Below are 144,179 nucleotides of genomic sequence, written 5' to 3'. Positions count from 1 at the left end.
AAAGATGAGACGAAACTCTATTTCTTTATTCCACTCCTTTGTGATAGTTTCATTCGTACTCTTCGAATAATCGAATTATTTTATCTACAATACTCAATAATGATAAAACTCTATTTATCAACCCGTATTCGTCATGAAAATATTTTTATTATTAACCATGATGACCACACTCAAATTTCGGGACGAAATTTCTTTAACGGGTAGGTACTGTGACGACCCAGAGATTTTCGACCAAATTTAAACTTAATCTTTATATGATTTCGATACGATAAGCAAAGTCTATTAAACCGAGTCTCAAAATGTTGGAACTATTATTCATAAATGCATTTGACCTTAACTATTCCCGATGATTCATGAACATTGGTTTGTAAATTAATATGTATATATATTATATATATGAAAATAAGTGTGTGTATATATATAATATGCTGAATTAATAAAGTATACTTTAATTAATTAAAATTTAAAATGTAAAATAAAACTTAGAATAACTAATTTATTGTTACAATATATATATATATATATATATATATATATATATATATATATATATATATATATATATATATATATATATATATATATATATATATATATATATATATTATTATGAATCTATATAGAATTTCTAACAAATATATGAAAACATTAACTTTTCAATAAATGTCAACATGTAATATATATATATACTATGTATAAATAATATTAAAGATATAATATAAATAAAGTGTTTAAATAACAAATAATAAATATATCTTATCATATAATATTAATGATTAGAAAAATTGAATGTAGTTGTTAGATTAAAATCATTACCAATATATTGTCATTATAAATGATAATATTAATATTTTTAATATTAATATTTCTAATATAAAATATATATATATATATATATATATATATATATATATATATATATATATATATATATATATATATATATATATATATATATATATATATATATATATATATATATATATATATATATCTAAAATTTGATATATACAAGTATTGATAAAATTATTGATATTATTATCATTATTATTTCTATTATTATTATTATTTATTAATAAAATTAATAGAATTATTATTATAAGGAATTACGTAGTAAAAAAAGTTGAGTTTGTTACAGATCCTTATCAATCAACCTGTATATGATTTGTACTACTGTCCCCAATCCAACTCAGTAGCAAACAAAAATTGTTAAGGGTTGACATCTGTTTTCATTTTTTTTATTTTTTAGTCTTCATTCGTACCAGAGGGAACTGTAAATGACGACCTCATTTGTTATAAAATTCGGATAATTCAAGTGCTAGTAATTTGTTCAACTCTCTATCATCAGTTATAAATTATACATTCCATATATCTGCTCTAGTTTAATCAAATTCAACAGAAAAAAATGAAGAACACAAGCTTCTGCTATGTCGTGGTTTAATTTTTTTGAAAGCTCAATTTTGAAATCAATTACAAAATCTATTAATATAGTTCTACTAAGAATCCTCTGTTAAAACTTTCTGCAAAAAATTCAAGTTTCAAATCTTCAATCAACTTCTAATTTTGGAGTCAAAGATTGAATTTTAAAAGTCAAACGATTTTTCTTCGATTCAATTCGGATTCCCTGTTATGATTCAAATAAAATTAATGGATTCAGAAGTTTCTTTAGACAATTTACAAATTTTTTTGTTTATAAGTCGTGGATTAAAACTGCTTTATTTCCAGAATCACGGTTTATGTTCATATATTTTTTTTTTCAACAAACAGCGATTGTTATATTTATTGTTTAATAAATTCGTTTTCGGTTCTATTAAATTAAAATCACATAAATAAGATGTTTTTTGTTTTAATTACAAATCACAAAAACCATTTCAGAGTCTTATTGATGGTGATAAATGGATTCTGGTCGATTTATAATGTGGAGAAGAAGATGAACAGAAACTGGAAATTAAATAAATTAAAGTGGGAATGAAAACAGATAAACAGACGCAGTCCATTGGTTTGGTTTTGTGTTGGTTGAGCGTGAGGTCGCGGGTTCGAGCCCGTACTTGGACGATTTTTTTTAAAACAGCCTATTTATTAAGGTAGTCATTTAATTATTCATTATTACTATCATTATAATTACTATTATGATTATTATTATTATTATTGTTGTTATTATTATTATTATTATTAATGATTGTTACTATTACAAGAAATATAGTTACTATTATTATTATGCTCACTAGAATAAGTATTAATAACCATTTATTATCTATCAAAATTTAAAATTTCAAGTATGATTATTATTATTGTTATTATTAATATTATTACCATTTTTGTTATTCAATAACATAATTAAGTATCATTAGTGTTATTATTAGTATTATTAATATGGATATATGTATAATTATGATTGGGATTATTATTATGATTACTAGTATTTTTTTTTATGAATATCATCCTTATTATCATCATTAATCTAATTAGCATTATTATTATTATTATTATTATTATTATTATTATTATTATTATTATTATTATTATTATTATTATTATTATTATTATTATTATTATTATTATTATTATTATTATTATATTATTATTACTATTATTATTATTATTATTATTATTATTGTTACTAAGTATTATTAGTATAAATTTATAAATTTTAATAATATTATTACTATCATTATTAGTACTAATATTATACTAATTGTATTATTATAAATATGATTATTTAAAAGATCTATCAAGACCATAATTATTATTAAACTTACTACTATCATTAAAAATAGTATTGTTACTAAAACTATCATTTTTACTTTACTAGTGAAACTATCATTTTAACAAATAAATCTTTTGCATATTATATATATACTTATTACATATACTAAGATTATATTAATTTTTTTTTTCATATAACAAACTAATGATATTTCATGAATACAATATTTATCATATATAGATATATAGGTATCTTAATATAACTAAAAGTATAAATATTAATCATTATAATTATATATACACAACATCAGTATATATATACAATGTAATATAGAATACAATATAAATATACATTTCAAAATGAAATTTAGTATAAATTATATATAACTATAAACATATAAATAATAAATGAAATTTTGTGATTTACACTATATGTATTAATAGATATACAAATGATATAGGTTCGTGAATCTGAGGCCAACCCTACATTGTTCAGTTGTTCAATATAGTCATATGTATTTTTACTACAAAATACATTAGGTGAGTTCATTTGAATCCCTTTTACTCTTTATATTTTTGGGCTGAGAATACATGCAAATGCTTTATTAACTGTTTTACAATATTTATATGCGTGAGTTTCATTTGCCTTTTTACCCTTTATATTTTTGGGCTGAGAATACATGCGCAATTTTTATAAATGTTTTTACGAAATAGACACAAGTAATCAAAACTATATTATATGGTTGAATGATCGAAATCGAATATGTCCCTTTTTATTAAGTCTGGTAATCTAAGAATTAGGGAACAGACACCCTAATTGACGCGAACTCTAAAGATAGATCTATTGGGCCCAACAAGCCCCATCCAAAGTACCGGATGCTTTAGTACTTCGAAATTTATATCATGTCCGAAGGAGGATCCCGGAATGATGGGGATATTCTTTTATGCATATTGTGAATGTCGGTTACCAGGTGTTCAATCCATATGAATGATATTTTTGTCTCTATGCATGGGACGTATGTTTATGAAAAATGGAAATATGAAATCTTGTGGTCTATTAAAATGATGGAAATGATTATTTATGTTAAACTAATGAACTCACCAACCTTTTGGTTGACACTTGAAAGCATGTTTATTCTCAGGTACGAAAGAAATCTTCCGCTGTGCATTTGATCATTTGAAAGATATTACTTGGAGTCATTCATGTCATATTTCAAAAGACGTTGCATTAGAGTCGTTGAGTTTATCAAGATCATTATTAAGTCAAATATAGTTGAATATTATGAAATGGTATGCATGTCTGTCAACTTTAGATGTAAATGAAAGATTGCCTTTTCAAAACGAATGTAATGCTTGTAAAATGTATCATATAGAGGTCAAGTACCTCGCGATGTAATCAACTGTTGTGAATCGTTTAAAATCGATATGGACTTCGTCCGGATGGATTAGGACGGGTCATTTCAGTTGGTATCAGAGCAGAGGTCTTAGCGAACCAGGTCTGCATTAGTGTGTCTAACTGATAAGTCATTAGGAGGCATTAGTGAGTCTGGACTTCGACCGTGTCTGCATGTCATAAGTTTTGCTTATCATTTCTAGTCGGAAATCATCTGCTTATCATCCTTAGGAAATCACCTGCTTATCATTCTTAGTCTAAACATGTCTTACTGCCTCTATTACATAGACAATGTATAGATAAATTCATATCTTCGTGTATTTGTTATTGTTACCTTTGCCTGACAGCTTTCTGAAGATTCCTCCGTAACTTATGAGATTTTAGTATTATATATATATATATATATATATATATATATATATATATATATATATATATATATATATATATATATATATATATGTAAATTATGTATTGCAGGATACTAATCTATATCCTATAATCTATTTCTTATCGAAAATCCTTCATCTGATTGTACGGGATGAATCCCTCAACCAGTTCGAGTCTCTTAGATTCCGATAACTATTTCGATAGTTTTTCCGACAGCTATTCCGACATGGATATTCACCTAAGCTCCGAAAGCAGCGTAAACGAAATGGGTCAACCAACTAGACATCTTAAATTCATTTAATGGGTTCGTAGTCTACTTAATCATTGGAGACAAGAAGAAGCGATCCCTTCCATCCGTCATATTGTCCGCCGGGCAAAGAACCTAAAGCATTCACCGGCAAACCAACCCGAAACACCATTTTCACTCTCATTTCCCGAATATTTCGCCACGATTATATTCTATTTAAAATTCTAAACCTTATTCATCCGCTCATTCCAACCGACAATCATCCCGGGATAATAGAAGAAGTCAACGAATTTCGCGCTCGAGTAATCAATTTGGAGAAAATGGTGCAAAACTTACCAGCTTCAGCAACGTCACCGGCACCAACAGTATCACCAACATCAATACCAGTACCACCAACAACCCAAGTTTCAACATCACATGCCTCAATATCACCATCTGTACTTCGAGTATGATCTTCGTTCTACGTATCGTTCTACATCATTTATCTTCGTAAGACATGACGATTATGTAATCTCTAATGTTCTAGAGATTATATATTCTTGTTTTAACGGTAAATCAAATGAGTTTAATATCATATTGACTCATTAAATCCATGATTACATCTGAATAAAATATATATGTATATATATTTTCATAAAGATTGTAATTAAAATTTTTTTCGTACAAACTGTTAATGATAAAAATATTTTAACGGGTAGGTAATACCCGAGGAATATATAGATTTCACATTAATAAGTTACACTGTACATTCTTCGAACCTGATTCAACGGTCAATTACCATCCTACTTACATCCACAGATATACGAATCTGATTCACCACAGAATAACCATTTTCATTCAATTTCATATTTGGATTTTGACCTATCAGAATCCAACAAGTGGCATAATGAAGAAATAATGGACACAATAAAAATTGATTAGAAACAGACTAATTAACAATATGAAATTTTGTTAAGAATCCACGCTAACAAGATCCTAGCTAACTGTTCCTAGCTAACTGTTTATTCCGTATTACATTTTATGTTATCGCAATTTATTTATCGCAATTTAATTATCGCAGTTTATTTATCGTAATTTATATTCTTGCAATTTTATTTATCGTCATTTAATTTATGTTATTTATTTTACACACTTTAAATATCGGGACACGTATACAAGGTTTTGACATATCATATCGACGCATCTATATATATTATTTGGAATCAGCATAGACACTCTATATGCAGTAATGATCGAGTTCTCTATACAGGGTTGAGGTTGATTCTATAATAATATATATACTTTGAGTTGTGATCGAGTCTGAGACGAATAAGGGTCACGATACGTATTAATTAATTCGAATATTATATATTAAACAATATATGAATTATTGGACTGTTAATTGTGGACTATCGACTGTGGACTAATAAGATTGGACAATTAAAAATGAATTAAAATATTGATTATAATATATGAAACTAAACAATTCTTCAAGTTTGCCACTTGACTTCATCTTAAACCTCATTTGTATCTTGACAATTACAATCTACGTTCAAACCTTTCATGATTCTTGAAAACACCTCAATCGAGAGGATGAACCAACCACACTTCATCTACAGAAGAAAAGATTGATGTATATAATTATGCACCTGAAAACACTCGGAAACTGAGTAAACTTTTAACATGTATCTGTGCTAGATCCTTTAGCATTATTATTACCCAAAATAACTTTACAATCCCTTTTCAAATTAGCCAAATTCGTCACAGCTCCAGCAAGTCAACTTCGACTTTTCAGTCGGACTAGCTTTACTATAACCTTGATATATATGCGTGCTCTTTTATTGTTACCGGGGAACTTTTTATATTCCGCCACATTAGCAGTAAACTTACCAGCAACTTTATTACTCATCGACTTAAGTCTCTATGAACGACCATTATATTTGTTCATTAAAACCTTATTATATATTCGTCTGCAGTTTGTAACGAGTATTGCCATACCAATTATCGGGAATTAGCAAATCTGTATTGTGAGTCTCGCAACGTTTCCACATCAACACTTATATGTATCCTTATAACATTTATTTCTTAGAACTATGATCTTTCATTCCGAAATTCTGAACAGCACTCAGTTTACAAACCAATACTCTATGTTGAAAAAGCTGAATGAAGCAGCATAAACTCTAGACAACCGTAAGAGACCTTAATCGTCGGAAGTTTAATGATAAAGAATAGTATGTTAGAAAAGCTCAGAAAAGTTGGAACTGAAAAACGGATTGAGCTAACCACGAAGGAGACCAAGGACAAATACAAGGACCATACTATATATTCAAAGAATCCAGGTAATTCTGGATCCGATGAAACCTTCAGCATAATGGGGTGTCAGAAAGGAGAAATCGAACTTTGTTTGACACGGTTCGATCAATGATGAGTCTAACAACTATACCAGCATCTTTTGGGGATATGCTCTAGAGTCTGCAGCACGCATTCTCAACATGGTTCCAACCAAGAAGGTAAACAAGACACCATATGAAATATGGCATGGGAAGGTCCCAAATCTGTCTTACTTGAAAATCTGGGGTTGTGAGGCTCATGTGAAGCGTGATACACCGAACAAACTTGAGTCCTATCAAATGTATCTTTATAGGATACCCAAAGGAAACGATGGGATACTACTTCTACTATCCAGTAGAAAACTAGGTTTTCATTGCTAGATATGCTGAGTTTTTGGGGAAGAGTCTCCTCTTACAAGAAGCAAGTGGGAGCACTGTAGATCTTGAAGAAATTCAAGAACAAGATACATTACCTTCTGAAGGCACTAGCGAAATTCATACTGAGCCTCAACATGAAAGTGTCGAGGTACAGGACGAAGCATGTCTCATTCATAGATCTAGTAGAACCTCTCGTCTACCTGAAAGGTTAAACCTTATGGTTACGACAGAGGACTTAGAATTAGGGGATCTGGGCTAACCCGCTAATTAGAAAGCTGCATTGTCAAATCCTGAATCTAATAAATGGCAAGATGCTTTGAATGTAGAGATGTAGTCCACGAAAGATAATCAAGTTTGGCGCTTGATTGATCTCCCACCAAACAGCAAGACTGTTGGGTGTAAATGGGTCTTCAAGAAGAAGACCGATATGGAAGGAAATGTACACACCTTTAAGGCTCGCTTGGTAGCAAAAGGTTATACTCAAACCTACGGGGTTGATTATGAAGAGACCTTCTCTCCAGTGGCGGACATTAAAGCTATTAGGATACCCAAAGCTATAGCAGCGTATTATGACTACGAGATTTGGCAAATGGATGTCAAAACTGCATTCCTGAATGGTCACCTTAGCGATGACGTATATATGCTGCAACCTGAAGGGTTTGTGAATCCCAAGTATCCTAATAAAGTATGCAAGCTTGAGAAATCCATTTATGGATTAAAGCAAGCATCAAGGAGTTGGAACAAGAAATTTGATGAGAAAATCAAAGAGTTTAGTTTCTCACAAAACCTTGATCAGCCATGTGTGTACATGAGAGCTAGTGGGAGCGTTAAAGTCTTTCTGATCTTATATGTTGATGACATATTACTCATAGGAAATCATATTCCAATGCTACAAGACGTTAAGTACAGGCTTGGAAAATGTTTCTCAATGAAAGATTTGGGAGATGCAACGTATATCCTAGGAATCAAGATCTATATAGACAGATCTAAGCGGTTAATAGGTCTAAGTCAAAGTGCATATGTTGACAAAATCTTAAAGCAATTTAAGATGGAAGCTTCCAAGCGTGGTAGTCTTCCGATGCAACCAAATGTGGTGTTGAGTAAGACTCAATCCCCCTCTACACCCAAAGAGGAGAAGCGAATGAATGGGGTTCCATATGCTTCTGCTATTGGATCTATCATGTATGCTATGAGGTGCACTAGACCAGATGTTTCTTTCGCTCTCAATATCACGAGCCGACACCGACAAAATCCAGGTGATTGTCACTGGACTGCTGTAAAGAATATATTAAAGTATTTACGAAATACTAAAGATATGTTCTTAGTTTATGGAGGTTTCGAAGAACTAAGTATAAAGTGTTACACTGATGCTAGTTTTGAAACAGATCGAGATGATAGTCGATCACAATCTGGCTACGTTTTCGTTATGAATGGAGGTGCAGTCGACTGGAGATGCTCGAAGCAGAGCACTACAACAATGTCTACAATAGAATCAGAATACATTGCTGCATATGAAGCTGCTTAGGAAGCTGTTTGGATCAGAAAATTCATATCTGGGCTTGGCGTTGTTCCCAGCATTGAAAATCTCATGGACATGTATTACGACAATGCTTGTGCTATAGTAATAGCAAATGAACCAGGAGTTCTACGTGGTGCCAAACACATCCTTCGCAAATTTCACTACATACGTGAAGTTATAGAAAGAGGTGAAGTACGTATACAAAAGGTTCCAACAGAGGACAATCTAGCTGACCCGTTCACAAAGCCAATGTCTTGTACCAAGCATGTTGAGCATTCAAGAACATTGGGCTTAGACCAGCTAATAGTTTTATGTAATTTTAGTATTTGGATAATTGGAACATGAAAGCAGTTTTTAGTTGTAATGAATTGATATATTGTGATATGATCATTTTTATTCATAATTACCGTGTTCTATATTTGCATGTTTAAATCTGTGAATAATGACTTATTCTAAAATTTTCCATTGTCGATTGATGATACGGGAGTAACATCAAATTAAGACAAATGTGAGTGTTTGATATGGTGTAATGTATTACTATCAAACTTGCATGTATTCATAAGATGAATATTGGAATGACCCAACCTCGAGATTTCACTGCATGGATCACGTCAATAGTGAAACTCGCAAGTGGTTATGTCATAATGTCCTTCGTCTTGAGATGCACGCAGGTTTCGATGTGTGAAGCATTATACTTTGATATGGTTAAACACTGTCCTGAATAAGGCTGTTATAAAGACCATTATTGGGTGTAATGTGAAGCTCATGATAGACATGTGTAGGCAAGATAGGATTTGTTCCTCCAACCTATTTGGAGTTAGATAGTTTTGAGCTCCTCGATGAATGAATAAGATATTTGTGTGGACGCACCCAAATGTAATTGAGATGATACTTAACTAGTTTGGTGATCTAATTCACTTCTGAGAATCGAGAAACAAATTTGTTAAACAATTAAGAAAGACTGTTGATCCATGTCTCAAATTTAACTAAAGTATCTAAAACAAAGGGACAAATGACATTAAACACTTACAATGAGCAGTTATGAAAAACAACCCTCATGTGAAATTGGGAACAATGGCTTGTTGCTAGATGCTAACCATTGTTTGTATAGTTACTTGGTGTTATGCCGTGCACAAGTGGGAGTCTGTAGGATTTATGCGCAAGGTACAACACATAACTATATGGCTAAATTCATTTGAGCCTTCGGGGTCACACACTTATACACCTAGATGTCAAATAATAATAAATATGTGATATATATTATTCAAGTAATAAATAAAAGTAATTAATTAATTAGTTAATTAATTAACAAATTAACTTTCTTATTGAACAATTTTTACGTTTGCATGTTTGCAAGTTTGCAAATAAGGAAATAGATCTTTTTAATATCAAACTCATATAAACTCCTTATTCGATTATAATATGGATGGATTTGTTTAGCTGGAAACTACCGACCGACTTTATACTTTGCTATATAAATACCCCTGATGGGTTATTAATTTTATGTGAGCACAAAAAATTCCCAGCCAAATTTTGTTCGACTTTTCATACGCAAATACCCCACAAAGCTTTAAAGGTTTTTTCGTTTAAAAATATAAAACCCGTAGGTACTCACTTTGTGGTACGAACAAAAGTGATACAAAACAAGAAGTTATATTTTCTATCTACACGATTTAATAAATAATCCTTGTGATTATTTATTATTACTTGACGGGACTAGCACATATGTTTGACGTTGTTTGAAGTGTAGTGTGGACTACCCTAGAGACAATCATACTTTTGGTTGTTAGTTTCTCTTCCTTCAATCCGATTCTTCAAGAAAGGTATAATCTTTAAACTCCCTTGTTATTTATTTATTTAACCGTATAAATCATATGGATCTATTTTGGTGATTTATTATTAATATAACTAATACGCTTCCGCTTAAATTATTCTTATTATTATATGAAGGTACATGATAATATTAAGGCTATGCACATACATATTATGTTTTGTTATGTTTGGTTGCATTTTATATGTTGTGATTGTGTATAATTTGCCATGAGAATTAAAAATCAAAACATAATTAAAATCAAGTTAAACCGTTTTTAACTTGTGAGGCGAATATTGTATGCTTGTAATATTCGTAACACAATTTTTTTAAAAGATTATTAAAATTGTATAATATACCTGATATTTTAGCAGAGTGGTATATAAAATAGCTTATATTTTTACAGGAAAAACTATTAAATATGATACATTTTTACACAAGATATTTATTTATTTATAGAATGGATATACTTAAACCTTGCTACAACACTTATAGGCAGTGTACCTAATCGTACAGTAGTGTAGTTTTTAGTAATTCCGGTTTGTTCCACAGGAAAAATCTTTAAACAAAGCTTAACGCTATATTAGTTTACTTTTATAAAAATACAAATATATATATAAGTAATATGATTATTATAAAGGGGGGTTTTTACTGTTTAATGACCGGTTTGTCGATTTTAAAACTTTAGTCACAGTTAAAACCAAATGTAAAATATTAAAAATAAATACAAGACTTAAATTAAAGCGTAAAGTAAATAACGATAATGAAATTGCGAATAATAAAAGTGCGATAAAATAAACTTGCGATAATTAAAAAGTACGATAATTAAAAGTGCAATTAAATACAATAACAATAAATAAAATGCGATAATTAGAAGTGCAATTAAATATAAAATAAAGGAAATTAAATATGAAATAAAAGAATTATGCTTATTTAAACTTCCGTAATCATGATGTTTGACGTGTTGATTTTAGTTTTATGCCCATGGGTTAATTGTCCTTTGTCCTGGATTATTTAATATGTCCGTCTGGTTTTTGTCCATAACAGTCCATCAGTCATAAATATAAAGTGCGAGTATCCTCGTCAAATTATCCTTATACCCGAAGTTAAATATTCCAACTAATTGGGGACTTAAACTGTAACAAGATTTTAATACTTTGTTTAATAATTACACCAGGATGTCGACTGAGTGTAACCCAAGGTTTTAATATTTTGTTATCAATTATACCAAGTGTCCTTGTACATAATTTCACCCCTGTTTTAATTATTCTAGTGGCTATTAATCCATTCCCGTGTCCGGTTAAATGAACGACTATTCGTACATATAAATACCCTGCCCATCGTGTCCGATCGAGTGTATATGGTAATTTATAGGGACACCCAATTGTAAATCTTTATATTAACATTAACAAACTATCATTTAGTTAAACAAATATAAAGCCCATTCATAGTCTGATTTCCACAAGTGTCGTTCTTTTGTCCAAACCCCAATTATGGTACAAAGCCCAATTACCCAATTTTAGTAATTAGCCCAACATCATGATTACGTCGGATTAAATAAGCATAATAATAACTTAGCTACGAGACATTAATATAAAAAGGTTGAACATAACTTACAATGATTAAAAATAGCGTAGCGTTACACGGACAGAATTTCGACTTACACCCTTACAACATTCGCTAACATACCCTTATTATTAGGATTAAAATTAAAATTAAAATTAAAATATAAATTATATATATATATATATTTTACTTATATAGATAGAGAGATGGATATATGATTGATTTTTGCGATCAGAATTCGTTTGCTTTTATAGGGAGTTTCAAACTTTAGGGCTCCGCGACTCGCGGCATTTTTTGCCTTCAAACTCCGCGAGTCGCGGAGTTTGAAAATACAGCTCACATTCTTTGGAGTCTTTCTTGCCGACGATTTATTTATAAATATAATATATATATATAATTAATATAATTAATTATATATTATATTATATTTATATACATAGTTAACTTGTAATTTTTAGTCCGTTGCGTCGAGCGTTGAGAGTTGACTCTGGTCCCGGTTCCGGATTTTCGAACGTCCTTGCGTACAATTTTATATTTTGTACTTTGTGTTTTGAATCTTGTACTCTTGTAATTTCGAGACGTTTCTTATCAATAATTGGAACCTCTTTGATTGTATTTTGTACTTTTGAGCTTTTTGGTCGTTTGCGTCTTCAATTCGTCGAATCTGTCTTTTGTCTTCACCTTTTATTATTTAAATGAATATCACTTGTAAATAGAACAATTGCAACTAAAAGCTTGTCTTTCTTGAGGAATAATGCTATGAAATATATGTTCATTTTTAGCATTATCAAATATTTCCACACTTGAGCATTGCTTGTCCTCAAGCAATATCGTCTTGAAATACTAGAATCACTTCTTTATTCTTCACACTTTGTACATCAGTGATTTCTATACGGCGGTATAAACAATGGTAGTAACGATATGGTTTACAGTCCCACATGACTATAAAAATTTAGATCCATTAAGGAAATTGGATCTTTATGAAAACATTTGATCTTTTGAAAATTAAATCTAGTTTTTACCCTAGATAAATTTTTCGGAATAACCCTTTACCGGTGTTTGCAAAATATTTTTGTGGGTTTGGTGGGTTTCAGATTTGAAAATTTTAGCTCAAAACTTATGGTTTTGTGTCACCCACTTGCTAACCTTGTATTTGGAAAGCAACACGTCCAGTTTACTTGTCCCGTATATTACCTTTCGGTAAACTACCGTCCGGTTGTAAAGGAAAGCGTTGAACAAGCAACTGTTAAGGCAATGTCCCCTGACATGCTTTTAATTATGGTCTATAACGTGTCGGACGCAATTACTATCCTTGGTAGGAGCAATAGTAAAGCTCACCCTTATGATTTTTCAGTCTGGCACAAGGTCCTGTCTTTGACCACTATGCAACCACCGTTCTTACGGTTGAGACCCGATTTAGTTCAGGTGACCTAATGAATTACAGGTGAATTCCTAGGATTTTACGTTCAATGGTAATGAACGCATTGAAAATAGGGTTTTCAGAAAACAAATCGGTTTTATTTTTGATCAAAATATTTTCTCGTTCAAGCTCGAGTTTAGATATCATTGAATTCCATGAGTTTGTAATTCTCAATCTTTAAGGTCAATCTCAAGGATTGAGTAATATCAGGCTTAAAAGCTGATTTTTGATCTTTTAAGGAGATTATCCTTTCTGGGGATCTGATTTATTAGTCTTATCCAGCTAATTTGCATGGTGCCCCCCCATTTTACGAGATAAATCCTTCTCATTGTTAGGATAAATCTGACCACTTGGCGACCCTGTTTAATGCTGAGGTCCGTGGATTTCCTGCTGATTTTAGTGATGAATTTTCTAGATTTTTCGTCAACCTACAGCTGGTCTGGACGACAACTTCCTGACTTAAATCAAGAAGCGCGTATCTTTTTCGGAAGACTTTACTTCCTTTTAATGATGGAATTGATTCATCGTGTAGATCCATCTCTTCTTTTCTTTCATTGGGTAAAACAGTTTAGTTTAGTCCAAAGCAAAAGTATTTTCAGTTATTTGTTACAGATATATGTGACATATGTTTAAGATAACTTGGTAAATTTTCCCACACTTGGCTTTTATTTTCCTTTTTATCGTCCTCTATTCCATTTTAAATGAATTTTAACATTTTGGTTTGTTTCTCAATTTATGTCCTTTCCGAGGTTACAATAATTTCGGTGTTAAAACCTAGTTTTATCGTTCATAAATAATGTATAAACATGATTTTGAGTTCATTTAATTGAAAATTTTAAAAAATTTTACTAGAATTGGGTAGTCAGTATATAAGACTAGGGTTGTTCTTTATTATCAGAGAGCACTAGATTCTAATACAACTACTACTTTACTAGTATTTTTAATGGTAACCCAGTGTTTAAGATAAAAATTTTAAAATCCGAAAGAATTTAACCCCTTCCCACACTTAAGATCTTGCAATGCCCTCATTTGCAAGAAATCAGTAACAATTTAAATTATTGAGGGTGATTTGTGTGAAATTGATTAAATTTTACCAAAGTTTCCAAATATATTGGCGTTTGTTTGCTGAATGATAAATGGTGCACATCATTTGTTCATTCCGTCTTGTTGTTATTTCACATATATTTTGCATCTTGTCGTCAAAATTAGTTGCTTTTGCTGAACTTAATGCCAGTCTTTGAAAATGTGTTGTTTTACCCTGTTGTGTACATAAGATAAACTGCAAACATATATACATATTTTTGAAGTTTGGTATATTACCCCACATTCAAAAATTATTAAAATCTAAGAATAAAAGTTAGAAAATTATAAAAACTATTACAATATTAACATAAGTATTAAACGTATCAACATTACAAATTACAAAATAAATAAAACTAAGTAGACTAGGGATGATATTGATACCAATAGGGGTTCCAAGCATAACCATAGGTGCTATAGAATGATTCGGCAGGGTTATACGTAGGATACGGTGGTTGCATCTCTATAGACCAGGGAGGGAATATGGGTTTTGGTGTAGGAATATAGTTTCTACCTATATGTTGGCAATGAGCTATGATTTGGTTTTGATGAACTTGCCAATCCTCAAATGCTCTCTGTCTAGCATTTTCGTACTCCTGTGAAGCTATAAACCTTTGCATTTCTTGCATTTCATTTCCCCCTCCTACATTACCTTGCTGTTGGTTTCTCTCAACCTGTGGATGTCTGCCATGGTATTGTACTGCGGCGTTATTTCGCCTCTTCAAAACTTTCGCACCATGGTATACATTTAAACCTATAGTATCGCGGGGTTCTGGTTCTTCGACTAATAATCCCCCCGACTTATATCCACACCGAGATATTCAGCAATCAAAGTAATAAAAATACCACCTCCTATTATGCTATGTGGTCTCATCCCCCTAACCATAGCTGATAAATAATAACCCACACAATAAGGTATACTTACAGCGCTTTGTGGGTCTCGAATACACATATGGTAAAACAAATCCTGTTCATTTACCTTTTCCTTGTTCTTACCTCTTTGTGTAATCGAATTAGCTAAAAACCTATGAATCACTCTTAATTCAGCTCTATCTATATCCAAATAAGAGTAATTTCCCCCTTTGAATCGGTGATGGCTTGTCATTTGACTCCATACACCATGTGTATCAAAATTTTCATCTATCTTTCTACCATTTAGTATCAACCCTCTACAATCGGCATATGCTAACTCCTCAGGCGTATATATACGTAAAGCCTGAGCCATGTCTAGTAAAGACATGTGGCGCATCGAACCTCCTAACAAAAATCTAATAAAAGATCGATCGGTTAAACTAGCTACCCGATCATTTAATTCTATACTACACAACAATTCTTTACACCATACTTTATATACAGGTCTACGCATGGTGAATAAACGTACCCAGTCGTTAAAAGTAGAATTACCATACCTCTGTGCAAGTAATTCCCTAATTGGCCCGGCCAATTCTACAGCTTCTAATGGTCCCCATTCTATGACCCTCGGTACTTCAACAACCTTAGAATGAAGAGTATGCAAACCCCTTTGGTATTTTGGATAATCTATCCAAAGTCTGTCAAATCTCAGGTTCTGGTGCAAATCTTCCAAGTGCATATCAGAAAAGGTCATGACTGGATGAGGTATATCTTTCTTGTAGTAGTTATCCACCTCCTGTTGTTCTACATTCTCAGCAGGTGCATTGCGAGCTTGGGATGAAGATTCACCCCTTTCAGTCTGCAAAACACATCAAACACAATTTTTGTGCATCCAAATATGCATTAGTGTCAGCAAAATCATCAATCAAGATAATCACAATGACATGATCAATTTATATCAAACTTAAGCTCATTTTCATATTTTCATCAAATCGACACTTTTTCAAATAAGCATATACGAAAATGTTCGTCAAGTTCATAAGCATTCAATTCAAATAACATGTCAAAATAATCATTACTAGCAATTAAACAAGTTTCAAATGGCATTATCTCTCAAAAATCAAGTTCATGAATTTTAGATTTGAAAAAGTCCACTTTAATTCTCAAAATCATGTTTAGGCTCAAAGTTTGGATCATTTAACTACCTAAACATGTTACACTACTTAATTTAGCAACAATTCATGACAAAAATCGGCCATAACCTATTTATATCAAAAAGCCCCAAATTTGCTCAAGAACACAAACCCTAGATTACTCAAAATTTGAAGTTTAAGGCTTCTAATCATGTTAAATAGCATCAATCTAGGTTATACAAGCATACTACATAAACAATTTAAGCATAATTACACTAAAAAGTATCAAAATCAAATTGGGGAAAAAATTGCTCAAGAACACTAATTTTCGGATTAAATGGTGTTTAGGTGTAGAAATTTACCGTTTTTCTTGAGTAATTCCTTGATAGCATCCTTCTCAACATGATTTTAGTAAAAGATTTGATGATTAACGGTTAAAAATTGTGATTTTGGGGTTGTATTTTCGTGTTTTTTCGGCTGTTCTTCGCTGTGTTTTCCTTGTGGTGTGTGGACTGAGCTGTTTAGCTCGATTTTATTTTTTCTGTATTTTGGTCCTCCCTCGAGTCGCGGGGTTTAAGCCTTCAAACTCCGCGAGTCGCGGAGTTTGTTTTTTTTTATTTTATAAAATCATTAACTTATAAAACAATTAAGTAATTAATTTTTAAAATTTTATTTCCCTTGTTATTTAGGACGAGGTCGTTTCGGATCGATGTCCTAGTCCGTCCCTTGACAAAATTTTAAAATTTGTCTTTTTGTAGCGATTGTTTTAAAAGCTAAGATTTTTGGTTTTTTTTTTTTTATGTTTTTGGCATACTTTAATTCAATAAGATTAAAAATAATGATAATAAAAGTTCTCGTCCCTCCCTTGGGTAAAGCAATTTCGGTTCAAAGACCTAGTCTTCAACTTACGACGAATTTTAAAAATCATATTTTTAACTTAATGAGATAAAGTAAATTTTTGTTTTTAAATTCACACAACTTAAATATAAAATTCAAAATGAATATTAAAAATTCACACCAAACTTAAAATTTAAAATGCATAAAATTAAAAATTCATATTTAAAAATAAAAAATTCACACCAAACTTAATTTAAAAATTCATATTATAAATTTACACCAAACTTATATTAATTTTTCAAATATTTACAATTTTAAATATATTGTTTTTACAAAGTTTACAATATTAATTTAAGATTTATATATTAATTTTAAAAACATGGTAAAAATAAAATTAAAAATCTTTTTGGCTTTTTATCCCACTATAATCAATCAAATATTATCAAAAATATGCGCCCCTCTTTTCGGTAAAGTAATTTCGGTTCCAAGACCTAATTTAACTCATGATGAATTTTTGAAATATTTTGAGTTGATTGATTAAAGATATTTATACCTTAAGAATAAACGTTAAATTTCGCAGTGATGTAATAAATTTTTGAATGATATCAATAATTTCGGTCACCAAACCTAATTTTATTCAATACCAATTTAATACTTTATAGCGAACAAATTAGCGTTTATTATCAAAAGGTTAAAAATAAAAAAAAATAAAATAAAAACTGTACAAACTTACCTGTGAAATAGATTTCTTAGTTATATGATCTATCCCATTCATAAGATAGTCGGTTTAATTGGTTTTCCATGGCTACATAGGCGTAACCTCGAGCATTCAGTGTCTTTTCTTCTAAACATATGAACGGTCCGTCTCTGCATAAAGTAACAAATTCGGTATTTGAATAGGTTTGATTATTTGAACATTTACCTCCATGTGACCATTTTCCGCATTTGTGACATCTTTCTAGGTGTCGTGCTCTTCTTTTTGCTGCGGATTTTGATTTTCCTTTACCAAATTGTAACTTATTATCTTCGCATCTGGATTCTTTTCTAACTCCGTCCATTCTTTCTCTGATTACTGATACTATTTCACTCGGTAGTGTGTCATTATTACGTTTAGTGATCAAAGCGTGTAGCATTAGACCATGGTTTAGTTCACAGGCAGTCTTCATTTCCTAAAAAAATAAAAATTCAGAATGGGGGGAGAAGACTCGTTCTTTAGGGTCTGCTAGGGAAAGACCATTCGGGTTCCATTTTCGAGAACTACGCGAAAACAGACAATCTAACTCTAACAGAAATATATAAACCCCTTGATTCTCCCCACACTTAGTCAGCTGTGGTGTCGAAATTGTGATTAACTTCGTTGTCGACTTCCATCGGACCATGTATGTAATGTTTAACTCTGTGACCATTAACTTTAAATTCAATCCCATTTGAATTTATCAATTCTATCGTTCCGTATGGAAAAACTCTTTTGACTATGAATGGTCCAGACCATCTTGATTTCAATTTTCCAGGATATAGCTTGAATCGTGAATTGAAAAGAAGAACTCTGTCTCCTTCCTTAAATTCTGTTGAACTTCTGATTCTTTTATCATGCCATTTCTTCGTTCTTTCTTTATAGATTAACGAATTTTCGTATGCTTCATGTCTTAATTCTTCTAATTCGTTTAGTTGACTTAACCGTAGACGTCCGGCTTCATGTATATCAAGATTACATGTCTTGAAAGCCCAAAATGCTTTGTGTTCAATTTCTACTGGAACATGACATGCTTTTCCATAAACAAGTCTAAAAGGTGTGGTTCCAATTGGAGTTTTGTAGGCTGTTCTAAAAGCCCAGAGTGCATCCTCCAATTTAATGGACCATTCTTTCGGATTTGATCCTACGGTTTTCTCTAGAATACGTTTTAAAGCTCGGTTGGTATTTTCAACTTGTCCACTTGTTTGTGGATGATATGCGGTGGAGATTTTATGAGTTACTCCATATCTTTTAAGAGCTTTCTCAAGTTGATTATTACAGAAATGAGTACCCCGATCACTTATTAAAGCTTTCGGTGTTCCAAACCTTGCAAAAAGACGTTTTAAAAAGTTGACTACAACTCGTGCATCATTAGTTGGGAGAGCTTGTGCTTCCACCCATTTAGATACATAATCAATGGCTACGAGTATATATATAGATTATTATGAGATTTTGGAAATGGACCCATAAAGTCAATACGCCAAATGTCAAATACTTCACATACTTGGATGACATTTTGTGGCATTTCATCACGTTAACTTATTTTTCCGGCCCTTTGACAAGCATCACAGGATTTGCAAAGAAGGTGTGCGTCTTTGTAAATTGTAGGCCAATAGAATCCAGCATCATAAACTTTTCTTGCTGTTAGTTGAGGCCCATAATGCCCTCCTGTTGGTCCTGTGTGACAATGGTTTAATATTTTACTAGCTTCATCTCCAAATACACATCCGCGTATTATTCCATCGGGACAACTTTTAAAAAGATGTGGATCTTCCCAAAAATAGTGTTTTATATCACTGAAGAATTTCTTTCATCTTTGGTACGATAATCCTTTTTCAAGGAATCCACATACTAAATAGTTTGCAAAGTCTGCAAACCATGGGATTTCATTATAATCTATCTTCAATAGATATTCATCAGGAAAGTTGTCTTGTATGGCCGATTCATTTAGAACTTCTAATTCGGGATTTTCAAGACGAGAAAGATGATCAGCGGCGAGATTTTCTGCTCCTCTTTTATCTCGGATTTCAATATCAAACTCTTGTAAGAGTAAGATCCAACGGATTAATCTTGGTTTAGCATCTTGTTTCAAAAATAGGTATCTAAGAGCAGAATGGTCGGTATAAACCACCGTTTTTGCTAGAACGAGATATGATCGAAATTTGTCAAAAGCAAAGACAATAGCAAGGAGTTCTTTTTCAGTAGTTGTATAGTTCGTTTGTGCTCCTTGTAACGTTTTACTAGCATAATATATAGGTTGAAATCGTTTTTCAATCCTTTGTCCTAAAACGGCTCCCATTGCAAAATCACTTGCATCGCACATTAGTTCAAATGGTAGATTCCAATTTGGTGTTATCATGATCGGTGCATTAGTGAGTTTTTCTTTAAGAATATTAAAAGATTTGATACACTCATCTGAAAAGATGAATGGAGCATCCTTTTTAGGAGTTTATTCATAGGAGTGGCAATTTTAGAAAAATCTTTTATGAAACGTCGGTAAAAACCGGCATGCCCTAGAAAACTCCTAACTCCTCTAACATTGGTGGGATGTGGAAGTTTAGCAATTACATCTACTTTAGCTCTATCCACTTCAATTCCTTCTTTTGAAATTTTATGTCCAATAACGATGCCTTCTTTAACCATGAAATGGCATTTCTCCCAATTAAGTACTAGATTTGATTGTTCGCATCTAATGAGCATTCGTTCAAGATTAACTAGACATGATTCAAATGTATCACCGAAGACTGAAAAGTCATCCATGAAAACTTCCATGCATTCTTCTATCATATTAACTAGACATGATTCAATGAGCATCTAATGAGCATTCGTTCAAGATTAACTAGACATGATTCAAATGTGAATGTGGTTTTCTCTTGGTCCTCGGGTGCTATTGGAATTTGAAAATATCCGGAAAATCCATCTAGAAAACAATAGTAACTATTTCTGGCTAATCTTTCCAACATTTGATCAATGAAAGGTAAGGGAAAGTGATCTTTTCTGGTGGCGTCATTTAATTTTCTATAATCAATACACACACGCCATCCTGTTACGGTCCTAGTAGGAATAAGCTCATTTTTCTCATTTGTAATGACAGTCATGCCACCCTTCTTAGGCACGCATTGAACTGGGCTTACCCATGGACTATCAGAGATTGGATATATCAAACCTGCATCTAGCAGTTTAATAATCTCTTTCTTAACTACATCTTGCATATTAGGATTTAGTCTTCGTTGGCGTTGCACATACGTTTTATGACCTTCTTCCATAAGGATTTTATGTGTGCAATACGAAGGACTTATTCCTTTAATATCATGAATCTTCCATGCAATGGCTGGTTTATGAGCTTTCAACACAGAAATGAGTTGTGATTTCTCATTTTCAGTAAGAGAAGACGATATTATTACAGGTAATTCAGATTCACCATGTAAATAAGCGTATTCCAAATGGTTTGGAAGTGGCTTTAACTCTAATTTCGGTGGTTCTTCTATCGATGATTTGTATCGATATTTGTCTTCTTCTTTTAGCATTTGAATTTCTTCTGTTGTTGGTTCATATCCATTAGCTATAAGTGTAGCTAACATTTCAGCTTCATCAATTGGTTCATTACCTTCTCCTAAAGAACATTCTCCTATTCCTTGTAATTCTGGAAATTCTTCTAATAATTCTGCATATGCATCTATAGTTTGAATATAATAACATGTATCATCTGCAGATTGTGGTTGTTGCATTGCTCTATCAACTGAAAAGATAACACTCTCATCCTCTATACTTAGGGTCAATTTCTTACCGAACACGTCTATCATTGCTTTAGCCGTGTTTAAGAATGGTCTTCCTAATATGAGAGGAACTTGAGAATCTTCTTCCATGTCCAAAACAACAAAATCTACTGGAAATACTAAAGTACCAACTTTAACTAGCATGTTCTCCATTATCCCTCTAGGATATTTTATTGATCTATCGGCTAGTTGAATGCTTATTCTGGTTGGTTTCAATTCTCCAAGGTCTAGTTTAGCGTATAGTGAATACGGCATTAGATTTATACTAGCACCTAAGTCTGCCAATGCTTCTATTGAACTAAGACTACCCAGAAAACATGGAATTGTGAAACTTCCTGGATCAGATAATTTTTCTGGTATCTTATTCAACAGCACTGCTGAACAATTAGCATTCATGGTAACAGCCGAGAGTTCTTCCATTTTCTTTCTATTTGAAATTAGATCTTTCAAGAATTTAGCATATCTAGGCATTCCTGAAATCACATCAATGAAAGGAAGATTTACATTTATCTGTTTAAACATATCCAAGAATTTGGATTGCTCGGCTTCAAGTTTCTCTTTCTTCATTTTACTCGGGTAAGGAAGTGGTGGTTGGTATGGTTTAACATAAGGTTTATCCTTAGCTGTGTTATCTTCATTAACCTTTTCAACTACCAATTCTTTTTCCTTATCTTGATCAGGTTGTGGTTCTTATGGAGTAGGAATAGCTTCATCAGAAGTTACAGGTATTTCAGGTGGTTTAAGTGTTGTACCACTTCTTGTGGTAATGGCTTTAGCTGTTTCATTCCGGGGGTTAGCATTTGTATCACTAGGTAGGCTTCCCGGTTTTCTTTCACCTATTAACCTTGCTAGGTTACTTACTTCTTGTTCCAGATTTTGAATAGAAGCTTGTTGATTTCTAAATGCTTGAGCATTTTGTTCATTAGTTTGTTTCTGAGATGTGAAAAACTGCGTTTGAGTTTCAACTAGCTTCGTCATCATGTCTTCTAAATTTGGCTTTTTATCATCGATTTGTTATGGTGGTTTGTTTTGAAAATTAGGTCTTTGCTAATTGTAATTATTATTGGATACTTGTTGATTGCTAGGACCTTGTTGGTTGTTGTATGGAATATTTCGGTTATAATTCTGGTTTTGATTGTAAATCGGTCTTGGCGGTTGATAATTATTCTGATAATTATTTCCAGGCCTTTGGTTTATATATGAAATATTCTCTCTTTGTTCCATTGTTAATTCAATACTGAGACAATCTTTTGTCAAATGTGGTCCTCCACACTGCTCACAACTAATTCGTATTGAGTGAATATCTTTAGGCATCTTTTCCATTCGTCTCTCCACAGCATCTATCTTTGCGTAAATGGAATCTAAGTCATGGCTAGAATCGGCTCTAGCTGCTTTAGATGATCTAACGATATCTTTTTCTTGGTGCCACTCATGTGAGTGGGAAGCAGTGTTATCAATAATTTTGTAAGCATCAGTTTCGGTTTTCTTCATAATAGAACCACCAGCTGCTATATCTATGTCTTTTCTTGTAGTGATGTCGCATCCTTGGTAGAATATTTGTACTATTTGACAGGTGTCTAAACCATGTTGCGGACATCCTCTTAACAACTTTCCAAATCTAGTCCACGCCTCATATAGAGTTTCATTTGGCTTCTGTGTAAACGTAACAATTTCTGCTTGAAGTCTTACGGCTTTAGATGCAGGAAAGAATTGTTTAAGAAATTTTTCAACTAAAACATCCCATGTATCAATCGCCCCTTCAGGTAACGATTCCAACCAATCTTTGGCTTCTCCCTTTAAAGTCCAGGGAAATAACATGAGATATATCTGTTCATCCTCCACTTCTCGGATTTTAAATAGTGTGCAGATCCTATTAAAGGTACGTAAATGTTCATTTGGATCTTCCTTCGGCGTACCACTAAATTGGCATTGATTAGTCACCATGTGTAGAATTTGTCCTTTGATTTCATAATCTGGCGCATTAATGTCTGGATGAGTAATTGCGTGACCTTGGCCAGTGCGTTTAGCTCTCATTCGGTCTTCCATACTTAAAGGTTCCAGATTCTCCATAATTGAATTTGTTGAATCGGAATCACTAGAGGATTCTGATTTAATGGTTCGTTCCTCAACAATCTCTGTTTGAATGATTGGTGGTTCCGGAGGAAAGTTTAGTGGTTCAGGATCTATGAATCGTTCCTGAATATTCTCCGGATTCTCAATTGTGAGGTCGGGTTCAAAAAATGGATTATCGGAAATTTGAACTGGAGTACTTGGTCGACTGGATGACGATTCTAAAGAAAAATCAACGGCAGTAATATTTGCTAAATGTCTTGATCTAGTTACAGGTGGTGAACGTACAAAAGGTGGTGAACGTCTTGCTCGGTGCAATCATTGAATATCCTATTAGTTTTTAAAAGGAAAGAAAAATTATAATAAGTTATCCAATCAATAGACTTTTTTGATTTTGCCCACGTTTTGAATAGCCAAAAGATGCAGCAGAGGGGCAGGATTCGTTAGGTCTCAATATAATTGAGGACTGTTTGGCTCCAATAACCCGGTCCACGTACAAATCCAACTATTACTACGAACCAGAAAATTTTGATGTCTATCAATTTAACCACTTAAAATAAATTTTCGTAATTTTAAGAAATTTAGATAAGAAGTAGAACAAAAATCTATGTCCTAAAAACTAGAATAGCGAGAAATAAGAAAGAAAAAGAGTTCGTCGAAAAAGGTCGAAAAAGAAAAATGGTTGAAAAATAAAAGGTGACGGAAAAATAAAAGAAACTTATAAAACTTAAAAACAATTGACTAACCTAACCTTATTACTACAACTAACTTAAAATTATAATCGCAAATTGAGATTACTAATTGGAATGATAATTGATACATAGGTAAAAGTCGTCTAAAAATATTAAAGCTTACAGAAAAACTAAATCCCAAATGGAAATAACTTAAAAAGAAACTAAAACTTAAAAAGGCGTCGCAAAATTCTAAAGCACTTAAATCTTAGTCTAAAGAAAAAGCACTTAAGGAATTCTACGGCAAAGCCTAAAAATCTAGAAGTAAAAATAACTATGGCAAAAACTAAGTTTAAAACTAAATATGAGCGAAAAACACAAATATTATGTTAAAACGATTAAAAAGGGACAAAATATAAAAATATACAAAAAGTTGTAAAAAATACAATTTTTATATTATTTATTTATTAAAACTATTAATTTTATAAGTTAATAAAACTAATTTAACTAATTATATAAATTAAATAAAAAGTAAAACTTTAAAATAAAACTAATTATAATAATAATAAGTAATTAGGGTTTATAATAATAATAATTAATAATTACTCCGTAATTAATTGCAGTTAGGGTTTCTGTCGGTGTCAGGTCCCCTCCGCGAGTCGCGGTATTCGATGCAGCAAACCCCGCGAGTCGCGGGGTTCCAAAATTCAACTCTGGTACAGTTCAAATTTTGACGCGTTTTTTATTTTTTTTATTTTCTGTTTTTATATTTTCTATTTATATCAAAATATTTATATAATAAAAAGTTATATTTAAAAACTTAAATAAAAATAGAACTACTTTATAATTTTAAAAATATCTTAAAAATAGATTTATATATATTAAATTTTTTTTTTCGGTTTTTTAAATAAAAACAAAATACTTAAATAAAACTTATATAAAAATAAAGAAACTTTATAAAACTTAAATATTTAACAAAATCTTAAAAATACTTATATTTTTGTTTTTTTTTCTTTTTATATTTTTGAATATTTAAAACGTATTTTTATAAAAACGAATTTTAATAAAAGTAAACTAAATTTTTTTTTTTATTATTTAGCGTTGCGCTTCCAGCTTTTAAGAGTTTTCCCGGCAGCGACGCCAAAAATACTTGATGTTTTAGCAGAGTGGTATATAAAATAGCTTATATTTTTACAGGAAAAACTATTAAATACGATACATTTTTACACAAGATATTTATTAATTTATAGAATGGATATACTTAAACCTTGCTACAACACTTATAGGCAGTGTACCTAATCGTACAGTAGTGTAGTTTTTAGTAAGTCCGGTTCGTTCCACAGGGAAAATCTTTAAACAAAGCTTAACGCTATATTAGTTTACTTTTATAAAAATACAAATATATATATAAGTAATATTATTATTATAAAGGGGGGTTTTTACCGTTTAATGACCGGTTTGTCGATTTTAAAACTTTAGTCACAGTTAAAACCAAATGTAAAATATTAAAAATAAATACAAGACTTAAATTAAAGCGTAAAGTAAATAACGATAATGAAATTGCGAATAATAAAAGTGCGATAAAATAAACTTGCGATAATTAAAAAGTACGATAATTAAAAGTGCAATTAAATACAATAACAATAAATAAAATGCGATAATTAGAAGTGCAATTAAATATAAAATAAAGGAAATTAAATATGAAATAAAAGAACTATGCTTATTTAAACTTCCGTAATCATGATGTTTGACGTGTTGATTTTAGTTTTATGCCCATGGGTTAATTTTCCTTTGTCCTGGATTATTTAATATGTCCGTCTGGTTTTTGTCCATAACAGTCCATCAGTCATAAATATAAAGTGCGAGTATCCTCGTCAAATTATCCTTATACCCGAAGTTAAATATTCCAACTAATTGGCGACTTAAACTGTAACAAGATTTTAATACTTTGTTTAATAATTACACCAAGATGTCGACTGAGTGTAACCCAAGGTTTTAATATTTTGTTATCAATTATACCAAGTGTCCTTGTACATAATTTCACCCCTGTTTTAATTATTCTAGTGGCTATTAATCCATTCCCGTGTCCGGTTAAATGAACGATTATTCGTACATATAAATACCCTGCCCATCGTGTCCGATCGAGTGTATATGGTAATTTATAGGGACGCCCAATTGTAAATCTTTATATTAACATTAACAAACTATCATTTAGTTAAACAAATATAAAGCCCATTAATAGCCCATAGTCCAATTTCCACAAGTGTCGTTCTTTTGTCCAAACCCCAATTATGGTACAAAGCCCAATTACCTAATTTTAGTAATTAGCCCAACATCATGATTACGTCGTATTAAATAAGCATAATAATAACTTAGCTACGAGACATTAATATAAAAAGGTTGAACATAACTTACAATGATTAAAAATAGCGTAGCGTTACACGGACAGAATTTCGACTTACACCCTTACTACATTCGCTAACATACCCTTATTATTAGGATTAAAATTAAAATTAAAATTAAAATATAAATTATATATATATATATATATATATATATATATATATATATATATATATATATATATATATATATATATATATATATATATATATATATATATATATATATATATATATATATATATATATATATATATATATTTTACGTATATAGATAGAGAGATGGATATATGATTGATTTTTGCGATCAGAATTCGTTTGCTTTTATAGGGAGTTTCAAACTTTAGGGCTCCGCGACTCGCGGCATTTTTTGCCTTCAAACTCCGCGAGTCGCGGAGTTTGAAAATACAGCTCACATTCTTTGGAGTCTTTCTTGCCGACGATTTATTTATAAATATAATATATATATAATTAATATAATTAATTATATATTATATTATATTTATATACATAGTTAACTTGTAATTTTTAGTCCGTTGCGTCGAGCGTTGAGAGTTGACTCTGGTCCCGGTTCCGGATTTTCGAACGTCCTTGCGTACAATTTTATATTTTGTACTTTGTGTTTTGAATCTTGTACTCTTGTAATTTCGAGACGTTTCTTATCAATAATTGGAACCTCTTTGATTGTATTTTGTACTTTTGAGCTTTTTGGTCGTTTGCGTCTTCAATTCGTCGAATCTGTCTTTTGTCTTCACCTTTTATTATTTAAACGAATATCACTTGTAAATAGAACAATTGCAACTAAAAGCTTGTCTTTCTTGAGGAATAATGCTATGAAATATATGTTCGTTTTTAGCATTATCAATACCCAGCGAAATTTAAGTCGTGCCATCCAATTCGGTTGAAACACTTGTCGTTATTGTTGTCTATTTGTGAGACCTATTTGAATTATAACTCAAGGTGATCATTATCTATGCGTGAGACCTAGATTAATTTTTACACGCTTCACAATTGGATGACTTAATCGAGTTGAGAGGTGAGACCGTAACCCGAGGCAAGGATGGGACTAAACATGCCAGCATGACACTAGTGTTAGACACTAAATGTCGTGAGTCCCATAAAGATCTAAGAGTTACACCTGTAATGTAATTGGTGCCCGCCGCCTACCGATTGAATCCACCATTGCTAGCAGATCAACTGATGTGATGGTGGAAGCACAATGTGCATCTTAGCCTTTTACGTAAATTAAAAGTTTTATAAGTTTTTTTTAAAACATGGGTAGTTAATTTATAAAAGGATAATTATTAAAGATACTAAAAGAACCTTGTTTATTTTGTAGATGACATCAAACGCAATTCAATCCGTAAACAACATGACCATAAGGTCAATCCTTGAGAAGAAAAAATTGATTGGTAACAACTTCATAGACTGGTATCGAAACCTTCAGATTTTCTTAAAGTCTTAAAGGAAGTTGCACCATCTGGAAAATCCTTTACATAAAACTGACAATGCTACTGTTCGTAATGCTTATACTAAGCAGTATTATGAATAACTTGAAGTAGCATGTATTATGCTTGCTAGCATGACCTCTGAGATCTAAAGGAACTTAATGGACTACAATGCATATGACATGATTCAGGAACTCAAAACGATGTTCTAACAGCAGGCAGAACATGAATTGTTTAAAACTGTGAAAGCGTTTCACGCATGCAAACTTGAGTTGGGGCAGCCGGTTAGCCAATATGTCTTGAAGATGAAAGGTTATCTGGATCAATTGGAGCGCCTAGGTTATGCTATGTCACCAGTTCTTAGAGTATACTTGATACTTACTTCACTATCCAAGGACTATGATGGATTTATACTGAATTACAATATGCATAGCATGGGAAAAACCATCCCTGAGCTTCATACGATGCTCAAGCAAGCTGAAAAGGGGCTACCAAAGAAGACTCCTACAGTATTAACAATAAAGGATGGTAAACTCCAGAAAAGAAAGTTGCAAGCTGGAAGTAGAAAGGGAAAAGGAAAAAGTAAGCTAGCTTACACACCTAAGAAGAAAATTCCACCACCAGTAAAGAAAGAGCATCCCGCAAAGAAAATGGCTTGTTACCACTGTGGCCAGATTGGTCATTGGAGATGAAACTGTGTCCTTTACTTGGAAGAGTTGAAGAAGGGAAAGGCTGGTTCGACCAACACTTCATGTATCTTCGTTATAGAACTCTATAATTTTCCTAATAAAACTTGGGTGTATGACACTAGTTGTGGTACTCTAATCTGTAATAATATGCAGGGACATAGGAAAATTCGAAAGCTGAATAAGAGGGCTTTGGATCTGTATGTTGGCAATGGCGATTGTGCAACTGTCGAAGCTATAGGAAGCTATGAGCTCATCCTCCCAGGTGGACTTATTGTTATTTTAGATAATTGTCATTATGCACCTTCTATAACTATAGGTGTTATTTCAGTTTCTCGTTTGAAGGATAATGTTTATAATCATGTATTCACAGATTATGGTATTTCAGTTTCTAAGGATAATGTTTTTTATTTTAATGCTATTCCTAGAGATGGTATTTATGAAATTGATATGCATAATCTTGTTCCAAATGAAAGTTCTATATTTAATTGTAGCTCTAATAAATTCAAGCATGATTTGAATTCCACATATTTATGGCATTGTCGTCTTGGTCATATAAACAAGAAATGCATAACAAAGCTGCAACACGATGGGCTTCTTGAGTCAACCGACAATGAGTCGTTTGACATATGCGAATCTTGTTTATCTGAAAAAATGACAAAGAAACCCTTTACCCACCAGATTGAAAGGGCGAGTGATCTACTTAGACTCATTCATACTGATATATATTATTCAAGTAATAAATAAAAGTAATTAATTAATTAGTTAATTAATTAACAAATTAACTTTCTTATTGAACAAGTTTACGTTTACATGTTTGCAAGTTTGCAAATAAGGAAATAGATCTTTTTATTATCAAACTCATATAAACTCCTTATTCGATTATAATGTGGCGACCCGACCAAAAACGTCATTGACGGCGTCGCTAACTTAGGTCCCGTTACGTGGTCGTAGTCCCTATAAGAGACTCGTTTGACCAAAATTATGTCGCATTCATTTGAAATGTACAAAACTTGAAAGGTTTAGTTTACCAAACGGATCGACAATATGTTTAAGTTTACAAAAGTTATAAAGTATGAATGAAATAACTCGCGACATAATTAGTTTAAAATCCTAGTTGCTATAAATAGCATAAGTATGTAGACAAAAGTTTGAATCCAAAAGTGTTATCCCTAGCGTATGCATGCATGGTTGACTCCAATCAAGTAATCAAAGAGAGCGGAAGCATGTAACAAGTAACCAAGTATGAACCTGAGAAAACATATAGAAAACTGTCAACGAAAACGTTGGTGAAATCATAGGTTTAAGTAAGTAAGTGAGTAAAAGTAAGTCGAACCACAAGATTTGCAACATTGATAAAATAGTAATACATTCTAAAAGTTAATATTCACGAGCACCCAATTATCAAGGCTTAACGTTTCCTTCCATAGAACCCCATCACAATAGTGTTAGAACATACACTGTTTCTCGAAAATATATTTCACCCGTAGACTGTAGCGAACCGTCTGAAGTGAGGGTTTGTCAAACCCATATGGCCATACAACATAAGTTCACGCCTACACTTACACCCTGCAAGTGTAACTAATGATAATCGAATTGAGGATTTTGTTCTAAACTCGTATGTAGAATGTTTGTTTTCATGTACTTGTGTTCACTTAGTTAAAAGAAACGTTTATGTTTTCTCATCCCAAATATAAGTTTAAAAGAGTAAAGGTGGGACTATGATCTCACCTCGAGTGCACGAGTATAAAAGTACTTCACAAAGTAAACGTATGCATGATTGTTGCTTAGCCTTGACCTAAACAAGTAAGTTGTATCAATTAACCGGTTACGACTCAAGGTCGAGAGAAATGTGTTCAATTAGTCCTATGGCTCGTTACGACTCGATTATATAGCATGTGAATCACGTTGTCAAGTTTCATGCAAGAAACAAGTATAAAAGAAGATTAGAAGGAATGCATAAGTGTTTGGTTAAGTTTGACTAAAAGTCAAACTTTAGTCAAAGTCAACGAAAAAGTCAACGTGTTCAGGTCGGGTCTCGGACAATTTTTCTAAGCTTAGAATCCATATATAAGCATGTTGGCCAAGTTTCATGTCAATCGGAGTTGCGTAGCATAGTTAGATTTTTACGAAAATTGGAAATTTTGGACAGCCACATTTCCACGCTTTAAGCCGCGCCGTGGCTAGAGGAGCCGCACCGCGGCTTAACACTAGTCAGGATACCTGTGCAGTTTTAAATGTAGGCTCGAACCAAACTTCAAACAAACATAACTTATGAACCGTAAACATTCAAAATGCGTATCTTATATCGTTAGAAAGGTAATTTAACAAGGAATAAAACTAAACACATATCATCAATCAAATTCATCATTACCAAAAACGAAAATCTCGTCGAATGATCATTAAATGTTCCAAAATCAAGGTTTCAAGTTTATAAAACGCATTTCTTGACTCGGGAATCCAATTCACACATATGATATGCCGTTTTGAAGGTAATGAAACATACATTACAACTAAATACTTACTAATAACATTTCATGGCATTCAAAGCATCAAAAGTTCGTTTTAAGTCTATCAAACCCTAACCAAAATTCTCAAAAATCAATAATCATGTGTTTGATGTTTTCTTAATCAACCTACGCATCAAAACGAAGCTAGTGATACTAGTAACACAATTAAAACATGAACTTTAACAATTTAACAACATTTGAAATGTCTCGTTCTTATTGATTAAAAACGTTCCATATTAATTGATTTCGTTGCGAGGTTTTGACCTCTATATGAGACGTTTTTCAAAGGCTGCATTCATTTTTAAAACAAACCATAACCTTAATTTCATAAATAAATGTTTAAAAAGCTTTACGTAGATTATCAAATAATGATAATCTAAAATATCCTGTTTACACACGACCATTACATAATGGTTTACAATACAAATATGTTACATCGAAATCAGTTTCTTGAATGCAGTTTTTACACAATATCATACAAACATGGACTCCAAATCTTGTCCTTATTTTAGTATGCAACAGCGGAAGCTCTTAGTATTCACCTGAGAATAAACATGCTTTAAACGTCAACAAAAATGTTGGTGAGTTATAGGTTTAACCTATATATATCAAATCGTAACAATAGACCACAAGATTTCATATTTCAATACACATCCCATACATAGAGATAAAAATCATTCATATGGTGAACACCTGGTAACCGACATTAACAAGATGCATATATAAGAATATCCCCATCATTCCGGGACACCCTTCGGATATGATAAAAATTTCGAAGTACTAAAGCATCCGGTACTTTGGATGGGGTTTGTTAGGCCCAATAGATCTATCTTTAGGATTCGCTTCAATTAGGGTGTCTGTTCCCTAATTCTTAGATTACCAGACTTTACTAAAAAGGGGCATATTCGATTTTGATAATTCAACCATAGAATGTAGTTTCACGTACTTGTGTCTATTTTGTAAATCATTTATAAAACCTGCATGTATTCTCATCCTAAAATATTAGATTTTAAAAGTGAGACTATAACTCACTTTCACAGATTTTTACTTCGTCGGGAAGTAAGACTTGGTCACTGGTTGATTCACGAACCTATAACAATATATACATATATATCAAAGTATGTTCAAAATATATTTACAACACTTTTAATATATTTTGATGTTTTAAGTTTATTAAGTCAGTTGTCCTCGTTAGTAACCTACAACTAGTTGTCCACAGTTAGATGTACAGAAATAAATTGATAAATATTATCTTGAATCAATCCACGACCCAGTGTATACGTATCTCAGTATTGATCACAACTCAAACTATATATATTTTGGAATCAACCTCAACCCTGTATAGCTAACTCCAACATTTACATATAGAGTGTCTATGGTTGTTCCTAAATATATATAGATGTGTCGACATGATAGGTCGAAACATTGTATACGTGTCTATGATATCTCAAGATTACATAATATACAATACAAGTTGATTAAGTTATGGTTGGAATAGATTTGTTACCAATTTTCACGTAGCTAAAATGAGAAAAATTATCCAATCTTGTTTTACCCATAACTTCTTCATTTTAAATCCGTTTTGAGTGAATCAAATTGCTATGGTTTCATATTGAACTCTATTTTATGAATCTAAATAGAAAAATTATAGGTTTATAGTCGGAAAAATAAGTTACAAGTCGTTTTTGTAAAGGTAGTCATTTCAGTCGAAAGAACGACGTCTAGATGACCATTTTAGAAAACATACTTCCAATTGAGTTTAACCATAATTTTTGGATATAGTTTCATGTTCATAATAAAAATCATTTTCCCAGAATAACAACTTTTAAATCAAAGTTTATCATAGTTTTTAATTAACTAACCCAAAACAGCCCGCGGTGTTACTACGACGGCGTAAATCCGGTTTTACGGTGTTTTTCGTGTTTCCAGGTTTTAAATCATTAAGTTAGCATATCATATAGATATAGAACATGTGTTTAGTTGATTTTAAAAGTCAAGTTAGAAGGATTAACTTTTATTTGCTAACAAGTTTAGAATTAACTAAACTATGTTCTAGTGATTACAAGTTTAAACCTTCGAATAAGATAGCTTTATATGTATGAATCGAATGATGTTATGAATATCATTACTACCTCAAGTTCCTTGGATAAACCTACTAGAAATGAGAAAAATAGATCTAGCTTCAAAGGATCCTTGGATGGCTTGAAAGTTCTTGAAGCAGAATCATGACACGAAAACAATTTCAAGTAAGATTTCCACTCGAAATAAGATTGTTATAGTTATAGAAATTGAATTAAAGTTTGAATATGAGTATTACCTTGTATTAGAAAGATAACTTACTGTAAGTAAAAAAGGTTTCTTGATCTTGGATGATTACTTGGAATGGATTTAGAAAACTTGGAAGTAAACTTGCAATCTTGGAAGTATTCTTGATTTTATGAAACTAGAACTTTTGGAATTTATGAAGAACACTTAGAACTTGAAGATAGAACTTGAGAGAGATCAATTTGATGAAGAAAATTGAAGAATGAAAGTGTTTGTAGGTGTTTTTGGTCGTTGGTGTATGGATTAGATATAAAGGATATGTAATTTTGTTTTCATGTAAATAAGTCATGAATGATTACTCATATTTTTGTAATTTTATGAGATATTTCATGCTAGTTGCCAAATGATGGTTCCCACATGTGTTAGGTGACTCACATGGGCTACTAAGAGCTGATTATTGGAGTGTATATACCAATAGTACATACATCTAAAAGCTGTGTATTGTACGAGTACGAATACGGGTGCATACGAGTAGAATTGTTGATGAAACTGAACGAGGATGTAATTGTAAGCATTTTTGTTAAGTAGAAGTATTTTGATAAGTGTCTTGAAGTCTTTCAAAAGTGTATGAATACATATTAAAACACTACATGTATATACATTTTAACTGAGTCGTTAAGTCATCGTTAGTCCTTACATGTAAATGTTGTTTTGAAACCTTTAGGTTAACGATCTTGTTGAATGTTGTTAACCCATTGTTTATTATAACAAATGAGATGTTAAATTGTTATATTATCATGATATTATGATATATAATATATCTTAGTATGATATATATACAGTTAAATGTCGTTACAACGATAATCGTTACATATATGTCTCGTTTCGAAATCATTAAGTTAGTAGTCTTATTTTTACATATGTATTTCATTGTTAATACACTTAATAATATATTTAATTATAATTTAACATAATTAACCAAGTGTATCAATATCTTAATATGATTCATATGTACCTAGTAAGACGTTGTTATAACGATAATCGTTATATATATCGTTTTCGAGTTTCTTAAATTAATAGTCTCATTTTTATGTATATAACTCATTGTTAAAATACCTAATGAGATACATACTTATAATAAAATCATGTTAACTATATATATAATCATATATATGTCATCGTATAGTTTTTACAAGTTTTAACGTTCGTGAATCACCGGTCAACTTGGGTGGTCAATTGTCTATATGAAACCTATTTCAATTAATCAAGTCTTAACAAGTTTGATTGCTTAACATGTTAGAAACACTTAATCATGTAAATAACAATTTCATTTAATATATATATAAACATGGAAAAGTTCGGGTCACTACAGTACCTACCCGTTAAATAAATTTCGTCCCGAAATTTTAAGCAGTTGGAGGTGTTGACGTATCTTCTGGAAATAAATGCGGGTATTTCTTCTTCATCTGATCTTCACGCTCCCAGGTGAACTTGGGTCCTCTACGAGCATTCCATCAAACCTTAACAATCGGTATCTTGTTTTGTTTAAGTCTATTAACCTCACGATCCATTATTTCGACGGGTTCAATGAATTGAAGTTTTTCATTGATTTGGATTTCGTCCAACGGAATAATGAGATCTTCTTTAGCAAAACATTTCTTCAAATTTGAGACGTGGAAAGTGTTATGTATAGCCGCGAGTTGTTGAGGTAGCTCCAGTTGGTAAGCTACTGGTCCGACACGATCCATAATCTTGAATGGTCCAATGTACCTTGGATTTAGTTTCCCCCGTTTACCAAATCGAACAACGCCTTTCCAAGGTGAAACCTTAAGCATGACCATTTCTCTAATTTCAAACTCTATATCTTTTCTTTTACTGTCCGCGTAGCTCTTTTGTCGAATCTGGGCGGTTTTCAATCTTTGTTGAATTTGGATGATTTTCTCGGTAGTTTCTTGTATTATCTCCGGACCCGTAATCTGTCTATCCCCCACTTCACTCCAACAAATCGGAGACCTGCACTTTCTACCATAAAGTGCTTCAAACGGCGCCATCTCAATGCTTGAATGGTAGTTGTTGTTGTAGGAAAATTCTGCTAACGGTAGATGTCGATCCCAACTGTTTCCGAAATCAATAACACAAGCTCGTAGCATGTCTTCAAGCGTTTGTATCGTCCTTTCGCTCTGCCTATCAGTTTGTGGATGATAGACAGTACTCATGTCTAGTCGAGTTCCCAATGCTTGCTGTAATGTCTGCCAGAATCTTGAAATAAATCTGCCATCCCTATCAGAGATAATAGAGATTGGTATTCCATGTCTGAAGACGACTTCCTTCAAATACAGTCGTACTAACTTCTCCATCTTGTCATCTTCTCTTATTGGCAGGAAGTGTGCTGACTTGGTGAGACGATCAACTATTACCCAAATAGTATCATAACCACTTGCAGTCCTTGGCAATTTAGTAATGAAATCCATGGTAATGTTTTCCCATTTCCATTCCGGGATTTCAGGTTGTTGTAGTAGACATGATGGTTTCTGATGTTTAGCTTTGACCTTAGAACATGTCAAACATTCTCCTACATATTTAGCAATATCGGCTTTCATACCTGGCCACCAAAAATGTTTCTTAAGATCCTTGTACATCTTCCCCGTTCCAGGATGTATTGAGTATCTGGTTTTTTGAGCTTCTCTAAGTACCATTTCTCTCATATCTCCAAATTTTGGTACCCAAATTCTTTCAGCCCTATACCGGGTTCCGTCTTCCCGAATATTAAGATGCTTCTCCAATCCTTTGGGTATTTCATCCTTTAAATTTCCCTCTTTTAAAACTCCTTGTTGCGCCTCCTTTATTTGAGTAGTAAGGTTAGTGTGAATCATTATATTCATAGATTTTACTCGAATGGGTTCTCTGTCCTTTCTGCTCAAGGCGTCGGCTACCACATTTGCCTTCCCCGGGTGGTAACGAATCTCAAAGTCGTAATCATTCAACAATTCAATCCACCTACGCTGCCTCATATTCAGTTGTTTCTGATTAAATATGTGTTGAAGACTTTTGTGGTCGGTATATATAATACTTTTGACCCCATATAAGTAGTGCCTCCAAGTCTTTAATGCAAAAACAACCGTGCCTAATTCCAAATAATGCGTCGTATAATTTTGCTCGTGAATCTTCAATTGTCTAGTCGCATAAGCAATCACCTTCGTCCGTTGCATTAATACACAACCGAGACCTTGCTTTGATGCGTCACAATAAATCACAAAATCATCATTCCCTTCAGGCAATGACAATATAGGTGCCGTAGTTAGCTTTTTCTTCAATAATTGAAACGCCTTCTCTTGTTCATCCTTCCATTCAAATTTCTTCCCTTTATGCGTTAATGCAGTCAAGGGTTTTGGTATTTTGGAGAAATCTTGGATGAATCTTCTGTAGTAACCAGCCAATCCTAAAAATTGACGTATATGTTTCAGAGTTTTTGGGGTTTCCCACTTTTCAACGGTTTCGATCTTTGCCGGGTCCACCTGGATACCTTCTTTGTTCACTATGTGACCGAGGAATTGAACTTCTTCCAACCAAAATGCACACTTTGAAAACTTAGCGTATAGTTTTTCTTTCCTCAATACTTCTAGCACTTTTCTCAAATGTTCTTCGTGCTCTTGATCATTCTTTGAGTAAATAAGTATGTCATCGATGAAAACAATGACAAACTTGTCAAGATATGGCCCACACACTCGGTTCATAAGGTCCATGAACACAGCTGGTGCGTTAGTCAATCTAAACGACATAACCATAAACTCGTAATGACCATAACGCGTCCTAAAAGCAGTTTTTGGAATATCATCCTCCTTTACTAGCATTTGATGATATCCAGAACGTAAATCGATCTTCGAATAAACCGACGAGCCTTGTAGTTGATCAAATAAGTCGTCAATTCTCGGCAGTGGATAACGGTTTTTGATGGTAAGTTTGTTCAACTCTCTGTAGTCAATACACAACCTAAATGTACCATCCTTCTTCTTGACAAACAAAACAGGAGCTCCCCATGGTGATGTGCTTGGTCGAATGAAACCACGTTCTAATAGTTCTTGTAGTTGGCTTTGCAGTTCTTTCATCTCGCTGGGTGCGAGTCTATAAGGAGCACGAGCTATTGGTGCAGCTCCTGGTACAAGATCTATTTGAAATTCAACAGATCGATGTGGAGGTAGTCCCGGTAATTCTTTCGGAAATACATCGGGAAATTCTTTTGTGACGGGAACATCATTGATGCTCTTTTCTTCAGTTTGTACTTTCTCGACGTGTGCTAGAATAGCATAGCAACCTTTTCTTATTAGTTTTTGTGCCTTCAAATTACTAATAAGATGTAGCTTCATGTTGCCCTTTTCTCCGTACACCATTAAGGGTTCTCCTTCTTCTCGTATAATGCGAATTGCATTTTTATAACATACGATCTCTGCTTTCACCTTCTTCAGCCAGTCCATGCCAACTATTACATCAAAACTCCCAAACTCTACTGGTATCAAATCAATCTTAAATATTTCGCTTCCCAGTTTAATTTCTCGATTCCGGCATATATTATCTGCTGAAATTAATTTACCGTTTGCTAATTCGAGTAAAAATTTACTATCCAACGGCGTCAATGGACAATTTAATTTAGCACAAAAATCTCTACTCATATAGCTTCTATCCGCACCCGAATCAAATAAAACGTAAGTAGATTTATTGTCAATAAGAAACGTACCCGTAACAAGCTCCGGGTCTTCCTGTGCCTCTGCCGCATTAATATTGAAAACTCTTCCGCGGCCTTGTCCATTCGTGTTCTCCTGGTTCGGGCAATTTTTAATAATGTGGCCCGGTTTTCCACATTTATAACAAACTACATTGGCATAACTTGCTCCGACACTACTTGCTCCGCCGTTACTCGTTCCGACACCATTTATTCCTTTCGTTCTGTTAACCCCTGGTCTGTAGACCTCACACTTCACCGCGCTATGACCATTTCTTTTACACTTGTTGCAAAATTTGGTGCAGAACCCCGAGTGATACTTTTCACACCTTTGGCATAGCTGCTTCTGATTGTTGTTGTTGTTGCGGTTGTTATTGTTGTTGGGATGATTGTTGTAGTTGCTGTTGTTGTTGTTGTTGTTGTTGTTGTTGGGCCGTTTGTTGTAGTTGCGATTGATGTTGCGATTGTTGGGATAATTGTTGCAATTATTATTGTAATTGCTGTTGTTGTTGTATTGGTGATTCTTATCACCGTTTTCCTCCCACTTTCTTTTGACTTGCTTCACATTGGCCTCTTCAGCCGTCTGTTCTTTAATTCTTTCCTCAATCTGGTTCACTAGTTTGTGAGCCATTCTACATGCCTGTTGTATGGAGGCGGGCTCGTGTGAACTTATATCTTCTTGGATTCTTTCCGGTAATCCTTTTACAAACGCGTCGATCTTCTCTTCCTCATCTTCAAACGCTCCCGGACACAATAGGCACAATTCTGTGAATCGTCTTTCGTACGTGGTAATATCAAATCCTTGGGTTCGTAACCCTCTAAGTTCTGTCTTGAGCTTATTAACCTCGGTTCTGGGACGGTACTTCTCGTTCATCAAGTGCTTGAATACTGACCACGGTAGTGCGTACGCATCATCTTGTCCCACTTGCTCTAGATAGGTATTCCACCATGTTAACGCAGAACCTGTGAAGGTATGCGTAGCGTACTTCACTTTGTCCTCTTTAGTATACTTACTTATGGCAAACACGGATTCGACCTTCTCGGTCCACCGTTTCAATCCGATCGGTCCTTCGGTTCCATCAAATTCCAAAGGTTTGCAGGCAGTGAATTCTTTGTAGGTGCATCCTACACGATTTCCTGTACTGCTAGATCCAAGGTTATTGTTGGTATGTAGCGCAGCCTGTAATACGGCTATGTTTGAAGCTAGAAAAGTACGGAATTCCTCTTCATTCATATTCACGGTGTGTCGAGTAGTCGGTGCCATTTCCTTCAAAATAGTCAGATGGAACAAGTTAATCATACAGAATATTAAGAGTAGTTAATAGTATTTCGTAGCATAATATGAACTCATTTATAAAAGCTTTTTCTTCATATTAGCGTTTTATAAGTTTAAATTCGGGTAGTACCTACCCGTTAAGTTCATACTTAGTAGCTAATATACAATTCAACTACTACAATTCTATATGAAAAACTGATTATAATAATATTTTGCGTTCAAACTTTTATACAATATTTTACAAACTTACAATACCGCTTATTTTACATAAAGCATGAAATATAGAACACAATAACTTTGATACAAGATAGTTGTGAAGATAATTCTAGCTAGTACACTAGTCATTCAGCAAAGGCAATAAAGACACGTAATTCATACGTTCAGAAACAAGTCATGCATTCTGGTTTTACTAGGACTACTTCCCATCCTTGGTCTTGTGGAACATAACCGTTATGGCCGTTGATAAGACAGCGTGTTGTAACATCGTCAAAGGGACGAGGGTTACGTAATGACCAACAGTCTCGTAATAACCTAAAAACCTCATTTCTTACCCCAATTACCGACTCCGTCACTTGTGGGAACATTTTGTTTAATAGTTGTAGCCCGATGTTCTTTTTCTCACTTTGGTGAGAAGCGAACATTACTAACCCGTAAGCATAGCATGCTTCTTTATGTTGCATGTTAGCCGCTTTTTCTAAATCATGAAGTCCTATATTCGGATACATTGAGTCAAAATAATTTCTTAACCCGTTGCGTAAAATAGCATTTGGGTTCCCCGCAATATATGCGTCAAAGTAAACACATCGTAACTTATGGGTTTTCCAAGGTGATATCCCCCATCTTTCAAACGAAAGTCTCTTATAAACCAAGACATTCTTGGAACGTTCTTCGAATGTCTTACAAACTGATTTCGCCATAAATAGTTGTGCCGAAGAATTCTGACCGACTCTAGACAAGATTTCATCAATCATGTCTCCGGGTAGGTCTCTTAAAATATTGGGTTGTCTATCCATTTTGTGTTTTTATACTGTAATATAGACAAGAGTTAGATTCATAAAAAAAAATACTTATTAATACAAGCAATTTTTACATATATCATAAAGCATAAGCACACTATATTACATATATTACACCACACGAATACAACTATCTTATTCCGACTCGCTCGTTTCTTCTTCTTCGGTTTTGGTTCGTTTTGCCAAGTTTCTAGGGATATATGATGTTCCCCTAATACGAGCTGTCGTTTTCCACAACGGTTTAGAAAAACCTGGTGGTTTAGAGGTTACCGGGTCATTGTTACAACTTAAGGGCTTCAGAGGTTGACGATACATATAAAGTTCATCGGGGTTGGAATTAGATTTCTCTATTTTTATGCCCTTTCCCTTATTATTTTCTTTTGCCTTTTTAAATTTAGTTGGGGTAATTTATATAACATCATCGGAATCCTTGTCGGAATCCGATTCATCGGAGAATTGGTAATCCTCCCAGCTTCCTTGGCGGAAACACCATTGACCATAATTAACCTTGGTCGGTTGGTTGAGGATTTTCTTTTACTTAACCGTTTTATTATTTCCCCCACCGGTTCTATTTCCTCCTCCGGTTCCTCCTCTTCTGGTTCTGATTCTTCTTCCGGTTCTGATTCTTCTTCCGGTTCTTCTTCGGGAACTTGTGAATCAGTCCAATATATATTTGACTCTTCGTTATTATTAGGTGAGTCAATGGGATTTGTGCTAGAGGTAGACATCTATCACACAATATCAAACATGTTAAGAGATTAATATATCACATAATATATACATGTTAATAATATATAGTTTCCAACAAAAATGTTAAGCAATCATTTTTAAAGAAAACACGGTCGAAGTCCAGACTCACTAATGCATCCTAACAAACTCGATAAGACACACTAATGCAAATTTCTGGTTCTCTAAGAACAATGCTCGGATACCAACTGAAATGTCCGTTCTTATTGATTAAAAACGTTCCATATTAATTGATTTCGTTTCGAGGTTTTGACCTCTATATGAGACGTTTTTCAAAGACTGCATTCATTTTTAAAACAAACCATAACCTTTATTTCATAAATAAAGGTTTAAAAAGCTTTACGTAGATTATCAAATAATGATAATCTAAAATATCCTGTTTACACACGACCATTACATAATGGTTTACAATACAAATATGTTACATCGAAATCAGTTTCTTGAATGCAGTTTTTACACAATATCATACAAACATGGACTCCAAATCTTGTCCTTATTTTAGTATGCAACAGCGGAAGCTCTTAGTATTCACCTGAGAATAAACATGCTTTAAACGTCAACAAAAATGTTGGTGAGTTATAGGTTTAACCTATATATATCAAATCGTAACAATAGACCACAAGATTTCATATTTCAATACACATCCCATACATAGAGATAAAAATCATTCATATGGTGAACACCTGGTAACCGACATTAACAAGATGCATATATAAGAATATCCCCATCATTCCGGGACACCCTTCGGATATGATATAAATTTCGAAGTACTAAAGCATCCGGTACTTTGGATGGGGTTTGTTAGGCCCAATAGATCTATCTTTAGGATTCACGTCATTTAGGGTGTCTGTTCCCTAATTCTTAGATTACCAGACTTTAATAAAAAGGGGCATATTCGATTTTCATAATTCAACCATAGAATGTAGTTTCACGTACTTGTGTCTATTTTGTAAATCATTTATAAAACCTGCATGTATTCTCATCCCAAAATATTAGATTTTAAAAGTGGGACTATAACTCACTTTCACAGATTTTTACTTCGTCGGGAAGTAAGACTTGGCCATTGGTTGATTCACAAACCTATAACAATATATACATATATATCAAAGTATGTTCAAAAAATATTTACAACACTTTTAATATATTTTGATGTTTTAAGTTTATTAAGTCAGCTGTCCTCGTTAGTAACCTACAACTAGTTGTCCACAGTTAGATGTACAGAAATAAATCAATAAATATTATCTTGAATCAATCCACGACCCAGTGTATACGTATCTCAGTATTGATCACAACTCAAACTATATATATTTTGGAATCAACCTCAACCCTGTATAGCTAACTCCAACATTCACATATAGAGTGTCTATGGTTGTTCCGAAATATATATAGATGTGTCGACATGATAGGTCAAAACATTGTATACGTGTCTATGGTATCTCAAGATTACATAATATACAATACAAGTTGATTAAGTTATGGTTGGAATAGATTTGTTACCAATTTTCACGTAGCTAAAATGAGAAAAATTATCCAATCTTGTTTTACCCATAACTTCTTCATTTTAAATCCGTTTTGAGTGAATCAAATTGCTATGGTTTCATATTGAACTCTATTTTATGAATCTAAACAGAAAAAGTATAGGTTTATAGTCGGAAAAATAAGTTACAAGTCTTTTTTGTAAAGGTAGTCATTTCAGTCGAAAGAACGACGTCTAGATGACCATTTTAGAAAACATACTTCCACTTTGAGTTTAACCATAATTTTTGGATATAGTTTCATGTTCATAATAAAAATTATTTTCCCAGAATAACAACTTTTAAATCAAAGTTTATCATGGTTTTTAATTAACTAACCCAAAACAGCCCGCGGTGTTACTACGACGGCGTAAATCCGGTTTTACGGTGTTTTTCGTGTTTTCAGATTTTAAATCATTAAGTTAGCATATCATATAGATATTGAACATGTGTTTAGTTGATTTTAAAAGTCAAGTTAGAAGGATTAATTTTTATTTGCGAACAAGTTTAGAATTAACTAAACTATGTTCTAGTGATTACAAGCTTAAACCTTCGAATAAGATAGCTTTATATGTATGAATCGAATGATGTTATGAACATCATTAATACCTCAAGTTCCTTGGATAAACCTACTGTAAATGAAAAAAATAGATCTAGCTTCAAAGGATCCTTGGATGGCTTGAAAGTTCTTGAAGCAGAATCATGACACGAAAACAATTTCAAGTAAGATTTCCACTCGAAATAAGATTGTTATAGTTATAGAAATTGAATTAAAGTTTGAATATGATTATTACCTTGTATTAGAAAGATAACCTACTGTAAGTAACAAAGGTTTCTTGATCTTGGATGATTACTTGGAATGGATTTAGAAAACTTGGAAGTAAACTTGCAATCTTGAAAGTATTCTTGATTTTATGAAACTAGAACTTTTGGAATTTATGAAGAACACTTAGAACTTGAAGTTAGAACTTGAGAGAGATAAATTAGATGAAGAAAATTGAAGAATGAAAGTGTTTGTAGGTGTTTTTGGTCGTTGGTGTATGGATTAGATATAAAGGATATGTAATTTTGTTTTCATGTAAATAAGTCATGAATGATTACTCATATTTTTGTAATTTTATGAGATATTTCATGCTAGTTGCCAAATGATGGTTCCCACATGTGTTTGGTAACTCACATGGGCTGCTAATAGCTAATCATTGGAGTGTATATACCAATAATACATACATCTAAAGGCTGTGTATTGTACGAGTACGAATACGGGTGCATACGAGTAGAATTGTTGATGAAACTGAACGAGGATGTAATTGTAAGCATTTTTGTTAAGTAGAAGTATTTTGATAAGTGTCTTGAAGTCTTTCCAAAGTGTATGAATACATATTAAAACACTACATGTATATACATTTTAACTGAGTCATTAAGTCATCGTTAGTCGTTACATGTAAATGTTGTTTTGAAACCTTTAGGTTAACGATCTTGTTGAATGTTGTTAACCCATTGTTTATTATAACAAATGAGATGTTAAATTGTTATATTATCATGATATTATGATATATAATATATCTTAGTATGATATATATATAGTTAAATGTCGTTACAACGATAATCATTACATATATGTCTCGTTTCGAAATCATTAAGTTAGTAGTCTTATTTTTACATATGTATTTCATTGTTAATACACTTAATAATATATTTACTTATCATTTAACATAATTAACCAAGTGTATCAATATCTTAATATGATTCATATGTACCTAGTAAGACGTTGTTATAACGATAATCGTTATATATATCGTTTTCGAGTTTCTTAAATTAATAGTCTCATTTTTATGTATATAACTCATTGTTAAAATACCTAATGAGATACATACTTATAATAAAATCATGTTAACTATATATATAACCATATATATGTCATCGTATAGTTTTTACAAGTTTTAACGTTCGTGAATCACCGGTCAACTTGGGTGGTCAATTGTCTATATGAAACCTATTTTAATTAATCAAGTCTTAACAAGTTTGATTGCTTAACATGTTGGAAACACTTAATCATGTAAATAACAATTTCATTTAATATATATATAAACATGGAAAAGTTCGGGTCACTACAACATTTAATCACCTAAAATTAAAGATTAAGCACACCCATTTCAAATGTTCAAACTAGTTACTCAAAATAACAAATCGAGCAAATAAAACGTATATTCATGTTATACACGAGCCATAGACACTAACTAACACCATTTCAAGTCAAAAACACGAATTTAGAGAAATCTAGAGTTTTTAGAAAGTTACCCAAACTTGATGAAATTGGTACCAAAATGTAGAGGATGAAGAGAGGATCACGAAAATGTAATTTGTTTTGATGTTTGCTTCTTGATCCGGATTTAGATGATGAATTTATGAAGATGGGTGTTTGAGTTCATGAAAGGGAAGTAGAGAGAAAAGAGAAAGAAGGTGGGAGGTGAAAATGAATGGATGGATAAGGTGGGTTGACTAGTTGACCTAGTCAACTAGTTTGCCCACTAGCCAAATTCGGTCCCTCAAGTTTTAAAGCGGGTGCGGGAATTAACCAAACGAATATTTTAAAAATGCTCGAGTAACCGAGTGATGTTATAATTAAATAACGAGAATATTATAAACGTTTGTCAATGGAATCTACGAATTTAAATAACGTAAGATATTAAAAAAAGACGGTGTTAAGATTAAATTTAACGAAAAAACGCGGGATGTTACATTATCCACACCTCAAAAGAAATTTCGTCCCGAAATTTAGTTGGAAGTAGTAGTTGTTGAATCTTCCTCGAGATCTTGTGTTGCCAATTCTACGAATGAGGGAAGGTACGTCCTTGGGTATTCCAACGAACTTTGACGGTCGGGATCATATGTTGTTTTAAGGTTTGGTTTCACGATTCATGGTTTCAACCGGTTCTCCTAAGAAGTGGAGTTTGTCATCGATAGTAAGCTCATTGGAAGGAATAACAAGTTCTTATTCGGCAAGACACTTCTTTAAGTTTGAAATTTGAAATGTAGGATGAACGGAGACTCAAATGAGTCGGAAATTCTAAACGGCAAGCAACGGGCCCAAAACGCCCCAAGATTTCAAAAGGATTAGAAATATCGCAGATTTAGCTTTCTGCGATTCCGAAACGGACTACACCTTTTCAAGGTGCGAACTTTAACGTTACGCGGTTTCCCACATGGAATTCGAAAGGTTTACGTCTAACATTGCCATAGCTCCTTTGGAGACTACGGGCCGTCTCGAGCCTTTCTCGGATTTGAATAATTTTCTAGGTCGTTCCTGAATAAACTCGGGCCCGGTGAATTGATCATTGTTTACGTGGTTCGACAAAGGAGAATGATGTTTCCGGTCATATAAGATTTCAAAAGGTGTGACGTTAGACTTGAATGATAACCATCGTTGTAAGAGAAATTTAGTTAAAGGCAAAGACTTTTCTCAAGTAAATTTGAAGTTGGTAATACAAACTCGTATTACGGTTTCTAAGGTTTGAATCGTATGTTTGCTCGGTCTGTCAGGTTGTGGTTGATGTGTTGTACTCATGTCTAAACGTAGTCCCGAGGCTTTTTATAAGGCACTCCGAAATCTGAAAGTGAAACGAGGATCTCAATCTGAAACGAGGTACATTTCTGTGAGGTATATTCGAACAAGTTTGTTAGGACTTGATAACGTTTGTTGGAACAAGTTTCTGTTTCTCAAAAAAAAATTTCGCGTCGCGGAAGATTTATCGGTTTTCAAAAACATTTGTCGGAGCAAGTTCTCATCGGTTTCTGAAAACGTTTGTCGGGACTATTCACCCTCGAGGCGAGTACTAGTATAACGTGGAGAGTCTCTCCCTCCATTGAAAATTTAAAATAAAAGATTTCCCTATACGGAAGTACGAGTGTAATACGAGAGGAGTTCCCGCCTCGATGTGAGCATAACAAGTATATTGTAGTTCGTCGATAAAACTGTGCGAGGACGAGATAGTATACACGTGTAACATATGTTTGAAGTCAAAAGAATTCGTCATTCATTCGGAAGCATAGGCATGGTTCGACAATAATCGTAGGTGTGTCCCCGGTATGGTTGTTATCAGTACTTTCGGAGTTTTCAGATGTCCGAACATGAAGGATGAAGTCATGTACATGGCACATGGTGGTGATTAGGTTGATCGAGTCTAACCACCATCACGTGTCATTAGAACTTTGGTATGACTAACCATAATATAACTACGTTGATCGAGTGTCGTTATATTATGCTAACTCATACCTCCATTCCCACATCACTCCGTAGAATCAAGTTCGTGTCATCGTAAAGATCTAAAATGAACAAAATGTAACGACATCTGTAACGTGACTCGTATTGAATCGAAAGAATTAGCGCAACTCTAAAGATGTGTTTCCCGAGAGAAGTGTATAAATGATTGTTCACGTCAATGCGGTTCGAGTCAAGTAATAATGTATTTAGGTATGAAAAGAGTAACGAGTCATGATAACGAGTAGTACGTAACCGTAGTGATAAATAATGATGACGATACTCATCTAGAGTAGTGGTGGTAACTTTACAACACTTGTGGATAGTAAGCTGAGACGGGGTGGATAACAACCAAGGAGTTAGAGTTCCCGAGCTCGAGTGACTAACGAAGTCGCGGTCATCTGTACGCGTATGAATCTTGAATTCACGTGTGTTACCAAAAAGTGGCAGAATACGAGTTCGTATGATGAAGGTTGGGTACCATTAAAAGTTTTCCTAAGAATGATTCAAGTATAATGCACAAGTAGTCAAGTAAGTGCTATCTATAGCAAATGTATGTCAGAATGCAATGGCTAACTATCCGGTTGTAGTCTAGATTCACTAATGCGTCCTAACGACTCTGTTAGACACACTAATGCACATCCTAGATCCCTACAACCAACGCTCTGATACCATCTGTGGCGACCCGACCAAAAACGTCATTGACGGTGTCGCTAACTGAGGTCCCGTTACATGGTCGTAGTCCCTATAAGAGACTCGTTTGACCAAAATTATGTCGCATTCATTTGAAATGTACAAAACTTGCAAGGTTTAGTTTACCAAACAGATCGACAATATGTTTAAGTTTACAAAAGTTATAAAGTATGAATGAAATAACTCGCGACATAATTAGTTTAAAATCCCAGTTGCTATAAATAGCGTAAGTATGTAGACAAAAGTTTGAATCCAAAAGTGTTATCCCTAGCGTATGCATGCATGGTTGACTCCAATCAAGTAATCAAAGAGAGCGGAAGCATGTAACAAGTAACCAAGTATGAACCTGAGAAAACATATAGAAAACTGTCAACGAAAACATTGGTGAAATCATAGGTTTAAGTAAGTAAGTGAGTAAAAGTAAGTCGAACCACAAGATTTGCAACATTGATAAAATAGTAATACATTCTAAAAGTTAATATTCACGAGCACCCAATTATCAAGGCTTAACGTTTCCTTCCATAGAACCCCATCACAATAGTGTTAGAACATACACTGTTTCTCGAAAATATATTTCACCCGTAGACGGTAGCGAACCGTCCGAAGTGAGGGTTTGTCAAACCCATATGGCCATACAACATAAGTTCACGCCTACACTTACACCCTGCAAGTGTAACTAATGATAATCGAATTGAGGATTTTGTTCTAAACTCGTATGTAGAATGTTTGTTTTCATGTACTTGTGTTCACTTAGTTAAAAAAAACGTTTATGTTTTCTCATCCCAAATATAAGTTCAAAAGAGTAAAAGTGGGACTATGATCTCACCTCGAGTGCACGAGTATAAAAGTACTTCACAAAGTAAACGTATGCATGATTGTTGCTTAGCCTTGACCTAAACAAGTAAGTTGTATCAATTAACCGGTTACGACTCAAGGTCAGGAGAAATGTGTTCAATTAGTCCTATGGCTCGTTACGACTCGATTATATAGCATGTGAATCACGTTGTCAAGTTTCATGCAAGAAACAAGTATAAAAGAAGATTAGAAGGATTGCATAAGTGTTTGGTTAAGTTTGACTAAAAGTCAAACTTTAGTCAAAGTCAACAAAAAAGTCAACGTGTTCGGGTCGGGTCTCGGACATTTTTTCTAAGCTTAGAATCCATATATAAGCATGTTGGCCAAGTTTCATGTCAATCGGAGTTGCGTAGCATAGTTAGATTTTTACGAAAATTGGAAATTTTGGACAGCCACATTTCCACGCTTTAAGCCGCGCCGTGGCTAGAGGAGCCGCGCCGCGGCTTAATACTAGTCAGGATACCTGTGCAGTTTAAATGTAGGCTCAAACCAAACTTCAAACAAACATAACTTATGAACCGTAAACATTCAAAATGCGTATCTTATATCGTTGGAAAGGTAATTTAATAAGGAATACAACTAAACACATATCATCAATCAAATTCATCATTACCAAAAATGAAAATCTCGTCGAATGATCATTAAATGTTCCAAAATCAAGGTTTCAAGTTTATAAAACGCATTTCTTGACTCGGGAATCCAATTCACACATATGATATGCCGTTTTGAAGGTAATGAAACATACATTACAACTAAACACTTACTAATAACATTTCATGGCATCCAAAGCATCAAAAGTTCGTTTTAAGTCTATCAAACCCTAACCAAAATTCTCAAAAATCAATAATCATGTGTTTAATGTTTTCTTAATCAACCTACGCATCAAAACGAAGCTAGTGATACTAGTAACACAATTAAAACATGAACTTTAACAATTTAACAACATTTAATCACCTAAAATCAAAGATTAAGCACACTCATTTCAAATGTTCAAACTAGTTACTCAAAACAACAAATCGAGCAAATAAAACATATATTCATGTTATACACGAGCCATAGACACTAACTAACACCATTCCAAGTCAAAAACACGAATTTAGAGAAATCTAGAGTTTTTAGAAAGTTACCCAAACTTGATGAAATTGGTACCAAAATGTAGAGGATGAAGAGAGGATCACAAAAATGTAATTTGTTTTGATGTTTGCTTCTTGATCCAGATTTAGATGATGAATTTATGAAGATGAGTGTTTGAGTTCATGAAAGGGAAGTAGAGAGAAAAGAGAAAGAAGGTGGGAGGTGAAAATGAATGGATGGATAAGGTGGGTTGACTAGTTGACCTAGTCAACTAGTTTGCCCACTAGCCAAATTCGGTCCCTCAAGTTTTAAAGCGGGTGCGGGAATTAACCAAATGAATATTTTAAAAACGCTCGAGTAACCGAGTGATGTTATAATTAAATAACGAGAATACTATGAACGTTTTTCAATGGAATCTACGAATTTAAATAACGTAAGATATTAAAAAAAGACGGTGTTAAAATTAAATTTAACGGAAAAACGCGGGATGTTACATATAATATGGATGGATTTGTTTAGCTGGCAACTACCGACCGACTATATACTTTGCTATATAAATACCCATGATGGGTTATTAATTTTATGTGACCACAAAAAATTCCCAGCCAAATTTTGTTCGACTTTTCATACGCAAATACCCCACAAAGCTTTAAAGGTTTTTTCGTTTAAAAATATAAAACCCGTAGGTACTCACTTTGTGGTACGAACGAAAGTGATACGAAACAAGAAGTTATATTTTATATCTACATGATTTAATAAATAATCCTTGTGATTATTTATTATTAATTGACGGGACTAGCACATCCGTTTGACGTTGTTCAAAGTGTAGTACGGACTACCCTAGAGACAATCAAACTTTTGGTTGTTAGTTTCTCTTCCTTCAATCCGATTCTTCAAGAAAGGTATAATCTTTAAACTCCCTTATTTTTTATATATTTAACCGTATAAATCATATGGATCCGTTTTGGTGATTTATTATTAATATAATTAATACGCTTCCACTTAAATTATTCTTATTATTATATGAAGGTACATGATAATAATTAATTAGAAAATTGTTTTCTTAAAACTATAAATCACCTACAATTTTCCCTATCTATATAAAGCTCATGCAGGTTTCGAACCTACTACCTTTATTGAGCTTTAATCAACACACTCACCTTCGATCTGTAGACTGACCTTCAATCTGTATGAATATTGAAATTTGATCTGTAGGCAGATGTTCGATCTGTAGAAGATTGAACTTGCAGACTGAAAAGAAATTAAAAAAGATTACGTGACACAAATTTAACTCAATATGTACACAGATTGAGGTCAATCTGTTGCATATTGAGGTCAATCTATTGCAGATTGAGGTCAAAATTGTTGTAGATTGAGGTCATCTATTGCAGATTGAGCTGTGCAGATTGAGTTCATCTACCATAGGTTACTGAGAATACGTGGTTAAATTAGGTCCATATGGTAGATGCATCTCACAAAAATCAAGTCATGACAAAAATTAAAAACGCATATATGTGAGGTTTCATCTCGTGAATCTATTCGCAAACTTTCAGATTCTAACTATTATATTCGAGCTCGAATTCGTGAGTCAAAGGTTTGGGGGAAAAGTCAATAATTGTTTAATGATTCAAATTCATAATCTATATGATGTTTCGGCTTAAATTGACGATTGACGAGCAATATATGCAACATTTTAAGCAACTTTCATGCTGGAATCATCATCTAAAACGCCTTGAATTTGTGAAATGAATTCATGTTCGTCGTTCATCATAGCGGCTTTTGTTTTTTGCTTCGGTTCGCTGGATTCGCTCCTATCGAAAGTTCGCTCCAGATCCTTTCACTATATATATAGGGAGTTCAAAGGATAAGATTTAGTTTGGGGATAAGTGAATCCTTACCACAGATCTGATCTAATTAAAAAATAATGCGGAGGGCATAATTGTCCAAACATATTTATTAATTCGAATAAAAAATAAAAACAGAAAATACAAAACACACGGGAATTTAGGGTTTTCTGAGGAAAAAAAAATCTATTCGTTATTCATTCTTCCCTAAAAACAATCGCGATAGATCTCCAGATATTCATATCGAAAATTCAAAGATAATTGAATGTAGAAATTGATCGTGATTGCAAATAAGAGGATGTATGATCAATAATTACTATGAATATTTAATAAATACGTTAAAAATATTAAGATTCATAATGACTGCAATGTTTTACTCTGTATGAAAAATAACCGCAGATAACATAAGAAGAAGATTAAAAAGGGAAGAAAGCAGAATCATCAGATAAAGGGAAAAGTAAAACAAAAAAATTACAAATATAGGTACCAATCTCTTTTGTTATTGCATAATTCATCAAAAAAGTGATACTAAACGTGTATATTCATAAAATGATGCTAAACTATATATTCATATTGAATATATAAAAAATATAAATGGATTGAAAATCTACGAAAATAAGAAATAAAAACATACATCAAATGAATGTTAAAGATATGATATATTTAAAAATGAAAAATTATTGAGTTGACATATGAAAAATGCATATAAATTTTCTTTATAATAGTTATTAAACTAAATATCTGATACATGTTGATTAAATATTTAAGTTAGACATATTGCATAGTAAAAATCTTTTATGCTGAATATTGTTTGAAAGAGTTAAATGACATATTATGAACAAACTGATGTATATATAAGATTATAATAAAAATAGAGATTTAAATATGTTTTTTTATATAACATATTATTGGGGGAGAATGTTGGTTTATGCTTAACGGTAATATTAATCTTAACCACTAGTAATAAGTGTTTTGATGATGACACACACATAACCAAAAGTGATGATAAACATCTTGACATAAATATACAACTCACTGATCCACACTTACTCTAGCAAGTGACCAAACCAAACGAAGCTTAGAGTGAAAACATTAGGAATACAAAACTCAGATAAGTACACGGTTTGGGTTCACAGTCGACCACAGGGCTGAACGTGGGTGTCATGTACCATGATTTCTGAGAAAACAGGTACACGGTCGACTCCACGGCAGACTGTGGTTCGATCGCAGTTCTTCTATCAATAATTCTTGACCAAATAATGTTAGACCACTTCGAGGCATCTATAATTCACGAAACCTTTTTCAACATACTTAGAATAGTTTCCCCTTTCATATCAAAAAGAGTTTTGATCATTAGAACACTAATCTTGATTAATCGCACCTAATTACATCTTAGGATGATCATCAAATCTCAACTAAGAGTTGCTCTTCCCTTGTACATGTGTTGGACAATAATGTATACTTATACATTAATCTTGCAAAGTGTCATATTGCAAGTAAACTTGCATAGCCTTAGTATATTGCTATGAAGAGATTTCATCACTATGTGTTTGATCTTAGATTGATCACTAGTGAATTCTTGCTATTATTACATGAGTATTACTTGACTATGTACTAATTACCAACTTGCTTATACTCATTTAATATGTATGAATGATAATATGATCTTTGTCTTGCTATATGCTATAAGTTAGGAAACCACAAATGTATGCTTAGCCTATTCTAATGCATTAGTGTAACTTGGTTGATAACAATTGAAGGTTCATAATCAAATGGTCATGTATGCTTAAAGGATTATCAACACACACATTGAAATATCACAAGAAACATGTTTAAGTCTAGCAACATGTCTAAGTAAGGTTTAGTCTTGATTAATATGATGTCTTGCTTCTAATGAGATTAATTGAACTTACATGTTTCACTTAGTAAGATATTATAAACACAGCTATTTAATATATGTGCAAGCGTAAAGATGAATTATAATATGTTTAGTGATTAAATAGGAGAATATTGTCAATGACAAGTTGACTAGCCAATATCACTTAAGCATGTGTGTTAAAAATAAAGAAATGATTATGATAAATATGAGATGTCCTCAAATGATTATCAAGAAATGTACCCAAGAAATGTAGACTTTCCTCTTTCGGTATAAAAAGTCACTATCAAGGTAATATATCCAAGAGGAATCCAGCACTTAATGCATATAGTACTTGTATAGGATGTTGGATATCTTTTGTAGGTATTAAATGAAGTAAAGAGGACAAAAGAATCAGGTTTAAATGGATTCAAACGACTATACAGCGTCTAGGTAAAAGTGACCAGATAGCGTGCGGTCGACCCACTATCAACCGTGACCTGAGCCGTGGCAACGGTTAGGTATTTATCTCTCACTTTGAATAGCAAGACTTGTAGAGCATTTGATTTGGGAGAACCTCTTGCATGCTTCAACTCTAAATATATCACAGAATCACCAGACCTTCATTCATATATGTTTTTAATTGGCAAGAGAGATTCTATAATCTCATAGATTGTAGAATTGATGTAAATTTACTTTTAAATTACTATCTTTGTGAATCTTGTACTATCATTACAAAAAGAGTAAATCTTGTACTTTGTAATAGAAGCAAAAGCTAACTTAGAGATCATCTTCCTTAAAGGGAACTAGGAGGTTGATTAATTCCATTAGAAATTAATAGTTGATCGAACATAAATCTGTAACCAGGGCAAGAAGTATGATCGAGTACAAGAGAAGGCTTTTTAGATATCAGCAGTGTTAACACTCCGGTCACCGGTTACCGTGGATAACCCATATTGAGATGAAGATCTACGAAAGGGTGGTTATGGCTGAGGCCGGAGTAATCGTCTGCGAGGGAAAAACCCTACACGTGGTGTAGGTAAAACCCTAAGTGAGGGGCTTCAGGCCGTACCTCATAAATTGTGGAAGATCATTAAATTGTTATGATCTTATTCCTTAGAGGATTGTTGATTGTGATTGTTAAATCGTTATCATATGTTGTAAATGAATGGGTGAATGAGGTTACGATCTATATTTATAATAAAACCCTAACCCTAGATATCCTTTAATTCCATTCTAGATCCTTCCCAAATAATAGCCATAAATAAAGGAATAATGGTTAGGAAATAATCACAGGTAATTAAGGATAGGATTGAGAAGCGACTCGTCCTAATCCATAAGGACGAATACAACAGCATATGGTTACATTGCGAGATAATTGACCTCTATATGATACATTTTACAAACATTGCATTCGTTTTTAAAAGACAAACTTTTATTACATCGAATGTTGACAGGCATGCATACCATTTCATAATATCCAGACTATAAATGACCTAATCTGCCATTTACTTAATAATAATCTTTATCGAACTCAAAGACTTGAATGCAACGTCTTTTGAAATATGTCATGAATGACTCCAAATAATATCTTTAAAATGAGCAAATGCACAGCGGAAGATTTCTTTCAAACCTGAGAATAAACATGCTTTAAAGTGTCAATCAAAAGGTTGGTGAGTTCATTAGTTTATCATAATCGATCATTTTCATCATTTTAATAGACCACAAGATTTTCATTTCCATTTCTCATAAATATACGTCCCATACATAGAGACAAAAATCATTCATATGGATTGAACAACTGGTAATCGACATTCACAAGATGCATATAGAATATCCCCATCATTCCGGTTGTCCCTTCGGACATGATAAATTTCGAAGTACTAAAGCATCCGGTACTTTGGATGGGGCTTGTTGGGCCCGATAGATCTATCTTTAGGATTCGCGTCAATTAGTGGTCAGTTCCCTAATTCTTAGATTACCAAATTAAAAGGGGCATATTCGATTTCGATCATTCAACCATATAATGTAGTTACGATTACTTGTGTCTATTTCATCAAACATTTATAAAAGCGCATGTATTCTCAGTTCCAAAAATATATATTGCAAAAGCATTTAAAATGGGAGCAAATGAAACTCACGATACTGTATTTCGTAGTAAAAATACATATGACGGCATTGAACAAGTGCAAGGTTGGCCTCGGATTCACGAACCTATATTAATTATATATATTTATATGTTGGTCAATATCTGTCTAACAATTTAGGTTAGGTCATAGTGTACCACAATCCCAATACTCGAGACTAATATGCAAAAGTCAACAAAAGTCATCTTGACCAAAATTACTTCTAAAATTTATACCTGATTATATATAGTTTAAACATAGTCGTTTTATATATTTAAATATTTTTTACAAATTTTATTAGAGTAAATAATATAATTCATTTATTAATAAATAAAATTTTATATTAAAATTTATATAATAAAAATATACTTTTATATATCTTAAATAATAAAATTTATAAAGTTCATTTAATATCATAAAAATAATATGATATAATTATATTACATATAGTAAAAATATCTTTGTATCACATATTTGTTTGATAAAATAATATCGATAATAACAATAGTAAGTAAAAGTTGTATTATTTTGTAATAATAATTATTATTATTCTACTAATAATAATAACAATCTTTATATTTACTAAAAATGATATTATGATAAAACGATAATTCTAATCGTGAAAATTTTAATAATAACGATACTTTTAAATAATAATAATATTTTCATATAACAATAATATTTCTATTTAAATTGATAATTTTTAATAATAATACCAAAATGATAATAATAATGATATTCTATAATAACAATGATATTTCTATTTAAAATGATAATTTTAGTAAAAATGGTAGTTTCAATATTAATAATACTTTTAATAATAAAAATGATGAAAACAATATCTAAATTAATAATTTACAATATTTTTATTTCATCATGATACATATACTCATTGTTTCCTAATCGATTTGTTTAATAGTTTTTAAATCCTTTTTTTTATAACGCATTCATAATAATGATAATAATCGCAATCATAATAATTAGATAATACTAATATTAGTTTTAAAAATAATGATACTAATAAGTATTATAATAATATTAATAACAATACTAGTAATTATAATAATAATGATGATAATAATAATAATAATAATTATTATTATTATTATTATTATTATTATTATTATTATTATTATTATTATTAGATAATAATAATAATAACGGCGATAATAACGACGATAGTAATAATAATCATTTAATACTATAATTCAGTTGACCATAATTTATAATCTGTTCATCGAAATCATTCGAGTTCTAAATGAAAAGTTCTTAATTTTAACTAGCTTTCCAACGACATGCATATCATATAAGCTATCTCAATAGCATATGTATCTAATTCAGAATTCAACATAAACTATCTAATGACCATATTAAACATACAAGCATGCATAATCCTAAATACTCGAGCACTAGTCAGGGATACACTAATAATATATAAAAGTTAAGTTATGAGTGCTCACGTATCAATATTGAGAATCAATATTGCAGGAAAATACGTAGACGCAACGGAGACGATAAACACTGGGTTGACCTTACGAGCTATACCCCTGATCCATACCCATAATCTCCAAAGCAATAACCCATAATTTCCTTAGCCCTATCCTACTCGAAAACCAGTTTTGAAAACTCATTTTAGATCACTCGAGCAGCACTCCGTCATAGTATTTTATGTGTAATACTAATAATAATACTACTAATAATAATAAGATTAATAATAATATTAATCTTAATAATAATAATATTAATAATAGAGAGAGTTCGATGTGTGTGTGATTAACTGAACTCGTCGACATTTTATACACATTTTCTGAAATTGATCCCCATGCGATCGCATGGGGATGAAGTTAATTTGTCATGCGATTGCATGACTTACTTTTGCCAGCCATAATCGATTAACTTCTTCTGCCGACACCAGATTTATAATATTATATATATAATATATTTAATTTATATAACTAATTATATATTATATTATATTTACGTGTATAGTTAATTTGTAATTTTCGTTCCGAAGACACGTACGTTGTTTCTCGACTTATGTTCCGGTTTCGGTTTTTCGAACGCTAACTCGTACACTGAGAAAACTTGTACTAAACGATACACGGCATGTACCTTATCAATAAATAAACTTACATTGCAAATAAACTATGTCATTCTAAATGTAACTTGATCTTTTGAGTGATTTGGTCATTTGCTTCTATAAATTATCGTCTCGTTGATTATATATATATATATATATATATATATATATATATATATATATATATATATATATATATATATATATATATATATAATATTTCTAAATCAAAACGTTTTGTGACTAAGTTAATATTATATTTTAGAACTTTGTAAATTATATATATATATATATATATATATATATATATATATATATATATATATATATATATATATATATATATTCATCTAAAAATACAAATTTGTATATATTATATATACTTGAAATATTTATTCAATAATACAATATTTAGTTTTTCAGAACTTCGTATACTTCAAGGTTTATTTTAAACAATAAAAATATTATAACACGTAACGTTTACACTTTAAAACTAAAAATTTATATAATTCATTTACGCATCAATATTTACTTAGACAAAACATTTTAGTAATCAACTTATATTATATCGAAAAATATTTTCATACGTTTGAAGCTAAGCTAAATATTATAAAATTCAGTTTTTCTAAAACTACTTATATTCAAAAAAAATTTTGTAAAAAGGTTGTAATAATAGAAATCGTTATATCATAAAATGTTTTAGAAAAGTAAGATCGTATATAATTCATAACAGGTTTTCAAGTTTTAAATTACCGTCTGCTGGTGAAGCATAAGATAAAGTTCAATGGTTAATATAAACGTATGAAATCGTCTTAATGTAAAATGTAAAAATGGGTTTATCTAATCGACGAACCTTATCCTAATTATTTATTCTGTATGATCAATCATTATGAAAACTAAATAATTAACTTATCAAAAAGACACGAGGAAAATGTTGTAACGTATGAATTAAAAATCAAACAGGAATCTCCACTAACCCTTGTTTAGTTACTTTTGTTCTTACATGTAAATCACTTTAGCAATTATTCCGAATACCGTTAAAAATGAAAGGTTTCTTAAATCAAAGTGGACCTCTCAACAAAGACTCGTAATCATACAATGTATCTGATAAATCAATCATTTGATATCATCTTCTAATTCCATCGATAAACATATTGAAATGAATACCTTTATGTAAAGTATTATACGTTTAATACTTTGTTAATATTTTCAAGTTATAATATATATATATATATATATATATATATATATATATATATATATATATATATATATATATATATATATATATATATATATATATATATATATATATATATATATATATATATATGTATAATCATATCCATTTATATAATGGTTCGTGAATCAGATTCAACTTAACAAACTTGGCTTATCATGTCGAAATAATATAAAGATTAAAGTTTAAATTTGGTCAGAAATTTTAGGGTTGTCACATATTGTTCCTTGTGTACTAAGCAAAGCTATGTGCACCTCTTTGGTCGTCTGTTGCACCCCTTCTAATTGCCTGGGTGCACCCCGTATGGGCACACGAAGCACTCCTTTCTGGGCGCACCCCATTCTGGGCACACCCTAATCTGTGTGCACCTCGTCTGTGTGCACCTCATCTGGGCGAATCATCGTCTGTGCTCACCCTAGGGTTAGTGCAGGACTTTAATTAGTAAGTGTGTTCAAGCACGTGATACGCATGGGCACTTAATGCAAAAATAGTTGTAACATCAAGCCCCCAAGTTCGGTATGATAGATTGTAAAGATATCATATCGAACTTCTTCATATTCAATGCACGTAACCTTAAAGAGCAGTAACGTCCGATTAGTAAGTCACCATACAATGATGGTATTTATAATGCAGTAAAATGTAACGCGATAACACGCCAAGTAATTACGTAATACATAGCATGGCCATGCACGCATTATGATGAGTACAATCATTGTGCGTGTCTCATGTGCCAAGCATACAATTCTAATAGACGTTTTGTGCGCAACAATGATGCGTAGAAAGTATTTCATGCACTATATGGTAACACGTAATGCGCTTAAACATCACAAAGACTGAATTCATGCTAATTGCAGTGAATGGGCGTTTAAGGACTCTACAAATTTAACTCTCTGGTCTGGTTACCATGAATAACCCTCATTGAGATGATGATCTTGATACGGTGGTTAAATAAGTCCACCATCATTGGCTTAACCGTAATGATGGCCGATGGTGTTCGTAGGGTTTATGTTCAAAGAACAAACCCGTTACCGTAATTAGTTTCCTGGATGCAATCGGAAATCGAGTAATGCAAAAAATGTTATCCTAGTTTATAATCGTGTTAGGATTTAGTCGGTATTCGAGTATCCCAAAAAAGACATTATACTAGTATAGTATACTACCACTCCCCCAGTTCGGTATGACATAGTAAAACATGTCGTGTCGAACTAATGCAAGAATGTCCATGAGCATTACGCGATCATGGACTTACAAAGAATATCCATGAGCATTAAGCGACCATGAATTTACAAGAAACTGCCATGCATCCATGGAATTAGTAATAATCGGCCATGAGCATCACGCAACCATGGACTGATGAAGAGCGCCATAGGAAATACATGACCATTGACTTAGTGAAGAGTGGGCCATAGCACACAGTCATGGTCTACTCAAAAATTGTACTCTCGTAAAGTGAGGCTTTCTTGAAGAAAATAGTGTTTGGAATTCTCAATTTGCATTCAAGACATCTCGCTAGTGACTTTAAGTTCTGAATCTCAAGGCCACATTGAGGCATCTCCAGCTATGCGCGTTGAAGGCATCTTGAAGCAACAATACGATAAATTGGAGGTCGCAGTTGCATTCAAGGCATCTCTGACTCACGAGCTCCATACTCGGTCATGTTGAGGGATCCCTGATCTAACGCGAAGGTAATCGTACATGCGTGCACCATCCACATGTGCATCGCACAGGCAAGCCAATGTCTGTCCATTTATACACAAGATCTACGTAAACGTATTTGCGTACTGCTGCATAACGTTTTCAATAGCAAACCAATGCTTATTGCATCAAGAGTCATCTAAGTCACGTCAATGCTTAGGATGAGCAAACCAATGCCCGGTTCTTTATAGTCGAATTGCAGTCTTTTAGTCTGCTAGAGTGTGTTGGTATAGACAAATCAATGTCTGTTAGCTACCCTAAAATATAGCCTTGTAACCAAACATGCTTCTTCCACGCGGGAGCTAGATATCATCCCTTAAAAGGCAGGAGCACGTACAGGGTGGATCAATTCCCTATAAGCGTAATGGTTGAGTTGTTATATCCGCGATCTTAACCGATATGGCAAAAGAGTGCATATATATATATCGTAAAGGAGAAATGTCTCGTAAAAAATTCAACCCGCAAAAGCGTATTACGGCGAGCGACAGTTCGTCAAAAAAGGAAAATATTCCTTCATACTAGTTACACTCATATCATGGTTAAGCATCAAGTTAACACCATCTTGCATTACAATGAAAAAATACATTTGCAGCCACATACGTGTGATCAAGCATAAAATGGTCCAAAAGGTTCAGTTCATTCAAGATCAACGAATAGGGGAATTTAAGGGTTTTTTTAGTTTAACTCTTCGGTCCGGAGTACCGTGAATAACCCTCATACGAGATGATGATCTTAGAAAGGGTGGTTAAACGTAACCCACCATCATTCGGGTTAACCGGAGTTGATGGCTCATTGGATGGTGTTAGGATTTATTATTCAAGGAACGTTACCTGAGAACCGCTTATTGTGTTATAACTCCGCAGATAGAGTTATAGGTGTAGTAGGTGTTTTTTGCTCTATCTTTATTATCCCCTTATGTGAGATTCAGTGTAGGTATTTATAGGCGAGAATGATTGTCTTTCTTTCTGCCACGTAGGCGACAAAAGAAAAAAGGGGAGGGGACAGGATAGTACAAAGTAGTACTATTATGTCGTATAGATCGTACACTCACGTGGTCCACCCGGATCGTGCTGTTTTTGCCATTCCCTGCCATCTGTACGATACTAGGATTCTGTCTGATATTCCTCGTACTGTCTTTTGTCTTATCCAACTTCTGTTATTATTTCGCACATCTTTTGGCGGCGCGGCGTTGGGCACGTATAGTCCATAAGCTAAGTTGCACAGCGTACGGCGTATGCTAGGTCTTTGGGGATAGCAGAGCGCAATTTGTGCAGTCGTAGATGTGCGCAATGTGTTAGCATATTTTATACGCGTCATTAAGTCCCCCTAGTTCTATGGTATGCGTAGTTATATTCGCGCATGGCATAGAACTATTGTCATTTCGTATTGGATTGTGATGTGACAGCTCTTTCGCAACGACTCTTGGGTTTCGTAACTATCGCTTTTACTGTTAGGTATTTAATTCGATTGCCAGCTGTCATAATTAAATTGCAATGTGTACGGTTGAGATTCGTTTCGTATTCTCTCTCTTTATTTTCCTCTCCTATAAATACTTCAAAATTCCTTACTTTTCTTCTTTACATCCATCCATTCTCCCCTCACACATATAATCTTTTAATGGCCGCTAGCAGTACAAGCGCGGTTTTTTCAAATGTTGGGGACATTATGTCCGACAAAAATCAAGAGTACATCGATAAACAGTGCAAAATATATCCCCCGATGAGGGAGTTTAGGCCTTCTGTTTCGAGCTTTCGTGAGCGCGCCAATCGTCCTTCTCGTGGCAAGGTCGTGGTTTACATAGTAGTGATGGAGATGGGTAATGTGCGTATTCCTCCCATAAATTATTATATGTTGATACTTTTTCACTTTAATATCGGTATTGGGCAGTTAGACCCAGATGGCGCTTGTAAGATTTCCCTGTTTCAAATGTGGTGCCAGGCGCACGATTTTACCCCGACGGTTAATCTTTTCAAAAACATCTTTAGCTATGAGCGAGTTGATCAAGGTTGGTACACTTTTAGGGATAACCGAGGTTTCACTCGAGAGCACTGGTGGAAAACCCCTCCCAACTGGAAAGAGATGTTCTTCTTCGTTGATGACACTTTCATTCCTTCCTCCTATGCCAGTATAAAAAGATGGCATTGTCATTTTAACGCTGATTTGAATCGTGCGCCCACTCTAAGTTCAGTAGAGCGCGATATGTTAGACAAGTGCGTGGATCAATCTATGTGTAGGCATATGCACCAGAACATTGCCCTGTACGCTGGTGGTATTTCTAAATATTGGCCTCACCCCGGTTGTCGGCCTTATTTTACGCAACACCTCAAAGGTTAGTAAATCTCTTTAAAATTCCGTTGTGTACTGCACGATTTACTACTCGGTGTATCATTGTTTCATGTGCCTTCCTTCTTTTCTAGAGATACCATTTGCGACGTACCTTAAGGCGGAAAGATTAGCGCACGTTTCAGCCTCTTATGTACCTTTGCATAGTTCCGCCGAGCACGTTCATACCTTCGGTGCCCCTCATAGCTCTTTACATACGAGTGACTCTACCGAAGCGGGATCGTCTAGTCGTCATCCATTTTACATTGGTAAGCAAAAATTGACACCCAAGGAATTCAACGACATGTTTGCGCCTTTTGTTCATTATTTTTTTCTTAACCTTTTGTCGTCTACGAAGCGCAGAAAACCTGGTAACATTCTATTTATGCGCTTGATTACCCTATTTTGTTTCGCTGATTTAATGTGCTTTTGTCTTTTTTAGATGACGATGATGACGCTGAGGATGAAAGGGGGATCCCAACGGGTTCTGCAAGTTCCTCTCCCCGGGCCGAGTGCGAGCGCCAAACCCATGACGCGGGCGTGGATGCTATGGATGAGGTGCGAGCTTTTTGAGAGGAGAATTAGCGCCTTCATGAGTTGCTAGAGAAATCCAATTCTGAAAGAGAAGACCTGCAGCTTAGGTTGGGGGTCGCCCTTTTGGAGAACACACAGGGAGACGCGGATATGAGCCAGTTAATGAGTTGTTACTACGATCTTGTCAAGTGGGAAGGAAAATCTGAGCGTGAGTTCATATGCTTGAAAGCTGGCCTTCCTCATATTATCAATAAAGCGCTCAACTGCGAGGCGGTCAATTATGCCTATAATTCGTTGGTGGTACGGGTCTAGGATCTGGGGCGCGTTCAATTTTGGAACTTCATCAAGGAGCATGTGTCGGTTCCCGATCCTCCACCAGCTGCTATTGAGGCTCGTCTTACTCCCAATGCCGATGCAATTCCAAAGAAGTGGCAAAATCTTTGGAGAACATCGAGATTATTCGCCTGAAGAGATATTCACTCGATCCGAAGATGACAGCGCATGATATGATAAACGCTGAGCTATAATTAGCGTATACTCTTATTTTTCAATTGTACATGTAACTTTTGTGCTTTCTATGTAACTTTTGAAATTATGATGTTTATAAGCCTTTTCACCATTTTTCATGATATTGTCGTTGTCTAGCGCGCGTAAAGTTCTGCCAGTCATTTTGTTTAATAGTTCGATATTTGAACTCGTATAACGTGTAAAGTCGCAGTATTGTGGGTTTGTGAAGACACCCGATTTTATATTCAAGGCTTATTAGTGTTGATTTCTATGCATATTGTTGTGCACACAATATACATATTAATACAATACTTCGATGCATGTGTTCAAGAGTCTTCTAAGTGCACTAACACTTAGGATTAAGGTCAAGGGAGACCAACCCTTTCGTTTATAGTCATGACTTACAGATCTCTAGTTCGGCTCGGGTGAGGCTAGGACAAACCAATGTCTGTCGCCCTCCGGTTAATTAAAGCTAGCATGTCACCAAACAGGCTTCTGCCGCGCGGGAGCTAGAGAAGACATCCCTTACGTAGGCAGGACCAGCGCAGATAACTTCTTTGCGCGGATAGTTTAAGTCAAATAGCTATTCGTGCTTTATACAGGCACATGAAATTTTAGGATGAAAATGACTTGATGTATTAAAAGAGAGTACAACTGTAAAGACATTGTTCAATAATAAAATAAGCTAGGAAACTATCTTTGCATGTAATAACAGTATCGCTATATGTAAATTAAGACAAATTAGGGAAATGATCAGTTCCTCTACTTTCTTCATCACATATAACATTGTTTAAGCACGGTAGCGTGCCAAGTGCGTTTAATCATCTTATCATTGAGCTCTGCCAGTTTATAGGTTCCAGTCTTGCTAATCCTAATAATCCTGAAGGGACCTTCCAAATTTGGTCCCAACTTCCCAGTATCCTCGATTCTGCTTTTTTGGTTGTCGTTTCAAACGAGATCAACGACAGCGTACGTGATAAGCCTAACTCTCTTATCACAGTACCTTGCAATTTGTTGCTTGTGGATAGCTTTGCGTGCGGCAGCCATTTCCCTGCGTTCTTCAAGCAAATCAAGGTTAGTGTACAGTTCCCGAGCATTCCTATCCTGATTAAATGACAAAGTTCGCTCCGTGGGCACGACTATTTCTGCAGGCAAGACCACTTCTGAACCATACACTAGGCTGATCAGCGCTCCTGTGCTATTCTTTGGTGCCGTGCGATGTGCCCAGAAGACCTTAGGAAGTTGTTCAACCCATCCTTTTCGCTGCTTTCCTAACCTTGCCTTGATTTCATGGAATATATCTCTGTTAGTAACCTCGCACTGTCCATTTCCTTGAGGGTGTCCGACTGATGTGAAGCTTTATTTTATGTTCACTCCTCGGCACCAACTGAGAAAAGGTTCCCCCTAGAATTGTGTCCCATTATCGCTCACTATCTCATTTGGGATGCCAAACCTGCAAACAATACTCTCCCATAAAAAGTCCCTTATTTTCTTGCTCGTGATTTTTTTCAGCGGCTTTGCTTCGACCCACTTGGTGAAAAAATCTATTGCAACGACCAAGTAATCCGTACTACCTGATCCCACAGGGAATTGTCCCACTATATCAATAGCCCATTTGCAAAAAGGCCAAGGTGATGTTATGGGAATCATCGGGTGGCGTGGAGCCTTGTTGATCAGAGCGTGCAACTGACATTCTTGGCATACCTGTCTGATGCGTCATTTTACATGCCGAGCCAGTAGTAAGCCTAACCTTTTGATTTTTTCAGCCATCGTTCGGAAGCCAGAATGTAAAGCGCAAGCTCCCTCCGGGCCGCTTACCCCATTTGTATAGAGTTCTGAAAGTTCAGGTGCCTCTATTGTTGCAGCTTCTAGATCAGGTACGATCGGTATGTCAGATGTGGTTTCTGCAAGATAATCTGCCAGTATCTGCCCTTTGACCGCGCTCCTGGAGCAATAATTGATTTCATGTTCTCCTAAATTGATACCTCATTTCATTAATCTCCCCGACATCTCTGGATTATACAGGATTTGTCAAATTGGCTGATCTGTCAACACCACGATGGGGTAAGCTTGGAAGTATCGCTGTAGTCGTCGCACAGTAATTACGAGCACGTATACAACTTTTTCGATTGGACGATAATTGAGTTCACTCCCGGTCAGCGCTTTGCTAACAAAATAAATGGGCATTTACACCCCTTCTCTCTCGGCTATTAGAACCGAGCTAGCCGCCTCTGGTGCAATTGCTAGCGCTTTCATTTCCTGGAATGCTTTTTCAGCCTCTTCTGTCCATTTAAAGTTGGAATTCTTTTCGCAATTTTTGAGTGTGCTGAAGAACGGGAGAGACCTTTCAGCAGCTTTAGACAGGAATCTGGTCAGCACGATAATTTTTCCGTTGAGGCTCTGAACTTTTTTTTTGATTTTAGGAGATGGCATGTTCTCGATGGCTTCGTTCTTTTTAGGGTTAGCCTTGATACCTCTAGTGGTGATCAGGTGCCCAAGAACGATCCTTCTTCTTCTTCCCCGAAGCTGCACTTCGAAGGTTTGAGTTTCATGTTGATGCTGCGTAAGGTGTCAAATGTTTCAAGGATATCTGCTAAGAGATGCTCTTCGCTGTTACTTTTGATGATGAGATAGTCTACATATGCTTCTAGGTTGCGGCCAATCTGTTTTGCAAAATTTGTATCAATCATGCGCTGATAAGTATCCCCAGGATTCTTGAGTCTGTATGGCATTTTGGTGTAACAGTATATGCCATGGTTGGTATGGAATGTTGTCTTCTCTTCATCCTATGATGCCATAGGGATTTGGTGATACCCTTTAAATGCGTCCAAGAAGCATTTAAACTGGAATCCCACGAGTAACTCGACCTTCCATTCAATTTCAGGCAGAGGGTAGTTGTCTTTTAGGCATGCCTTATTAATGTCTTTAAAATCAACACACAAATGCCATGACCCGCCGGCCTTGGGGACCAGGTGCGGGTTGGCAACCCACGTTTGGTAATTAACTTTGCGCAAGATGTTGGCTTTAACTAGCTAATTTACTTCTCCGCGCAGCCACTCACTTCTGTCTGATGCCATGGGTCTTTTCTTTTATCGAGCAGGCGTCATGTTAATGTTATCGTTAAGGCGGTGTTGTACGACATCTCGTGGCACGCCCGTCAAAAATGCGTCACGCCAGCATAATACATCTAAGTTACTCATGAGAATGTTGCGCAACTTGGCTTTTGTTTCTTTTGTCAACTAGGCCCCTATCTTTACTTTTTGATCCGGGTAGGTGGGATTTATCATGAGGTAACATCTGATTGATGGTTCACAGGGCGATTTCACTTCCTCTTTTATCATGACTGAAGCACATAACGCCTCGCGTGGGGTCGACTCGAGAGTAGCGATCCCTTGATTTGTTGAGAATTTTACTAGCCTATGAACCGTTGACGGTATCGCTCCAAATTTTTTAAGGGATGTTCTGCCTAGTATGGTGTTATACCTTGAGTGTGTGCGCATTACACATAACTCCACATCTGCAGTGCGCACCTTATGTTTATCATTGTCATCCTTCACTTCAAGTTTCATATCCAAGGTGCCTATGGACCATGCCGATTCTCCCGAAAATCCCAAAAGAAAGCCATGGTCGAAGGTCTGATGCCCTTCTTAATGGTATCTGGCAACTCTCTGAAACACTGCTCATACATTATGTCCACGCTACTACCGGTGTCCATATGTAAACGCCTTATTCTATATCCGATTTTAAGCAAGTATCCCCGAACCACGATAGGTGCGCATGATGTGTTGTGCAACCGAATAGCAGGAAACGAGATTCATGTAACTTCCTCACTTACCTAGTCAGCTTTATGTTTTCCATCTCTGCATGAAGATACGGTGGTCATACTTGCGTATATCTTACTTCTGTGAGTTAAGTGATGGACGGCGTAACAGGAGCTGAGAAAAATAAAAAACCACGAAAAGTGTTAAGAACAATAAAGGAAAATGATGTATTTAAACCTTTTAAGTTTCTTGTCCCGCGGATGGCGCCATTTGATCAAGCATAAAATGGTCCAAAGGGTTTGGTTCATGCAAGATCAACGAATATGGGGATTTAAGGGTTTTTTTAGTTTAACTCTCCGGTCCAGAGTACCGTGAATAACCCTCATACGAGATGATGATCTCAGAAAGGGTGTTTAAACGTAACCTACCATCATTCGGGTTAACCGGAGTTGATGGCTCATTGGACGGTGTTAGGATTTATTATTCAAGGAACGTTACCTGATAACCACTTATTGTGTTATAACTGCGCAGATAGAGTGATAGGTGTAGTAGGTGTTTTTTGCTCTATCTTTGTTATCCCTTTATGTGAGATCCGGTGTGGGTATTTATAGGTGAGAATGACCGTCCTTCTTTCTGCCACATAGGTGACAAAAGAAAAAAGGGTAGGGGACAGGATAGTACAAAGTAGTACTATTATGTCGTATAGATCGTGCACTCACGTGGTCCCTCCAGATCGTGTTGTTTTTGCCATGCCCAGCCATCTGTACGATACTAGGTTTCTGTCTGATATTCCTCGTACTGTCTTTTGTCTTATCCAACTTATGTTATTATTTCGCACATCTTTTGGCGGCGCGGAGTTAGACACGTATAGTCCATAAGCCGAGTTGCGCAGTGTACGGCGTATACTAGGTCTTTGGGGATAGTAGAGCGCGATTTGTGCAGTCGTAGATGTGCGCAATGTGTTAGTTTATTTTATGCGCGTCATTAACGTGCAGCCATGAACTTACGCAAGCTGTCATGGTCTCGGGAGATTCGACTTGGGTGCGCGTGAGGTGCAACTGTTAGATAAAGTACTTCGTATGAAGTATACATAAAGTGCGATCATGGGCTTACAGTCGTATGCCATAAATTTAGTGACTATGCACGAGTCGAGAACAAGGTGCATCAATGGGCTTATAGTCACACGCCATTGATTTAAACAATTTCATACGCAGTGAGATGCAGAAAAATATTGCGTGTCCATGGGCTTACAGTCGTACGCCATGGACTTAAAGCAAAGTGCGCGAAACAAAATGAGCGCACAAATAATGTGTGTCCATGGGCTTACAATCATATGTCATGGATTTAAAGCAAAGTGCGCGCAACAGAATGAGCGCACAAATAATGTGTGTCTATGGGCTTATAGTCATATGAAATGGACTAATAAAGCAAAGTGCGCGCAACCGAATGAGCTCACAAATAATGTGTGTCCATGGCCTTACAGTCATATGCCATGGACTTAAAGCAAATTGCGCCAAACAGAATGATCGCACAAATAATGTGTGTCCACGGGCTTACAGTCATATGCCATGGGCTTAAAGCAAAGTTCGCGCAATAGAATGAGCGCACAAATAATGTGTGTCCATGGGCTTACAGTCATAGGCCATGGACTTAAATAAAAGTGCGCGCAACAGAATGAGCGCACAAATAATGTGTGTCCATGGGCTTACAGTCATATGCCATGGACAAGCAAAGTGCGCGCAACAAAATGAGTGCACCAATAATGTGTGTCTATGGGCTTACAGTCATATGCCATGGACTTAAAGCAAAGTGCGCGCAACAGAATGAACGCACAAAAAATGTGTGTCCATGGGCTTACTGTCATACGACATGGGCTTAAAGCAATGTGCGCGCAACAGAATCAACGCACAAATAATGTGTGTCTATGGGCTTACAGTCATATGCCATGGACTTAAAGCAAAAAAAAAAGGCGAAGCGGTGCGGCCATGGGCTTACAGTGCACGCCATGGACTTAAGCAAGAAATGCGAAGCGATGCGACCATGGGTTTACAGTGCACGCCATGGACTTAAAAAATAAACACGAAACGATGCGGCCATGGGCTTACAGTGCACGCCATGGACTTAAGCAATAACTGTGAAGCGATGCTGCCATGGGTTTACAGTGCACGCCATGGACTTAAGCAAAAAATGATAAGCAATGCGGCCATGTGCTTACAGTGCACGCCATAGACTTAAGAAATAAACACGAAGCGATGCGGCAATGGGCTTACAGTGCACGCCATAGACTTAAGCAATAATTGTGAAGTGATGCTACCATGGGCTTACAGTGCACGCCATGGACTTAAGCAAAAAATGTGAAGCGATGCTGCCATGGGCTTACAGTGCACGCCATGAACTTGAGCAATAATTGTGAAGCAGCAACAGATGTGTATCCCAAATAGTGTGGGGTTTGCGCGGATGGTGATATCGCTAGAAAACTACTAGTTATACTCTAGTACCATGCTATCCCCATTTCAATATAACTAAAATATTTAGTTCTGTTGAAATTTGCTCAATACGTATTACACCAAGGTATTGCATGCGCTAAATACCCTGACTATGCACAAATTGAACTTCTCAAATAAACTTCGCGTAATAGCATCACATAATAAACTTCGCGAAATACCACAAACTTTAAGCTTCACAAATTTAGCTTTATTAACCGCGAGTTGTGCTGATTTCATCGGGCCATCAAATTATACGGTAGTCATTATAAGTACAAATCTAGTTACTAGTTAATTTTTTTTTTTTTTTGAACAGCGATTGGGATCACCCGAGGGGAACTAAACCACCTGTTGCGATCATCTCCCGTTTCGACTATACCGATGCAGCGATAATAACCCCGCCCCCGTCACTGCCCGGGAGGAAACCTTGAAATAGATTCAAGGGCACGGCCAAGTAAAACCCAAACGATATGGGAAAGGTGCCATAGGTGGATACTTCATGACAGTGATGAAATTGTGTTTTTAATATGTAGCCAACGGGGGTCGAACTCCTGACCTCCCCTAAAGGAGACAGACCACCAACAACTGGACCACATCACAACTTCTCTAGTTACTAGTTATAATAGTCTGACCATCAGTTTCAGTAGATATCATATTAATTTCAAGCACAACTCAATTTGATGTATAATATTAGTCATTAGCTGTAATCGTGACATAAGAAAATGCTGACACACAAACCACATATGGTTAGTGTATAATCCACATAGTGCTACTATATTAAATAACCGGGAAGATCGTTCTAATTTGATTCCAATTAATTTGCGCGTAAAGTATATATGGTAGATATGCGATAAATAATCGGGAATTTTCAACATCCTAGAACGCGATTCACGGAAAGGTTGACGTGTAATTAAGGTTATTACCGATCTTCCATCGTAACGATCGATATACACGATATCTTACAAAAATATCTCATAATTTTTTTACCCCGAAACGCCAAGAACCTTATACCCTTTAAGTGCAACAATAGCAACTTGGATCTCGGTATATCATAACAGATCTTCCAGAGGCGTTTAGGAGCTGAAACGGCATGCCTACATGCTACAGCCTGCTCGGCGATACAACCTGCCCGAAGGCAACGCGGCCTGTTCAAAGGCGATAGAACATGCTCGTTGTGATCTGCAGAAGGCGATAATATCTGCTGAAGTTGTGTCCCGCAAAGCTTGAAAATAAATTTCATCCGTACACTCTAACACCACTGCACCGTCATCACAAAATGATGATCACGAATGGATGATCGTAAAACGTACAGCATTCCATGAAAATTGTTACACAACAATAAATATTAAGCAACTCAATTTACAGTTAATAAGCTGTCTCGACTTACAGCGGAACAAGCAATTCATCATGTGATGCTCTTCAATATGTTAAATAAATAAACATCACAATTTACTATTAGCTTATTATCGTTTGCAGCATGTATCACGAGGTAACTTAAATATTTATTTTCATAATATCATGGAAGGAAACTTACAGATCTGAGTAAGAACGGATTGTTATTGAAGCATTGATTACCTTGGGTCCGCGGTAGGCATGAATTGAAAAACCTCAATCCACAAATTTGCGATTGACAAGTTAACGAAAAACGTTGAGTACTATCGATTTAATAATCATCGATGACCAGTCTGGTTGGCATATAAAGATAACGACCAATGTCGGTTTATTATTTGTTGAAAAACATTTATGTTGAGTTGGTTGTCAGATCTAAATTATGTAAAATATTCCACGAGATAAAAAACAATCAATAAAAACTTACGTACGTGAGATCTGTTTTGCCAATTAGACCATAAGTGTTGTTGTTTGTGTCTCACGGATGACGCTATTTGATCGAAAATAAATCTGTAGCCGGAGCAAGAAATATGATTGAGTGCAAGAGAAGGGTTTTTTAGATATCAGTGGCGTTAACACTCCGGTCATCGGTTACCGTGGATAACCCTTATTGAGATGAAGATCTACGAAAGAGTGGTTATGGCTGAGGCTGGAGTAATCGTCGGCGAGGGAAAAACCCTTCACGAGGTGTAGGTAAAACCCTAAGTGAGGGGCTTCAGGCCGTACCTCATAAATTATGGAAATCATTAAATCGTTATGATCTTATTCCTTAGAGGATTGTTGATTGTGATTGTTAAATCATCATCACATGTTGTGAATGAATGAGTAAATGAGGTTACAGCCAGTATTTATAGCGAAACCCTAAATCTAGATATCCTTTAATTCCATTCTTTCCAAATAATAGCCATAAATAAAGGAATTATGGTTAGGAAAGAATCACAGTTAATTAAGGATATGATTGTTCCTTGTGCACTAAGCAAAGCTGTATGCACCTCTTTGGTCGTCTGGTGCACCCCTTCTAATTGCCTGGGTGCACCCTGTATGGGCGGACGGCGCACTCCTTTCCGGGCGCACTCCATTTTGGGCACACCCTCATCTGTGCGCACCTCGTCTGTGTTCACCTCATCTGGGAGCATCATTATCTGTGCACACTCTAGGGTTAGTGCATGACTTTAATTAGTAAGCGTGTGCAAGCACGTGATACGCATGGGAGCCTAATGTGGAAATAGGCGTATCATCAATACTTGTCCAAGGTAAAAACAAGTTGATCTAAGTTAGAAGTAATCTTTTGAAGGGACAGAAAGATTAGATGTGTTGTCTACAAGGGGTGCAACATTTGTAAATCGGATCTCCACCAGGTTTGAAGAAAACGCTTAAGCAAACTCTCTATAAGAAGTATCGAGGAGTGGATTTATGTGAATTAGTTAACATTCACCCGAACCACTATAAATCGTTGTGTTTATGTGCTTTACTTTACTTTAAACATTACTTCAAACATAAACATTACACACATGGAGTTTGAGTTGATTAAGTTTATCAAAGTTGATTAAATCTTGTTAATCATTGAAAAAATTTTAAAAACGTATTAAGTAACTAATCACCCACCCTCTAGTTACTTACAATTGGTATCAGAGCGGTTGCTCGACCTTTGCTCTAAAAACATTTTTCCTTCTTTCAAAAATTATTTTGTGCAAAACCCGAGTTAAACGTTCTTGGGATCAACTCAAACAATGACATACCTAGAAGGATTGGCAAGATAAGCACAAATCTTTTATAAAAAGGATTTCTATGTGTAGAAATTAAGATTTGAGATTTATGTCAAATCAAAGGATTATGACATATGAAGGATCATCAAGGAAGGACACTTTGTTCCTCAAGAATCTTCAAGTATGGTGTACTCAACATTCCAAAATAGTGAAGTAATGGAAAAAGTGCTAAAGCAATTTGATGATATATCACTACGTCATAGAATTCTTCCAAGTAAAGAAAGAATCAAAATACTTTCTTATGAAAGTGCAAATGAATGTTGAGATACACTATACCCTCAAGATAAAGAGACCTCAAATCGCTTGAAGAAAAAAATTTCAAAAGAAAGAAAGAAAGGCTTGAGTATATTCCAGAAGCTTGGGAAGATACTCAAGATCAAGATGAAGATGATGATCTTTGTCTCATGGCTTCAAGGAATGCTCCTATTCAAGATGATCATAGTGAAGATTAAGTTGAATCTTGTTTCCAAGAAAAAGAATGGGAGAACTCAAGCTTTGAATGCAATGAGGCACACGTAATCTATCCTACTAATTATGATGAATTGCTAGATGATTAAAAAACGATAAAATTTGTATTTAATAGAAGTCATGAGAAAGTAAAGTGATAATGCTAAAAACAAACATATATTTCATAGCATTATCCCTCAAGAAAGACAAGCTTTTAGTTGCAATTGTTCTATTTACAAGTGATATTCGTTTGTATAATAAAAAGTGAAGACAAAAGACAGATTCGACGAATTTAAGACGCAAACGACCAAAAAGCTCAAAAGTACAAAGTACAATCAAAGTGGTTCAAATTATTGATGAGAAACGTCTCAAAATTACAAGAGTACGAGCCGCAAAACACAAAATACAAGATATTAAATTGTACGCAAGGACGTTCGAAAATCCGAAACCGGGACCAGAGTCAACTCTCGACGCAACGGACTAAAAATTACAAATCAACTATGCACATGAATATAATATAATATATAATTAATTATTAAAATTATATATATATTATATTATTATATAAAACCGTCGGCAAGCTAGGAGCCAAGAGTACATGAGCTGGAAAAAGAGGCCATGCGATCGCATGGCCTGGAGGCCTAAATCCCATGCGATCGCATGGTGAACAGTATCTAGTGACATCCTATAAATTTCACGTGTTTTGGCCAGTTTAATCACATCTTTTTCTCTTCTCATCTCTCAAATGTATATATATATATATATATATATATATATATATATATATATATATATATATATTATAATTATAATTTTAATTTTAATTTTAATTTTAATTTTAATTTTAATTTTAATAATAATAAGGGTATGTTAGCGAATGTTGTAAGGGTGTAAGTCGAAATTCTGTTCATGTAACGCTACGCTATTATTAATCATTGTAAGTTATGTTCAACCTTTTTAAATTAATATCTCGTAGCTAAGTTATTATTATGCTTATTTAAGCCGAAGTAATAATGATGTTGGGCTAAAATATTAAAATTGGGTAATTGGGCTTTGTACCATTATTGGGTTTTGGACAAAAGAACGACACTTGTGGAAATTAGACTATGGGCTATTAATGAGCTTTATATTTATTTAATTAAATGATAGTTTGTTAATTTAATATAAAGATTTACAATTGGACGTACCTATAAATATCCACATACACTCGATCGGACACGATGGGCGGGATATTTATAAGTACTAATAATCGTTCATTTAACCGGACACGGGAATGGATTAATAGTTAATGGAATTATTAAAACAGGGGTGAATTATATACAAGGACACTTGGTGTAATTATAGTTTAAGTCCCCAATTAGTTGGAATATTTGACTTCGGATATAAGGATAATTTGACGAGGACACTCGCACTTTATATTTATGACTGATGGACTGTTATGGACAAAAACTAGACGGACATATTGAATAATTCAGGACAAAGGACAATTAACCCATAGTAATAAACTAAAATCAACACGTCAAACATCATGATTACGGAAGTTTAAATAAGCATAATTCCTTTATTTCATATTTAATTGCACTTTTAATTATCGCACTTTAATTTATTGTCATTTTATTTATCGTACTTTTTAATTATCGGAATTTTATTTATCGTCATTTTATTTATCGCACTTTTATTTATCGCAATTTCCTTATCGTTATTTACTTTACGCTTTAATTTAAGTTATATTTATTTTTAATATTTTACATTAGGTTTTAACTGCGACTAAAGTTTTAAAATCGACAAACCGGTCATTAAACGGTAAAAACCCCCTTTTTATAATAATAATACTACTTATATATATATATATATATATATATATATATATATATATATATATATATATATATATATATTTTTTTTTTTTTTTACAAATATAGTTTTTTAAAAATATAGCGTTAAACTTGGCTAAGATCCCTGTGGAACGAACCGGACTTACTAAAAACTACACTACTGTACGATTAGGTACACTGCCTATAAGTGTTGTAGCAAGGTTTAGGTATATCTACTCTATAAATAAATAAATAACTTGTGTAAAATTATATCGTATTTAATAGTATTTTGTAATAAAAATACTACTATTTTGTATACACCTCGCATAACATCAAGTATTTTTGGCGCCGCTGCTGGGGAATCTTAAATGCCGGAAGCAAAACGCTATATATTTATATATATATATATATTATTAAAAATACAAAAATATCAAAAGAAAAACAAAAAATTATATATTTTTAATAGTTTGTTAAATATATATAAAATTATAAAGTTTCTTTATTTTTATTTTAGTTCTTAAAATATAAGTTTTTATTTATATAAATATTTTATAAAAACAGAAAATTAAATATAAAACAGAAAAAAAATATATAAGTAATCGGGCTACACTGTAGCAGCCCAGATTCTGGCCCGAAACCCTACTCCATGCGACCGCATGGATTTATAACGCAAAGACCATGCGATCGCATGGCCTGATCTGACACGCCACAGTTTGACCTATTTCAGCATTAATTACGGAATATTAATTATTATTATTATTATTATAAACCCTAATTAGGGTTATTTATTTAATTAATTAATTTAGTTTTTAGTTTTAATTTGTAATTTAAGTTTTAATTAGTTTTATTAAATATAAAATTGATACTTATATAAAATATTAATATAAAAATAATATTTTTATAAAAATTGTACTTTTTACAACTTTAAGTTTATTTTTATATTTTGTATCTTTTTATTTGTTTTAGCGTAATATTTGTATTTTTCGTTCGTATTTAGTTTTAAGTCATAGTTTTTGCCATAGTTATTTTTATTTCTAGATTTTTAGGTTTTGCTGTAAAATCCCTTAAGTGCTTTTTCTTTAGATTAAAATTTAGACGCCTTAGAATTTTACGACGTCACTTATCGCCTTAATATTTTATAAGTTTTAGTACCTTTTTAAGTTATTGCCATTTTGGATATATAATTTTTTTTAAGCTTTAATACTTTTAGACGTAACTTTTAATTTTTAGTTTTTGGACTTTTAAGTTTCGACGAGCTACTTTCTTATTTTTATTTTTCGACCTTTTATTTTTCGACGTTTTTCGATGCACTCTTTTTTGTTTCTTATTTCTCGACGCTCTAGTTTTTAGGACTTAGAATTTTTTCTATTTCTTCTCTAAAATTTCTTTAAATTTCAACGAAAAATTATTTTAAGTGGTTAAATTGATAGACATCCAAAATTTTCTGGTTCGTAGTAATAGTTGGATTTGTTAGTGGCGAGTTGTGGGCTTTCGATTTAAAGGGTCCTGACTACCTGCTGCATCTATTGGCTATTCGAAACGTGGGCAAAATCAGAAAAGTCTATTAATTTGATAACTTATATAATTTTTATTTTTAAAAACTAATAGGATATTCAGTGAATGCACCGAGCAAAACGTTCACCACCTTTTGTACGTTCACCACCTGTAACCAGATCAAGACATCTAGCAAATATTGTCGCCGTTGATTTTTCTTTAGAATCGTCATCCAGTCGACCAAGTACTCCAATTCAAATTTTCGATAATCCATTTTTTGAACCCGACCTCACAATTGAGAATCCGGAGAATATTCAGGGACAATTAATAGATCCTGAACCATTAATCTTTCCTCCGAAACCACCAATCATTCAAACAGAGATTGTTGAGGAACCAACCATTAAATCAGAATCCTCTAGTGATTCAGATTCAACAAATTCAATCATGGAGAATCTGGAACCTTTAAGTATGGAAGACCGAATGCGAGCTAAACGCACTGGCCAAGGTCACGCAATTACTCATCAGACATTAATGCGCCAGATTATGAAATTAAAGGAAAAATTCTACACATGGTGACTAATCAATGCCAATTTAGTGGTGCGCCGAAGGAAGATCCAAACCAACATCTTCGTACCTTTAATAGGATCTGCACTCTATTTAAAATTCGAGAAGTTGAGGATGAATAGATATATCTCATGTTATTTCCCTGGACTTTAAAGAGAGAAGCCAAAGATTGGTTGGAATCGTTACCTGAAGGGGCGATTGATACATGGGACGTTTTAGTTGAAAAATTTCTTAAACAATTCTTTCCGGCATCTAAAGCTGTAAGACTTCAAGGAGAAATTGTTACGTTCACACAGAAATCAAATGAAACTCTATATGAGGCATGGACCAGATTTGGAAAGTTATTGAGAGGATGTCCGCAATATGGTTTAGACACCTGTCAAATAGTACAAATATTCTACCAAGGATGCGACATCACTACAAGAAAAGACATAGACATAGCAGCTGGTGGTTCCATTATGAAGAAAACAGCAACTGATGCTTATAAAATTATTGATAACACTGCTTCCCACTCACATGAGTGGCACCAAGAAAAAGATATCGTTAGATCATCTAAAGCAGCTAGAGCCGATTCTAGCCATGACTTAGATTCTATTTCTGCAAAGATAGATGCTGTCGAGAGATGAATGGAAAAGATGACTAAGGATACACACTCAATACGAATTAGTTGTGAGCAGTGTGGAGGACCACATTTGATAAAAGATTGTCTCAGTATTGAACTAACAATGGAACAAAGAGAGAATGTTTCATACATAAACCAAAGGCCTGGAAATAATTATCAGAATAATTATCAACCGCCAAGACCAATCTACAATCAAAATCAGAATTATAACCGAAATGTTCCATACAACAACCAACAAGGTCCTAGCAATCAACAAGTATCCAACAATACTTACAATCAGCAAAGACCTATTTTTCAAAATAAACCACCACAAACCGATGATAAAAAGCCAAATTTTGAAGATATGATGTCGAAGCTAGTTGAATCTCAAACGCAGTTTTTCACATCTCAGAAACAAACGAATGAACAAAATGCTCAAGCATTTAGAAATCAACAAGCTTCTATTCAAAATTTGGAACGAGAAGTAAGCAACCTAGTAAGGTTGATAGGTGAAAGAAAACCGAGAAGTCTACCTAGTGATACAAATGCTAACCCCCGGAATGAAACAGCTAAAGCCATTACCACGTGAAGTGGTATTACACTTAAACCACCTGAAATACCTGTAATTTCTAATGACGCTATTCCTACTCCACAAGAACCACAATCTGAACAAGATAAGGAAAAAGAACCGGTAGTTGAAAAGGTTAATGAAGATAACACAGTTAAGGCTAAACCTTATGTTAAACCATACCAACTACCACTTCCTTACCCGAGTAAAATGAGAAAAGAAATACTTGAAGCCGAGCAATCCAAATTTTTGGATATGTTTAAACAAATAAATGTAAATCTTCCTTTCATTGATGTAATTTCAGGAATGCCTAGATATGCTAAATTTTTGAAAGATCTAATCACAAATAGAAAGAAAATGGAAGAACTCTCGGTTATTACTATGAATGCTAATTGTTCCGCAGTACTGTTGAATAAGATACCAGAAAAATTATCAGATCTAGGAAGTTTCATGATTCCGTGTTTTCTGGGTAGTCTTAGTTCAATAGAAGCATTGACAGACTTAGGTGCTAGTATAAATTTAATGCCGTATTCACTATACGCTAAACTAGACCTTAGAGAATTGAAACCAACACGAATAAGCATACAACTAGCCGATCGATCAGTAAAATATCCTAGAGGGATAATGGAGAGCATGCTAGTTAAAGTTGGTACTTTAGTATTTCCAGTAGATTTTGTTATTCTGGACATGGAAGAAGATTCTTGAGTTCCTCTCATATTAGGAAGACCATTCTTAAACACGGCTAAAGCAATAATAGACGTGTTTGGTAAGAAACTGACCCTAAGTATTGAGGACGAGAGTGTTACCTTTTCAGTTGATAGAGCCATGCAACAACCACAATCTGCAGATGATACATGTTATTATATTCAAACTATAGAATCACATGCAGAATTGTTAGAAGAATTTCCAGAATTACAAGGAACAGGAGAATGTTCTTTAGGAGAAGGAACTAAACCAATTGATGAAACTGAAATGTTAGCTACACTTATGGCTAATGGATATGAACCAACAATAGAAGAAATTCAAATGCTAAAAGAAGAAGACAGATATCGATATAAATCATCGATAGAAGAACCTTTGACATTAGAGTTAAAGCCACTTCCAAACCATTTGGAATATGCTTATTTACATGGTGAATCTGAATTACCTGTAATAATATCGTCTTCTCTTACTGAAAATGAAAAATCTTAACTCATTTCTGTGTTAAAAGCTCATAAACCAGCTATTGCATGGAAAATTCATGATATTAAAAGAATAAGTCCTTCGTATTGCACACATAAAATCCTTATGGAAGAAGGTCATAAAACGTATGTGCAACGCCAATGAAGACTAAATCCTAATATGCAAGATGTTGTTAAGAAAGAAATTATTAAACTGCTAGATGCAGGTTTAATTTATCCAATTTATGATAGTCCATGGGTAAGCCCAGTTCAATGCGTGCCTAAGAAAGGTGGAATGACTGTCATTACAAATGGGAAAAATGAGCTTATTCCTACTAGGACTGTAACAGGATGGCGTGTTCGTATTGATTATAGAAAATTAAATGACGCCACCAGAAAAGATCATTTTCCCTTACCTTTTATTGATCAAATGTTGGAAAGATTAGCCGGAAATAGTTACTAATGTTTTCTTGATGGTTTTTCTGGATATTTTCAAATTCTAATAGCACTCGAGGATCAAGAGAAAACCACATTCACGTGCGCTTATGGTACTTTTTCTTACAAACGCATGCCATTTGGACTTTGCAACGCCCCTGCAACCTTTCAAAGGTGCATGATGGCAATTTTTCACGACGTGATAGAAGAATGCATGGAAGTTTTCATGGATGACTTTTTAGTCTTCGGTGATACTTTTGAATCATGTTTAGTTAATCTTGAACGAATGCTTATTAGATGTGAACAATCAAATCTAGTTCTTAATTGGGAGAAATGTCATTTCATGGTTAAAGAAGGCATCGTTCTTGGACATAAAATTTCAAAGGAAGGAATTGAAGTGGATAGAGCTAAAGTAGATGTAATTGCTAAACTTTCACATCCCACCAATGTAAGAGGAGTTAGGAGTTTTCTAGGGCATGTCGGTTTTTACCGACGTTTCATAAAAGATTTTTCTAAAATTGCCACTCCTATGAATAAACTCCTAGAAAAGGATGCTCCATTCATCTTTTCAGATGAATGTATTAAATCTTTTAATATTCTTAAAGAAAAACTTACTAATGTGCCGATCATGATAACACCAAATTGGAATTTACCGTTTGAACTTATGTGCGATGCAAGTGATTTTGCAATGGGAGCCGTTTTAGGACAAAGGATTGAAAAACAATTTCAACCTATTTATTATGCTAGTAAGACGTTACAAGGAGCACAAACAAATTACACAACTACTGAAAAAGAACTCCTTGCTATTGTCTTTACTTTTGACAAATTTCGTTCATATCTCGTTCTAGCTAAAACGGTGGTCTATACCGACCATTCTGCTCTTAGATACCTATTTTCGAAACAAGATGCCAAACCAAGATTAATCCGTTGGATTTTACTCTTACAAGAGTTCGATATTGAAATCCGAGACAAAAAGGGAGCAGAAAATGTCGCCGCTGATCATCTTTCTCATCTTGAAAATCCCGAATTAGAAGTTCTAAATGAATCAGCCATACAAGACAACTTTCCTGATGAATATCTATTGAAGATAGATTATAATAAAATTCCATGGTTTGCAGACTATGCAAACTACTTAGTATGTGGATTCCTTGAAAAAGGATTATCGTACCAAAAACGAAAGAAATTCTTTAGTGATATAAAACACTATTTGTGGGAAGATCCACATTTGTTTAAAAGTTGTCCCGATGGAATAATACGCCGATGTGTATTCGGAGATGAAGCTAGTAAAATCTTAAACCATTGTCACACAGGACCAACAGGAGGGCATTATGGGCCTCAGCTAACAGCAAGATAAGTTTACGATGCTGGATTCTATTGGCCTACAATTTACAACGACGCACACCTTTTTTGCAAATCATGTGATGCATGTCAAAGGGCCGAAAAAATAAGTCAACGTGATGAAATGCCACAAAATGTCATTCAAGTATGTGAAGTATTTGACATTTGGGGTATTGACTTTATGGGTCCATTTCCAAAATCTCATAATAATCTATATATTCTCGTAGCCATTGATTATGTATCTAAATGGGCGGAAGCACAAGCTCTCCCAACTAACGATGCACGAGTTGTAGTCAACTTTTTAAAACATCTTTTTGCAAGGTTTGGAACACCGAAAGCTTTAATAAGTGATCGGGGAACTCATTTCTGTAATAACCAACTTGCGAAAGTTCTTAAAAGATATGGAGTAACTCATAAAATCTCCGCCGCATATCATCCACAAACAAGTGGACAAGTTGAAAATACCAACCGAGCTTTAAAACGTATTCTAGAGAAAATCGTAGGATCAAATCCGAAGGAATGGTCCATAAAATTAGAGGATGCACTTTGGGCTTTTAGAACAGCCTACAAAACTCCAATTGGAACCACACCTTTTAAACTCGTTTACGGAAAAGCATGTCATCTTCCAGTAGAAATTGAACACAAAGCATTTTAGGCTTTGAAGACATGTAATCTTGATTTACATGAAGCTGGACGTCTACGGTTAAGTCAATTAAACGAATTAGAAGAATTGAGACATGAAGCATACGATAATTCGTTAATCTATAAAGAAAGAACGAAGAAATGGCATGATAAAAGAATCAGAAGTTCAAAAGAATTTAAGGAAGGAGATAGAGTTCTTCTTTTCAATTCACGATTCAAGCTATTTTCTGGAAAATTGAAATCAAGATAGTCTAGACCATTCATAGTCAAAAGAGTTTTCCCATACGGAACAGTAGAATTAATAAATTCAAATGGGATTGAATTTAAGGTTAATGGTCACAGAGTTAAACATTACATAGATAGTCCAATGGAAGTTGACAACGAAGTTAATCACAATTTCGATACCACAGCTAACTAAGTGTGGGGAGAATCAAGTCTTTAAAGGATAATATGTATTTCTGTTAGAGTTAGATTTTCTGTTTTTGTGTAGTTCTCGAAAATGGAACCCGAATGGTCTTTCCCTAGCATACCCTAAAGAACTAGTCTTCTCCCCCCATTCTGAATTTTTATTTTTTTTAGGTTTTACGAGATGAAGACTTCCTATGAATTAAACCATGGTCTAATGCTACACGCTTTGATCACTAAACGTAATAATGACACACTTCCAAGTGAAATAGTATCATTAATCAGAGGTAAATTGGACGGAGTAAGAAAAGAATCCAGAAACGAAAATAATAAGTTACAGTTTGGTAAAGGAAAATTAAAATCCGCAGCGAAAAGGAGAGCTCGACACCTTGAAAGATGTCACAAATGCGGAAAATGGTCACACGAAGGTAAATGTTCAAATAATCAAACCTATTCAAACACCGAATTTGTTACTTTATGCAGAGATGGACCGTTCATATGTTTAGAAGAAAAAAACACTGAATGCTCGAGGTTACGCCTATGTAGCTATGGAAAATCAATTAGTCCGACTATCTTATGAGTGGGCTAGAGCATATCACTAAGAATACTATCTCACAGGTAAGTTTGTACAGTTTTTATTTTTATTTTTATTTTTATTTTTATTTTTTAACCTTTTGATAATAAACGCTAATTTGTTCGCTATAAAGTATTAAATTGGTATTCGATAAAATTAGGTCTTGCGACCGAAATTATTGATATCATACAAAAATTTACTACATCACTGCAAAATTTACCGTTTATTCTTAAGGTATAAATATCTTTAATCAATCAACCAAAATATTTCAAAAATTCGTCATGAGTTAAATTAGGTCATGGAACCGAAATTACTTTACCGAAAAGAGGGGCATATATTTTTGATAATATTTGATTGATTAAAGTGGGATAAAAGACCAAAATGATTTTTAATTCTATTTTTACTTTGTTTTTAAAATTAATATTAAAATATTGTAAACTTTTTAAATCAATATATTTAAAAATTGTAAATATTTGAAAAATTAATATTTTTAATATAAGTTTGTATGTATGAAAACAAAAATATAATTTAAGTTTGGTGTGAATTTTTAATATGAATTTTTAATATGCATCTTAAATTTAAGTTTGGTGTGGATTTAAAAACAAAAATTTACTTTATTTTGTTAAGTTAAAAATTTGATTTTTAAAATTCGTCGTGAGTTGAAGACTAGGTCATTGAACCTAAATTGCTCTACCCAAGGGAGGGACGAGAACTTTTATTATCATTATTTTTAATCTTATTGAATTAAAGTATGCCAAAAATATTTAAAAAACCCAAAAATCTTTGCTTTTAAAATCGCGCTTAAATTTAATTTATGTTTTGTTATTAAAAGGTTTTATATATAAAAAAAAAATAGCCGCGACTCGCGGAGGTTTTAGTGGGACCACCACCGCACTCGCGGAGCTTATAAAATCCATAAAAAAAATTATAACTGGTCGAACAGACCAGTTTGTACACCACCCACACCCATTTTCTGCGGAAAACACACACAAAAATCGCCCAAATTCGTGATTTTTCACCATTTTTCATCAAATCTTTCATAAAATTACAATGAGGAGACTATTATCAAGGAATTACTCAAGGAAATCGGTAAATTTCTACACCTAAACACCATTTAATCCGAATTTTTAGTGTTCTTGAACAATTTCATGCCTAGTTCGATTTTGATGCTTTCTAGTGTAATAATGCTTCAATTGTTTGTGTATTATGCTTGTATAATCTAGATTGATGCTATTTAACATGATTAGAAGCTTTGAACTTCAATTTTTGAATAATCTAGGGTTTGTGTTCTTGAGCAAAATTAGGGCTTTTTGATATAAACAGGTTATGGCCGAATTTTGTTGTTAGTTTATGCTAAATTGAGTAGTGTAACATGTTTAGGTTGCTAAATGATCAAAACTTTGATCTTAAACATGATTTACGAAGATTAAAGTGGACTTTTTGAACCAAAATTGCATGAACTTGATTTAATTGATATGAATGCCATGAGGAACTTATTTAATTGTTATAATGATTGTTTTTGACATGTTTTAAAAGATAAATGCGAAGGAACTTTGTATACATTTTTGTAAAAGTATATTTGTAAAAGTGTAGAATTGTTAATATTTTGAAAATGTGTATAGAGTTTAATATGGATTAAACATGTCATTGTAATTGTTTAGATTTATGATTTTGCTAAAACTAATGCATATTTGGATGCACAAAAATTGTGTTTATTTTGCAGACTGAAAGGGGTGAATCTTCATCCCAGGCTCGCAATGCTCCTCCGGAAGATACAGATCAACAGGAAATTAATAACCAATACCGACAAGATATGCCTCACCCAATTGTTTCATATTCAAACATTCATGAGGCAGATTTACATCCGAATTTGAGATTTGATAGATATTGGATAGACTATCCAAAATATCAAAAGAACCTGCACAACCTTGAGTCTAATAATGTTGAGGTACCCAGAGTTATAGAATGGGAACCATTAGAGGTAGCGGAATTGGCCGAGCCAATCAGGAAATTACTTACTCAAAGGTATGGTAATTCTACTTTTAGTGATTGGGTACGTTTATTCAACATGCGTAGACCTGTGTATAGAGAATGTTGTATAGAGTTATTATTTACTATTGAAATAAATGATCGGGTAGATACTTTAACCGATCGTAGTTTTCTTAGATTTTTATTAGGAGGGGAGATGCGCCATATGTCTTTACTAGATATGGCTCGGGATTTACGTATATATACGCCCGAGGAGCTAGCATCTTATGATTGTCAGAGGTTAATAGTTTATGGTAGGAGGGTGGATGAGAATTTTGAAACGAATGACGTATGGAGTAGGATGACTAGCCATCGCCGATTCCAGGGGGGATTATACTCTTATCTTGATATTGATAGAGCTGAATTAAGAGTAATCCATAGGTTTTTAGCCAACTCGATTACACAGAGAGGTCACAATAAGGAGAAAATTACCTTACATGATTTATTTTACCTAAAGTGTATTCGAGACCCGAGAAGCTTTGTTAATATCCCTTACTGTGTTGGTTTTTATTTATCTAAAATGGTAGAAGGAATGCAGGACGGGAGTATAATAGGAGGAGGTATTTTTGTTACTCTCATTGGAGAGTATTTAGGTGTTGATAGGAACCAAGGGGGTCCATTACAGGTTTGTAGAGAACAGGATGAGACCATAGGATTGTGGGTTTATGCGGGTGCTAAGGTATTGAAGAGTAGACGCAACCAGGAAGTTCCCTATGAAGGTAATCATCCTCAGGTAGAGAGAGGCTCAGATAAGGAAATGGAGGAAGCAGAAGACATTAGGGATGTCTTTTGAGATGCTATTCTTGACGTCCACGTTCGTATAGATGAGGAAGCATTGAGGAACGCGGCCAGACATAGTATGTATGAGCAGTGGAACTCTGAGCGAGTATACAAGGATTATAGGCGACGCCAACACGATAGCTGGTTAGTTCATCAGCATTAAATCATGAGCCAGCTATCATATCTGGTACCAAATAATTACGTGCCTACTCGACCTGCTCATTTTCCGCCACAAAACCTCGACATCCGACCACCCTTTAACCGGTATGACTATAACCAAGCCTATCAGAACACCTATAACCAACAATGGAACCCACCTAACGAGATGAACTGGAACCCCTATCCAGACTGATTTGGTTCCATTGGTTATTTTTATGATTTTTATGTTTTTATCTTTTTACTTTTTCATGTTTAAACTTATGTTATTGGATATATTTATGTAATTTTTATCATTTTTATTATTATTGTGTACTAATATTTCACATTTAGGATTTGAAAGTGGGATTTTAAGTCCCATTTCAAATTACCATGCATGTTTATATTTGTATTGTATGTATATTGTCAATTGTACAAAACAGGGTAAAACAGCGCATTTTCAAAGACTGGCATTAAGTTCAGCAAAAGCTATTAATTTTGACGACAAAACGAAAAACAAATGTGATGTATCAACAGACGGAATGAACAAATGATGTGCACCATTTATCATTCAGAAAACAAACGCCAATATGTTTGGAAACTTTGGTAAAATTTAATCATTTTTCTACGCTAATCACCATCAATAATTTAAATTGTTACTGATTTCTTGCAAATGAAGGCATTGCAAGATATTAAGTGTGGGAAGGGGTTAAATTCTTTCGGATTTTTAAAATTTTTAACTTAAACACTTGGTTACCATTAAAAATACTAGTAACGTAGTAGTTGTATTAGAATCTAGTGCTCTCTGATAACAAAGAACAACCCTAGTCTTATATACTGACTACCCATTTCTAGTAAAATTTTTCAAAATTTTCAATTAAATGAACTCAAAATCATGTTTATACATATTTATGAACGATAAAACTAGGTGTTAACACCGAAATTATTGTTACCTCGGAATGGACATAAATTGAGAAACAAACCAAAATGTTAGAATTCATTTAAAATGGAATAGAGGACAATAAAAAAGCAAATAAAAGAAAATAAAAGCCAAGTGTGAGAAAATTTACCAAGTTATCTTAAACATATGTCACATATTTCTGTAACAAATAATTGAAGATACTTTTGCTTTGGACTAAACTAAATAGTTTTACCGGATTTATTATAATATATTTGAAAGAAAGATGGATCTACACGATGAATCAATTCCATCGTTAAAAGGAAGTAAAGTCTTCCGAAAAAGAAACGCGCTTCTTGATTTAGGTCATGAAGTTGTCGTCCAGACCAGCTGTAGGTTGACGAAAAATCTAGAAAAGTCGTCACTAAAATCAACAGGAAATCCACGGACCTCAGTATAAAACAGGGTCGCCAAGTGGTCAGACTTATCCTAACCATGAGAGGATCTGTCTTGTAAAATGGGGAGGACGCCGTACAAATTAGCTGGATAAGACTAATGAATCAAATCCCCAGAAAGGATAATCTCCTTAAAAGATCAAAAATCAGCTTTTAAGCCTGATATTACTCAATCCTAGAGATGGACCTTAAATATTGAGAATTACAAACTCATGGAATTCGATGATATCTAAACTCGAGCTTGAACGAGAAAATATTTTGATCAAAATTACAAACCGATTTGTTTTCTGAAAACCCATTTTCAATGCGTTCATTACCATTGAACGTAAAATCCTAGGAATTCACCTGGAATTCATTAGGTCACCTGAACCAAATCGGGTGTCAACCGTAAGAATGGTGGTTGCATAGCATGGTCAAAGACAGGACCTTGTGCCAGACCGAAATATTATAAGGGTGAGCTTTACTATTGCTCCTACCAAGGATAGTAATTGCATCCGACACGTCATAGACCAAAAACTTAACCGCATGTCAGGGGACATTGCCTTAACAGTTGCTTGTTCAACGCTTTCCTTTACAACCGAACGGTAGTTTATCGAAAGGTAATATACGGAGCAAGTATACTGGACGTGTTGCTTTCCCAATACAAGGTTAGCAAGTGGGTGACACAAAACCTTAAGTTTTGAGCTAAAAATATCAAATATGAAACCCACCAAACCCACAAAAAGAATTTGCAAACACCGGTGAAGGGTTATCCCGGAAAACTTATCTAGGGTAAAAGCTAGATTTAATTTTCAAAAGATCAAATGTTTTCATAAAGATCCAATTTCCTTAATGGATCTAAACTTTTATAGTCATGTGGGACTGTAAACCACATCATTACTACCATTGTTTATACCGCCGTATAGAAATCACCGATGTATAAAGTGTGAAGAATAAAGAAGTGATTCTAGTATATTTCAAGACTATATTGCTTGAGGACAAGCAACGCTCAAGTGTGAGAATATTTGATTATGCTAAAAACGAACATATATTTCATAGCATTATCTCTCAAGAAAGACAAGCTTTTAGTTGCAATTGTTCTATTTACAAGTGATATTCGTTTAAATAATAAAAGGTGAAGACAAAAGAAAGGTTCGACGAATTGAAGACGCAAACAACCAAAAAGCTCAAAAGTACAAAGTACAATCAAAGAGGTTCCAATTATTGATGAGAAACGTCTCAAAATTACAAGAGTACAAGATTCGAAAAGCAAAATACAAGATATTAAATTGTACGCAAGGACGTTCGAAAATCCGGAACCGGGACCAGAGTCAACTCTCAACGCTCGACGCAACGGACTAAAAATTACAAGTCAACTATGCACATGAATATAATATAATATATAATTAATTCTTAAAATTAATATATATATTATATTATATTATAAAAACCGTCGGCAGAAGAAAACAACAACATGTGAGCCTCCCCAGCCGGCCATGCGATCGCATGGCCTGGAGGAGGAAAACTCATGCGATAGCATGAGCCCCTTTTCCAGCCCACATGCCTATAAAATTCGCAGTTTGGTGAACATCAAACACATCTTTTTCTTTCTCTCTATCATACGTAATACATACATATATATATATATATATATATATATATATATATATATATATATATATATATATATATATATATATATATATATATATATATAATTTTAATTTTAATTTTAATTTTAATTTTAAATTCTAATAATAAGGGTATGTTAGCGAATCTTGTAAGGGTGTAAGTCAAAAATCCTGTCCGTGTAACACTACGCTATTTTTAATCATTGTAAGTTATGTTCAACCTTTTTAATTTAATGTCTCGTAGCTAAGTTATTATTATGCTTATTTAATACCGAAGTAATCATGATGTTGGGCTAAAATACTAAAATTGGGTAATTGGGTTTTGTACCATAATTGGGGTTTGGACAAAAGAACGACACTTGTGGAAATTAGACTATGGGCTATTAATGGGCTTTATATTTGTTTAACTAAATGATAGTTTGTTAATTTTAATATAAAGATTTACAATTGGACGTCCCTATAAATAACCATATACACTCGATCGGACACGATGGGCGGGATATTTATATGTACGAATAATCGTTCATTTAACCAGACACGGGAATGGATTAATAGTCTATGGAATTATTAAAACAGGGGTAAAATTATGTACAAGGACACTTGGCATAATTGATAACAAAGTATTAAAACCTTGGATTACACGCAGTCGATATCCTGGTGTAATTATTAAACAAAGTATTAAGACCTTGTTACAGTTTAAGTCGCCAATTAGTTGGAATATTTAACTTCGGGTATAAGGATAATTTGACGAGGACACTCGCACTTTATATTTATGACTGATGGACTGTCATGGACAAAAACCAGACGGACATATTGAATAATCCAGGACAAAGAACAATTAACCCATGGGAATAAACTAAAATCAACACGTCAAACATCATGATTATGGAAGTTTAAATAAGCATAATTCCTTTATTTTCATATTTAATTGCACTTCTAATTATTGCACTTTTATTTATTGTCATTGTATTTAATTGCACTTTTAATTTTCGTACTCTTTAATTATCGTAATTTTATTTTATCGCATTTTAATTTATCGCAATTTCGTTATCGTTATTTACTTTACGCTTTAAATTATGTCTTTTATTTATTTAATATTTTACATTAGGTTTTAACTGCGACTAAAGTTTTAAAAATCGACAAATCGGTCATTAAACGGTAAAAACCCCCTTTTTATAATAATAATATTACTTATATATATATTTGTAGTTTTATAAATTAAAACTAATATAGCGTTAAGCTTGTTTAAGTGTATCCCTGTGGAACGAACCGGACTTACTAAAAACTACACTACTGTACGATTATGTACACTGCCTATAAGTGTTGTAGCAAGGTTTAGGTATATCCATTCTATAAATAAATAAATATCTTGTGTAAAATTGTATCGTATTTAATAGTTTTTCCTAGTAAAATATAAACTATTTCATATACACCTCGCATAACATCAGCAATATATAAGTAGGAGTGTTCACTTAAATGTTTCACCTCTAGATCCATGGATTGTTTTAAGTTTAAGCTCTATTAAAATGTTTAGTATAAAACTTTATATTTTTCTTTCGAATAAATGAAGTTTCAACTAGCTAAATTAAGTCTAATTTTCATCGGATCTTATTTAGATAGTTACTATTTCCCAAGTATTTAAATTGAGACACAACCCAGTTTTGACTTTCGCCAAAACCCAAATCATAACGGTTTCCCTTTTTACAATTTCACTATTATGTAACTAGTGATATTACCCAAACCACCGAACTTTATTTCTAATTTAGTGTTAGTAAATTATTCATAAGTTCGTCTAAATCACTGTTAATGTTGAAGCCTAACTTATATAAATAAAAATAACTTTCGTTATTGAAATCTAATAAATTAAGTGACAAGGGTTAAATATCCAAATACATAATAATGGTTCTTTTAATTAGGCTCAATGTTAAAAATACTTAAGTTACATTTTAATTTTTACAATTGATAACAATCCATTTCACTAGAGGCTCTACATCTAAGCAAACACTAGGAAAATTTAGCTACTCATTATACTAAGGTAAACATAAAAATATAAATATACAAACATCATAATAACGATAAAAATTGATAACGATAATTTTAATATGATAAACTTACGAAAATCTTCACTTTCATTAACTTCAAACGGTAGAAAAATTACAATAACAACACCCTTGCACTCGCACAATAATACCCTTAATCACGAATAATACACCCTTAATATTGAAACTATCCTAAATAGTGAACCTTGGAACTGAAAATAAAAATGATACGAGTACTTTGAAAGAAATAAAAACACTAGTAAATTAATTTATATGATGATCCCTCTCTTCTTTCTGTTTACTTCTCAAAATATGTGTATCTGTATGTTGTATGAATTTGTGTACTGGCCATTCTATATATTATTTGTGCATACTCTCTTGTGTAACAGTACTCCGTATGTATATCCTTGAGAAGTGGTAGGTGGCCAATCCTTGCACTGTAATATTCCTCTTTTAATTCTATAAAGTGTAAAGTTGTAATATTAAATCCAAAAAGCAACCGTCCCATGTGAAATTGAATCTGAATCTGGTCTTGAGATTACGCGTTTCACGTAAGGTGGTACACGGTCCGCGTAGGAGCAAAAACATTACGTGTTTCGCATGGCTATATACGCGATCCGTGTAAGTTGAAACAGAACTTTTCTTATTTTTTTTTATTTTTGCGTTTGTTCTTTGTTGATCCCTTGTTGACGTATATTGACTTGGAACTTTCATTTGAACTCTTTTTTCTTCGATCATTTTGGACATTCATTCGAATAAACATTATCTCGATATATATTTGGTTAAAACCCGTCGTTTATTATCATTTCTTCAAACTTCAAGCTCGCGTTTACTTTTGCCGTTTTTCTCGTGAATTATGCATTTGAATGTCTTCGTTTCGATAAAAGTCGATGAAATATAAATGATATTGCATCGAAATATATGTATGTTTAAAACAATATCATACGTGTTCGGTAATAAATTGACCCTAAGTATAGAGGACGAGAGTGTTACCTTTTCTGTTGATAGAGCCATGCAACAACCGCAATCTGCAGATGATACATGTTATTACATTCAAACTATAGATTCACATGCAGAATTGTTAGAAGAATTTCCAGAATTACATGGAACAGGAGAATGTTCTTTAGGAGAAGGAACTGAACCAATTGATGAAGCTGAAATGTTAGCCGCACTCATGGCTAATGATTATGAACCAACAATAGAACAACTTCAAATGCTAAAAGAGGAAGACAGATATCGATACAAATCATCGATAGAAGAACCACCGATATTAGAGTTAAAGCCACTTCCAAACCATTTGGAATACGCTTATTTACATGGTGAATCTGAATTAAATGTAATAATATCATCTTCTCTTACTGAAAATGAAAAATCTCAACTCATTTCTGTGCTAAAAGCTCATAAACCAGCTATTGCATGGAAGATTCATGATATTAAAGGAATAAGTCCTTCGTATTGCACACATAAAATCCTGATGGAAGAAGTTCATAAAACATATGTGCAACGCCAACGAAGACTAAATCCTAATATGAAAGATGTTGTTAAGAAAGAAATTATTAAACTGCTAGATGCAGGTTTAATTTATCCAATTTCTGATAGTCCATGGGTAAGCCCAGTTCAATGCGTACCTAAGAAGGGTGGCATGACTGTCATCACAAATGAGAAAAATGAGCTTATTCCTACTAGGACTGTAACAGGATGACGTGTTTGTATTGATTATAGAAAATTAAATGACGCCACCAGAAAAGATCACTTTCCCTTACCTTTCATTGATAAAATGTTGTAAAGATTAGCTGGAAACAGTTACTATTGTTTTCTTAACGGTTTTTCCGGATATTTTCAAATTCCAATAGCACCCGAGGATCAAGAGAAAACCACGTTCACGTGCCCTTATGGTACTTTTGCTTTCAAATGCATGCCATTTGGACTTTGCAACGCCCCTGCAACCTTTCAAAGGTGCATGATGGCAATTTTTCACGACAAGATAGAAGAATGCATGGAAGTTTTCATGGATGACTTTTCAGTCTTCGTTCACACATTTGAATCATGTCTAGTCAATCTTGAACGAATGCTTATTAGATGCGAACAATCAAATCTAGTTCTTAATTGAGAGAAATGCCATTTCATGGTTAAAGAAGGCATCGTTCTTGGTCATAAAATTTCAAAAGAAGGAATTGAAGTGGATAGAGCTAAAGTAGATGTAATTGCTAAACTTTCACATCCCACCAATGTTAGAGGAGTTAGGAGTTTTCTAGGGCATGCCGGTTTTTACCGACGTTTCATAAAAGATTTTTCTAAAATTGCCACTCCTATGAATAAACTCCTAGAAAAGGATGCTCCATTCATCTTTTCAGATGAATGCATCAAATCTTTTAATATTCTTAAAGAAAAACTCACTAATGCGCCGATCATGATAACTCCAAATTGGAATCTACCGTTTGAACTTATGTGCAATGCAAGTGACTTTGCAATGGGAGCCGTTTTAGGACAAAGGATTGAAAAACGATTTCAACCTATTTATTATGCTTGTAAGACGTTACAAGGAGCACAAAAAAATTACACAACTACTGAAAAAGAACTCCTTGCTATCGTCTTTGCTTTTGACAAATTTCGTTCGTATCTCGTTCTAGCTAAAACGATGGTCTATACCGACCATTCTGCTCTTAGATGCCTATTTTCAAAATAAGATGCCAAACCAAGATTAATCCGTTGGATCTTACTCTTACAAGAGTTCGATATTGAAATCCGAGATAAAAAGGGAGCAGAAAATCTCGCCGCTAATCATCTTTCTCGTCTTGAAAATCCTGAATTAGAAGTTCTAAATGAATCGGCCATACAAGACAACTTTTCTAATGAATATCTATTGAAGATAGATTATAGTGAAATTCTATGGTTTGCAAACTATGCAAACTACTTAGTATGTGGATTCCTTGAAAAGGGGTTGTCGTACCAAAAACGAAAGAAATTCTTTAGTGATATAAAACACTATTTCTGGGAAGATCCACATTTGTTTAAAAGTTGTCCCGATGGAATAATACGCCGATGTGTATTCGGAGATGAAGCAAGTCAAATCTTAAACCATTGTCACACAGGACCAACAGGAGGGCATTATGGGCCTCAACTCACAGCAAGAAAACTTTACGATGCTGGATTCTATTGGCCTACAATTTTCAAAGACGCACACCTTTTTTGCAAATCCTGTGATGCTTGTCAAAGGGCCAGAAAAATAAGTCAACGTGATGAAATGCCACAAAATGTCATTCAAGTATGTGAAGTATTTGACATTTGGGGTATTGACTTTATGGGTCCATTTCCAAAATCTCATAATAATCTCTACATTCTCGTTACCATTGATTATGTATCTAAATGGGCGGAAGCACAAGCTCTCCTAACTAACGATGCACGAGTTGTAGTCAACTTCTTAAAACGTCTTTTTGCAAGGTTTGGAACACCGAAAGCCTTAATAAGTGATCGGGGTACTCCTTTTTGTAATAATGAACTTGAGAAAGTTCTCAAAAGATATGGAGTAACTCATAAAATCTCAACCGCTTATCATCCACAAACAAGTGGACAAGTTGAAAATACCAACCGAGCTTTGAAGCGTATTCTAGAGAAAACCGTAGGATCAAATCCGAAGAAATGGTCCATAAAATTGGAGGATGCACTCTAGGCTTTTAGAACAGCCTACAAAACTCCAATTGGAACCACACCTTTTAGGCTCATTTACGGAAAAGCATGTCATCTTCCAGTAGAAATTGAACACAAAGCATTTTGGGCTTTGAAGACATGTAATCTTGATTTACATGAAGCTGGACGTCTACGGTTAAGTCAATTAAACGAATTAGAAGAATTAAGACATGAAGCATATGAAAATTCGTTAATCTATAAGGAAAGAACGAAGAAATGGCATGATAAAAGAATCAGAAGATCAAAAGAATTTAAAGAAGGAGACAGAGTTCTTCTTTTCAATTCACGATTCAAGCTATTTCCTGGAAAATTGAAAGCAAGATGGTCTGGACCATTCATAGTCAAAAGAGTTTTCCCATACGGAACAGTAGAATTAATAAATTCAAATGGGATTGAATTTAAGGTTAATGGTCATCGAGTTAAACATTGCATAGATAATCTAATGGAAGTTGAAGATGAAGTTAATCACAATTTCGACACCACAGCTAACTAAGTGTGGGAATGTTCGAATCTTTTTAGGGTAATATATATTTCTGTTAGAGTTAGATATTCTGTTTTCGTGTAGTTTCCGAGAATGGAATCCGAATGGTCTTTCCCTAGCAGACCCTAACGAACTAGTCTTCTCCCCCCATTCTGAATTTTTATTTTTTTTAGGTTTTACGAGATGAAGAATTCCTTTGATCTGAACCATGGTCTAATGCTACACGCTATAATTACTAAACGTAATAATGACACACTTCCGAGTGAACTGGTATCATTCATAAGAGGTAAAATGGACGGAATAAGAAAAGAATTCAGAAAAGATCATCATAAGATACATTTTGCTAAAGGAAAATCAAAATCCGCAACAAAAAGAAGAGCATGACACCTTGAAAGATGTTATAAATGCGAAAAATGGTCACATGAAGGTAAATGTTCAAATAATCAAACATATTCAAATACCGAATTTGTTACTCTATGCAGAGAAGGACCGTTTATATGTTTAGAAGAAAAGATATTGAAGATTCGAGGTTATGCTTACGTAGCTATGGAGAACCAAATCACACGACTCTCTTATGAGTCGGCTAAAGCAGGTCTCTGAGAATTCTATCTCACAGGTAAGTATGTACAGTTTTTATTTTTATTTTTATTTTTATTGCTTTTAACCTTTTCATAATAAACGCTGAATCGTTCGCTATAAAGTATTAAATTGGTATTCAATAAAATTAGGTATGCGTAACAAAAATTATTGATATCATACAAAAATTTATTACATCACTGCGAAATTTACCGTTTATTCTTAAGGTATAAATATCTTTAATCAATCAACCAAAAATATTTCAAAAATTCGTTAGGAGTAAAACTAGGTTATGGAACCGAAATTACTTTACCGAAAAGAGGGGCGTATATTTTTGAAAATATTTAATTGATTAAAGTGGGATAAAAGACCAAAAAGATTTTTTATTTTAATTTTTACCTTGTTTTTAAAATTAATATATAAATATTAAATTAATATTATAAACTTTTTAAATCAATATATTTAAGTTTGTAAATATTTGAAAAATTGATATTTTTAATATAAGTTTGTATGTATAAAAACAAAAATATAATTTAAATTTGGTGTGAATTTTTAATTTTAATTATATGAATTTTTAATTTTATGCATTTTAAATTTAAGTTTGGTGTGAATTTAAAAACAAAAATTTACTTTATTTCATTAAGTTAAAAATGTGATTTCTAAAAATTCGTCGTGAGTTGAAAACTAGGTCGTTGAACCGAAATTGCTTTACCCGAGGGAGGGACGAGAACTTTTATTATCATTATTTTTAATCTTATTGAATTAAAGTATGCCAAAAACATTAAAAAACCCAAAAAATCTTTACTTTTAAAACCGCGCTTAAAACGTGACAAATTTTTAAAATTTTGTCGAGGGACGGACTAGGACAATGATCCGAAACGCCCTCATCCTAAAAAGAAACAAAATTTTAATTTTTAATTAATTATATGTTTTATTAGTAATGGTTTTTATAAAAAAAAAAAAAAAAGACCCCATGCGATCGCATGGGGTTCCTTAACAAACACCATGCGGTCGCATGGTGCCAAAAAACTGGGCAGATCATAAACTTCCAGTGAGCTGTTCTGTAACCACACTTCACACACACAAACACATACGAACACACACATAAACCCTCTCAAATTTCATCAATTTTTCACCAAAATTCTCCAAATTTCTTGCTATAATCCGCTCTAATCATGAATTTGATAAGAAGTTTATCAAGAAGGGTAACAATTACACCCCTAAACCTCTTTAAATTTGATTTTTAGTGTTCTTGAGCTATAATTTTCCTAATTTTATTTTTTTAATTTCTAGTGTAATTAAAGTTAAATTGTTAGTATATTATGCATGTATAACCTAGATTGATGCTATTTAACATGATTTGAAGTCAAAAACTTCAAAATTTTTAGGAATCTAGGGTTTGTGTTCTTGAGCAATTTGGGGCTTTTTGATATAAACAGGTTATGGCCAATTTTGTCATGAATTATTGCTAAATTAAGTAGTGTAACATGTTTAGGTAGCTAAATGATCCAAACTTTGATCCTAAACATGATTTTTGAGAATTAAAGTGGACTTTTTAGGTATAAAATTCATGAACTTGATTAAATTGATGTAAATGCCATTTGAAACTTGTTTAATTGCTAGTAATGGTTATTTTAACATGTTATTTGAGTTGAATGCTTATGAACTTTGTAAACATTTTCATATATGCTTATTTGAAAAAGTGTAGAATTGTAAAAATTGTGAAAATGTGTATAAGTTTAATTTTGATTGAACATGTTATTGTAATTGTTTCAAGTTGTTATTTTGCTAACACTAATGCATATTTGGATGCACAAAATTTGTGTTTAATGTGTTTTGTAGAGATTTACTAATATTGATGGTGCATCATCATCATCTAGACAACCTACTCTAGAACCTGAACCAGAAATGCAATATGAACCTGAACAGGAGCAACAACAGGAACAGCAACAACAACCTGATCAACACGTACCTTATTATGATCCGCAACAAGAATATACTGATGCCTACGTAATATTTTCGATGCATCCGATAGTACAACACCCAACGATTCATGAAGAACAGTTGCATCCCAATTTGAGATTTGATCGGAGTTGGAGAGATTACCCGACATATCAAAGTAACAAATTCAAATTGGTAACGAAAAATGTAGAAGTGCCGAGGGTAATCGATTGGGAGCCTTTGGAAAGGGTCCAACTAGCTAACTCATTTAGATAGCATTTGATCCAAAGGTATGGCAGCTCTTCTTTTCCCGATTGGGAACGTTTATTCACCATTCGTAGGCCTGTATATAAGGAATGGTGCGTTGAGCTTATGAGTACTATTTCACTTAATGCGGATGTAGTTAGGTTAGATGATAGAAGTTTTCTTAGATTTATACTTGGCCGTAGGATGTACAGGATGTTCATGCTAGACATGGCCAGGGCTTTACAGATATATACGCCCGCTGAATTACTACTACCCGATTGTATGAATTTGATTTATCATGGTGAAAGGGCAGATAGGAATTTTGATGCTAACGCCGTCTGGAGGCGTATGTCATATTATAATGTTTTTGGGTGGGTAGGAACACACTCCTACTTACATATTCACAGAGCCGAGCTTCGTATAATTCATAGATTTTTGGCTAACTCGATTACACAGAGAGGTCACAACAAGGAGAAAATGACCTTACATGATTTATTTTACCTTAAGTGTATTCAAGACCCAAGAGGCTTTGTTAATATCCCCTACTGTGTTGGTTTTTATTTGTCTAAGATAGTGGAAGGAATACAGGAAGGGGGAATAATAGGAGGAGGTATTTTTGTTACTCTCATTGGAGAGTACTTGGGTGTAGATAGATGTCAAGAGGGTCCACTTATGGTATGTAGGGAACATGATGATACCTTAGGATTAAAGGTCTATCAGGGTGCTAAGGTATTGAAGATCAGACGCAATCAGGCAGTACCCTATGTTGGTCGTCATCCATAGGTAGAGAGAAGTTCAGATGAAGAAATGGAGGAAGCATATGACATTAGGGATGTCATTAGGGAGGCTATGACTGACGTCTACCAGCGTATAGATGAGGTAGAAATGACAAACCAGGATAGACATAATCGATACGAGCAGTGGCAAGCCCGAAATGAGTACGAGCATTCCAGGCAACGACAGCATGATAGATGGGACTATCATCAGCGTCAGATCATGAGCCTGCTATCACCTCAGGATCACTACGTACCGACCCGACCCGCTTACTATCCTCCACACCAGCCCGAGATGAGACCGCCATTTACTCTCTACGACCCTAACCAGGCCTATCAGTACACCTATCACCAACCATGGAACCCGACCGACGACATGAACTAGAACCCCTATCCATATTGATATAGTTCCCGTTGGTGATTTCTATGATTTTTATCTTTTTATTATTTCTATTTATTTATGTTTAAACACATTATATTTTGATACTTTTATGTAAGTTTTAACATTTTTATTATTTTGTACTAATATTTCATATTTGATTTGAAAGTGGGATGTTAAGTTGATGTTATGCGAGATGTATATAAAATAGCTTAAATTTTTACTAGGAAATACTATTAAATACGATACAATTTTACACAAGATATTTATTTATTTATTGAATGGATATACTTAAACCTTGCTACAACACTTATAGGCAGTGTACCTAATCGTACAGTAGTGTAGTTTTTAGTAAGTCCGGTTCGTTCCACATGGAATCTTTTAAACAAAGCTTAACGCTATATTAGTTTTATTTTATAAAAATACAAATATATATATAAGTAATATTATTATTATAAAGGGGGGTTTTTACCGTTTAATGACCGGTTTGTCGATTTTAAAAACTTTAGTTGCAGTTAAAACAAAATGTAAAATATTAAATTAATAAAATACTTAATTTAAAGCGTAAAGTAAATAACGATAATGAAATTGCGATAAATAAAAGTGCGATAAAATAAACTTACGATAATTAAAAAGTACGATAATTAAAAGTGCAATTAAATACAATAACAATAAATAAAAATGCGATAATTAGAAGTGCAATTAAATATAAAATAAAGGAAATTAAATATGAAATAAAAGAATTATGCTTATTTAAACTTCCGTAATCATGATGTTTGACGTGTTGATTTTAGTTTTATGCCCATGGGTTAATTGTCCTTTGTCCTGGATTATTTAATATGTCCGTCTGGTTTTTGTCCATAACAGTCCATCAGTCATAAATATAAAGTGTGAGTGTCCTCGTCAAATTATCCTTATACCCGAAGTCAAATATTCCAACTAATTGGGGACTTAAACTGTAACAAGATTTTAATACTTTGTTTAATAATTACACCAGGATGTCGACTGAGTGTAACCCAAGGTTTTAATACTTTGTTAACAATTATGTCAAGTGTCCTTGTACATAATTTCACCCCTGTTTTAATAATTCTAGTGGCTATTAATCCATTCCCGTGTCCGGTTAAATGAACGATTATTCGTACATATAAATACCCCGCCCATCGTGTCCGATTGAGTGTATATGGTTATTTATAGAGACGTCCAATTGTAAATCTTTATATTAAAATTAACAAACTATCATTTAGTTAAACAAATACAAAGCCCATTAATAGCCCATAGTCTAATTTCCACAAGTGTCGTTCTTTTGTCCAAACCCCAATTATGGTATAAAGCCCAATTACCCAATTTTAATATTTTTAGCCCAACATCATGATTACTTCGGATTAAATAAGCATAATAATAACTTAGCTACGAGACATTAATGTAAAAAGGTTGAACATAACTTACAATGATTAAAAATAGCGTAGCGTTACACGGACAGAATTTTGACTTACACCCTTATAACATTCGCTAACATACCCTTATTATTAGAATTAAAATTAAAATTAAAATTAAAATATAAATATATATATATATATATATATATATATATATATATATATATATATATTACGTATATATTGAGAGAGAGATAGATTATATATTTTTTCGATCAAACTGCGTTTGCTTTTATAGGCAGTTTCATTTTTTGGGGCTCCGCGAGTCGTGGCCCTCTCGTTCCTCAAACTTCGCGAGTCGCGGAGATATCAAATCCAGCTCACAAAGCCTTGGCTCCTAGCTTGCCGACGGATTTAAATATAAATATAATATATAAATAATTATAAGAATTATATAAATATTATATTATATTTATGTGCATAGTTGACTTGTAATTTTTAGTCCGTTGCGTCGAGCTTTGAGAGTTGACTCATGTCCCGGTTCCGGATTTTCGAACGTCCTTGCGTACTATTTTATATCTTGTACTTTGCGTTTTGAATCTTGTACTCTTGTAATTTCGAGACGTTTCTTATCAATAATTGAAACCTCTTTGATTGTATTTTGTACTTTTGAGCTTTTTAGTCGTTTGCGTCTTCAATTCGTCGAATCTGTCTTTTGTCTTCACATTTTATTATTTAAACGAATATCACTTGTAAATAGAACAATTGCAACTAAAAGCTTGTCTTTCTTGAGGAATAATGCTATGAAATATATGTTCGTTTTAGCATTATCAAATATTCCCACACTTGAGCGTTGCTTATCCTCAAGCAATATAGTGTTGAAATACTAGAATCACTTCTTTATTCTTCACACTTTGTACATCAGTGATTTCTATACGGCGGTATAAACAATGGTAGTAACGATATGGTTTACAGTCTCACATGACTATAAAATTTAGATCCATTAAGGAAATTGGATCTTTATGAAAATATTTGATCTTTTGAAAATTTTAATCTAGCTTTTACCCTAGATAAGTTTTCCGGAATAACCCTTCACCGGTGTTTGCAAAATATTTTTGTGGGTTTGGTGGGTTTCAGATTTGAAAATTTTAGCTCAAAACTTGCGGTTTTGTGTCACCCACTTGCTAACCTTGTATTAGGAAAGCAACACGTCCAGTATACTTGCTCCGTATATTACCTTTCGGTAAACTACCGTCCAGTTGTAAAGGAAAGCGTTGAACAAGCAACTGTTAAGGCAATGTCCCCTGACATGCTTTTAATTATGGTCTATAACGTGTCGGACGCAATTACTATCCTTGGTAGGAGCAATAGTAAAGCTCACCCTTATGATTTTTTGGTCTGGCACAAGGTCCTGTCTTTGATCATGCTATGCAACCACCGTTCTTACGGTTGACACCCGATTTGGTTCAGGTGACCTAATGAATTCTAGGTGAATTCCTAGGATTTTACGTTCAATGGTAATGAACGCATTGAAAATGGGTTTTCAGAAAACAAATCGGTTTGTAATTTTGATCAAAATATTTTATCGTTCAACCTCGAGTCTAGATATCATTTAATTCCATGAGTTTGTAATTCTCAATCTTTAAGGTCAATCTCTAGGATTGAGTAATATCAGTCTTAAAAGCTGATTTTTAATCTTTAAGGAGATTATCCTTTCTGGGGATCTGATTCATTAGTCTTATCCAGCTAATTTGCACGGTGCCCCCCCATTTTACGAGATAAATCCTTCTCATGGTTAGGATAAATCTGACCACTTGACGACCCTATTTTATGCTGAGGTCCGTGGATTTCCTGCTAATTTTAGTGATGACATTTCTAGATTTTTCGTCAACTTACAGCTGGCCTGGACGACAACTTCCTGTCCTAAATCAAGAAGCGCGTTTCTTTTTCGGAAGACTTTACTTCCTTTTAATGATGGAATTGATTCATCGTGTAGATCCATCTCTTCTTTTCTTTCATCGGGTAAAACAGTTTAGTTTAGTCCAAAGCAAAAGTATTTTCAGTTATTTATTACAGAAATATGTGACATATGTTTAAAATATCTTGGTAAATTTTCCCACACTTGGCTTTTATTTTCCTTTTTATTGTCCGCTATTCCATTTTAAATGAATTTTAACATTTTGGTTTGTTTCTCAATTTATGTCCTTTCCGAGGTAACAATAATTTCGGTGTTAAAACCTAGTTTTATCGTTCATAAATATGTATAAACATGATTTTGAGTTCATTTAATTGAAAATTTTGAAAAATTTTACTAGAATTGGGTAGTCGGTATATAAGACTAGGGCTGTTCTTTATTATCAGAGAGCACTAGATTCTAATACAACTACTACTTTACTAGTATTTCTAATGGTAACCAAGTGTATAAAGTAAAAATTTTAAAATCCGAAAGAATTTAACCCCTTCCCACACTTAAGATCTTGCAATGCCCTCATTTGCAAGAAATCAGTAACAATTTAAATTATTGAGGGTGATTTGTGTGAAAATGATTAAATTTTACCAAAGTTTCCAAACATATTGGCGTTTGTTTGCTGAATGATAAATGGCGCATATCATTTGTTCATTCCGTCTTGTTGTTATATCACATTTATTTTGCATCTTGTCGTCAAAATTAGTTGCTTTTGCTGAACTTAATGCCAGTCTTTGAAAATGCGTTGTTTTACCCTGTTGTGTACATAAGATAAACTGCAAACATATATACATATTTTTGAAGTTTGGTATATTACCCCACATTCAAACATTATTAAAATCTAAAAATAAAAATTTGTAAATTATAAAAACTAATACAATTCCAACATAGGTATTAAATGTATCAACATTACAAATTATAAAATAAATAAAACTAAGTAGACTAGGGATGATACTGATACCAGTAGGGGTTCCATGCATAACCATATGTGTTATAAAATGCTTCGACTGGGTTATACGTAGGATACGGTGGTTGGATCTCTATAGACCAGGGAGGAAATACGGGCGATGGAGTAGGAATATAGTTTCTACCTACATGTTGGCAATGAGCTATGATTTGGTTTTGATGAACTTTCCAATCTTCAAATGCTCGATGTCTAGCATTTTCATACTCTTGTGAAGCTATAAACCTTTGCATTTCTGTCATTTCATTTCCTCCTCCCACATTACCTGGCTATTGGTTTCTCTCAACCTGTGGATGTCTACCATGGTATTGTACTGCGGTGTTATTTTGCCTCTTTAAAACCTTCGCACCATGGTATACATTTAAACCTATTGTATCGCGGGGTTCTGGTTCTTCGACTAATAATCCCCCCGACTTATATCCACACCGAGATATTCAGCAATCAAAGTAATAAATATACCACCTCCTATTATGCTATGCGGTCTCACCCCCTAACCATAGCTGATAAATAATAACCCACACAATAAGGTATACTTACAGCGCTTTGTGGGTCTCGAATACACATGTGGTAAAACAAATCCTGTTCATTTACCTTTTCCTTGTTCTTACCTCGTTGTGTAATTGAATTAGCTAAAAACCTATGAATTACTCTTAACTCTGCTCTATCTATATCCAAATAAGAGTAATTTCCCCCTTTAAATTGGTGATGGCTAGTCATTTGACTCCATACACCATGCGTATCAAAATTTTCGTCTATCTTTCTACCATTTAATATCAACCCTCTACAATCGGCAGATGCTAACTCCTCAGGCGTATATATATGTAAAGCCTGAGCCATGTCTAGTAAAAACATGTGGCGCATCGAACCTCCTAACAAAAATCTAATAAAAGATCGATCAGTTAAACTAACTACCCGATCATTTATTTCTATACTACACAATAATTCTTCACACCATACTTTATATACAGGTCTACGCATGTTGAATAAACGAACCCAATCGTTAAAAGTAGAATTACCATACCTCTGTGTAAGTAATTCCCTAATTGGCCCGGCTAATTCTACAGCTTCTAACGGTGCCCATTCTATTACCCTAGGTACTTCAACAGCTTTAGAATAAAGAGTATGCAAGCCCCTTTAGTATTTTGGATAATCTATCCAAAGTCTGTCAAATCTCAGGTTCGGGTGCAAATCTTCCAAGTGCATATCTGAAAATGTCATAACTAGATGAGGTATATCTTGTTTATAATAGCTATCAACATCCTGTTGTTCCGCATTCTCAGGAGGAGCATTGCGAGCTTGGGATGAAGATTCACCCCTTTCAGTCTGCAAAACACATCAAACACAATTTTTGTGCATCCAAATATGCATTAGTGTCAGCAAAATCATCAGTCAAAATAATTACAATGACATGTTCAACTTATATCAAACTTAAGCTCATTTTCATATTTTTATCAAATCTACACTTTTTCAAATAAGCATATACGAAAATTTTCGCCAAGTTCATAAGCATTCAACTTAAATAACATGTCAAAATAATCATTACTAGCAATTAAACAAGTTTCAAATGGCATTATCTCTTAAAAATCAAGTTCATGAATTTTAGACTTGAAAAAGTCCACTTTAATTCTCAAAATCATGTTTGGGCTCAAAGTTTGGATCATTTAACTACCTAAACATGTCACACTACTTAATTTAGCAACAATTCATGACAAAAATTGGCCATAACCTGTTTATATCAAAAAGCCCCAAATTTGCTTAAGAACACAAACCCTAGATTACTCAAAATTTGAAGTTTAAGGCATCTAATCATGTTAAATAGCATCAATCTAGGTTATACAAGCATAATACATAAGCAATTTAAGCATAATTACACTAAAAAGTATCAAAATCGAATTGGGGAAAAAAATTGCTCAAGAACACCAATTTTCGGATTAAATGGTGTTTAGGTGTAGAAATTTACCATTTTTCTTGAGTAATTCTTTGATAACATCCTTCTCAACATGATTTTAGTAAAAGATTTGATGAAAAACGGTGAAAAATTTCGATTTTTGGAGGTTTTAGTGTGTGTTTTTGGGTGTTTTGTTCGCAGTTTTTGTGTGTGGTGTTTGGAACTGAGCTGTTCAGCTCGTTTTATTTTTTTCTGGGTTTTGGTCTCTCCGCGAGTCGCGGCGTTTGGTTTTGTTTTTTTTTTATATAAGCCTTAACTTATAAAACAAATATAAAATAAATTTAAAATTTTGTTTTCCTTTGTTTTAAGACGAGGTCGTTTCGGATCGATGTCCTAGTCCGTCCTTCGACAAAATTTTAAAATTTGTCTTTTTGTAGCGATTGTTTTAAAAGCTAAGATTTTTGGTTTTTTTTTTTTTTTATTTTTTGTTTTTGGCATACTTTAATTCAATAAGTTTAAAAATAATGATAATAAAAGTTCTCGTCCCTCCCTCGGGTAAAGCAATTTCGGTTCAAAGACCTAGTCTTCAACTCACGGCGAATTTTAAAAATCATATTTTTAACTTAGCGAAATAAAGTAAATTTTTATTTTTAAATTCACACCAAACTTAAATTTAAAATGCATAAAATTTAGAATTCATATAATAAAAATTAAAAATTCACACCAAACTTATATTATATTTTTGTTTTTAAACATACAAACTTATATTAAAAAGATTAATTTTTCAAATATTTACAATTTTAAATATATTAATATTAAAAAGATTACAATATTAATTTAAGATTTATATATTAATTTTAAAAACATGGTAAAAATAAAATTAAAAATCTTTTTGGTCTTTTATCCCACTTTAATCAATCAAATATTATCAAAAATATGCGCCCCTCTTTTCGTTAAAGTAATTTCGGTTCCATGACCTAATTTAACTCATGACGAATTTTTGAAATATTTTGGGTTGATTGATTAAAGATATTTATACCTTAAGAATAAACGTTAAATTTCGCAGTGATGTAATAAATTTTTGTATGATATCAATAATTTCGGTCGCCAAACCTAATTTTATTCAATACCAATTTAATACTTTATAGCGAACAAATTAGCGTTTATTATCAAAAGGTTAAAAATAAAAATAAAAAAATAAAAACTGTACAGACTTACCTGTGAGATAGTATTCTTAGTTATATGATCTATCCCATTCATAAGATAATCGGTTTAATTGGTTTTTCATGGCTACATAGGCGTAACCTCGAGCATTCAGTGTTTTTTCTTCTAAACATATGAACGGTCCGTCTCTGCATAAAGTAACGAATTGGGTGTTTGAATAGATTTGATTATTTGAACATTTACCTCCATGTGACCATTTTCCGCATTTGTGACATCTTTCTAGGTGTCGTGCTCTTCTTTTCGCTGCGGATTTTGATTTTCCTTTACCAAATTGTAACTTATTATCTTCGCATCTAGATTCTTTTCTTACTCCGTCCAATCTTTCTCTGATTACTGATAATATTTCACTCGGAAGTGTGTCATTATTACGTTTAGTGATCAAAGCGTGTAGCATTAGACCATGGTTTAGTTCACAGGAAGTCTTCATTTCGTAAAAACCTAAAAAAAATAAAAATTCAGAATGGGGGGAGAAGACTAGTTCTTTAGGGTCTGCTAGGGAAAGACCATTCGGGTTCCATTTTCGAGAACTACGCGAAAACAGACAATCTAACTCTAACAGAAATACATATTATCCTTTAAAGACTTGATTCTCCCCACACTTAGTTAGCTGTGGTATTGAAATTGTGATTAACTTCATTGTCAACTTCCATTGGACTATCTATGTACTGTTTAACTCTGTGACCATTAACCTTAAATTCAATCCCATTTGAATTTATTAATTCTATCGTTCCGTATGGGAAAACTCTTTTTACTATGAATGGTCCAGACCATCTTGATTTCAATTTTCCAGGAAATAGCTTGAATCGTGAATTGAAAAGAAGAACTCTGTCTCCTTCTTTAAATTCTTTTGAACTTCTAATTCTTTTATCATGCCATTTCTTCGTTCTTTCTTTATAGATTAACGAATTTTCGTATGCTTCATGTCTTAATTCTTCTAATTCGTTTAGTTGACTTAACCGTAGACGTACAGCTTCACGTAAATCAAGATTACATGTCTTCAAAGCCCAAAATGCTTTGTGTTCAATTTCTACTGGAAGATGACATGCTTTTCCGTAGACGAGTCTGAAAGGTGTGGTTCCAATTGGAGTTTTGTAGGCTGTTCTAAAAGCCCAGAGTGCATCCTCCAATTTAATGGACCATTCCTTCGGATTTGATCCTACGGTTTTTTCTAGAATACGTTTTAAAGCTCGGTTGGTATTTTCAACTTGTCCACTTGTTTGTGGATGATATGCGGTGGAGATTTTATGAGTTACTCCATATCTTTTAAGAACTTTCTCAAGTTGATTATTACAGAAATGAGTTCCCCGATCACTTATTAAAGCTTTCGGTGTTCCAAACCTTGCAAAAAGACATTTTAAAAAGTTGACTACAACTCGTGCATCGTTAGTTGGGAGAGCTTGTGCTTCCGCCCATTTAGATACATAATCAATGGCTACGAGAATGTAGAGATTATTATGAGATTTTGGAAATGGACCCATAAAGTCAATACCCCAAATGTCAAATACTTCACATACTTGAATGACATTTTGTGGCATTTCATCACGTTGACTTATTTTTCTGGCCCTTTGACAAGCATCACAGGATTTGCAAAGAAGGTGTGCGTCTTTGTAAATTGTAGGCCAATAGAATCCAACATCATAAACTTTTCTTGCTGTTAGTTGAGGCCCATAGTGCCCTCCTGTTGGTCCTGTGTGACAATGGTTTAAAATTTTACTAGCTTCATCTTCGAATACACATCGGCGTAATATTCCATCGGGACAACTTTTAAACAGATGTGGATCTTTCCAGAAATAGTGTTTTATATCACTGAAGAATTTCTTTCGTTTTTGGTACGATAATCCTTTTTCAAGGAATCCACATACTAAATAGTTTGCATAGTCTGCAAACCATGGAATTTCATTATAATCTATCTTCAATAGATATTCATCAGGAAAGTTGTCATGTATGGCCGATTCATTTAGAACTTCTAATTCAGGATTTTCAAGACGAGAAAGATGATCAGCGGCGAGATTTTCTGCTCCTCTTTTATCTCGGATTTCAATATCGAATTCTTGTAAGAGTAAGATCCAACAGATTAATCTTGGTTTGGCATCTTGTTTCAAAAATAGGTATCTAAGAGCAGAATGGTCGGTATAGACCACCGTTTTTGCTAGAACGAGATATGAACGAAATTTGTCAAAAGCAAAGACAATAGCAAGGAGTTCTTTTTCAGTAGTTGTATAGTTCGTTTGTGCTCCTTGTAACGTCTTACTAGCATAATATATAGGTTGAAATCGTTTTTCAATCCTTTGTCCTAAAACGGCTCCCATTGCAAAATCACTTGCATCGCACATTAGTTCAAACGGTAGATTCCAATTTGGTGTTATCATGATCGGCGCATTAGTAAGTTTCTCTTTAAGAATATTAAAAGATTTGATACATTCATCTGAAAAGATGAATGGAGCATCCTTTTCTAGGAGTTTATTCATAGGAGTGGCAATTTTTGAAAAATCTTTTATGAAATGTCGGTAAAAACCGGCATGCCCTAGAAAACTCCTAACTCCTCTAACATTGGTGGGATGTGGAAGTTTAGCAATTACATCTACTTTAGCTCTATCCACTTCAATTCCTTCCTTTGAAATTTTATGACCAAGAACGATGCCTTCTTTAACCATGAAATGGCATTTCTCCCAATTAAGTACTAGATTTGATTGTTCGCATCTAATAAGCATTCGTTCAAGATTAGCTAGACATGATTCAAATGTATCACCGAAGACTGAAAAGTCATCCATGAAAACTTCCATGCATTCTTCTATCATGTCGTGAAAAATCGCCATCATGCACCTTTGAAAGGTTGCAGGGGTGTTGCAAAGTCCAAATGACATGCGTTTGTAAGCAAAAGTACCATAAGGGCATGTGAACGTAGTTTTCTCTTGGTCCTCGGGTGCTATTGGAATTTGAAAATATCCGGAAAATCCATCAAGAAAACAATAGTAACTATTTCCGGCTAATCTTTCCAACATTTGATCAATGAAAGGTAAGGGAAAGTGATCTTTTCTGGTGGCGTCATTTAATTTTCTATAATCAATACATACACGCCATCCTGTTACAGTCCTTGTAGGAATAAGCTCATTTTTTTCATTTGTAATGACAGTCATGCCACCCTTCTTAGGCACGCATTGAACTGGGCTTACCCATGGACTATCAGAGATTGGATAAATTAAACCTGCATCTAGTAGTTTAATAATTTCTTTTTTAACTACATTTTGCATATTCGGATTTAGTCTTCGTTGGCATTGCACATACGTTTTATGACCTTCTTCCATAAGGATTTTATGTGTGCAATACGAAGGACTTATTCCTTTAATATCATGAATCTTCCATGCAATGGCTGGTTTATGAGCTTTTAACACAGAAATGAGTTGTGATTTCTCATTTTCAGTAAGAGAAGACGATATTATTACAGGTAATTCAGATTCACCATGTAAATAAGCGTATTCCAAATGGTTTGGAAGTGGCTTTAACTCTAATTTCGGTGGTTCTTCTATTGATGATTTATATCGATATCTGTCTTCTACTTTTAGCACTTGAATTTCTTCTGTTGTTGGTTCATATCCATTAGCTATAAGTGTAGCTAACATTTCAACTTCATCAATTAGTTCATTACCTTCTCCTAAAGAACATTCTCCTGTTCCTTGTAATTCTGGAAATTCTTCCAACAATTCTGCATGTGAATCTATAGTTTGAATATAATAACATGTATCATCTGCAGATTGCGGTTGTTGCATTGCTCTATCAACTGAAAAGGTAACACTCTCATCCTCTATACTTAGAGTCAATTTCTTACTGAACACGTCTATCATTGCTTTAGCCGTGTTTAAGAATGGTCTTCCTAATATGAGAGGAACTTGAGAATCTTCTTCCATGTCCAGAACAACAAAATCTACTTGAAATACTAATGTACCAACTTTAACTAGCATGTTCTCCATTATCCATCTAGGATATTTTATTGATCGATCGGCTAGTTGTATGCTTATTCTTGTTGGTTTCAATTCTCCAAGGTCTAGTTTAGCGTATAGTGAATACGGCATTAAATTTATACTAGCACCTAAGTCTGCCAATGCTTCTATTGAACTAAGACTACCCAGAAAACATAGAATTGTGAAACTTCCTGGATCAGATAATTTTTCTGGTATCTTATTCAACAGCACTGCTAAACAATTAGCGTTCATAGTAACAGACGAGAGTTCTTCCATTTTCTTTCTATTCGTGATCAGATCTTTTAAGAATTTAGCATATCTAGGCATTCCCGAAATCACATCAATTAAAGGAAGATTTACATTTATCTGTTTAAACATATCCAAGAATTTGGATTGCTCGGCTTCAAGTTTCTCTTTCTTCATTTTACTCGGGTAAGAAAGTGGTGGTTGGTATGGTTTAACATAAGGTTTAGCCTTAACTGTGTTATCTTCATTAACCTTTTCAACTACCGGTTCTTTTTCCTTATCTTGTTCAGGTTGTGGTTCTTGTGGAGTAGGAATAGCTTCATCAGAAGTTACAGGTATTTCAGGTGGTTTAAGTGTTGTACCACTTCTTGTGGTAATGGCTTTAGTTGTTTCATTCCGGGGGTTAGTATTTGTATTACTAGGTAAACTTTTCAGTTTTCTTTCACCTATTAACCTTGCTAGGTTACTTACTTCTTGTTCCAAATTTTGAATAGATGCTTGTTGATTTCTAAATGCTTGAGCATTTTGTTCATTAGTTTGTTTTTGAGATGTGAAAAACTGCGTTTGAGTTTCAACTAGCTTTGTCACCATATCTTCTAAATTCGGCTTTTTATCATCGGGTTGTGGTGGTTTGTTTTGAAAATTAGGTCTTTGCTGATTGTAAGTATTATTGGATACTTGTTGATTGCTAGGACCTTGTTGGTTGTTGTATGGAATATTTCGGTTATAATTCTGGTTTTGATTGTAAATCGGTCTTGGCAGTTGATAATTATTCTGATAATTATTTCCAGGCCTTTGGTTTATGTATGAAATATTCTCTCTTTGTTCCATTGTTAATTCAATACTGAGATAATCTTTTGTCAAATGTGGTCCTCCACACTGCTCACAACTAATTCGTATTGAGTGAATATCCTTAGTCATCTTTTCCATTCGTCTCTCGACAGCATCTATCTTTGCAGAAATGGAATCTAAGTCATGGCTAGAATCGGCTCTAGCTGCTTTAGATGATCTAACGATATCTTTTTCTTGGTGCCACTCATGTGAGTGGGAAGCAGTGTTATCAATAATTTTATAAGCATCAGTTTCGGTTTTCTTCATAATGGAACCACCAGCTGCTATATCGATGTCTTTTCTGGTAGTGATGTCGCATCCTTGGTAGAATATTTGTACTATTTGACGGGTGTCTAAACCATGTTGCGGACATCCTCTTAATAACTTTCCAAATCTTGTCCACGCCTCATATAGAGTTTCATTCGGTTTCTGTGTGAACGTAACAATTTCTCCTTGAAGTCTTACGGCTTTAGATGCCGGAAAGAATTGTTTAAGAAATTTTTCAACTAAAACGTCCCATGTATCGATCGCCCCTTCAGGTAACGATTCCAACCAATCTTTGGCTTCTCCCTTTAAAGTCCAGGGAAATAACATGAGATATATCTGTTCATCCTCAACTTCTCTTATTTTAAATAGAGTGCAGATCCTATTAAAGGTACGAAGATGTTCATTTGGATCTTCCTTCGGAGCACCACTAAATTGGCATTGATTAGTCACCATGTGTAGAATTTGTCCTTTGATTTCATAATCTGGCGCATTAATGTCTGGATGAGTAATTGCGTGACCTTGGCCAGTACGTTTAGCTCTCATTCGGTCTTCCATACTTAAAGGTTCTAGATTCTCCATAATTGAATTTGTTGAATCGGAATCACTAGAGGATTCTGATTTAATGGTTCGTTCCTCAACAATCTCTGTTTGAATGATTGGTGGTTCCGGAGGAAAATTTAATGGTTCAGGATCTATGAATCGTCCCTGAATATTCTCCGGATTCTCAATTGTGAGGTCGGGTTCAAAAAATGGATTATCGGAAATTTGAATTGGAGTACTTGGTCAACTGGATGACGATTCTAAAGAAAAATCAACGGCGGTAATATTTGCTAAATGTCTTGATCTAGTTACAGGTGGTGAACATACAAAAGGGGGTGAACGTCTTGCTCGGTGCATTCACTGAATATCCTATTAGTTTTTAAAAAGGAAAGAAAAATTATATAAGTTATCCAATTAATAGACTTTTCTGATTTTGCCCACGTTTCGAATGGCCAAAAGATGCAGCAGAGGGGCAGGATTCGTTTGGTCTCAATATAATTGAGGACTGTTTGGCTCCAATAACCCGGTTCACGTACAAATCCAACTATTACTACGAACCAGAAAATTTTGATGTCTATCAATTTAACCACTTATAATAAATTTTCGTAATTTTAAGAAATTTAGATAAGAAGTAGAAAAAAAAATCTATGTCCTAAAACTAGAATAGCGAGAAATAAGAAAGAAAAAGAGTGTGTCAAAAAAGAAAAAGAAAAGGGTTGAAAAATAAAAGGCGTCGGAAAATAAGAAATAAAAAGAAATGACTTATAGAACTTAAAAACACTCGACTAACCCAACCTTATTACTATCACTAACTTAAAATTATAATCGCAAATTGAGATTACTAATTGGAATGATAATTGATACATAGGTAAAAGGTGTCTAAATATATTAAAGCTTACCAGTAAAACTATATCCCAAATGGCAATATCTTAAAAAGGAACTAAAACTTAAAAAGGCGTCGCAAAATTCTAAAGCACCTAAATCTTAGTCTAAAGAAAAAGTACTTAAGGGATTTTACGGCAAGACCTAAAAATCTAGAAATAAAAATAACTATGGCAAAAACTATGTTTAAAACTAAATATGAGCGAAAAACACAAATATTACGCTAAAACAATTAAAAAGGGAGAAAATATAAAAATATACTAAAAGTTGTAAAAATTACAATTTTTATAAAAATATTATTTTTATATTATTTATTTTATAAAACTATTAATTTTAAATTTTAATTAAACTAATTTAACTAAAAATACAAAATAATAAATAAACTAAACGAAATTAATTAAAATAATTAAACCTAATTAGGGTTAAATTTAAATAATAAAAATAAAAACCCGTAATTAATGCCTGATTAGGGTTCCGTGTACCCGTGTCAGGGTTCCTCCGCGAGTCGCGATTCCACATGGCAAAAACCTCCGCGAGTCGCGGGGTTCAAAATTCCGGATGACTGGCTGTTTCGGTTGACACGTTTCGACGTAATTAAATTTTTTTTTTAAATTATATTTTTCTGTTTTTAATTTAATTAAAATATTTATATAAATTTAATAAAACTTATATTTTAAAAACTAGAATAGAAATAAAAATATGTTTCAATTTTATAAATAAAAATCTTAAAACTAGATTTATATATAAATTTTTTTTTTCGGTTTTTGATTTTATGTTTTAAATAAAAACAAAATATTTAAATAAAACTTATATTTTTATAAAATAAAAATAAAGAAACTTTATAAAACTTAAATATTTAACAAACTCTTAAAAATATTATATTTTTGTTTTTCTTTTTATGTTTTCGAATATTTAAATCGTATTTTTACAAAAACGTATTTTTTTTTAAAAGTAAACTAAAAATAATTTTTTTTATATATTTATTAGCGTTGCGCTTCCGGCTTTTAAGCTAGAAATTGAGTTCCCCGGCAGCGGCGCCAAAAATACTTGATGTTATGCGAGGTGTATATAAAATAGCTTAAATTTTATTAGGAAATACTATTAAATACGATACAATTTTACACAAGATATTTATTTATTTATTGAATGGATATACTTAAACCTTGCTACAACACTTATAGGCAGTGTACCTAATCGTACAGTAGTGTAGTTTTTAGTAAGTCCGGTTCGTTCCACATGGAATCTTTTAAACAAAGCTTAACGCTATATTAGTTTTATTTTATAAAAATACAAATATATATATAAGTAATATTATTATTATAAAGGGGGGTTTTTACCGTTTAATGACCGGTTTGTCGATTTTAAAAACTTTAGTTGCAGTTAAAACAAAATGTAAAATATTAAATAAATAAAAGACTTAATTTAAAGCGTAAAGTAAATAACGATAATGAAATTGCGATAAATAAAAGTGCGATAAAATAAACTTACGATAATTAAAAAGTACGATAATTAAAAGTGCAATTAAATACAATAACAATAAATAAAAATGCGATAATTAGAAGTGCAATTAAATATAAAATAAAGGAAATTAAATATGAAATAAAAGAATTATGCTTATTTAACTTCCGTAATCATGATGTTTGACGTGATGATTTTAGTTTTATGCCCATGGGTTAATTGTCCTTTGTCCTGGATTATTTAATATGTCCTTCTGGTTTTTGTCCATAACAGTCCATCAGTCATAAATATAAAGTACGAGTGTCCTCGTCAAATTATCCATATACTCGAAGTCAAATATTCCAACTAATTGGGACTTATACTGTAACAAGATTTTAATACTTTGTTTAATAATTACACCAGGATGTCGACTGAGTGTACCCCAAGGTTTTAATACTTTGTTAACAATTATGCCAAGTGTCCTTGTACATAATTTCACCCCTGTTTTAATAATTCTAGTGGCTATTAATCCATTCCCGTGTCCGGTTAAATGAACGATTATTCGTACATATAAATACCCCGCCCATCGTGTCCGATTGAGTGTATATGGTTATTTATAGGGACGTCCAATTGTAAATCTTTATATTAAAATTAACAAACTATCATTTAGTTAAACAAATATAAAGCCCATTAATAGCCCATAGTCTAATTTCTACAAGTGTCGTTCTTTTGTCCAAACCTCAATTATGGTACAAAGCCCAATTACCCAATTTTAATATTTTTAGCCCAACATCATGATTACTTCGGATTAAATAAGCATAATAATAACTTAGCTACGAGACATTAATGTAAAAAGGTTGAACATAACTTACAATGATTAAAAATAGCGTAGCGTTACACGGACAGAATTTTGACTTACACCCTTATAACATTCGCTAACATACCCTTATTATTAGAATTAAAATTAAAATTAAAATTAAAATATAAATATATATATATATATATATATATACATATATATATATATATATATATATATATATATATATATATATATTACGTATATATTGAGAGAGAGATAGATTATATATTTTTTTTCGATCAAACTGCGTTTGCTTTTATAGGCAGTTTCATTTTTTGGGGCTCCGCGAGTCGCGACCCTCTCGTTCCTCAAACTCCGCGAGTCGCGGAGATATCAAATCCAGCTCACAAAGCCTTGGCTCCTAGCTTGCCGACGGATTTAAATATAAATATAATATATAAATAATTATAAGAATTATATAAATATTATATTATATTTATGTGCATAGTTGACTTGTAATTTTTAGTCCGTTGCGTCGAGCGTTGAGAGTTGACTCATGTCCCGGTTTCGGATTTTCGAACGTCCTTGCTTACTATTTTATATCTTGTACTTTGCGTTTTGAATCTTGTACTCTTGTAATTTCGAGATGTTTCTTATCAATAATTGGAACCTCTTTGATTGTATTTTGTACTTTTGAGCTTTTTGGTCGTTTGCGTCTTCAATTCGTCGAATCTGTCTTTTGTCTTCACCTTTTATTATTTAAACGAATATCACTTGTAAATAGAACAATTGCAACTAAAAGCTTGTCTTTCTTGAGGAATAATGCTATGAAATATATGTTCGTTTTTAGCATTATCATAAGTCCCATTTCAAATTACCATGCATGTTTATATTTGTATGTATGCATATTGTCAATTGTATACAACAGTGTAAAACAACGCATTTTCAAACACTGACATTAAGTTCAGCAAAAGCTACTAATTTTGACGACAAAACGAAAAACAAATGTGATGTAACAACAAGACGGAATGAACAAATGATGTGCACCATTTATCATTCACCAAACAAACACCAATATGTTTGGAAACTTTGGTAAAATTTAATCATTTTTCTACGCTAATCACCCTCAATAATTTAAATTGTTACCGATTTCTTGCAAATGAGGGCATTGCAAGATCTTAAGTGTGGGAAGGGGTTACATTCTTTTGGATTTTTAAAAATTTTTGACTTATACATTGGTTACCATTAAAAATACTAGTAACGCAGTAGTTGTATTAGAATCTAGTACTCTCTGATAATAAAGAACAGCCCCAGTCTTATATAATGACTACCCAATTCTAGTAAAATTTTTCAAAATTTTCAATTAAATGAACTCAAAATCATGTTTATACATATTTATGAACAATAAAACTAGGTGTTAACACCGAAATTATTGTTACCTCAGAAAGGACATAAATTGAGAAACAACCCAAAATGTTAGAATTCATTTAAAATGGAATAGAGGACAATAAAAAGGCAAAGAAAGGAAAATAAAAGCCAAGTGTGGGGAAAATTTACCAAGTTATTTAAAACATATATCACGTATTTTTGTATAAATAACTGAAGATACTTTTGTTTTGGACAATTTTATCAGTTTTACCCAATTTCTTATAATATATTTGAAAGAAAGAAGGATCTACACGATGAATCAATTCCATCATTAAAAGGAAGTAAAGTCTTCCGAAAAAGACATGCGCTTCTTGATTTAGGTCAGAAAGTTGTCTTCCAGACCAGTTGTAGAGTCTACGAAAAAATTTGAAAAGTTTTCTCAAAAATCAGCTGGAAATCCACGGACCTCAGCATCAAACAGGGTCGCCAAGTGGTCAGACTTATCCTAACCATGAGAGGATCTGTTTCGTAAAATGAGGAGGGCGCCGTGCAAATTAGCTTGATAAGACTAATGAATCAAACCCCTAGAAAGGATAATCTCCTTAAAGATCAAAAATCAGCTTTTAAGACTGATATTACTCAATCCTTAAGATTGATCTTTAAAGATTGAGAATTACAAACTCATGGAATTCGATGATATCTAAACTCGAGCTTGAACGAGAAAATATTTTGATCAAATTACAAACCGATTTGTTTTCTGGAAACCCATTTTTAATGCGTTCATTACCATTGAACGTAAAATCCTAGGAATTCACCTGGAATTCATTAGGTCACCTGAATCAAATCGGGTGTCAACCGTAAGAATGGTGGTAGCATAGCATGGTCAAAGACAGGACCTTGTGCCAGACCGAAAAATTATAGGGTGAGCTTTACTATTGCTCCTACAAAGGATAGTAAATGCATCCGACACGATATAGACCATAATTAAAAGCATGTCAGGGGACATTGCCTTAACAGTTTCTTGTTCAACGCTTTCCTTTACAACCGGACGGTAGTTTACCGAAAGGTAATATACGGAGCAAGTATACTGGACGTGTTGCTTTCCCAATACAAGGTTAGCAAGTGGGTGACACAAAACCATAAGTTTTGAGCTAAAATTTTCAAATCTGAAACCCATACAACCCACAAAAACAATTTGCAAACACCGGTGAAGGGTAATTCCGGAAAACTTATCTAGGGTAAAAGCTAGATTGAATTTACAAAAGATCAAATATTTTCATAAAGATCCAATTTCCTAAAGGATCTAAATTTTTATAGTCATGCGGGACTGTAAACCACATCGTTACTACCATTGTCTATACCGCCGTATAGAAATCACTGATGTACAAAGTGTGAAGAATAAAGAAGTGATTCTAGTATTTTTATTTCAAGACTATATTGCTTGAGGACAAGCAACGCTCAAGTGTGGGAATATTTGATAATGCTAAAAATGAACATATATTTCATAGCATTATCCCTCAAGAAAGACAAGCTTTTAGTTGCAATTATTCTATTTACAAGTGATATTCGTTTGTATAATAAAAAGTGAAGATAAAAGACAGATTCTAAGAATTGAAGATGCAAACGACCAAAAAGCTCACAAGTATAAAGTACAATCAAAGTGGTTCAAATTATTGATGAGAAACGTCTCAAAATTACAAGAGTACGAGCCGCAAAACGCAAAATACAAGATATTAAATTGTACGCAAGGACGTTCGAAAATCTAGAACCGGGACCAGAGTCAACTCTTAACGCTCGACGCAACGGACTAACAATTACAAGTCAACTATGCACATTAATATAATATAATATATAATTAATTATTAAAATTATATATATATATATATATATATATATATTATATTATTATATAAAACCGTCGGCAAGCTAGGAGCCAAAAGTACATGAGCTGGAAAAAGAGGCCATGCGATCGCATGGCCTGGAGGCCTAAATCCCATGCGATCGCATGGTGAACAGTATCTGGTGACATCCTATAAATTTCGCGTGTTTTGGCCAGTTTAATCACATCTTTTTCTCTTCTCATCTCTCAAACGTATATATATATATATATATATATATATATATATATATGTATATATATATATATGTATATATATATATATGTATATATATATATATATGTATATATGTATATATATATATATATGTATATATATATATATGTATATATATATATGTATATATATATATATGTATATATATATATGTATATATATATATATATATATATATATTATAATTTTAATTTTAATTTTAATAATAATAAGGGTATGTTAGCGAATGTTGTAAGGGTGTAAGTCTAAATTCTGTCCGTGTAACGCTACGCTATTATTAATTATTGTAACTTATGTTCAACCTTTTTAAATTAATGTCTCATAGCTAAGTTATTATTTTGCTTATTTAAGCCGAAGTAATCGTGATGTTGGGCTAAAATATTAAAATTGGGTAATTGGGCTTTGTACCATAATTGGGGTTTGGACAAAAGAACGACACTTGTGAAAATTAGACTATGGGCTATTAATGGGCTTTATATTTGTTTAATTAAATGATAGTTTGTTAATTTAATATAAAGATTTACAATTGGACATACCTATAAATAACCACATACACTCGATCGGACACGATGGGCGGGATATTTATAAGTACTAATAATCGTTCATTTAACCGGACACGGGAATGGATTAATAGTTAATGGACTTATTAAAATAGGGGTGAATTATATACAAGGACACTTGGTGTAATTATTGTTTAAGTCCCCAATTAGTTGGAATATTTGACTTTCGATATACGGATAATTTGACGAGGACACTCGCACTTTATATTTATGACTGATGGACTGTTATGGACAAAAACCAGACGGACATATTGAATAATCCAGGACAAAGGACAATTAACCCATGGTAATAAACTAAAATCAACACATCAAACATCATGATTACGGAAGTTTAAATAAGCACAATTCCTTTATTTCATATTTAATTGCACTTTTAATTATCGCACTTTAATTTATTGTCATTTTATTTATCGTACTTTTTAATTATCACAATTTTATTTATCTTCATTTTATTTATCGCACTTTTATTTATCACAATTTCCTTATCGTTATTTACTTTACGCTTTAATTTAAATTATATTTATTTTTAATATTTTACATTAGGTTTTAACTGCGACTAAAGTTTTAAAATCGACAAACCGGTCATTAAAAGGTAAAAACCCCCTTTTTATAATAATAATACTACTTATATATATTTATATTTTTACAAATATAGTTTTTAAAAATATAGCATTAAACTGAGCTAAGATCCCTGTGGAACGAACCGGACTTACTAAAAACTACACTACTATACGATTAGAAATGAATGTTTAACTTGAAAAGATGAAAAATCCTATTGCATGATATATATAGATCAAAGTGCTTTATTTGTATAATATAGCATATATATATATATATATATATATAAACGTGCCTTCATACGTGTCATTGATGATCAAACATCAGTTGGATGTGATCATATAAATCATATAAGGTTAAGCAAAGAAAAATTGTCCTCAAGTATTCTATAGAACGAGAAAATCACCAAAAGGCGCTCGACTTGAAGACATGGTCAAATTTCTCTATTTGAAGCTACACGGTCGAACCACGATAGACCGCACTCTCAACCTTAGAGTGTTTCTCCTCCACGGCTAGACTCACGGTCAATCGCATATCGACCGCATGTCCTCTGACGGCTTTTAAATCTTAAAATAAGCCCTAACTTTTCATTTCCCTCTAAATGAAATACACTCTTTCTCTCTCACGGCTCAAGGCTTCAAAACGCACACCGAAGTACTCGCATTTACTAAATCTTAATCTTCACTCTCGGTAAGATTAATCTATGAATTCCTTTCATTCAATTATGTGTGTATGATGAACTCTTCAATTACCTTGTGAAGAAACCCTGACTAGAAAATCCTAAAATTTAAATTGATGCAAACAATCAAATGTGTTCTTGAAACATCCAAAACATTGAAATTGTGATTAGTAATGCATCGATTCAAGTTATGAATTCTAGGGTTCATTATACAATGGATTAGATTTTCATAAAATCATTGTTCATATTTGCAAGTACATTATCACTAAAAGAGAGTGATAATGTAAAGAATGTTAACATCAAAGTATTCATATATTGATGATAACCAAGTTTGCAAAACATTAACACATATGAACATTATGAAAATCATCGTTAATCTAAGTGCAAACACATTATCAATAAAGGGGGTGAGAATGTGAAGATAGTTAACATCAAAACACTCATGTATTGATGATAATCAATGTAGTGACCCGAACTTTTCCATGTTTATATATATTAATTGAGATTGATATTTACATGATTAAATGTTTCCAACATGTTAAGCAATCAAACTTGTTAAGACTTGATTAATTGAAATATGTTTCATATAGACAATTGACCACCCAAGTTGACCGGTGATTCACGAACGTTAAAACTTGTAAAAACTATATGATGACATATATATGGATATATATATATAGTTAACATGATACTATGATAAGTAAACATATCATTAAGTATATTAACAATGAACTACATATGTAAAAACAAGACTACTAACTTAATGATTTTTAAACGAGACATATATGTAACGATTATCGTTGTAAAGACATTTAATGTATATATATCATATTAAGAGATATTCATACATGATAATATCATGATAATATAATAATTTAAAATCTCATTTGATATTATAAACATTGGGTTAACAACATTTAACAAGATCGTTAACCTAAAGGTTTCAAAACAACACTTACATGTAACGACTAACGATGACTTAACGACTCAGTTAAAATGTATATACATGTAGTATTTTAATATGTATTTATACACTTTTGAAAGACTTCAATACGCTTATCAAAATATTTCTACTTAACAAAAATGCTTACAATTACATCCTCGTTCAATTTCATCAACAATTCTACTCGTATGCACCCGTATTCGTACTCGTACAATACACAGCTTTTAGATGTATGTACTATTGGTATATACACTCCAATGATCAGCTCTTAGCAGCCCATGTGAGTCACCTAACACATGTGGGAACTATCATTTGGCAACTAGCATGAAATATCTCATAAAATTACAAAAATATGAGTAATCATTCATGACTTATTTACATGAAAACAAAATTACATATCCTTTATATCTAATCCATACACCAACGACCAAAAACACCTACAAACACTTTCATTCTTCAATTTTCTTCATCTAATTGATCTCTCTCAAGTTCTATCTTCAAGTTCTAAGTGTTCTTCATAAATTCTACAAGTTCTAGTTACATAAAATCAAGAATACTTTCAAGTTTACTAGCTCACTTCCAATCTTGTAAGGTGATCATCCAACCTCAAGAAATCTTTGTTTCTTACAGTAGGTTATCATTCTAATACAAGGTAATAATCATATTCAAACTTTGGTTCAATTTCTATAACTATAACAATCTTATTTCAAGTGATGATCTTACTTGAACTTGTTTTCGTGTCATGATTCTGCTTCAAGAACTTCGAGCCATCCAAGGATCTGTTGAAGCTAGATCCATTTTTCTCTTTTCCAGTAGGTTTATCCAAGGAACTTAAGGTAGTAATGATGTTCATAACATCATTCAATTCATACATATAAAGCTATCTTATTCGAAGGTTTAAACTTGTAATCACTAGAACATAGTTTAGTTAATTCTAAACTTGTTCGCAAACAAAAGTTAATCCTTCTAACTTGACTTTTAAAATCAACTAAACACAAGTTCTATATCTATATGATATGCTAACTTAATGATTTAAAACCTGGAAACACGAAAAACACCGTAAAACCGGATTTACGCCGTCGTAGTAACACCGCGGGCTGTTTTGGGTTAGTTAATTAAAAACTATGATAAACTTTGATTTAAAAGTTGTTATTCTGAGAAAATGATTTTTATTATGAACATGAAACTATATCCAAAAATTATGGTTAAACTCAAAGTGGAATTATGTTTTCTAAAATGGTCATCTAGACGTCGTTCTTTCGACTGAAATGACTACCTTTACAAAAACGACTTGTAACTTATTTTTCCGACTATAAACCTATACTTTTTCTGTTTAGATTCATAAAATAGAGTTCAATATGAAACCATACCAATTTGATTCACTCAAAACGGATTTAAAATGAAGAAGTTATGGGTAAAACAAGATTGGATAATTTTTCTCATTTTAGCTACGTGAAAATTGGTAACAAATCTATTCCAACCATAACTTAATCAACTTGTATTGTATATTATGTAATCTTGAGATACCATAGACACGTATACAATGTTTTGACCTATCATGTCGACACATCTATATATATTTCGGAACAACCATAGACACTCTATATGTGAATGTTGGAGTTATCTATACAGGGTTGAGGTTGATTCCAAAATATGTATAGTTTGAGTTGTGATCAATACTGAGATACGTATACACTGGGTCGTGGATTGATTCAAGATAATATTTATCGATTTATTTCTGTATATCTAACTGTGGACAACTAGTTGTAGGTTACTAACGAGGACAGCTGACTTAATAAACTTAAAACATCAAAATATATTAAAAGTGTTGTAAATATATTTTGAACATACTTTGATATATATGTATATATTGTTATAGGTTCGTGAATCAACCAGTGGTCAAGTCTTACTTCCCGACGAAGTAAAAATCTGTGAAAGTGAGTTATAGTCCCACTTTTAAAATCTAATATTTTTGGGATGAGAATACATGCAGGTTTTATAAATGATTTACAAAATAGACACAAGTACGTGAAACTACATTCTATGGTTGAATTATCGAAATCGAATATGCTCTTTTTATTAAGTCTGGTAATCTAAAAATTAGAGAACAGACACCCTAATTGACGTGAATCCTAAAGATAGATCTATTGGGCCTAACAAACCCCATCCAAAGTACCGGATGCTTTAGTACTTCGAAATTTATATCATATCCGAAGGGTGTCCCGGAATGATGGGGATATTCTTATATATGCATCTTGTTAATGTCGGTTACCAGGTGTTCACCATATGAATGATTTTTATCTCTATGTATGGGATGTGTATTGAAATATGAAATCTTGTGGTCTATTATTATGATTTGATATATATAGGTTAAACCTATAACTCACCAACATTTTTGTTGACATTTTAAGCATGTTTATTCTCAGGTGATTATTAAGAGCTTCCGCTGTCGCATACTTAAATAAGGACGAGATTTGGAGTCCATGCTTGTATGATATTGTGTAAAAACTGCATTCAAGAAACTTATTTTGTTGTAACATATTTGTATTGTAAACCATTATGTAATGGTCGTGTGTAAACAGGATATTTTAGATTATCATTATTTGATAATCTACGTAAAGCTTTTTAAACCTTTATTGATGAAATAAAGGTTATGGTTTGTTTTAAAATGAATGCAGTCTTTGAAAAATGTCTCATATAGAGGTCAAAACCTCGCAACGAAATCAATTAATATGGAACGTTTTTAATCAAAAAGAACGGGACATTTCAGTTGGTATCAGAGCGTTGGTCTCAGAGAACCAGAATTTTGCATTAGTGTTGTAGTGACCCGAACTTTTTCATGTTTATATATATTAATTGAGATTGATATTTACATGATTAAATGTTTCCAACATGTTAAGCAATCAAACTTGTTAAGACTTGATTAATTGAAATATGTTTCATATAGACAATTGACCACCCAAGTTGACCGGTGATTCACGAACGTTAAAACTTGTAAAAACTATATGATGACATATATATGGATATATATATAGTTAACATGATACTATAATAAGTAAACATATCATTAAGTATATTAACAATGAATTACATATGTAAAAACAAGACTACTAACTTAATGATTTTTAAACGAGACATATATGTAACGATTATCGTTGTAAAGACATTTAATGTATATATATCATATTAAGAGATATTCATACATGATAATATCATGATAATATAATAATTTAAAATCTCATTTGATATTATAAACATTGGGTTAACAACATTTAACAAGATCGTTAACCTAAAGGTTTCAAAACAACACTTACATGTAACGACTAACGATGACTTAACGACTCAGTTAAAATGTATATACATGTAGTGTTTTAATATGTATTTATACACTTTTGAAAGACTTCAATACACTTATCAAAATACTTCTACTTAACAAAAATGCTTACAATTACATCCTCGTTCAGTTTCATCAACAATTCTACTCGTATGCACCCGTATTCGTACTCGTACAATACACAGCTTTTAGATGTATGTACTATTGGTATATACACTCCAATGATCAGCTCTTAGCAGCCCATGTAAGTTACCTAACACATGTGGGAACCATCATTTGGCAACTAGCATGAAATATCTCATAAAATTACAAAAATATGAGTAATCATTCATGACTTATTTACATGAAAACAAAATTACATATCCTTTATATCTAATCCATACATCAACGACCAAAAACACCTACAAACACTTTCATTCTTCAATTTTATTCATCTAATTGATCTCTCTCAAGTTCTATCTTCAAGTTCTAAGTGTTCTTCATATATTCTACAAGTTCTAGTTACATAAAATCAAGAATACTTTCAAGTTTGCTAGCTCACTTCCAATCTTGTAAGGTGATCATCCAACCTCAAGAAATCTTTGTTTCTTACAGTAGGTTATCATTCTAATACAAGGTAATAATCATATTCAAACTTTGGTTCAATTTCTATAACTATAACAATCTTATTTCAAGTGATGATCTTACTTGAACTTGTTTTCGTGTCATGATTCTGCTTCAAGAACTTCGAGCCATCCAAGGATCCGTTGAAGCTAGATCCATTTTTCTATTTTCCAGTAGGTTTATCCAAGGAACTTAAGGTAGTAATGATGTTCATAACATCATTCGATTCATACATATAAAGCTATCTTATTCGAAGGTTTAAACTTGTAATCACTAGAACATAGTTTAGTTAATTCTAAACTTGTTCGCAAACAAAAGTTAATCCTTCTAACTTGACTTTTAAAATCAACTAAACACATGTTCTATATCTATATGATATGCTAACTTAATGATTTAAAACCTGGAAACACGAAAAACACCGTAAAACCGGATTTACGCCGTCGTAGTAACACCGCGGGCTGTTTTGGGTTAGTTAATTAAAAACTATGATAAACTTTGATTTAAAAGTTGTTATTCTGCGAAAATGATTTTTATTATAAACATGAAACTATATCCAAAAATTATGGTTAAACTCAAAGTGGAAGTATGTTTTCTAAAATGGTCATCTAGACGTCGTTCTTTCGACTGAAATGACTACCTTTACAAAAACGACTTTTAACTTATTTTTCCGAATATAAACCTATACTTTTTCTGTTTAGATTCATAAAATAGAGTTCAATATGAAACCATAGCAATTTGATTCACTCAAAACGGATTTAAAATGAAGAAGTTATGGGTAAAACAAGATTGGATAATTTTTCTCATTTTAGCTACGTGAAAATTGGTAACAAATCTATTTCAACCATAACTTAATCAACTTGTATTGTATATTATGTAATCTTGAGATACCATAGACACGTATACAATGTTTCGACCTATCATGTCGACACATCTATATATATTTCAGAACAACCATAGACACTCTATATGTGAATGTTGGAGTTAGCTATACAGGGTTGAGGTTGATTCCAAAATATATATAGTTTGAGTTGTGATCAATACTGAGATACGTATACACTGGGTCGTGGATTGATTCAAGATAATATTTATCGATTTATTTCTGTACATCTAACTGTGGACAACTAGTTGTAGGTTATTAACGAGGACAGCTGACTTAATAAACTTAAAACATCAAAATATATTAAAAGTGTTGTAAATATATTTTGAACATACTTTGATATATATGTATATATTGTTATAGGTTCGTGAATCAACCAGTGGCCAAGTCTTACTTTCCGACGAAGTAAAAATCTGTGAAAGTGAGTTATAGTCCCACTTTTAAAATCTAATATTTTTGGGATGAGAATACATGCAGGTTTTATAAATGATTTACAAAATAGACACAAGTACGTGAAACTACATTCTATGGTTGAATTATCGAAATCGAATATGCCCCTTTTTATTAAGTCTGGTAATCTAAGAATTAGGGAACAGACACCCTAATTGACGCGAACTCTAAAGATAGATCTATTGGGCCTAACAAACCCCATCCAAAGTACCGGATGCTTTAGTACTTCGAAATTTATATCATATCTGAAGGGTGTCCCGGAATGATGGGGATATTCTTATATATGCATCTTGTTAATGTCGGTTACCAGGTGTTCACCATATGAATGATTTTTATCTCTATGTATGGGATGTGTATTGAAATATGAAATCATGTGGTCTATTATTATGATTTGATATATATAGGTTAAACCTATTGAAATGTCCCGTTCTTATTGATTAAAAACGTTTCATATTAATTGATTTCGTTGCGAGGTTTTGACCTCTATATGAGACGTTTTTCAAAGACTGCATTCATTTTTAAAACAAACCATAACCTTTATTTCATAGATAAAGGTTTTAAAAAAAACTTTACGTAGATTATCAAATAATGATAATCTAAAATATCCTGTTTACACACGACCATTACATAATGGTTTACAATACAAATATGTTACAACAAAATAAGTTTCTTGAATGCAGTTTTTACACAATATCATACAAGCATGGACTCCAAATCTCGTCCTTATTTAAGTATGCGACAGCGGAAGCTCTTAATAATCACCTGAGAATAAACATGCTTAAAACGTCAACAAAAATGTTGGTGAGTTATCGGTTTAACCTATATATATCAAATCATAATAATAGACCACAAGATTTCATATTTCAATACACATCCCATACATAGAGATAAAAATCATTCATATGGTGAACACCTGGTAACCGACATTAACAAGATGCATATATAAGAATATCCCCATCATTCTGGGACACCCTTCGGATATGATATAAATTTCGAAGTACTAAAGCATCCGGTACTTTGGATGGGGCTTGTTGGGCCCGATAGATCTATCTTTAGGATTCGCGTCAATTAGGGTGTCTGTTCCCTAATTCTTAGATTACCAGACTTAATAAAAAGGGGCATATTCGATTTCGATAATTCAACCATAGAATGTAGTTTCACGTACTTGTGTCTATTTTGTAAATCATTTATAAAACCTGCATGTATTCTCATCCCAAAAATATTAGATTTTAAAAGTGGGACTATAACTCACTTTCACAGATTTTTACTTCGTCGGGAAGTAAGACTTGGCCACTGGTTGATTCACGAACCTATAACAATATATACTTATATATCAAAGTATGTTCAAAATATATTTACAACACTTTTAATATATTTTGATGTTTTAAGTTTATTAAGTCAGCTGTCCTCGTTAGTAACCTACAACTAGTTGTCCACAGTTAGATGTACAGAAATAAATCGATAAATATTATCTTGAATCAATCCACGACCCAGTGTATACGTATCTCAGTATTGATCACAACTCAAACTATATATATTTTGGAATCAACCTCAACCCTGTATAGCTAACTCCAACATTCACATATAGAGTGTCTATGGTTGTTCCGAAATATATATAGATGTGTCGACATGATAGGTCGAAACATTGTATACGTGTCTATGGTATCTCAAGATTACATAATATACAATACAAGTTGATTAAGTTATGGTAGGAATAGATTTGTTACCAATTTTCACGTAGCTAAAATGAGAAAAATTATCCAATCTTGTTTTACCCATAACTTCTTCATTTTAAATCCGTTTTGAGTGAATCAAATTGCTATGGTTTCATATTGAACTATATTTTATGAATCTAAAAAGAAAAAGTATAGTTTTATAGTCGGAAAAATAAGTTACAAGTCGTTTTTGTAGAGGTAGTCATTTCAGTCGAAAGAACGACGTCTAGATGACCATTTTAGAAAACATACTTCCACTTTGAGTTTAACCATACTTTTTGGATATAGTTTCATGTTCATAATAAAAATCATTTTCTCAGAATAACAACTATTAAATCAAAGTTTATCATAGTTTTTAATTAACTAACCCAAAACAGCCCGCAGTGTTACTACGACGGCGTAAATCCGGTTTTACGGTGTTTTTCGTGTTTCCAGGTTTTAAATCATTAAGTTAGCATATCATACAGATATAGAACATGTGTTTAGTTTATTTTAAAAGTCAAGTTAGAAGGATTAACTTTTGTTTGCGAACAAGTTTAGAATTAACTAAACTATGTTCTAGTGATTACAAGTTTAAACCTTCGAATAAGATAGCTTTATATGTATGAATCGAATGATGTTATGAACATCATTACTACCTTAAGTTCCTTGGATAAACCTACTGGAAAAGAGAAAAATGGATCTAGCTTCAATGGATCCTTGGATGGCTCAAAGTTCTTGAAGCAGAATCATGACACGAAAACAAGTTCAAGTAAGATCATCACTTGAAATAAGATTGTTATAGTTATAGAAATTGAACCAAAGTTTGAATATGATTATTACCTTGTGTTAGAATGATAACCTACTGTAAGAAACAAAGATTTCTTGAGGTTGGATGATCACCTTACAAGATTGGAAGTGAGCTAGCAAACTTGAAAGTATTCTTGATTTTATGAAACTAGAACTTTTGGAATTTATGAAGAACACTTAGAACTTGAAGATAGAACTTGAGAGAGATCAATTAGATGAAGAAAATTGAAGAATGAAAGTGTTTGTAGGTGTTTTTGGTCGTTGGTGTATGGATTAGATATAAAGGATATGTAATTTTGTTTTCATGTAAATAAGTCATGAATGATTACTCATATTTTTGTAATTTTATGAGATATTTCATGCTAGTTGCCAAATAATGGTTCCCACATGTGTTAGGTGACTCACATGGGCTGCTAAGAGCTGATAATTGGAGTGTATATACCAATAGTACATACATCTAAAAGCTGTGTATTGTACGAGTACGAATACGGGTGCATACGAGTAGAATTGTTGATGAAACTGAACGAGGATGTAATTGTAAGCATTTTTGTTAAGTAGAAGTATTTTGATAAGTGTATTGAAGTCTTTCAAAAGTGTATAAATACATATTAAAACACTACATGTATATACATTTTAACTGAGTCGCTAAGTCATCGTTAGTCATTACATGTAAATGTTGTTTTGAAACCTTTAGGTTAACGATCTTGTTAAATGTTGTTAACCCAATGTTTATAATATCAAAAGAGATTTTAAATTATTATATTATCATGATATTATGATGTACGAATATCTCTTAATATGATATATATACATTAAATGTCGTTACAACGATAATCGTTACATATATGTCTCGTTTCAAAATCATTAAGTTAGTAGTCTTATTTTTACATATGTAGTTCATTGTTAATATACTTAATAATATGTTTACTTATCATAATATCATGTTAACTATATATATAACCATATATATGTCATCATATAGTTTTTACAAGTTTTAACGTTCGTGAATCACCGGTCAACTTGGGTTGTCAATTGTCTATATGAAACCTATTTCAATTAATCAAGTCTTAACAAGTTTGATTTCTTAACATGTTGGAAACATTTAATCATGTAAATATCAATCTCAATTAATATATATAAACATGGAAAAGTTCGGGTCACTACAGTACCTACCCGTTAAATAAATTTCGTCCCGAAATTTTAAGCTGTTGAAGGTGTTGACGAATCTTCTGGAAATAGATGAGGGTATTTCTTCTTCATCTGATCTTCACGCTCCCAGGTGAACTCAGGTCCTCTACGAGCATTCCATCGAACCTTAACAATTGGTATCTTGTTTTGCTTAAGTCTTTTAACCTCACGATCCATTATTTCGACGGGTTCTTCGATGAATTGAAGTTTTTCGTTGATTTGGATTTCATCTAACGGAATAGTGAGATCTTCTTTAGCAAAACATTTGTTTAAATTCGAGACGTGGAAAGTGTTATGTACAGTCGCGAGTTGTTGAGGTAACTCAAGTCGGTAAGCTACTGGTCCGACACGATCAATAATCTTGAATGGTCCAATATACCTTGGATTTAATTTCCCTCGTTTACCAAATCGAACAACGCCTTTCCAAGGTGCAACTTTAAGCATGACCATCTCTCCAATTTCAAATTCTATATCTTTTCTTTTAATGTCAGCGTAGCTCTTTTGTCGACTTTGGGCGGTTTTCAACCGTTGTTGAATTTGGATGATCTTCTCGGTAGTTTCTTGTATAATCTCCGGACCCGTAATCTGTCTATTCCCCACTTCACTCCAACAAATCGGAGACCTGCACTTTCTACCATAAAGTGCTTCAAACGACGCCATCTCAATGCTTGAATGGTAGCTGTTGTTGTAGGAAAATTCTGCTAACGGTAGATGTCGATCCCAACTGTTTCCGAAATCAATAACACATGCTCGTAGCATGTCTTCAAGCGTTTGTATCGTCCTTTCGCTCTGCCCATCAGTTTGTGGATGATAGGCAGTACTCATGTCTAGACGAGTTCCTAATGCTTGCTGTAATGTCTGCCAGAATCTTGAAATAAATCTGCCATCCCTATCAGAGATAATAGAGATTGGTATTCCATGTCTGGAGATGACTTCCTTCAAATACAGTCGTGCTAACTTCTCCATCTTGTCATCTTCTCTTATTGGCAGAAAGTGTGCTGATTTGGTGAGACGATCAACTATTACCCAAATAGTATCAAAACCACTTGCAGTCCTTGGCAATTTAGTGATGAAATCCATGGTAATGTTTTCCCATTTCCATTCTGGGATTTTGGGTTGTTGAAGTAGACCTGATGGTTTCTGATGCTCAGCTTTGACCTTAGAACACGTCAAACATTCTCCTACGTATTTAGTAACATCGGCTTTCATACCCGGCCACCAAAAATGTTTCTTGAGATCCTTGTACATCTTCCCCGTTCCAGGATGTATTGAGTATCTGGTTTTATGAGCTTCTCTAAGTACCATTTCTCTCATATCTCCAAATTTTGGTACCCAAATCCTTTCAGCCCTATACCGGGTTCCGTCTTCCCGAATATTAAGATGCTTTTCCGATCTTTTGGGTATTTCATCCTTTAAATTTCCCTCTTTTAAAACTCCTTGTTGCGCCTCCTTTATTTGAGTAGTAAGGTTATTATGAATCATTATATTCATAGATTTTACTCGAATGGGTTCTCTGTCCTTCCTGCTCAAGGCATCGGCTACCACATTTGCCTTCCCCGGGTGGTAACGAATCTCAAAGTCGTAATCATTCAATAATTCAATCCACCTACGCTGCCTCATATTCAGTTGTTTCTGATTAAATATGTGTTGAAGACTTTTGTGGTCGGTATATATAATACTTTTGACCCCATATAAGTAGTGCCTCCAAGTCTTTAATGCAAAAACAACCGCGCCTAATTCCAAATCATGCGTCGTATAATTTTGTTCGTGAATCTTCAATTGTCTAGACGCATAAGCAATCACCTTCGTTCGTTGCATTAATACACAACCGAGACCTTGCTTTGATGCGTCAAAATAAATCACAAAATCATCATTCCCTTCAGGCAATGACAATATAGGTGCCGTAGTTAGCTTTTTCTTCAATAACTGAAACGCTTTCTCTTGTTCATCATTCCATTCAAATTTCTTCCCTTTATGCGTTAATTCAGTCAAGGGTTTTGCTATTCTGGAAAAGTCTTGGATGAACCTTCTGTAGTAACCAGCTAGTCCTAAAAATTGGCGTATGTGTTTCGGAGTTTTCGGGGTTTCCCACTTTTCAACAGTTTCTATCTTTGCCGGATTCACCTTAATACCTTCTTTGTTCACTATGTGACCGAGGAATTGAACTTCTTCCAACCAAAATGCACACTTTGAAAACTTAGCGTACAATTCTTCCTTCCTCAATACTTCTAACACCTTTCTCAAATGTTCACCGTGTTCTTGGTCATTCTTTGAGTAAATAAGTATGTCATCAATGAAAACAATGACAAACTTGTCAAGGTATGATCCACACACTCGGTTCATAAGGTCCATGAACATAGCTAGTGCATTAGTTAAACCAAACGGCATGACCATAAACTCGTAATGACCGTAACGTGTTCTGAAAGCAGTCTTTGGAATATCATCTTCTTTCACCCGCATTTGATGATACCCGGAACGTAAGTCAATCTTTGAATAAACAGATGAGCCTTGTAGTTGATCAAATAAGTCGTCGATTCTCGGTAGTGGGTAGCGGTTCTTGATGGTAAGTTTGTTCAACTCTCGGTAATCGATTCACAACCTGAATGTACCATCTTTCTTCTTGACAAACAAAACAGGAGCTCCCCACGGTGATGTGCTTGGTCGAATGAAACCACGCTCTAAAAGTTCTTGTAATTGTCTTTGCAATTCTTTCATCTCACTGGGTGCGAGTCTGTAAGGAGCACGAGCTATTGGTGCAGCTCCTGGTACAAGATCTATTTGAAATTCAACGGATCGATGTGGGGGTAATCCCGGTAATTCTTTCGGAAATACATCGGGAAATTCTTTTGCAATGGGAACATCATTGATGCTCTTTTCTTCAGTTTGTACTTTCTCGACGTGTGCTAGAACAGCATAGCAACCTTTTCTTATTAGTTTTTGTGCCTTCAAATTACTAATAAGATGTAGCTTCGTGTTGCCCTTTTCTCCGTACACCATTAAGGGTTTTCCTTTTTCTCGTATAATGCGAATTGCATTTTTGTAACAAACGATCTCTACTTTCACTTCTTTCAACCAGTCCATACCGATTATCACATCAAAACTCCCTAACTCTACTGGTATCAAATCAATCTTAAATGTTTCGCTAACCAGTTTAATTTCTCAATTCCGACATATATTATCTGCTAAAATTAATTTACCATTTGCTAATTCGAGTAAAAATTTACTATCCAAAGGCGTCAATGGACAACTTAATTTAGCACAAAACTCTCTACTCATATAGCTTCTATCCGCACCCGAATCAAATAAAACGTAAGCAGATTTATTGTCAATAAGAAACGTACCCGTAACAAGCTCCGGGTCTTCCTGTGCCTCTGCCGCATTAATATTGAAAACTCTTCCGCGGCCTTGTCCATTCGTGTTCTCTTGGTTCGGGCAATTTCTAATAATGTGGCCCGGTTTTCCACATTTATAACAAACTACATTGGCATAACTTGCTCCGACACTACTTGCTCCGCCATTACTCGTTCCGACACCATTTGTTCCTTTCATTCTATTAACCCCTGGTCCGTAAACCTCACACTTCACCGTGCTATGACCATTTCTTTTACACTTGTTGCAAAATTTGGTGCAGAACCCCGAGTGATACTTTTCACACCTTTGGCATAGCTGCTTCTGATTGTTGTTGTTGTTGCGGTTATTATTGTTATTGGGATGATTGTTGTAGTTGCTGTTGTTGTTGTTATTGTTGGGCCGTTTGTTGTAGTTGCGATTGATGTTGTGATTGTTGGGATAATTGTTGCGATTATTGTTGTAATTGCTGTTGTTGTTGTATTGGTGATTCTTATCACCGTTTTCCTCCCACTTTCTTTTGACTTGCTTCACATTGGCCTCTTCAGCAGTCTGTTCTTTAATTCTTTCTTCAATCTGGTTCACTAGTTTGTGAGCCATTCTACATGCCTGTTGTATGGAGGCGGGCTCGTGTGAACTTATATCTTCTTGGATTCTTTCCGGTAATCCTTTCACAAACGCGTCGATCTTCTCTTCCTCATCTTCGAATGCTCCCGGACACAATAGGCACAATTCTGTGAATCGTCTTTCATACGTGGTAATATCAAATCCTTGGGTTCGTAACCCTCTAAGTTCTGTCTTGAGCTTATTGACCTCGGTTCTGGGACGGTACTTCTCGTTCATCAAGTACTTGAATGCTGACCACGGTAGTGCGTACGCATCGTCTTGTCCCACTTGCTCTAGATAGGTATTCCACCATGTTAACGCAGAACCTCTGAAGGTATGCGTAGCGTACTTTACTTTGCCCTCTTCAGTACACTTACTTATGGCAAACACCGATTCGACCTTCTCGGTCCACCGTTTCAATCCGATCGGTCCTTCGGTTCCATCAAATTCCAAAGGTTTGCAGGCAGTGAATTCTTTGTAGGTGCATCCTACACGATTTCCTGTACTGCTAGATCCAAGGTTATTGTTGGTATGTAGCGCAGCCTGTACTGCGGCTATGTTTGAAGCTAGAAAAGTACGGAATTCCTCTTCATTCATATTCACGGTGTGTCGAGTAGTCGGTGCCATTTCCTTCAAAATAGTCAAATGGAACAAGTTAATCATACAGAATATTAAGAGTAGTTAATAGTATTTCGTAGCATAATATGAACTCATTTATAAAAGCTTTTTCTTCATATTAGCGTTTTATAAGTTTAAATTCGGGTAGTACCTACCCGTTAAGTTCATACTTAGTAGCTAATATACAATTCAACTACTACAATTCTATATGAAAAACTGATTATAATAATATTTCGCGTTCAAACTTTTACACAATATTTTACAAACTTACAATACCGCTTATTTTACATATAGCATGAAATATAGCACACAATAAATTTGATACAAGATGGTTGTGAAGATAATTCTAGCTAGTACACAAGTCGTTCAGCAAAGGCAATAAAGACACGTAATTCATACGTCCAGAAACAAGTCATGCATTCTGGTTTTACTAGGATTACTTCCCATCCTTGGTCTTGTGGAACATAACCGTTATGGCCGTTGATAAGACAGCGTGTTGTAACGTCGTCAAAGGGACGAGGGTTACGTAATCTCCAACAGTCCCGTAACAATCTAAAAACCTCATTTCTTACCCCAATTACCGACTCCGTCACTTGTGGGAACGTTTTGTTTAATAGTTGTAGCCCGATGTTCTTGTTCTCACTTTGGTGAGAAGCGAACATTACTAATCCGTAAGCATAACATGCTTCTTTATGTTGCATGTTAGCCGCTTTTTCTAAATCACGAAGTCCAATATTCGGATATATTGAGTCAAAATAATTTCTTAATCCATTGCGTAAAATAGCATTTGGGTTCCCCGCAATATATGCGTCAAAGTAAACACATCGTAACTTATGGATTTCCCAATGTGATATCCCCCATCTTTCGAACGAAAGCCTTTTATAAACCAAGGCATTCTTGGCATGTTCTTCGAATGTCTTACAAACTGATCTCGCCTTAAATAGTTGTGCCGAAGAATTCTGACCGACTCTAGACAAGATTTCATCAATCATGTCTCCGGGTAGGTCTCTTAAAATATTGGGTTGTCTATCCATTTTGGGTTTTTATACTGTAAAATAGACAAGAGTTAGATTCATAAAAAAAAAATACTTATTTATACAAACAATTTTTACATATATCATAAAGCATAAGCACACTATATTACATATATTACACCACACGAATACAACTATCTTATTCCAACTCGCTTGTTTCTTCTTCTTCGGTTTTGGTTCGTTTTGCCAAGTTTCTAGGGATATATGATGTTCCCCTAATACGAGCCGTAATTTTCCACATTGGTTTAGAAAAACCTGGTGGTTTAGAGGTTCCCGGGTCATTGTTACAACTTAAGGACTTCGGGGGTTGACGATACATATAAAGTTCATCAGGGTTGGAATTAGATTTCTCTATTTTTATGCCCTTTCCCTTATTATTTTCTTTTGCCTTTTTAAATTCAGTTGGGGTAATTTCTATAACATCATCGGAATTCTCGTCAAAATCCGATTCATCGGAGAATTGGTAATCCTCCCAATATTTTGCTTCCTTAGCGGAAACACCATTGACCATAATTAACCTTGGTCGGTTGGTTGAGGATTTTCTTTTACTTAACCGTTTTATTATTTCCCCCACCGGTTCTATTTCTTCATCCGGTTCCGATTCTTCTTCCGGTTCCGATTCTTCTTCTGGTTCCGACTCTTCTTCCGGTTCCTCTTCGGGAACTTGTGAATCAGTCCACGAATCATTCCAATTTACATTTGACTCTTCATTATTATTAGGTGAGTCAATGGGACTTGTTCTAGAGGTAGACATCTATCACATAATATCAAACGCGTTAAGAGATTAATATATCACATAATATTCACATGTTAAAAATATATAGTTTCCAACAAAATTTGTTAAGCAATCATTTTTCAAGTAAACACGGTCGAAGTCCAGACTCACTAATGCATCCTAACAAACTCGATAAGACACACTAATGCAAAATTCTGGTTCTCTAAGACCAACGCTCGGATACCAACTGAAATGTCCCGTTCTTATTGATTAAAAACGTTTCATATTAATTGATTTCGTTGCGAGGTTTTGACCTCTATATGAGACGTTTTTCAAAGACTGCATTCATTTTTAAAACAAACCATAACCTTTATTTTATAGTTAAAGGTTTTAAAAAAAACTTTACGTAGATTATCAAATAATGATAATCTAAAATATCCTGTTTACACACGACCATTACATAATGGTTTACAATACAAATATGTTACAACAAAATAAGTTTCTTGAATGCAGTTTTTACACAATATCATACAAGCATGGACTCCAAATCTCGTCCTTATTTAAGTATGCGACAGCGGAAGCTATTAATAATCACCTGAGAATAAACATGCTTAAAACGTCAACAAAAATGTTGGTGAGTTATAGGTTTAACCTATATATATCAAATCATAATAATAGACCACAAGATTTCATATTTCAATACACATCCCATACATAGAGATAAAAATCATTCATATGGTGAACACCTGGTAACCGACATTAACAAGATGCATATATAAGAATATCCCCATCATTCCGGGACACCCTTCGGATATGATATAAATTTCGAAGTACTAAAGCATCCGGTACTTTGGATGGGGCTTGTTGGGCCCGATAGATCTATCTTTAGGATTCGCGTCAATTAGGGTGTCTGTTCCCTAATTCTTAGATTACCAGACTTAATAAAAAGGGGCATATTCGATTTCGATAATTCAACCATAGAATGTAGTTTCACGTACTTGTGTCTATTTTGTAAATCATTTATAAAACCTGCATGTATTCTCATCCCAAAAATATTAGATTTTAAAAGTGGGACTATAACTCACTTTCACAGAGTTTTACTTCGTCGGGAAGTAAGACTTGGCCACTGGTTGATTCCCGAACCTATAACAATATATACATATATATCAAAGTATGTTCAAAATATATTTACAACACTTTTAATATATTTTGATGTTTTAAGTTTATTAAGTCAGCTGTCCTCGTTAGTAACCTACAACTAGTTGTCCACAGTTAGATGTACAGAAATAAATCGATAAATATTATCTTGAATCAATACACGACCCAGTGTATACGTATCTCAGTATTGATCACAACTCAAACTATATATATTTTGGAATCAACCTCAACCCTGTATAGCTAACTCCAACATTCACATATAGAGTGTCTATGGTTGTTCCGAAATATATATAGATGTGTCGACATGATAGGTCGAAACATTGTATACGTGTCTATGGTATCTCAAGATTACATAATATATAATACAAGTTGATTAAGTTATGGTTGGAATAGATTTGTTACCAATTTTCACGTAGCTAAAATGAGAAAAATTATCCAATCTTGTTTTACCCATAACTTCTTCATTTTAAATCCGTTTTGAGTGAATAAAATTGCTATGGTTTGATATTGAACTCTATTTTATGAATCTAAACAGAAAAAGTATAGGTTTATAGTCAGAAAAATAAGTTACAAGTCGTTTTTGTAGAGGTAGTCATTTCAGTCGAAAGAACGACGTCTAGATGACCATTTTAGAAAACATACTTCCACTTTGAGTTTAACCATAATTTTTGGATATAGTTTCATGTTCATAATAAAAATCATTTTCTCAGAATAACAACTATTAAATCAAAGTTTATCATAGTTTTTAATTAACTAACCCAAAACAGCCCGCGGTGTTACTACGACGGCGTAAATCCGGTTTTACGGTGTTTTTCGTGTTTCCAGGTTTTAAATCATTAAGTTAGCATATCATACAGATATAGAACATGTGTTTAGTTTATTTTAAAATTCAAGTTAGAAGGATTAACTTTTGTTTGCGAACAAGTTTAGAATTAACTAAACTATGTTCTAGTGATTACAAGTTTAAACCTTCGAATAAGATAGCTTTATATGTATGAATCGAATGATGTTATGAACATCATTACTACCTTAAGTTCCTTGGATAAACCTACTGGAAAAGAGAAAAATGGATCTAGCTTCAATGGATCCTTGGATGGCTCGAAGTTCTTGAAGCAGAATCATGACACGAAAACAAGTTCAAGTAAGATCATCACTTGAAATAAGATTGTTATAGTTATAGAAATTGAACCAAAGTTTGAATATGATTATTACCTTGTGTTAGAATGATAACCTACTGTAAGAAACAAAGATTTCTTGAGGTTGGATGATCACCTTACAAGATTGGAAGTGAGCTAGCAAACTTGAAAGTATTCTTGATTTTATGAAACTAGAACTTTTGGAATTTATGAAGAACACTTAGAACTTGAAGATAGAACTTGAGAGAGATCAATTAGATGAAGAAAATTGAAGAATGAAAGTGTTTGTAGGTGTTTTTGGTCGTTGGTGTATGGATTAGATATAAAGGATATGTAATTTTGTTTTCATGTAAATAAGTCATGAATGATTACTCATATTTTTGTAATTTTATGAGATATTTCATGCTAGTTGCCAAATGATGGTTCCCACATGTGTTAGGTGACTCACATGGGCTGCTAAGAGCTGATAATTGGAGTGTATATACCAATAGTACATACATCTAAAAGCTGTGTATTGTACGAGTACGAATACGGGTGCATACGAGTAGAATTGTTGATGAAACTGAACGAGGATGTAATTGTAAGCATTTTTGTTAAGTAGAAGTATTTTGATAAGTGTATTGAAGTCTTTAAAAAGTGTATAAATACATATTAAAACACTACATGTATATACATTTTAACTGAGTCGCTAAGTCATCGTTAGTCATTACATGTAAATGTTGTTTTGAAACCTTTAGGTTAACGATCTTGTTAAATGTTGTTAACCCAATGTTTATAATATCAAAATAGATTTTAAATTATTATATTATCATGATATTATGATGTACGAATATCTCTTAATATGATATATATACATTAAATGTCGTTACAACGATAATCGTTACATATATGTCTCGTTTCAAAATCATTAAGTTAGTAGTCTTGTTTTTACATATGTAGTTCATTGTTAATATACTTAATAATATGTTTAATTATCATAATATCATGTTAACTATATATATAACCATATATATGTCATCATATAGTTTTTACAAGTTTTAACGTTCGTGAATCACCGGTCAACTTGGGTGGTCAATTGTCTATATGAAACCTATTTCAATTAATCAAGTCTTAACAAGTTTGATTTCTTAACATGTTGGAAACATTTAATCATGTAAATATCAATCTCAATAAATATATATAAACCTGGAAAAGTTCGGGTCACTACACCTATAACTCACCAACATTTTTGTTGACGTTTTAAGCATGTTTATTCTCAGGTGATTATTAAGAGCTTCCGCTGTCGCATACTTAAATAAGGACGAGATTTGGAGTCCATGCTTGTATGATATTGTGTAAAAACTGCATTCATGAAACTTATTTTGTTGTAACATATTTGTATTGTAAACCATTATGTAATGGTCGTGTGTAAACAGGATATTTTAGATTATCATTATTTGATAATCTACGTAAAGCTTTTTAAACCTTTATTGATGAAATAAAGGTTATGGTTTGTTTTAAAATGAATGCAGTCTTTGAAAACCGTCTCATATAAAGGTCAAAACCTCGCAACGAAATCAATTAATATAGAACATTTTTAATCAATAAGAACGGGACATTTCAGTTGGTATCCGAGCGTTGGTCTTAGAGAACAAGAATTTTGCATTAGTGTGTCTTATCGAGTTTGCTAGGATGCATTAGTGAGTCTGGACTTCGACCGTGTTTACTTGAAAAATGATTGCTTAACAAATTTTGTTGGAAACTATATATTTTTAACATGTGAATATTATGTGATATATTAATCTCTTAACGCGTTTGATATTATGTGATAGATGTCTACCTCTAGAACAAGTCCCATTGACTCACCTAATAATAATGAAGAGTCAAATGTAAATTGGAATGATTCGTGGACTGATTCACAAGTTCCTGAAGAGGAACCGGAAGAAGAGTTGGAACCAGAAGAAGAATCGGAACCGGAAGAAGAATCGGAACCGGATGAAGAAATAGAACCGGTGGGGGAAATAATAAAACGGTTAAATAAAAGAAAATCCTCAACCAACCGACCAAGGTTAATTATGGTCAATGGTGTTTCCGCTAAGGAAGCAAAATATTGGGAGGATTACCAATTCTCCGATGAATCGGATTCTGACGAGAATTCCGATGATGTTATAGAAATTACCCCAACTGAATTTAAAAAGGCAAAAGAAAATAATAAGGGAAAGGGCATAAAAATAGAGAAATCTAATTCCAACCCCGATGAACTTTATATGTATCGTCAACCCCCGAAGTCCTTAAGTTGTAACAATGACCCGGGAACCTCTAAACCACCAGGTTTTTCTAAACCAATGTGGAAAATTACGGCTCGTATTAGGGGAACATCATATATCCCTAGAAACTTGGCAAAACGAACCAAAACCGAAGAAGAAGAAACAAGCGAGTCGGAATAAGATAGTTGTATTCGTGTGGTGTAATATATGTAATATAGTGTGCTTATGCTTTATGATATATGTAAAAATTGCTTGTATTAATAAGTATTTTTTTTATGAATCTAACTCTTGTCTATTTTACAGTATAAAAACACAAAATGGATAGACAACCCAATATTTTAAGAGACCTACCCGGAGACATGATTGATGAAATCTTGTCTAGAGTCGGTCAGAATTCTTTGGCACAACTATTTAAGGCGAGATCAGTTTGTAAGACATTCGAAGAACGTTCCAAGAATGCCTTGGTTTATAAAAGGCTTTCGTTCGAAAGATGGGGGATATCACATTGGGAAATCCATAAGTTACGATGTGTTTACTTTGACGCATATATTGCGGGGAACCCAAATGCTATTTTACGCAATGGGTTAAGAAATTATTTTGACTCAATATATCCGAATATTGGACTTCGTGATTTAGAAAAAGCGGCTAACATGCAACATAAAGAAGCATGTTATGCTTACGGATTAGTAATGTTCGCTTCTCACCAAAGTGAGAACAAGAACATCGGGCTACAACTATTAAACAAAATGTTCCCACAAGTGACGGAGTCGGTAATTGGGGTAAGAAATGAGGTTTTTAGATTGTTATGGGACTGTTGGACATTACGTAACCCTCGTCCCTTTGACGACGTTACAACACGCTGTCTTATCAACGGCCATAACGGTTATGTTCCACAAGACCAAGGATGGGAAGTAATCCTAGTAAAACCAGAATGCATGACTTGTTTCTGGACGTATGAATTACGTGTCTTTATTGCCTTTGCTGAACGACTTGTGTACTAGCTAGAATTATCTTTACAACCATCTTGTATCAAATTTATTGTGTGCTATATTTCATGCTATATGTAAAATAAGCGGTATTGTAAGTTTGTAAAATATTGTGTAAAAGTTTGAACGCGAAATATTATTATAATCAGTTTTTCATATAGAATTGTAATAGTTGAATTGTATATTAGCTACTAAGTATGAACTTAACGGGTAGGTACTACCCGAATTTAAACTTATAAAACGCTAATATGAAGAAAAAGCTTTTATAAATGAGTTCATATTATGCTACGAAATACTATTAACTACTCTTAATATTCTGTATGATTAACTTGTTCCATTTAACTATTTTGAAGGAAATGGCACCGACTACTCGACACACCGTGAATATGAATGAAGAGGAATTCCGTACTTTTCTAGCTTCAAACATAGCCGCAGTACAGGCTGCGCTACATACCAACAATAACCTTGCATCTAGCAGTACAGGAAATCGTGTAGGATGCACCTACAAAGAATTCACTGCCTGCAAACCTTTGGAATTTGATGGAACCGAAGGACCGATCGGATTGAAACGGTGGACCGAGAAGGTTGAATCGGTGTTTGCCATAAGTAAGTGTACTGAAGAGGACAAAGTGAAGTACGCTACGCATACCTTCACAGGTTCTGCGTTAACATGGTGGAATACCTATCTAGAGCAAGTGGGACAAGACGATGCGTACGCAGTACCGTGGTCAGCATTCAAGCACTTGATG

General features: G+C 33.4%; 1 protein-coding gene across 1 annotated transcript; it reads right to left on the bottom strand.

The window, feature by feature from the left end:
* Positions 1-65,502: 65,502 nt before the first annotated feature.
* LOC139864100 (uncharacterized) lies at positions 65,503-68,123 on the bottom strand. Its single transcript, XM_071852682.1, has 5 exons — positions 67,812-68,123; positions 66,746-67,113; positions 66,373-66,499; positions 66,008-66,258; positions 65,503-65,911 (listed from the first exon to the last, which is right to left on the bottom strand). The coding sequence occupies exons 1-5, from the start codon at positions 68,121-68,123 to the stop codon at positions 65,503-65,505; spliced, it is 1,467 nt and encodes a 488-aa protein (XP_071708783.1).
* Positions 68,124-144,179: the final 76,056 nt, after the last annotated feature.

The sequence above is a fragment of the Rutidosis leptorrhynchoides genome, chromosome 8 (assembly GCF_046630445.1).
Source record: "Rutidosis leptorrhynchoides isolate AG116_Rl617_1_P2 chromosome 8, CSIRO_AGI_Rlap_v1, whole genome shotgun sequence".
Lineage (NCBI taxonomy): Eukaryota > Viridiplantae > Streptophyta > Magnoliopsida > Asterales > Asteraceae > Rutidosis > Rutidosis leptorrhynchoides.
This window is presented reverse-complemented; position numbering and strand designations above follow the sequence as displayed.

What these genes read in the sequence shown, in the direction of transcription:
- LOC139864100 (XM_071852682.1), bottom strand. Translation starts at nt 68,123, where the DNA reads ATGAAACTTGAAGTGAAGGATGACAATGATAAACATAAGGTGCGCACT. An exon ending in ATAGCCGAGAGAGAAGGGGT is followed by an intron (nt 66,500 to 66,745) that starts GTAAATGCCCAT and finishes TTATTGCTCCAG; the next exon opens with GAGCGCGGTCAAAGGGCAGA. An exon ending in TGGGAGAGTATTGTTTGCAG is followed by an intron (nt 65,912 to 66,007) that starts GTTTGGCATCCC and finishes CATAAAATAAAG; the next exon opens with CTTCACATCAGTCGGACACC.